The sequence below is a fragment of the Haemaphysalis longicornis genome, unplaced genomic scaffold (assembly GCF_048455015.1).
Source record: "Haemaphysalis longicornis isolate Haplotype H1 unplaced genomic scaffold, Haemaphysalis longicornis Haplotype H1 scaffold_4, whole genome shotgun sequence".
Classification (NCBI taxonomy): Eukaryota; Metazoa; Arthropoda; class Arachnida; order Ixodida; family Ixodidae; genus Haemaphysalis; species Haemaphysalis longicornis.
In genome coordinates, this window is record NW_027526361.1 from 58,781,977 (window position 1) to 58,926,155 (window position 144,179).

The 144,179-nt window shown below is 48.9% G+C and overlaps 1 protein-coding gene and 1 long non-coding RNA gene across 2 annotated transcripts; both read right to left on the reverse strand.

Moving 5' to 3' along the window:
• Positions 1-24,398: 24,398 nt before the first annotated feature.
• LOC144180364 (uncharacterized) lies at positions 24,399-80,520 on the reverse strand. The gene is made up of 7 exons (XM_077708726.1): positions 80,221-80,520; positions 51,875-52,252; positions 50,849-51,139; positions 45,529-45,730; positions 43,506-43,891; positions 32,999-33,302; positions 24,399-25,226 (listed from the first exon to the last, which is right to left on the reverse strand). The coding sequence occupies exons 1-7, from the start codon at positions 80,493-80,495 to the stop codon at positions 24,993-24,995; spliced, it is 2,070 nt and encodes a 689-aa protein (XP_077564852.1). The 5' UTR covers positions 80,496-80,520; the 3' UTR covers positions 24,399-24,992.
• Positions 80,521-116,682: 36,162 nt separating this feature from the next.
• Positions 116,683-122,102, reverse strand: LOC144180365 (uncharacterized). Its single transcript, XR_013324385.1, has 3 exons — positions 121,938-122,102; positions 118,633-118,741; positions 116,683-118,124 (listed from the first exon to the last, which is right to left on the reverse strand). It is a non-coding gene; the product is annotated as an uncharacterized LOC144180365 (long non-coding RNA).
• Between the last annotated feature and the right edge of the window lie 22,077 nt (positions 122,103-144,179).

The window sequence follows — 144,179 nt, forward strand, 5'->3', positions numbered from 1 at the left end:
CATCATCGTGACTACCTCCAGAACCAACCTCCTTGCGTGTACCTCGCTTAGGACCCAACAAATGACAGCAGCAGAAGAGCAGCCATCACCTTGGCTCTCACTCAACCAGGGGTTCGGAGGGTAGTCACCGATTCCCAGCAAGCCTACTGAAATTACCAGTCGGGTTGGGTCTCCTGACCTGCACTGTGCGTGCTAAAAAACCACTCCCCAAACGGTTACATTCAGCTCATCTGGACACCGCCTCAGAGCGGTGACCTTTTCAGAGAACAACAAACTACCCTACGGCTCATAAAATCCGGGCTCCTTCCTACAGCCTACGCGTCTTCACGTAATGCATCCGAATCGCTATGACGCTGAATGTAAATATTTCTCAGAAGTAGGAATACTCCGCCCCGTAATCGGGGTGTGCGACTTTAGCCCTGAGCACCCTCCTCTCTTTCCGTCAACTACCCAACTAGCAATGGGAGATGCTGCTGTCCAGGCCCTGCTTCAGCGGGTGGACAAAACACAGGCCGCGCGGACTGCACATGGGCCCCACAGAAGAAGGAATCACTCCCCAAGGCTGCACTCATGGGCCGTTCAGAAATGTGAACAGAAGTATTTCTTCCTCCTCCTTCTCAGCCGCAAGTCTCGTCAACTCCGTCGGCGGCGCAGAGACGGAGAAGTCAGATCGTCTAACACCGGGTTGGAGCTTCCTTTGATTTTATAAAAAAAAGTTTCCACTCTTGCTGCACCAATACAACTCAACCAAACACCGTTCATGCATCATGCATTGATTTAGCCTTACCAAGAATATCTCTTTGAAGTAATAAATGGTGTGGTTAAGTGCATTTCACTTCTCTCTGGTGTTACTATTTGTAGAGCGATGTGAGTGATTTTAAGTGACGTCGCATGAGTAATCGTTATGGGTGCCGTTTACAGCTTTGCTTTCCAACCACATTCACGGGGTGGATTGGCGCGATTTTTTTAGTTAGGTGACACAATGTTAGTGTCGGCATCATTTCCGATAGCAGAGGTGCTTTGGTGTGATGGCGTCATTTACGCACACGGCTGGTGACTGTCTCCAGAGCATTCTACCACCTGCAGAATGTAGAACGGATCCTACTGCGCAGGCGTGGTGCCTGCTCTATTGACGCATCTTTCCTTGCATATCGGCTGTACGATAATTGCCCTGCTTTCCACATTTCAGTTGCTCGTGCGCGTATTCTAGATTCAGGGGAGACTTCCCATGTACCTGCCTCAGTCGTAGCTTCCGGTTGGAAGCGATGACGCATTTCCGTGGGTGCTTGATGAACACGGCTGATAACGGACGGCTAGCAGCCACGAGCAAATCGAAAAATGAGCCTAATAACGCTATCGCGGTAAAATTCTGTGTACAGATTGCTTCAGCGCTATTTTGGTTAGTGTCCGTCGTCTCGACTACTGGCGAGGCGCTTCGTCCAACACGAAGCTGTCTGATGAATTATTTTCCACTTAAACTAATTACAGCGGCATACCCTTAAAACTGTCACACCATGCAATATAACAAATTTCCGAACGTAATAATGGTGTCATCAGCTCACTTTTAAGCTTATCATTACAGTATACGCTATCACCTTTGACTGTAGTCTCACGATTTTATGAATATGAAGAGCTGGAAAACAAAATAGCCTTGCATGCCTGTGCGAATAACGCTTCTACTAACCGCTTTCTCATGTTTCCACGTGTGATGAAAATACTGCAGCGCTATCTTTTAATTGTCGGTTGACTATAGGGCAGTCTTTTATACGTGTTCCGCGCTATCAACCATCGCCGTTTGAATGGGCGAAAATTTACGGCGATATAAACCTACATGTTGGACCTGTCATATAGCGCATGCAGTGGACGAAAAGTTTCGTACGTGTGGGACTTGGTTCCGGCCATGAAGCGCGCCAGCGCGCGAATCGCGAAGTAACACTTAGACTCATTCGAAACGCTCAAATAGAGTGTTAACACTTTGGTGAAACGTGCGCATTTTTTTCGAAGCTTACAGACAAGGCTGTTAGCGTGCGTATTTTTGAAATTTTTGTATTAGGAATGGATTTGACTGAGTATGACGTTTAACGCGCCGACGCTACACAGGCGATGAGGCGCGCCGTAGTATAGGGCTCCGGGTTAATTTTGGCCTCCTAGGGATCTTTAACGGACGTTGTATTATGCATTACAGAAGTTAGCAAATCTGACACGACAATTGTTGATTGCGCGTACAGTTTTTAATTCCATACTTTTAAGTATCTGTTCATGTAGTAGGCATATTTTCTGCAATGAATTTATGTTATTCTTTGCGTAATGGCTCAAATTCAATATCCGTGGATGTTGCCGATTGACCACCACGTAGAACGTAGTTACTGAAAGTCACGGTGATGAACGTTTGCGGCAGCCCATCGGTTACGGCGCAGCGTCGGTATACGGAGAAAATATACCGCCAAATGTGCTTTAGCGTAAAAGACTCGTGCAATGAAATTCCTCGTGCAAGATTTCGGAAATACACATTTCTGAGAGAGTTGCTTTCTCAAACTACGTGACGCCCCAAACTGAGAAGATAAGGTGTGAGTCACAGTTGCGATCATTTGTACATGACCCGTCCGCCGTAATTAGTGCGCCACACCTGGCCGGTGTGATTGCACACTGCGTTACGTGGATGAAACGGCTTTGAGCCCTTGGTTGGTTGTTGTTATTGTTTTAGGGGCCAAGCTCCTCAGGTGCTGGGGCTGTTGGCGTCTCCTCTCGTCGTCGTCGTCGTCGTCGTCGTAATCGTCGTTCGCCTCATGTAGTCACGGTACTGAAACGCCAGAAAACTCACTTACGCCTCGCGCTGGGGCGCTTCGTATCGCGTACTAAAAAAACACTGGGACGCACGTTTACGCCTAGCGCCGGAGCTCTTCGTGCTTCAAAGACAAGAGAGTTTTACAGCAAAGCTGTATACCATTACCCCGCACCGGTTTCATCTCCGTCGGCAAAAACGCCAGGGCGCCAAGAATACACTTGTACGGTGCATGCTTCGCCCCACCTCAGGTTTCACGTTGGTGAAGATGGCCCTGGATTTCTTGGTGTTGTTAACTAACGGGTGGACCGATTCTTGCAAGGTGTGCCGGCAATTGCTCCGCCGTATCGTCACCTACAAAAACTATAAGCGGCAAATAACCGATCTTCACATATAGGCTACCGTCCTTCAGAAACTGCAGGACTAGGCGCATGATGTCTTTCCGAGTGATTCAGTGCCCACTAGGAATAATGATGTCAAACAAAGAGGAATGCGGGGCGGCTCTCTTTTGACGTTTTGTAAACGAAAGACCGCTCCGTCGCATGCTCTCATGCTCTGAGCTGGTTCACTTTTAGCTCGCTGGCATTTACGAATTCGTTCCCGCAGGGTATAACAGAATGGGAAGCAACGTTGAAGCGCAGCCTCCCAAGTCAGGTTGCCGGTATGCTCTAGCTCTTTTTGTGCCAATGGTCCTAAACAGCTCGTTACTCGGCGGACGCAGGCAGTGGAAACTCAAACGGGGTTTACATAACTAAAGTCATATTTGTGCGCTCTCCACAAGCAGAATAATAAGTGAGCGACAGTGCCGATCGGTGTGACTTCGCGGTCGCTTGCGGTGCGATTAAACGCGCTCGATGCCCAAGTAATGAGAGGTTAAATGGGCAAGGCCGATGCGCTTGCGAAGACTATAAAAAAGCATCAGGGAGCCGTCGCTGGGATCGGCAAAAACAGCCGGCGCTTAAGTCGTTAACTTGAAACACGCATGCAACGCGTCAACACTGGAGGAGACCCGCCCTAGAAAACATGCACTAGACTACCTTTGCCGAAAGCATTTATTTTTGGTTTAAAACACTCACCAACTTCCGATGTTCCTGAATCAAGGCCCGAAGGGGGCGAGTTGGATTCCCGGCTGCAGCGGCCGCTTTTCTGATGGAGGCGAAAAGCGAAAACGCCCGTGTGCTCGAGATTTCGGCGCACGTTAAAAATTCCCAGGGTCAAAATTAATCCGGAGCCCTCCACTACGGCGCGCTTCATTGCCTATGTAGCGTCGGCGCGTTACACCTCCTATAATCATCTGGATCAAAAACATTTCTCTGGAGACTGGCAATGGAGCGCAACCGCTTCTTGTTCCGCTATCCTCGAGGAAAGCCGATCCACGGTTGCGCAGATCATCGCGCATCACACACAGTCAATCTTCGTTGCGGCCCGTGAGTGCCGACATGTCGATTCTTCGCACACTTTCACGTTTCATTCGTAGTTCGTTCACCTGATTACCGCGGGAGTTTTCCTAACGACGCAACTTTCAGCGCACAATGGCAGTCTACGGCGGGAACCGAAACTTTCACGTGCTCGAAGGCGTGTAATGGCGAGTGCGGCGCTAACTTATCTGTTGCTGTCTTCGTTCGCTACCTCCACAGTCTAATCCAATTTATAAGATGTCACAGCGATGCGTCCCGGTTAGCGGTCTCCCATTCAAAGTACTTTGGCTCGCCTACATATACTATCATGATAAATTGAAATACGAAGAACGGTGCAGGTGGTTTGCAGTGTATGATCCGCACTCGAAGCGCGGGGCTACGCCTGCCAAGTAAGAATAAGTTACCAGAGGGCTTTCCCAACTTTATGCCTGCTGCGCATATACGGCCCATCGCCAGGGAGCGAAGCATGTTCTGAAAACCACGCGCAACGTTGTTCGTATTTCCATTTATCACAATTGTGCGCCACATCATCTGGAGAGTCCCGGAATAAGCTCTCGCTTTTACTTAGTGAGGCTAATCATTTCCGTCAAGGGATTTAGTTGACTTTGCTTCAAAAGGACGCTAAAGGCTGAATGACTTTTTTGTTTTAACTTAAATATCCTACTATCCAAAGTGTTTCGGCGTTCGTTTGACAACGAACGAAGCTCGGTTCGTTTGGAACTTATTTTTTCCTTACATTTTTATGTGACGGAAGAGCTTCGTCACCCATTGCGAGAAGCGAGCGTGTACGAAGTCATCCGAAGCACTTTCTGAGGACGCATGAAGCTAGAATGGATGCCTGACCACTGTGGTATCATCACCAGCCTATCTACGCCCACTGCAGGGCAAAGGCCTCTCCCATTAATCTCCAATTACTCCGGTTCTCTGCTAACTGCGACCAATTTATCTCCGCAAATTTTTTCATCTCATCTGCTCATCTAACTTTCTGCCGCCTGCTGCAACGCTTGCTTTTCTAGGGATCCAATCTGTTATCCTTAATGACCAACGGTTATCTTGCATTCACATTACATGCCCTGCCCACGTCCATTTCTTGTTGTTAATTTCTACTGATATGTCCTTAACACGCGTTTTTTCCCTGACCCACTCCGCTCTCTTCTTGCCCCTTAATGTTTCACCTATCATCTTCCACACCATTGCCCGCTGAGTCGTCCTCAGTTTAAGTTGAACCCTCTTAGTTAGCCTCCAAGTTTCTGCCCCGTAGGTGAGTACCGGTAAGATGCAGCTGTCATACACTTTCTTCTTAATGGACAATGGTAGGCTGCCATTGTAGACTGGGACAATGGTAGACATTGGTATCACAGGGTACCAAACGCCGTTGAAGAGACATGGGGAGGACATAGTTCTCCACTGAAAGTGCCGCAAGATGTTCTTTAAAAAGACAGAAGTTTCTGCTATGACGCACCGTTTTGCACTAACTGAAACAAACCGGCTATAGTGTAACCCGCGAAATAACCACTGGTTTTTACACCAAGACAACGAACTCGCTAACATGGCAACTGTGTGTCATCGCTTACGGCTGAATTGCGCGTACACAAAACGTTTTCTCTTTCGCTTTGGACTAACGACAAATCCCTACTGCGAAAATTATTCTTTTGTGGATGGAGTTAACCACAATTTATAAAGAATGCGCGGCCTACATTACACAGACATCGCACTTTGTTTGGGACATTCTGCGTGAGGGCAGATCTCTCACCTGCTATCTCTCAAAGTTGCAGCGGATATAGGGTTGATAAATGCCCTTTTTATACAGATAAGAACAGAGTGTATGTCAGGAAGTAAAAAATGAATACTGCATCTTCTTCGGCTTATCTTATGATTGGGAGTGTTTGGCGCATCCTTAAATTTTATTTCCTCGATTGATTGCTGCAACGTTTATCTTCGGAACATAATATAAGAGCCAAACCATTCGCTAACTTACGCTGCCTGTTTGTTTGCAGTGCGCTCATATGGTGTTACGTTCTTAAGAAGGAACAGCGTAGCAGACGATGAGCCAGCTGAGCGCGCTTTCTGCGCATGCGGTTAGCCTCAACCTGTCTAAACTTGGCTCCCTCATGTGGCGCTGACGCACAGAAACGTCCCGGCTCGCGCACTCTAGTTGGAACAAATGAAACTAGCACACACAAATAGCGCGATTTCTTTCCATACAAGTCAAATTGACGAATGGTTTAATTAAAATAACAGATTTGGGGATTTCGGCTTTCCAAATATACCGATGGCGCGCCATTATTGGACCTCCGAGAGCAGTACTTCTGAATTGTGCGTGTTCTGGGTCATGTTTTCGTGTTCGCATTTCATTTGTCCATGACGGTATACGTATAACCAGATGTGGTTCACGTAACCTAAACCAACAAGTCAAAGAATTAGATTGATTGATTGATTGATTGATTGATTGATTGATTGATTGATTGATTGATTGATTGATTGATTGAGTGATTGATTGATTGATTGATTGATTGATTGATTGATTGATTGATTGATTGATTGATTGATTGAGTGATTGATTGATTGATTGATTGATTGATTGATTGATTGATTGATTGATTGATTGATTGATTGATTGATTGATTGATTGATTTTAAGGTTCAACGCGCCGACGCAACGCAGGCGATGAGGCGCGCCGTAGTGGAGGACTCCGGATTAATTTTGACCGCCTGGGGATCTTTACGTGCGCTGAAATCTCGTACACACAGGCGTTCTTGCTTTTCGCCTCCATCAGAAAAGTGGCCGCCGTGGCCGGGAATCGAACCCGCGACCTCGTGGTCAGCAGCGCAACACCTTAGCCACTGAGCCACCGCAGCGGGTAAGTCGAAAACTTAGGAAACTCTAAGTTAAATTAAGCCAGTTAGGGAAACTCTAAGCCAATTAATTACTATCTATTCATCTATTCACGGTGTTGCTGACATCATGTTTTTAAAGTTTTAATAATTCGTCAAGAATAAAGTCTTTAAATGAGGGAACCTAATTAGAAAGCTTCACCTAGGACGTTGTAGTTTCCAGAAATATGCACAACACCCAAGGCCCCGAGGACTGCTTGAACAGCAGGTTATTCATGGAGATGGAGTGAAAGTGCTAAAACCGCCGTGCGAGCGCGAAATTACGGACTCAGGCGAGCGCTGATCCCGAAGGCGGCAGCTCTCGTCACGCCATGCATCTATGTCGACAGCGTACTAGGCACCCGATGCTAAATAAGGCGCTCCAACACCCGAGAGCTCAAATCTGGGGAACATTCTAGAAATACTTGAAAAATTCTCTACACTAATAAAAATTCATACAAACTTCTGTATCCTGTTTCTCTTTTCACATTATACAACTCGCAGACCTAAAATTAAAACCCGGCTACGTTAACTCTGTAAGGAGTCGGTTTTTTACTCTTCGATGATAAAAAACAAAAAAAATGGCGCAGTTTGCACTTTCGCGGTGCAAGCCTGGAGAAACAGCGGAGCTGGGGGTCAACATAACTTCTTCTGGGTCTGCTAACTTTTGCTAGGCTTTGGTAGGTTTTGTTAGGTTTTGCGATGTTCTTGCTAGGCTAGGCGAAGTATTGAGGGGTGGAGCCAAGTTGCCGGATTTTACAAGGCCGCTCTGGTCGAGCCTAGTAATCTCGGGACTTGGATCTGAGGGGGAAGAAAGCTGGGTCGACGCTCAGCTGCACTGTTTCTCAAGCCTTGCACCACGATAGTGCAAGCTGCGCCAATTTTTTTTTTTTGCGTTTTAGTAGACCAAGAAAGATTATCACCTTTAAAATTACATAGTAAGAGGCCCGCATACACATATGCCCTTTGTGCTCAACCCCGTGCAGGCGCGAAAGCCGTCTTCACTGTTATAACGCCATATCTGCGGTGGGGCACCCTTTACAGGCACCGCAGGCTTTTCTTTTCTGTTTTTTTTAAGAAGATAGTTTCTCTTGGGCTACTTAAACCCAGAAATTTTGGTCTGTCTGTATGTCTGTTTGTCTGTCTGTCTGGGACTCTACTCAGCCATCCGGCCAAAGTGAAACAAAATCTGCGCGATAATCTTGTATACTCACGGCCAAATTTAAACGTTTAAGTCCGGTATCAATGTTCATACTTGTCAGCATTGTTGAAGAAGAACAAGGCATTATGCAAACCTAAGGCAGAACATCAATATATGAGTGATATTTACAGTGTTCCTTTATTAAAAAAATTCATGGATGCTTGACTTTTGCGATAGTAAATGGTATACTACATCTACTGCAGAAAACCGTCGCCTGCTGTTGCCCGCGCTCCTGGCGGCATTTAAGAAATCACAGCGCAAGATCAACGAAAGGTTCGACTAGATAGGTTCCACGTTCTGCTTCGAACGTACGTGGAGAAGGGCAATGTGGTTCTATAAACGCTAAAATAGGGTGCCTCAATTTACGCGCGTCTCCGCTGTACTGCAGCACTGGCATCTAGGAGCCCGGCCTGTAGCGGTAAATTTAAATTCACTTGAGCAAACCTTTAGTGTTGTTACCTTAGGAGGAGCGCGACGGAAGAGGAACAGCATGAGAGGTGAGCGGGAAATCATAGCGAGGCATTTACTTGGCATATGTCGACAAATACTGTCGTCTTTTGACGACATTTGCAACCAAAGGAGCAGATAAGCGGCCAATTTTTTTTTTATCTCTTGCTAACGCCACCGGACCAAGTTGAAGCCTAAATAGCTCCACTGCTTTGTGCCCACCCACTCTGTGAAGAAGGATGACCAGCGAAACTGGTCCCATTGCAATTAGTGCGCAAAACAAAACACGTTTGTTTGTAGTTTGAAATTGAACATACTTCCTAGCTAATTAGCTGAATGCAACTTGGAAGGACTATAGTTTAATTCTAGCGGACAAACACGGGACTGTCCGTTTCGTACCCACGTCGTAGGCTTGCTGCCTTTGTGACACACCAACCCAAACTCTTAGACCACGGCGGACAGAAGTCAGGTCGCATCGGGACATGAAACGTTCACATTGAAATCTTACATTGAAATGCATACTCCCCCTTCCACTGATGCATACACAAAACGACTCTTCGGAAGTCTTTCAAGCTGGCCGGGAAAAACACCAGCCAAAACGTCACTCCAGGAGAAGGAAACACAAAACACTAGCCCTTGGGCGCGAAGAACTTCCGTTCTGCGCCGATTTGTCCGCGCATGCTATATGTGGAAACCGAGGCATACAGTACACATCTTTGCTGTAAAAATGTATTGTTCACACCAAAGGGAACACACTTTTTCGTCCTCGTATACACCCGTCACCCGCATACCAATTCTGTGTCGCTACCAGTTCTTTAAACAGAGAGAAAAACAACGAGAGAGAGAGAGAGAGAGAGAGAGAGAGAGAGAGAGAGAGAGAGAGAGAGAGAGAGAGAGAGAGAGAGAGAGTAGAGGATCGGGACGTAGTGGGCAGAACCATACAAGAACCATACTTCTGAACCATACTCCTGCAACCTCCCCGCCACCTGCAGTCTAGCGGGGAGGTTACAGGAGTGGCAACGGTAGGAGAAGGTGGTGGGAAAGGTGAACGAGAGTGGGGTGGAGTTGAAAGACGAGCGTATCTGTAACCTGCGCCACGTTCGGGCTTCTGGAGTAGCGAGCGACGTATTGGTTTGTTTTGTTGATTGACGGTAGGGTTTAACGCGCCGACTCAACGCAGGCGATGAGGCGCGCCGTAGTGGAGGACTGCGGATTAATTTTGACCACCTGGGGATCTTTAACGTGCGCCTAAATCTCGTACACACGGGCGTTTGTGCTTTTCGCCTCCACCAGGAAAGCGGCCACCGCGGCCGGGAATCGAACCCTCGTCCTCGTGCTCAGCAGCACACTGCCTTAGCCACTGAGCCACCGCGGCGGGTGCGACGTGTGGGGAGGGGTGTAGTGGAAGCGAATGTGGCAGTAGTGAGCAGGACAGTCAGTATATCTGAGCGGCACAGGGTTGAGGGGTGGTGCGGATGTCGAGCCGTCTGTGCTCGGGGAGGAAGCCCGGAAGTTGAGTTCGCGGGCAGCGGCATATGCGGCCTCATTCCCTGGTAGGGAGGCGTGCCCAGGTGTCCACACTATCTGGATGGCGCGGGGGGGGGGGGGGGGGGGGCAGTGTTGAGAGATCGGAGGATTTTGAGAGCCTGCTGGGGGACGAGACCGAGAAGGTAGCAGCGGCAGGCCTCCTGAGAGGCTGTTAGGATGGTGACTTTGCTCGTGCTGGTAGGGGTGTAGCCGCGAAGGCTCTGGAAACACCTCTTTTTACTTCTTCAATCAATCTTCATTGTCGCCACCGCCTAGCAGAATAACGTACGCAATTGCGCGTGCATTTTACCCGACGCTAGAGAACAGCCCTGCTTACAGACGCGCGAATTCGAAACGTGCATGCTCGGAGTCCCCGGGAAACCCCGCCCCGGGTTCGGTTAAACACGAGTACAAGCTGTTGTAGAACTCTGGCGGCAAATTTTTAAATGATGATTTCTGTTATGTACAACTGCGACCTGGTGCGTAAGGCGGAAATCACTGCCAAGCTGAAAGAGCGCTGCAGTATTTGAAATTTGCGCCATTACCGCCCGACCACATATGGCTGAACGGCTGCGCTCTCTGAGGTCGATATGCGGAGGTTTCGCAGACTCCAAACTGCTTACGCGTTCCGTCAGAGGTCACCGCATGGCAGGTCTGTTGGATGCGCCCCAACGCGCGAAGTTTTAACCGGCGGAGGCACGATGCGGAGCATGGAGAGTGAAAGGGCATCACCGGTGGATTGCGAATAGTGTGGCCTGTACACGGATCATTACGCATACGTCGAAAAGAGACTTTTGGAACTTTCATGATACCCCGGTGTCGACCTCACAAATGTGGTTGAATTCCGCTTGTGCAAGACTACCTCAACGTCGATCGAGTAACACGGACCTCACTTGAATCTCAATTCAACCTCACGATGACCTCAAGCCATCCCATCTGACGTACTATGATTGGAAGCTATTTTCGAATACGTACCACACTTTAAGTGCGTAGTTAATATACATGGCACTGTAGTAGGATGTGTGAGTTTATGGCGCAGGGAAATCTAAGGGCATTGAGTGCCAAAATAATGTTTTGTAGTCGTTCAGTTTGTTGTATTTCTAGCTAAAGTATGAATGGCATGAGTATGTCATTACTAAATGTTATCAATATATGGGTTTAGAGGACCCTTATTCTAAAATTTGAAGATGGTGACGGTTGTTGATAAACTTGACAGTCGTGAAGGCTTGGGATGATCCGGGGACCTCAAGGCACACTCCGTGAGTGAGGCTCCTGACGCATACGAGGAAACCCTCAGGGCATCCCTCAATATTGAGGGTCTGTCGTTGCGCGCGGTAACTGATTACCCCGGAAAATTCGATATCACTGAGACAGGTTCAAAGACGTATGTTTGCTTGTGTTTTGAGGTGTTTCAACTTTCATACGCGCCTTGTGCGCCGCAGTAGTTTTACCTGCGGAAAAAGAAAAACCAGCAGTGTCATCAAGGTGCCTTCCATAGCAGGGAGCCTTGGAGGAAGTACGTACAGAAAAAAGGTGTTCAGACTACTACCACGGGTGGCCCGGTTTATAGATTTTTCAAAACAGTTTAGCGCGCAGGTTCCTTTTGGAAGGCTTAGAAAAAAACATGACTACGCAAACAAAAATTACATCTTTATTCTAATTAAAAGCTGCCCGTGTACCAGCCTGCTTCGCTGCAAATGTTGTCGAAAGGCGAGTCTCCTGCCTCCCCGTCACCGTAACACCCTCTTCCCTTTTTTTCTTTCCATTCTTCCCGCTCTTCTGTCCCCCTCACTCCTTACAGACCACGTGATGGAAGAAGCCAGAAAGAATGTACCGCTGGGAGCAGTTCTTGCTGTGTGAACTTAGCGTTCGAATGACCCTCTGTCCGGCGGTGACCCGGTCGTGATCACCACGCTATACAATGCTTTGTTGATTGACAACTGGCCTTCTGCGCAGCTCCTGCCGAAGAAGCCGACGCAAATCGCTTATCGTGGCCGTGCTCTTCACTCGAAACTGCCAGAACTCGGCTCCTTCGAAGCACAGGCCTTTATCCTGGGAGTCCTCCAGACCTCCAGCGGTGGCTCTGGGGCACCAGCGCCTCCCACCCCCCCCCCCCCCCTCCATTCTTGGCTTCCTCCGCAAGACTGGAGTCAACCTGCACTTTTGAAGGACCTTAGTTTATGCCAAATGGTATATCATTCCCCGCTTTTCTGATGGAGGCGAAAAGCAAAAACGGCCGTGTGTACGAGATTTCGGCGCACGTTAAAGATCCCCAGGTGGTCAAAATTAATCCTGAGCCCTCCACTTTGACGAGCCTCATCGCCTGCGTTGCGTCGGCGCGTTAAACCCTACAATCAATCAATATTATCACAGTATAAAGAAGGAGGTTCCAAAGTTCAGCCATCTTTGAGGAAGATAAAACGCAGTGTAGCGCATAGCTTTTGCTCGCAGTTCTCTCCCCTAGACACCAAAATTCGCTAAAGCGTAACATGGCGTCTTTGTATCCCTTGTACATAAAATAAATGCGTGTTACCACCCACCGCCCCAGGCATAAGCGGCGCTGCTGACGTGATCCAGGCTACGTGTCCCACTCCGCCGCTGATAGTGAATGCGTCGCACCGATTCGCTGTTTAGGTAGTCGCGGTCTGTATTCTACTTGTCTATGTGTCCTCTTTCGCTTGGCCTAAGGGCGATCCGACGTAAGATGAAGTTTGTGGAAATAAACTCGACTAGTCATATTAAGCAGGCTTTTTTTTTTTTCTGAAACGCGCCTGACAACCTCTCGAGTAGGTGTATTTACGCGACTGACCAATTATATGCGCCGCATCCCGCGAGCGCCCATGGAAGAATTTCCTCTCTTTTCTGTTCTAGTTGTTTTTTTGCTTTGCAATTTTTTTATCTTTGGTTAAATCTTTTGTTCGTTTAACCTGCCTTCGTCTTCCCATTCCATTCCTCCATGCACGTCCAGAGGCGCGAGATCCTTTATTTTAAAGGAATACCACATTTGTGCACGGTAGAAATAAAACGGATTTCTGCTCAAAGGGGGGCGAAATACCTTGGATGACAGCATCGACGCGTCATCTTTTATTTCTATGCAGTCGTGTGTCCAGAAAAGCTGGGGCAGACATGAAGCCTCCCGGGACATGTACACAGATTCGAAAAGCAAACGCGTCATCAAAAGACGTGGGTACGCTCTAAAAGTGTATCGATCAGCCCGCGGACATGTGGAGATTTGTACCTGCGAGCGACGACATGTTTCTGTCAAGCCCAAAAAAATGAGAGGCGTAAATGCACGGAGGTCGTGAAAGAATTCGACTCTCAGAGCGACCGTTATCTCTCGAAAAACGCCTTTATGGCGAGCGCAGCTTTTTTGTGTCACGGCCCACCCGGCGACTCAACGGGGCTTCGTTGACGTCACAGGCATAACCCAATGGAAAAGGGCGCAAAGTACCCCTGACAACAGATTGCTAGAGCCCGCAAAAAACTAAGGAAAAAAAAACACCCAGTGGTCACGTTCGCACGCCCCCCCCCCCCCTTTCCCTCCAAAAAAAAAAAAAAAAGAACAGCAGTCAGCTGCGTGGCATCAAGATCGGATTCGCTTTTAGAAGGCCGGCCCGCCGGCCTTTTAAAATCTCTCGCATCTCGCCTTTGGTTAGTTTTTCATGTTCTGCTTTCTTATTTGAGAGATAAGTTTCCGCAGCAAAACATCCTCCAAGCGAGCAAGAAGTCTAAATGTAAAGTCTGTTACGCACGGGAGGATGAAAGAGAACAAACTTCTTTATTAGCAAAAAAAAAAAAAAGTGGAGTGATGTCCTCATTTCAGGATCCCATTCGTGGGGCCATCTGCGACAGCGCTTTCCACCAACCAAAGCTGGTCTTCCGGACTGCAACTGGACAGCACGCTATCCCGCGGTTCAGACTACGGACGAGTAATTCGGCGTAACTTGGGGTTTTTCTGACCCCGCCATACCATATGGCAGAGCGTTTTAGGTTCGCTACAAAACGGACACAGAGTGGAGTGCTGGGTCGGATACATTATGCGCAATTTCGTCAAGTGGGGAAACGTATTGTTTTAAAGCAGCGTGGGCTTCCATTCGTAATCTCGTAATCTTTCCTGGGCTTTAGTTAAGGATTCGTGGGCCGGGGGTAAACCTTGCGCTCGAACCTGTAATGCTGAGTGACCTCGCGGTATGTGAGCAGTAGGCTCGCAGCCTTTATTTACCGAGGTCCCCGGTGGGTTCGTTCTCGGGCAGTATTATGCACGCTACATGCTGTTGCCCTGGAGAATCGAACGGGCTGCATTCCAGAGTATTTTGACTCGTCGATGAAGCGGACGTTGAAGAAGAATCTTTAAGGCAGATTTGGATATTTTTCCATGGAGGTAATTTCGGCATTCCTGTTGCATGTCTGTTATAAGTGTATCTGCGGTCGTCTGAGAGATGGCCAGGCCAATGGCAGTCTCTTCTGCTTGGTCAGTGGTCGTGCAGAGTAGTGTGATGCTGGTAATATGCGACGTTGCGGTTGTCACAAGAGCAGTCATCGATCCCCTTCCGGTGTAGTCTGCCACATTAGTGTCTTCTTTTTGCTAGAGGAGTTGTTCATTTAGGGTGGTTATAAGCAAACCTGCTGCCCTTGGAATACCGGTCGGGTGGCAGAAATTATCTGCTGCAATATGAGCGCAGAGTGTATAACGAGAATCCGTAATGGGCTGATAAGGCCTGTGTGTGTCTAGAAGTATAGGAGGTGTCTCTTGAGACAGGCCCGCCGCGGTGGCTCAGTGGCTAAGGCGTTGCGCTGCTGAGCACGAGGACGCGGGTTCGATTCCCGCCCGTGGCGGCCGCTTTTCTGATGGAGGCGGAAAGCAAAAAACGCCCGTGTGCACGAGATTTCAGCGCACGTTAAAGATCTTCAGGCGGTGAAAATTAATCCGGAGCCCTCCACTATGGCGCGCCTCATCGCCTGCGCTGCGTCGGCGCGTTAAACCTCACAATCAATCAATCAATCAATCAATCAATCAATCAATCAATCAATCAATCAATCAATCAATCGCTCTTTTGAGACAGTGAAGCTGTGGGAAAGGGGACGAAGATTTTGTATTGCCGCTGTAGGATCCGTATAAATTTCTAGACGTGCACCTTCAGATGCGGGAAGAAGGGCTTGACTTAGCGCCTCTAAGGCGTCTTGGATGGCGGTGGGCTGTGCCGGTATAGATGACAGGGTGAGGAGTGTTTGATAAAACCAAGTTTCAGTGGCATCTTGGCCGGTCCGGAATTGTACCACTGTATAGTTAAAGCGCTGTCGTAGGCCCCACCAACCGCGCGGCGGCGGTCTCTTCCCCCCTGCCGAGCTCTGCGACAGAGGGAGGCCAACGCGAAGACAACGACGACGAAGACGACAACGACGACGTGGAGTGGGACCCGGATCCCCTCCTCACGTACGGGGAGGTTCTGGAGTGGTACCGGCTCGGCCAGCGCACCGCTCCGGCGCCCCACCCAGAACTAACACGACAGCAGGCAATGCTACTACGCCAACTACAAACACAGTCAGTGATCACGCCGGCGCTCGCGCGTCACGTGTGCCCGGACGTGTACGCCAGTGACGAGTGTAGTGTGTGCGGGCAACATCGCGCAACTCTGGCCCACATCCTGTGGGACTGTGCAGTGCACCCCGTGGAAGCTGCCGACGTCTACGGCCGGCTGCCGGACACCATTACGAGTGCCGTATATTCGATGGACCTGGACGCACAAACTCTAGCCGTCCAGCAGCTCGAGGCTGCTCTCGCCAGGCAGAAGCGGAGCGAGTCGCAGACGGGGGAGGAAAGGGACGAACTCCCGAGTACCTTTCGCGCACCGCTCACGCCGACGCCGGCGGGGCCTAGTCCCGAAGACGTCGTGAACGTGGGTGGGATGTGGAGGCTCTGCGCATCCCGACCTCCCACTCCCTGCTGGCCATAAATAAAGTCTTTCTCTCTCTCTCTCTCGTAGGCCCCAGCCCGTACAACTGGGAGCTAGATCTCAGTCGCCACTACTGGTATGCGCTCACAAGACGCGGGCAGGGGCGTTGCCCGAAAATTTGCTTGGGGGGAGGCACTGAGTTTGCACCTCGACCATATCATTTTTCAAGGTATTGAAAATGTGTATATTAAACACACAGTCATTATATGGACATGTACTGACATATGGATATGTAGAACAAATATAAACACATATGTTTAACAAACATTAAGGCAAGAAACATGGAAGTCAAGAACTAATCAATCTAAAACTAACAAAACATTGAGTGGACATTATAAACGTGAAAAGCGCGAAACAAACAACTTGTGGATGCCGTTTTATTTTAATGTCGCTTTGTCGCCCAACATTTTTTTTTTAATTTTTGCACGCATGCCGCGATTAGGGACAAATATCAACACCTCTGTATTTTACGCCAATATTTTGCGGTGGAGAAGATTTTCAACCGTCGCGTACTGGGGATAATTGCACCAAAATAGTCACACCAAAAATACGTCAGAATGCAATTTGTGGAGAAAAAAGCGAGAAGATAATATTTTGATCATTGCAACAAAAGGGCCACTGGCAACAAAGCGTACATTAATACAGAAAGCCCGCTCTACATTGAGCGAATTTATCTTCGAATTCGCTGCTGCGGCTGCGCTCGTGCAGAAAAACGACCTAGTTTTGTAGCTGGGGCATTAGATCGTTAACGGAGCCGAAGCAACAAATTGGCAGCGAAAGTCGCACCATGTAGAGAGAGGCGGGGGGGGGGGGGGGGTGTTACGAGATACGAAGTGGCAAGGTGTTAGCGCACTGGTTTCCGGCAGCAGCCCATATTGCATGGTGGTACTGAAGCAGCCAGGCCTGCGGCATCGCCCGCTAAGTTTGTTCTGAGCTGCGAATCTCAGCTCAGAACGAGCTCTGCGAGCTCGCATAACACCGTCGTGGATGAAAGCCTTGCATAGGAGTTACGCATGCCAGGAGGGAAACGGGCAACCGAGGGAGAGTAGGTGCGCTTTTCGGAGAGTATTCCTGGGGTTCTAGACAAAATCCAGAGGTAGTTTCCGGCGCAGGTGGCTGCCTTGGTCGCCATGCATGACACCGCGACAAAATTTGGGAAGGGGGGGAGGGGGGGGGCTCCTCCCTTCGGTATGGCACTGAATGCCGGTGTGCATTTACGGGCATTCGAACATGAAGTCGAGTGAAAAGCTGGTTGTCGGTCACATGATGATACAACCAGAGAGAGAGAGAGAGAGAGAGAGAGAGAGAGAGAGAGAGAGAGAGAGAGAGAGAGAGAGAGAGAGAGAGAGAGAGAGAGAGAGAGAGTAAACCTTTACTTCGCAATCATGCCCGGGTCCGCGCTCCATGAGGTATGAGGTTGAGATCAAGCGATCTCGATCCCTGATGGTAAGCAGGTGGTCAAGAAGCGTTGTCCACGACGGGGTCGTCCTGCCCAGGTGGGCAACCCCGGCCTCCCAGGTGGAGATGTGGTGGGGCAGGGAGCGACGTTGCGGTGTGTGGGCTCTGGGGCAGGTCCACTAGGTGTGGGGGAGTGTGGGTATGGAGCCGCACACTTGGCAGTGCGGTATTTTAGGAAGAGCATCAGGTGGTCTGGGCAGTTCTCTGCGGGCTGTTCGGAGAGTTTTTATGTAGGCTCTTTGTTCCAGGTGGCGCTCTTTCAGATGAAAATTAAGGAATCCCTCACAAAAAAGGGCCCATCTCCCCGCAAGGGGGACTCGAGTAAATGCGTCGCATAGGGGGTGGGTGTATTGCGTTAACGTTTAGTGTTTGGGGAGTTGGTGGTAGTGAATGCGTTGTATCAGCCGCTTCTTGACGTAGTTTGAATGAGTCAAGGATATAAGGCGCGTTCGTAGCCTTTCATTCTGTGTCGGTTTTGTGGCGCAGTGGGAAGAGCACCATGTACCTCGCGTTCCGCCCACAGGTAGTGAATGCGTAGTATCAGCAGCTTCTTGACGTAGTTTGAATGAGTGAAGGATATAAGGCGCGTTCGTAGCCTTCCATTCTGTGTCGGCTTTGTGGCGCAGTTGGTAGAGCACCATGTACCTTGCGTTCCGCCCGCAGGGTCGTGGGATCGAAACCACGTGCCGGTAAGTATTATTTTTTATTTAGTGTAGGGGGAGGGGTGCGGACCTGTTGTTGAGAGCGAGGAGGGTAGCGTGATGCGGGAGAGGAGGAGTGGGGGAGAGGGCGCACCTGGAACGGCTGCTGCGGACGCCGAGGCACGCCAACGCCGGGTGACATCGTGAGTTAAAGAAATGCTCTGCATTTAAAAAGCTTCCCGTTCAACCATCGTCGTCGTTAGATGGAAGTGTGCATGGTTTTATTTTCGACCTCAAACACTCTGTGCTCTTGTCTGAAACCTTGAAGCGTCTGAAGCCTGGGCAGTGCCCATAAGAAAGAGCGAGCGAACGCGGGAGAATTAAAGATAATACGTCCGAGAAGAAGCTGCATGGGCGCGCGAGGCCAGCGTGTACTGTGGAAGCCCGCCACCTTCGAGCGTGGCTCCCCGCTTGGGTGGACTGGTGTGTATGTGTTGCAGGTAGTCCTGCCTACCGAGGGGGTTCAGGCAACATCCTCGTCAAAACATTCCGGCACAGAACATTGCGAGAGGAATAAGGGGCTTTACTGAAGCAGTGGAAACGAACTACAAAGGGCACAGAAGATACCATCACCAAAGCACGTCACCAAAGCACTTCAATGTCCGGAGGCTTACGGCACGACGGGACGGACGGCTGACCGCTTGCTGCCGCGCGGGCTCCTTGAAGGTGGCTGGCGGTGGCTTGTCTCTCCTGGCTGGCGGCACTCCCGGCCAGCGACTCCCCCCACTAACAAGCACCGCTGCGCTTATTTAGCTTGCACAAAACGTGCCACGCCCCCCTCCATTGCACAGTCTTTCCGCCGTGCGTTCAGAGATGGCAGGAAAGGAGGAACGCGGTAATTTGAATGCCGCAACGCGACAGATCAGAAGGGAAAATCCCTACGGTGTATAAGAGTGTATACCACAGACCTAAAGTCCTCGTATAGTCTCCATTTAATCGTATCCTTGACATCTAACAAGAACCACATTTTAGCCCAGCTGTCTTCCTGTTCGAAGTCCTTTCTGATAACAAAATTCCCATCCTTCTATGGATGATTATCATTCCCGAACACCCAGTGTATGGTCCTACAACAGCTCCATGTAAGTCTTTTCTACTCCCTTGTCTCCCAACGCTTTCATTAATCCTGGGATGTCTACTCAATTACTCACTTTCTCGCAATACACCAGCGGAATTTCAACGAGTTTAATTATACTCCCTTTGTTTAGGAGTAGCCTTCCCTTAATTCAAACTACTCTCTCGATTGTTGGAAATTTATGGAATCGCGTATGCTGTTAACTATGACCTTAGAAAACGATTTAGAAAACTATGACGGTGGTAAACAGCACAGTGTAAGCTGCTTAGTAATTCTTACGCTCGTTGGTTTCGGTTTTCTTCAGAATTCGAGTTTGCGGCTTTTTTCAAATGGCGACAAGCACAGCAAGGCGGCAAGCAATACTCTTGCAGCGTTGACCACTAATTCGCCACGCCTCACAGCTATCTTTCACCTCTGTACAGCCCCCATAAAAGTTCCACCAGATAACAGATATTCGGCCTGTTGCCCGCGTTCCTCTCCGAATGGCTGGTGCTCCGATTCCGCTTTCTATGGACACTGCCAGCACTCTCTCTACGCTCATGTTTGCCGCCGCCAGCGTAGAGATACTCTCCTTCATACTGCTCTACTTTATCCGAACATGGCGCCCCAACTAATCCCGCGCACCAACATTACTACGGAACAGCGGCCATACACCCACGCAGAGCTACTCGCAGTGCTGGATGCTCTGCTACAGACAAGTTATATGCTTCTCACTTTGGATTCAGCACAGGGTACCATCTAAACTGATTTATTGGCTGCTGTCCGAGAGCGTCGTAATAGTGGGCAGTTACACCTGCCGTGTTCGCGCGTCATGGCGCCAACACAACATGCACCACGGCATGCAGGACGCAGATTCCGATATGCACCCCATGCGTTTGCAATATCCCGCCCCTCTGACAGCTTATTCAGTGGCTGTTTGTCTCGCCGGAGCAAAAGAATGTCTACGGAGCACCGCCCGCGCACTCATATCCCCGCACAGTACTGATCTCTTTGTCGGTTATCCCGCCAACATGAGCTCTTGCTCCGACGACTTAGCCTGAAGGTGGCCCTCGCACTGATTGGGATGAGGACCTGGGCACCTCGGTTGTGCCACGCCCCCAGTTGACTTGACTTGCCCCTTCTTCCCCGCTCTTGTTGAGCAGGCTACAGCGGCGCAATTGGTGTGGTGCTGACCTTCCCTGCGAGGACTACGCCTCGTGCACCTCGCCTCCTCCGGCCCGCGCCCCGGTCGTCCGCCACATTTTGTCCCGTGGATACAGGGTCCCAATCATTGCCCTCTGCTCCGATTTTTCCGGGAATACGGAGTGTCTCTGCGCACATGGTTGTCTTTATGCTGGATAGGAAACTTTCGCAAAAAAAAAAAAGAGAGAGAGAGAGACACATCTATGTACACAGCAGCAGAACATGCTTGAAGACTGTGTAACGCTACATAAATCAGCAGCGCAATTCAATTTCTGCGACTCTGTTCGAAACAGAGGCAAAATCATGATGTGATATAATCTGAGCTGACTGTGAGCGTTCGCGGTAGTGGTGCCCAAATATCTGGCCTTTAAAGTCCCGGCAGGAAGCGAAGGGAATCGATCCGGATACCGGCTATACGGCTGGAGACTAATGCAACGTTTCTCCGAAGTCTCCGTTCTTAATGGAGCATTCCAAGCATGCCACAAAGCCCATTTTGAATTCGCAGCTTCGGCGGTCGCGATGCGGCGGACATATTGCTGTGCTCTTTGAAACACAAGAAATACACCACACTGGCTGAGATCAAAGGTCGCAGTCACTCATGTAAAACAGGGAATCTCGCAGTGTCGTGCGTTTTTAGGGTGCAGATCAAATGTCATAGTAGATGGATTCAGAGTATTGGTGTTTCGCCAGACGCAGTTGAAGCCTCGCTGGGTGAAAGAACACCGCGTTGGTCTCACTTGGTGACGGGCTTGAACATGCAGCGATGAAATGTGAGGAAAAGCTATGAAAGGTGAGCTGCAAATGAAATATGCCGTCTAAATTTCTCTTGTTAGGGCTGATTTGCAACAGCAAAAATTTGCACCCTTGCACTGAGCAACATTATCAGGATTCCTCTAAAGCTACGGACTGAATACCGGTTGCTCGATTGCTTACGTATAAAGACGCCGACGGCGTGCATTCATCCTCCTCCTGAACAAGGGGCGTGTTTCAAGTTCCGGAGGGGGCGTCAATATGAACCGAAGCATTTCTTTCCCCGGTTTCACAGACGGCAGACGTCTTCACATGAGATCAGACATATTGAATCTCGTAGACTTTCACGACGGAGACAAAGAAGACAGCGCGAGAAGCATCATCTGTAATATGAAACAACACAGGCTGCTTGCTGCCAACCTTTAAGAAGTGATGGGGGTGCCAGCTGAACATATTTTTCGATGAATTACTAGCGCAAGCGACATTGTAGAGTCGAGTGGGCACACCTTACAGAAGCAGGCCAACCGGGCAAGGGGACATGCCGCCTTCAAGAAAGTTACGTTTCCTTACCTTGTCCCAGGCATGGCAGCGATGATCAACATCAGATTTTGCTTTTCACTTTCCTGTTGTCCTCACGACATTGCTGCCGCTAGCGACAGGAGAGCTATTTTACTTCAAGAGGCAACTTGCTCGAACTGTCAGTGAACTGTCGTCGTGCCTGATTTTTTCCCTGCCTTTCTTATTCCTGGCCTGTTCGGGTTCACAATATCTGCAAGACAGAAACGACATTCGAACTCCACTCACAGTTGATAGCAAAATGGTGGCGTGCACACGTTGACGTGTGTTCCCCGCTTTTGGCTCTCTCAAACGGAAGTAGGCGCCTCAGCCTTCTCACAGAGGATGTTGCGGGTACTACTTTGAAGTTTTCGCCTCTCCTGTCCAGTGCTTTGACGTTTGCGGCACTTCAGAGATTGCTACGATCAGGACGCGTTGAACTAAGTTTTTTCATTCGTCTTGTAAGCTTGAACGTGAGACAGAAAACAGATGGGGCAATGCGAAGTGCTGTCTGCGCCTTCTTCCCTCCGTCAGCCCACGCATTCGCAGTCACCCTTTGTCTTATTTGTGACTTTTGCGTTCAAATTCAGCCCATCCCCACTCCCTCCCTCCAAGCCACTGTGTCCTCCAATTTTGACGAGGCTTCGCGCACAGATGGCTCAGAGTAAGAGGTGGGGCGGAGGTAAAGCAAGTGGGCAATTAGACTGCAGAGATGTTAACCGCATTTAAAGTAGGAGCGTCCGTAGTATCTGGATTGTTCCTTCTACCAGTGGGGCGCAGTGGAAGTGGGCTGGGCCCCTAAACCAAAGGCCCGTGAATCTTGTCCAAGCACTGCGGCCTTTTTTCTGCCTCAAATAATTGGACTAACAGGCGAGGCCCGAGACAGAGCCACGTTTCGAAGCAGGTGAAGTAGGGTGAAAACAGTAACGGCATTCTAAGTGCGGAACACCGTAGGGGGCGGACGTGTCGTCGTAGTTCGTCGGGGGTCACGGTTTCAAGCCATCACATTCACGGGGCGTCACGCACCCAAACAGAGCCTTCGAAAAGATCACCGCCTGCCCTCGTCGACATAGAAACTGGGTCCCTTGTGTTAGTAGGCCGATGTCAATCCCTGGCACCACACAGTCACACCGTGTTCATAGGAAAAGTGTTGGACGTGATATCTGCGATGCGCCGTTGCCCCAGAGGCTGCCATTACTAGGCCGCAAATAAGTACCCAATTTTATGAAATAAGAAAAAACCATGAATTAACGCATTAATTGCCCAAATTAGTGAGAACTGAACCCAGTGTCTGTTTATAGGCCGTTTCAGGGGCTGCGGTGGCCTCTCTTGTCTAGTTTCGGTATCAATGCCAGGCTGATACTGAAAATAGCCACAGCCACTCTGGCGAATCGCTGCTGCAGCCTTCAATTTGAGTGGAACTACTTTAATTTTTTTCAGTGTTGTCTTGTTTACATCAGTCTTTGACGGCCCTTTCGTTGTCCTTATTCGTGTGGGTTTGCATTTGTAAAGTGTGCTTGCCTGTATGATAGAAATGTATGATTGTGGAGCTGACAGAACGAATTACCGATACGTCGGAAAATGGCAAATTCTATTACTACAGCTCATGTAGAGGCACAGGTGGGGAGATGTTGAGAAAAACGAAATTTATACACGCCCGGTAGATGTCCTCCCGTTGTGCGACTAACCATTTGCTTAACCCGATTAGCTTAACCCGATTAGCTTAAGCCCTAATTAGATGGGCACAACACGACGGACAAGGGCTTTCGCAGAATGAACGAGATAGCGCGCAACCGTTTCATTCGTTAATCGCAGTATAAGATGATACGAGCTGTCAGAGTCGGAGACCAAGGGGATGCGAGAATATGCCAACTGTATGATGTTTCTCGTTCGGAAAATACTGGAGGCACTCCGTCCTTTCTTTAGCGACGGCTCTTACCTCTGCAATCGATAACGAAGAAAAAAACAGATGACACGGAAAAGAAATATTTTGTGTTCATTAGTGGCAGCATTTTTTCACGCCTCGCAACTTTTGAGATGCTGCATGAAGTTACTGAAACAGGGTATGCAGTAAGCCCTTCTTATACCGAAATTGCTTCATTCAAAATGTCGCTTTATTCGAAGTGTTTCACTTCCTCCCTGCAGTGCTTAGACAGCAAATCACCTCAGGGTTGAACAAAGCATCGCTTATAACGTAATTTGTCTGCACGTTGTATTTTAAGATTTGAAGAAGAGCCTGTTTGGCGGAGTGATTGATACACACTCGTGAAAAAGCGTTTGCGGTGACTCTTGTCCGGACTGAGGTGTTTTGGTCGGCGCCGTTTCGCCGGGTTGTGGGAACGTTGGCTGAAATAAACCAAGAATATTTTCCAAGTTCGGTACATGCTAACAGCGGTTATCCGCGGCATCACGGTTTGCGCTGCCACGTACGTTATCGTGGTTATTTTGAATCACGTGTTAGCTAGCTGCGGTTAACGTTTCCTCGTGCCAAGGGCACAAGTCGCTAAGTCAAGATGATCGAAAGTAAATAATAAATAAGTAAAGATGATCTACGCTTCAATGGGACACTACGACGCATCCTTCGGAAAGTTTGCTTACGCCAATGAAGCCCATCTTCCAATTATTATTTATTATCTACAATGTTCGATAATTTCACGCGGTTATTCAAGTAACAACAAAATTGATTTAAAAATACCTTCCTGAACCACAGTATGTCCTTTGTAGAGCTAGCGGTTTCCATGGGACTTGCCTGCCGCGCACAAACACCCACACACTGTTCCTTTTGGTTTTCGCGCGCAAAGAGACGCTGGAACACATTTGTTCGTAATTATTCGCCGATATTTTCTGTTGTATATACTATTTATTCATCTGGACAAGGATCTAATAAATGCCTTCAGAAAGTACCAAGAACTGAATCAACCAACAAATAAATTAACTGGGTGCATTGAAAGAAAAAAATCAAACGTAACAATAGGGGCCAGTTCGATTAAAACAGCCCTATGCTTTCGTCTATGCCCAGCAGTCGTGCTGGCACAGTTGGGCGTGTCCTGGGAATAATCGGCATGGTCGCTGTCACACCAGCTGGCAAGCCTCGACCTTCGACAGACGCCTGCGCGGGTCGCAGATGAAGGCCGCGTGGAAGAGACGGGTGTGCCGGACGGCCAGGTTGCAGCGAAGTCGCGGAGGCAGCTCTCTGGGATGCGGAGCCTGGTCGGGCGTCCGGGAGCATGTCATGAGGCAAGCGCGCCGGAAGAACATCTGGCGCTCGAAGCGGTCCCGGAAGGGCTCGGGCGAAGCTTCCACTGCCTGGAAACGCGGAGGGAGAGAAAGTCTTTGTTAAACGGAAAATATGCACATGGCGAAGTTTTGCCTCTCGACAGAGGGCACAGGTCTCGCCGCGGGAGAAAAGAGCATTAAAAAAAAGGAGGGCAGTGAAAGGGCAATGGAATATTAGGAACATGAAAACGAGTGATTCAAAAGTTATGTACAGACTACATATACACACACGCAAACTATATGCAGACTATTTACACACGCACGCACGCACACGCGCGCGCACGCGCAAGTACACGCACGCACGCACACACCCACACACACGCACGCACGCACACACACACACACACACACACACACACACACACACACACACACACACACACACACACACACACACACAAAGGTAATAAAGGAAACCGGGGGGTGGATGGTGAGTGGGGTTTGTCTTTGACAGTTGATTGATTGATTGATTGATTGATTGATTGATTGATTGATTGATTGATTGATTGATTGATTGATTGATTGATTGATTGATTGATTGATTGATTGATTGATTGATTGATTGTAGGGTTTAACGCGCCGACACAACGCAGGCGATGAGGGGCGCTGTAGTGGAAGGCTACGGATTAATTTTGACCACCTTGGGATCTTTAACGTGCGCCGAAATCTCGAACACACGGCGTTTTTGCTTTTCGCCTCCATCAGAAAAGCGGCCGCCGCTGTCGGGTATCGAGCCCGCGACCTCGAGCTCAGCAGCAGACTTTGACAGTTGAAGTGCGGGTGTTGAGCCCCGACTCCTCGAGGTACGAGATGATGGAAGCGCGGCAAGACGTACAAGAGCGTGCTAGTCCTTCACACCCTCGCTGATTGCGTAACGCGTGGTCGTTTCTTGATGAACTTTGGGAGGTAACAGGAAATGTTAAAAATGGGTGAAATGTTAAAAATGTGGTGCTGCGTACAATTGATGCTTGCAAACAAACTGACCGAAAACTGACGCTTCTTCCGAAATCTTATATTTTTGCCGCAGCCGCAACTTAGGTCGCCAACGCGTCCGTTCTCAACTTTGCCACATCACGCTGTGAACTAGATCTACAGTAAATCCTCGTTATAATCAAGTTATGGGGGCAAAAAGTGACTTCGTTACAAGCTATAATGTGTTAAAAACTGGAATATTTTTTCTTCTTGCACTGCAGTTTGGACAAAAAATATTCTCATAAAAAGAGTATTCCACTAAATTGATTCCGTTATAAAGATGATCTAATGCAAAAAGGCAACCATCTTTTCCCGATTTCTTTATCGTGAATACGCCACCCAACAGCGATTGTCACGTTAGCTCCGGAGTGAGGTTAAATGCAAACTGCACTCACACTTTTCGCTGCCCAAATTTGATCCAAGTTAGTAAATAATGCCTTATAAATACCCTCGGTGATGTCCTAAGCACCGTGGCTACTGAACACATAAACTACGAGCGTTTAAAAAATTTCCCCGCATTTCCCCGAGGGGAAGAATGTGAAAGTGCGAATGCACGAGTTGAATTTGCGCGGTTCGGTAATGTTCGCGAAAGAGAGATCACACACACACACACAACTACAGAGAAAGAAAGATGCATTTATTCCCAGACACCTATTTGTGTTGTCGTTGTACTTGATTGCTAGAGCGGATCTCAGCTTTGAAATTTCGTGTCAGTACTCCTTTAAGCGGGTGCATTAGCCCTTCTCACGCCCGATTCCTGGCCAATCCCCCACGTGGGTATGTGCCATGTCAGCGGCCAGCAGCGCGCGCCCATCTCCCCCCGTTGCCAAGGAAGACGAGGAGATTCCTGGCCAATCCCCCACGTGGGTATGTGCCATGTCAGCGGCCAGGCAGCGCGCGCCCATCTCCCCCCGTTGCAAAGGAAGACGAGGAGCGCGCGCACCCGCAGCTGTTGCTATGTGGACGGACGGCGGTCAACGGAATTCAGGGTCGCTTATGAAGTGCATTCGCACTTAAAATACCTTTGTAGCAGACGACATTGCGCCTGGCGGGCAGTCTCCGAAACAAGTTCCGGACGGATCAAGCGGAGCTCCCACTTTCCCTCCCATCGTTCACCTTATTACCAGGCGCTGAGAAGCGTTCGTCGTAAATTTTCCTCTGCTAGACCACCTAGACCACCCCTGTGCGCCGCCGTCACTGTATATGTGCGCTAAACTTGACATTTTCTTCCATGGGATCAAAAGAAATGAAGGGCTTTGTGTTTTTGCGATGGCGTGCGGTGAGTAATCATGACTGCATGATGGAGAAGCGTGCGTACATTGAGTGGCCGTGAAATGGGAATGCTCTTCCATCTCCTTTCGAGGCCCACAGGTCAGTGTCTGACCGCCAGAAGTTTGCGTGGCGGTGCACTAAGGAACGTTTGGCATTAAGGTTTCAGGGAAGCGCGCGCCCGGAGTAAAGTATATTTTAATGCGATAACATTAAGTGCCACATTATATATAAAAAATGCGGCGTCCGGAGTCGGCATGACCTTGAGATGGTCCTAAAAACGACGAAGGTGCAAACGCAATGAAAGCAGACAAAATAAAATTCGGTACCTGTGCTATTCAAACCGGGTTCCTACTAGTCCAAAACACATCCCCCGCACCATCTTCGAGCCTTATCGGCTACACCGAACAAAAGGTAGGCCCAGTGAATGCGTAGTGGCCTTGAACTTGGAAACGTGGATTAGAGACAGATTCCAGCGAATTAAATTGGAGCTTGCTAATTACAGAAGCAACAAAGTGCGTTTACGCTAATAGCAGACATGTATTGCTTACAAAGGGAAAGATGAGAAAACGAAAGAAAAACGAAAATAACCCCCCTCGGAGAGTACTCTCCAATAGGCTAAAGGGGAATACAAAAAAAAAAAAAGCCAAAGAGAACACGAAAACTGCGGGAAGGAAAAATGACCGTAACGACGGATATGGGGGGCACAACCACACCATTGGAGGCCTGCACGAGTACTTTGAGCATGGTAGCAAAGTGCGTTTACACTAACAACGTATATGTATACCTACCCAGGGTGATTGGCCAAGCCTTTAGGTCCTAGTAGCAGAGAGGAGGAGGAGGAAGCGACGCAAAGAGTAAAGGATCATAAGGGTGATGATAAGAGGACTCAATGCCACCAGTGGAGGCTTGCGTGAAAAGCTCTTGATATTCTGCAGAGCTCCTTCAGTGAGATTCAGTAGTCTCCGCAACAATTCAGCTTGTCCTTGTAGCTTGTGGAAACAGTGGCTGTGTTTTTTTCTTCTGAGCACGAAAGGAAGATTCGGCACTTAGTGCACTAGCCTTCATGCTTGAGACTATAGTCGGATTGCACCCTTAACTGATGTTTCACTGAGTATATTACTCTTTTAAAGAGAAGCATTCTTAGTGGACACGATGGCGTCCTGTCAAAAAGCTAATTTATTTCCTCATAGACCAGCTGGTAGACCAAAGAGCTCTGATAAGATCTCGGTATACACGGTGCGTGCGTATAACCGGGCATCCATTTGTCAAAACGGTTACTTGAAAATCGCGAAAAGGAAGGCTTATAGAATACACGCATCGACCATGAAGAGGAAGTACAACAGTTTATAACCCTTATCTCATAAACCATGTATCGGTATTTAGATCGTTCGTATATGCTTTTACTTAGTGCGCGCAAAATCGTCATATTGGTTCTTTCTTCGCTTGCGATTTTGGTCTCTGAAAGTTTGGCGATCGACTGCTTCAGCGAAGGTTAAACGCATAGTTAGCGATGGTTTCGACGCACTTCTTACGCAGGTCTGATCTGAGAAAGCTTTCGCGCTTCTGTCAACTTTCTTCAGGAAGGGACGGTAAAGTATTTTGTACGACATATGCAGTTCTGAACAAATCATAATTCTTCCGTGCAATGCACCGCTGAAACCTTCAAAGTGAAGCTTTCTTTGTCTCACCCGGATGGCGTCGTTTGTCGAGCAAGAACCAGTGCAGGAAAGCAAACGTTGCAGAATGGGTTTTACAATACGAGTTTCAGAAACAATGGGATTCACAAAACGTTGATGATAATGATAAGCGAATGCACATCAAGCGTCTCAAGCAAAAAAACCTTCCCGTTGTCAGAATTGAACCTGGGTCACTAGCGTTATAAAGCCGACGTCTATCCGAATGCGCCATTCCGACATGTTCGAACCAGCTTGGGTCTTGGACTTCGCCTTAACCAAGGCAGGAATGGGAAGAGGACACCGCCTACTTCACAGGGTCTCCTGATTCCCCATCCCCACGCAGGATCGTGCAATAAAGTCTTTCTCTCTCTCTCTCTCTCGACTTTCACTCAGGTTCTATAAGAGCAAGCTTCGCTTATTAACAATCTTCCTTATAAGAAAGGGGCTTTGTTCGTCGCTTTATTTAAACGTATCTGAGTGAAGCCGATACGACGAATGAAAGGCGGCAAACGAACTGAAGGAAGGAAGGAAGGAAGGAAGGAAGGAAGGAAGGAAGGAAGGAAGGAAGGAAGGAAGGAAGGAAGCAAGGAAGCAAGGAAGGAAGCAGGAAGCAAGGAAGCAACGAAGGAAGGAAGGAAGGAATACGTTTTTTTGTCCACCGGGATCAGGTATTCGGGGTGGAGGAGGCACATGCACAGGGGCCGCCGCTACCGCCATGGCCCGGGAGGTGGTCAGGACTTGGCCTGACTCCCCCGGGTTACGCAACATCTGCTCACAGAAATGAGGGGAAGGAACGGGGGGTTACGGGTCTGCGGGGTATTCGCAGAGGGAATGGTAGTGAGTGTCGAGTGCCCCCCAGGCTGGACAGGTAGCGTCAGTAAAGAGGTGTGGATGACTGTGTATCAGTTGTGTTCTGTGGGGGAAGGCGTGTGTTAGTAGGATGCGCAGCATGTGGCCTGCCTCCAGAGAGAGGTGTGGGTGCGGGGGTGGGTATCGGCGGCGGAGAAGGCGGGAGTTCAGGGCAATATCCCTCTATTGAAGGAGGGAGGTTGGCTTGCCTGCGGGGGCATCGCGTGTAGGCGTAGTGAAAATGGCGACCCGGTGAATTAGTTCGCGAGCACGTACGTACGTGCACCACTTCATTAGCGCCTACGCCTGTGTGGGCTGGTGTCCAAAGCAGGGTCACGATGTCGGATGGTCCCATGGCATTGAAAATTCTCTTTAAAAACGAACTGAAACTTCCCGCTACGTTACATGACATGGTAATAGAAAATAGAGAGCCATATACTCCTCACAGTACAATCTAGGTACCACCATGTTCGCCATTCAATAAAAGAGCCCTTAGTTACGATAAAGGAAAGTCACTTAACCCTTGATGCCCAAAACTTTATTATTTTCCTTAAGCGCCTGAGAAGTTTTTTTTATGATCTAAAAGGACTTCTGACATCACAAATATGAAATCAGGAAAAAAATTTGGTTCAATAAAACGGACACTAGGACACACTGGGCACTGGGAAACACTGCGCAGTGGCTGCCCGTATATCACATGAACGAGAGAGCTACCTTGACCACCATGATTTATGGTTCAAATGAAGACAACAATGTAAAGTTTGTATTGCTATCATATCTAATAACAATGAAACGGAACAATTTCGGTTACCTGTCACTAGCCCATTGAGCCACCCGGGCTCGATGCGAGTTGACACCCTTAAACAAAGTTTTTTTTTAGCCCCCCGAAGTACGTGCTGCCCTCTCTGCCTTATTTCTTGAAGGTCCGGGATCCAATTGTCCGTCGATAGATGGTGTTAAATGCTGGAAAAATCACAAAGTGCGAGATTGTTTGAGTTGTTGCTGCGCCTGAGCAACACTGGGCATCAAAGGGTTAAAGCGCCCACCACGTTTTAGGAACAGGAGCAATTACGTCAACTTGAACGCTTCTTTCGCCCGACTTCGTGCAAAGGTCATGAAATGTCTTGCGTCAGGGCATTTCGCGAATAGCGCGATGCGTAGGCGTCTCGAAAAAAATATACATATTCAGTTAATTTATTATGCGTAGGGAACTGAAGGTTAATTGGCCTCAACGCTGCCATTTTGCAGGTGACTCATAACCCTATTCGCCATTTGAAGAGCGTTGTAAGGGTGCCCTGAAATTGTTACGTAACAGCCCGTTTCACTAATATTTCAGTGAGACGGATACATAACACGCTGAATTCACGTGTTCTCTTTTTCCAGGGTGCGGATATTAAAGGAATACAGCAGCCAGCTCCGCAGCTAGAAGAAATTACCAGATTTCTAAAATACAATATTGATTTTTCCGCCTTTTCTTTTTTTTTTTCGGCTCTGCACAGCGTTGCGGCGCGAACGCAAACTTTAATGCCGTAAGCGTTCGTCAACGCTACACGTTCGCGCGTTCTATAATCCATGACGGCTTAGCAGCAGCGCTTTTCGCTAATTCGTTCTACAAGAGTACCTGTACTTCAGTTCGGCGCGTTGCGTCAATGGGAGGGAGGCGCATTTCGCGTTATTTCTGTTTCAAGAGGGGGCTGTACGACCCCAAAGGTGAACCTTTTTAACAATTCAGGCCACGAATTAGTAGGTAAAAAGAAAGATACGGGCAGGGTTTTAAATGGGACGATGGAGAGGGGAGAATGCACAGAATTACGGGGTATGCTCAGAACTTTGTTAGAATGTGAAGGCGGAAGCCTAGTTGGACTTTCTGTTAAACTGCTGCTGAACTTTTCGGAGAACTTTGCCGCCGCGCCCGTCACCACTACCCTGCACAGTCCCCTACAAACCCTCTCACCACTGTGGACAGCACCTAGCTCGTTCCGCTAACTCACCATCACCAGCAGTGTCCTGCCTCCCCGCCCCTTGACGAACGGACGAACTGACGGACGAACGGCGCGCGCGCGAGAGAGAGAGAGAGAGAGAGAGAGAGAGAGAGAGAGAGAGAGAGAGAGAGAGAGAGAGAGAGAGAGAGAGAGAGAGAGAGAGAGAGAGAGAGAGAGAGAGAGTGACCGCGCACCCAGGTTCAGCACTAAGCACAACGCGTCAGCCCCTTCGGAACCAGGGCGGTCCATGGCCTCAAGTGTACGGACGAGTAGAATATAGCAACGAGACAACGAGAACACAAGGCGCGAGAAAAATAATTACAACTAAATACACCAAACAAATTCGACACATCTGAACTCCATGTTTAAACGATACTAACAAAGCGACCGGAGGTGCGAACCGGTGACGACCACCACAGGACAGGAAAAGAAAGGCACTCTCGATCACATTTTACTCGTATTTTAAAAACCTTTTAGACCTTTATAAGGTATAAACGGCTCTGAATAAGCGGTAAAATTGAGACTAAGCGCGAAAACAAAAACTCGGCTATGAAGCCGGCTACTGCACAATTCCTACCCCCCGTGGGAGTAGGAAAGTAGGCGTAGTAAAGTAGGCGTTATGGTTGTGAGGCAAACCCAGAAAAATGTCCGCTGTGGCCGAAAACCAAACCCGCTGCCTCGGGTTCAGAAACCGAAAGATATAGGCGCGACGGGGGGTGTTCTAATAGACGCACGATTTTTTATCTAGTATAACGCGTAATTTGAAGGCTCAAAATAGAAAAGCGTTGGAGTAGGTCCTCTATCGTGCTACTGCAGCTCGCGCTCGTGATGCCAGCGCGGACCCCAGAATTCAGGGAGAATTACACACGCGTTTGAGCATAAATGCTAACCTAAGAGCCGAACACTTAACAGTCACTGCTCAACATTACTCATGGCCTCGGGCTGCAAGGAAAGCACTTTGCGCGGCCCATTCTGTTGGTGCCAGGGGAACGGAACTTCTACCACGAACTGCTGAGCTAGTCGCCTAAGAATGCTTTACGTTAGCACCGACCTCTATGGCCGCCCTGACGGCGACCACGGCGCGCATCACTCCGATGCGGTCGTAGTAAGCGAGCGGTTCCAGTAGCCGGTTCTCCCGCTCCAGGCAGGCGAGGCTGCGGTTGAACTCCTCCGAATGCCGCCACATGGACGACGCCGTGGTGAGCGCCAGCGCCTGGCTGCCGAACACGTGCAGCGTTCCCAGCGTCGGGTAGTTGACGAACGGCTCGGCACCCTCGTAGAAGACGGGCTCCATCCCCGCGACCGGGGACAGGCAACTGGCGCTCGAGTTGGCCTCGGGCGACAGCAGGCCGCCTCTGCACGGGGAGTCCCGAGGCAAGCAGGTGCTGGCTCAGGAATGTGCTCACGATGTAGGAGGAGGCGACACGTGAATTGCGTAAAAGTCGCTCGCTTTTAAGGGGGCCGTTAAACAAAATACAAGTTCGGTTCCCTTTAAAAAGACGTCAAATGTATATATATATATATATATATATATATATATATATATATATATATATATATATATATATATATATATATATATATATATATATATATATATATATATATATATATATATATATATATATATATATATATATATATATATATATATATATATATATTGTAGCAAGGATAACGAGCAGCTCGGTATGCGCCACATCAAGAAAGAGTGCCATGCGATCGTGGCCAATCTATGCACGACGGTATGCGCGCACGCACGCTGGTAGCGGTGGAAGAAGAAGTACGGCTGAAGGTGCTTGGCGCGTGTGTTCGGCCATCGTCGGTACGCTTGTACCTGCGCTCGCCTTGCTTCTGCTCCTGCCAATAAACAACGTTCGGTCTACTACCGGAGGGTCAACTATATCCCTTACAAGTGGTGGAGGTCAGGTGTTTCGGTCCCATCCTGGAGCTACGCAACCGAACGCTGTCCACGATGAACCACGAATCCGTCCAGCAGCCTTCGTCGGCGGCACCAACCGTCATCTGCTCGGGCGCACTGCGCGAGCGGGATCCACCCAAGTTCAACGGCACCGACGGAAATGATGCTGAGGACTGGCTTTCCATGTTCGAACGTGTGAGTAACCACAACCGATGGGATGACAAGAACAAATTGATCAATGTCCCTTTCTCTCTCACCGGCCTCGCGGAGACGTGGTGGAATAATAACGAATCCCGCAACAAGACGTGGTCCTCCTTCCGCTGTAACTTCATGGAAGTCTTCGGGCGCCCTTCGTTGAGGAAGCTTCAAGCCGAGCAGCGCTTACGTGTGCGAGGACAGCAGGCTGGGGAGACGTTCACTAGCTATATAGAGGATGTCATCGACCTGTGCAAACGCGTCGACCCCTCCATGGCAGAAACAGAGAAGGTCCGACATCTTAAAGGGAGTCGATGACGACGCCTTCCAGATGTTACTATCCAAGGACCCCCGAACTGTCGTTGACGTCGTCCGCCTTTGCCAGAGTTTCGACGAGCTGTGCAAGCAGCGAGCCCTCGCACGGCAGGCTTGTGCTCGGGAGCAGCCCGTATCAAGTGTGGAGGCAGTATATGAAGGGGACCCTGCGCTGTTTGCGCGAATCAAAGATTTCATTCGGGAAGAGGTGGCCCGCCAAGTCTCCCTCCTGCCCTACATCTCAGACCCGCCTTCCACCCTGGCGCCTTCGCTTCAGAATGTCATCAAGGAAGAGGTCGCTGAGGCGCTACCATCGGCTCAGCATAACCTGCCCGTAGCTGCGCCCCTGACTTACGCCTCGGTGGCAGGACGGCTATCGCACCAGCCCGCTTCGTTCTCTCGCCGACCTGTTGTATGCCCACCTGCCGCTTCCTTTCCATCAGCGCCCCGTGCTCCAGCTTCATTACCACACGACCGCCGATAAGCCCGGTGAGCAGTCCCCAGCTAACGGGTGCGTGGCGCACGCAGGACAATCGTCCGATTTGTTTTGCATGTGGCACGCCAGGGCATGTCGCTCGCTACTGTCGCCGCCGCATATTGCCGCCCGTCGCCAGCTATCCCCAGGCGCCTTTTTACGCCACCCCTTACTTTTCGCCGTATGCCGCTCAACCAGCGCCGTACAATTTGCCCCCTGAGCCGACTGACCGTCCAACTTTCGCTGGCCGCCGTTCAGCTTCTCCACGTCGCCGTTCGGTGTCTCCCATGCGTCGCCGCCCTACTAATGCCGAAGAGGAAAACTAAAAGCCGCAGTTCCGGAGGCAAGAACTGCGTCGCCATCGAATCCTAGAAGTCCTCATTTCTCGCCTAAAAATGTTATCGACGTAATTGTAGAAGGTGTCCCTACCATTGCTCTCATCGACACTGGAGCCGCTGTTTCGGTCATCCACGCCGACCTCTGCCGCTCTATTCGAAAAGTCATGACGCCCCTTTCAGGACTCTCGTTACGCACCGCCAGTTCACAGCCCATTAAGCCGCTAGCCGCTTGCACAGTTCGTGTCGTCATCCAGAACAATTCCTACACCATTGAATTCATCGTGCTGCCAGCTTGCTCTCACGACATCATCCTCGGGTGGGACTTTCTTGCCCACAATAACGCTATCATTAATTGTTCCCGTGCTGAAGTCGAGCTTTCTTCTGTTCTTTTCGACGGTTCCTGTAATGCCGCTACAAAATTACTCGTCGCTGAAGACACCGACGTCCCACCCAGCTCCTCCGTCATCGTGCCCCTGTGCTGTACCTCTGTCCCCGACGCCACTGTTTTGTTTACGCCTTCTGTCATTTTCTTTCGCCGCAAATGCCTTCCACTACCTTCCGCCGTTTTGGCTGTGCGTGATGGCGCCACCACTATGTTGGTGACCAATCCGTCAGCGACCCCGTGCGCTCTTCTACAGGGAGAAACACTTGGCTTCGCAGAGCTTGTAGATGCTCGTCTAGTTGTTGACGTACCAGGTGATCTTTCTCATGTTGAGATCAGTGAACTGAGTGCTTCTCCATGTTCGCCCGGGCTATTGCCATCCGATGCCTTTGCCCACTGCATCGACGCCAATCTGGATGCAACCCAGCGAGAACGTATTACTTCATTGCTTTCGAAGTTTCGTTCTTCCTTTGATTGCACGCAAACCTCGCTGGGACGCACGTCTACTGTTACGCACTCAGTCGACACAGGATCACATGCTCCACTTCGACAGCGCCCATATCGTGTGTCTCCGACAGAGCGGCGAACCATTGAAGACCACGTCACAGATATGCTTCAACGAGGTGTTATTCGCCCCTGGAAGAGTCCGTGGGCTTCACCAGTGGTTCTGGTTAAGAAGAAAGACGGCTCTATTCGGTTTTGCGTTGATTATCGCCGCTTGAATACCATCACAAGAAAAGACGTGTACCCTCTCCCGCGTATCGACGATGCGCTGGACTGTCTGCAGGGAGCGGAATTTTTCTCGTCACTCGACTTACGCTCCGGGTACTGGCAAGTTCCCATGGCCGAGGCTGATCGCGCAAAGACGGCATTTGTAACCCCAGACGGCCTTTACGAATTTAACGTTATGCCGTTTGGGCTTTGCAACGCCCCCGCCACGTTCGAAAGAATGATGGACAGTCTCCTCCGTGGCCTCAAGTGGAAGACGTGCCTCTGTTACCTGGACGACGTAGTCGTTTTCTCCCCCGATTTCGAGACACACCTGATTCGCCTAGAACAAGTCCTGACTTGCCTTGCGAACGCTGAGCTGCAGCTAAACCTCAAAAAATGCCGCTTCGCCGCACGCAAGCTTACCATCCTGGGTCATGTCGTTTCCAAAGACGGCATCAGCCCCGACGCAACAAAGCTTCGAGCCGTTGCAGAGTTCCCGAAGCCGACCACACTGAAGGCGCTTCGGAGCTTCATTGGCCTCTGTTCGTATTTTCGACGGTTTGTTCGCAACTTCGCGACCATCATTTCGCCTCTTACCAAGCTCCTCGGTAACGACAGCGGCATTTCTGCTTGGTCACCATCCTGCGACGAGGCGTTTGCGACACTGCGTCGTTTGTTGACATCCCCGCCTATATTACGGCATTTCGACCCGTCGGCCCCCACGGAAGTGCACACTGATGCGAGTGGGATTGGCCTCGGTGCCGTGCTCGCTCAGCGGAAATCCGGCTGTGAGGAGTATGTTGTTGCGTACGCAAGTCGGGCACTGACGAAAGCAGAAACAAATTACTCCGTCACAGAGAAGGAATGTTTGGCCATAATATGGGCGCTTGGAAAGTTCCGCCCGTACTTGTATGGCCGCCCATTTGACGTGGTGACCGATCACCACGCGCTTTGTTGGCTCGCCTCCCTGAAGGATCCTTCAGGTCGTCTTGGGCGGTGGGCTCTTCGCCTGCAAGAATATGATATCCGCGTGGTTTACCGTTCCGGCCGTAAGCATTCGGATGCTGACGCACTCTCCCGCTCTCCAATCCCGGCTGACGTGTCTCACCTTGCCACAGCGGACTGTAGCTTGTCGTCGCTCAGTGTCACCAACATGACTGCCGAGCAGCGTAAGGACCCATGGATAGCTTCCATCATCGGCGTCCTGTCTGGTCCTTCAGCTACCGGCGCACCCAGAGCACTGCGGCGACAAGCCTCTCACTACCAACTGCGTGAAGAGCTCCTTTATCGTCGGAATTACAACTCGGACGGTCGGAAGTGGCTTTTGGTTATCCCACGCCATCTGCATGCCGACATCTGCTCCGCCTTTCATGCCGACCCGAGTTGCGCGCACGCTGGCGTCCTCAAAACGTACGAGCGACTACGCCTACGTTACTATTGGAGGGACATGTATACCTACGTGCGGAAGTACGTGCGCTCATGTCCGGAGTGTCAGCGTCGCAAATCACCGCCTATTCGCTCTACAGCCCCGTTGCAACCACTACCGTGCCCCTCGAAACCCTTTGATCGCGTTGGAATCGATCTGTACGGGCCCCTGCCTTTAACGGCTGCCGGTAACCGGTGGATAATTGTAGCGGTCGACCACCTCACAAGGTACGCCGAAACAGCTGCCTTGCCGGCATCCACGGCTCGTGACGTCGCCAGTTTTCTTTTGCGTCGCTTTGTACTTCGTCACGGAGCGCCTCGGGAACTTCTGAGTGATCGTGGCCGCGTTTTCCTATCGGACGTTGTGAAAGCTCTACTCGCCGAATGTCACGTTGTTCACCGCACGAGCTCCTCGTACCACCCGCAAACCAATGGGCTCACAGAGCGCTTCAACCGCACCCTGGGAGATATGCTATCAATGTACGTGTCGTCGGATCACTCCAATTGGGACCTCGTACTTCCGTTCATAACGTATGCATACAACACGGCTACGCAGACAACGACAGGATTCTCTCCGTTTTTCCTACTTTATGGACGCGAGCCGACCTGTACACTGGACACCATTCTGCCTTACAACCCTGACGCCACAGCATTTAAACCGGTTTCGCAACTAGCGCAGCAAGCCGAAGAGTGTCGCCAACTCGCCCGTTCCTTTACAACTGCAGACCAACAGCGCCAGAAGCATCGCCGTGACGATTTCACCACCCCTCCGACATTTGAACCCGGCTCACATGTCTGGCTTTGGGTGCCCTGCCCGACACCGGGTCTCTCCTCTAAACTTGTCGCCAAATATCATGGCCCTTATAAAGTCATCGCCCGCACTTCGCCCGTGAATTACATTGTGGAACCAGTCACCCCCTCCTCTGATCTTCGCCGCCGGGGGCGTGAAACAGTCCACGTTCAACGACTGAAGCCCTACTACGACCCCCTGGTGTCGTCCTCACCCTAAGTCGCCAGGATGGCTCCTTTTCACCCGGGGCGATTGTAGCAAGGATAACGAGCAGCTCTTAACGCCATCAGCTTATCCGGGTATGCGCCACATCAAGAAAGAGTGCCATGCGATCGTGGCCAATCTATGCACGACGGTATGCGCGCACGCTGGTAGCGGTGGAAGAAGAAGTACGGGTGAAGGTGCTTGGCGCGTGTGTTCGGCCATCGTCGGTACGCTTGTACCTGCGCTCGCCTTGCTTCTGCTCCTGCCAATAAACAACGTTCGGTCTACTACCGGAGGGTCAACTATATCCCTTACAATATATATATATATATATATATATATATATTAATATATATATTATATATATATATATATATTAATATATATATATTATATATATATATATATATTAATATATATATTATATATATATTGAAGAAAACATATTCAACAGTGGCGACTCCTCGGCCACATTCCGGAAATTTTTCTATGACGTCACAGAACCCTGTTTGTCCGACTGCGGCTGCTGACCTAAGCCAGCGCGAAAAAAAGCTGACTGGGAGATTGTAATGGGCCCGCCCTCAGTTCCGTTTGATCGCCTGCTTGAATTCTAGCGCGCAGTTGTTAACACGCCGATACATATGTTTTTAGTGCCGCCCCATAAAGCGTCACTACTGCCGTATTACGTCACAATGGCGCTAAAATTCAAAGTCGCCCAGTATGTCTTGCAACTTTCCGGTAAAAAAAAAAAAAAACTTCTTTTGTAGTTGGAGTGGAGCTGTGTGATCTACGAAAGTCCCGTTCTTTCAAAAAAAAAAAAACAAAGTTGTATTTGGCCTTCACGGCCAACTCTCGAGACGTGCACACGCGAGTGCTGGACATTTTTTTTTGTTTTGCTTTGTTAACTCCCGGGCGATCGCAGCGAGGCGCGCGTTCACGTGCGCGTGCTTTTAAGTTTTCTTGGTATTTTTAACTGCGGACATAAAAAAATTCTGATTTGCTAGACAGCTTCGCCGTTAAAACAAAAGAAATATGAGGTTTGTGGCCAAGCAGGCAAAACAACAGGCACTTTCTATACTACTATACTTGCAGATACTTTCTGGCGTTTTTTGGCGCTAAAGGGTGTCGGAGAGGAGGACATGCCTAAGCGTCACAAGTTGCTCACACGCTACCTGACACAGAAGTGTGCCGACCTCCGCCGCTGAGCTCAAGAAAGGCACTGTGCGAATTGCACTTCAAGGAAGGCCCTGTGCATTCCAGCTTTCTGCACAAGCACTGTAAGTTGGGCTAGTTGGTACTGGTTTATGATGGGAAAACAGTGCAAAGACGACAGAGTTAAAAAACAAGGGCCTGTCTCCCTTATTTTCTAAGTCCGTCGTCTTCGCACTGTTTTTCCATGATGTTCCAGGTTTCTCTTTTTTCTTGCTTCATCTATTGCAAGAAGCTGCTATGAAATTAGTCTCCTTCGTTTAAGCTGTGCAGTGGTTACGTGAGGAGGAAGTTGGTGTTTAAAGGCTTTGTGAGAAAATGGTTGTCTGCCTAGACACGTAAATGGAGCATGAAAACCTCCTAATTTCCGGGTAGGGGCCGAAATTACCCCAGACTTTTGTTGTATTTTGATTTTCTAGTCCCATTGGTTTGAATTCGTGGAATTGGTTTGAATTTGTGGTTGTGCAAAGATGATAGGGGCATATATATTTGCTCATGTAATCGGTTAACGATCATACTAGTGGAAATAATGGAGAATGCAGTACTGCTTCATGTGTAGATGTTTAAGTGCGGCATCGGTAATACAATAATTAGACCTGTTACGAATGGAACAATGCCCATAAAGTTGCTTTTAGTTGCAAATGCCAGCCCGATGTATCTGATGGCCTGCATACTACTGCTGGTGTAGTTTTTACTGCATGACTGTCTTCCTTCTTTTTTGCTACATACTAGCAATCACGCATGTCATAAAAAGAAATACAGTGAAGTGCACGTTACGATTACATAGATTATATGCTGTGTAGGAAGCTCAATATTCCTATCACATGACCACAGGGGTCATGTGATAGGAGGCATGGTCACTTGTAAAAGTGATGGGTTTAAGTGCAGTATATATGTCACAGTGCAACCATCTGAACTACCTATTCCATAATTGATGCATGCCCAAATTATATCTCACACCGTGGAAATAGTCGCACCTTCACCTAGTCACTGTTTTTGTCTACTTCAATATTGGTTTTAATGTCTTTTGTTTCAGATCTGCCCAAGATGCCATGGTGTACGTAGCTTAGCTGTAAACGTAATCAGCTATGTCACAGAATATATATTCTTTGAAAGTGTCACCCTGTGCAAGTGTGTTTTTTTTTACATTTTGCGTGCTGGTGTATAGTTCAAACTTGAGTGTACAGTTTAGGATAGCAAAGCGGAATAAAACGAATTCATGATATAAAAATTACAAGAAAAAACGACAAGCCCAACTCTGCGACGAGATAGGGTGACAGAAACAGCAGCACAACTGTGTGACAAGTCAGGACAACAGACACAGCAGAACAGCTGTGTGAGAGGACAAGACCACAGATATGACAAAACAACTTTACAACAGGACAGGACGACAGATACAACAAAAAAACTATGCGACAAAACAGGACGACAGGTACGACAAAAAACTGCGACAAGACAGGACGACAGATACGACAAAACAACTGTGCGACAAGACATGACGAAAAATACAACAAGACAGGACGACAGACACAACAAAACAACTGCGCGACAAGGCAGGACGGCAAGGACAACGACAGTACGACTCGCAAAAATACGACAAGACGACTGACGACAAGTTTCTGTCTTGCCGTTTTTATCGACTGGGATGGTTCCGAATTATTGGACAATTTTCGATATTTGTGTATCTTTGATGGCCACCAGCCACCCGTGCGTGCTCCTTATAGAGACCAAGTAGACAATGAGCAACCATGAATTGACTAATCAAAATTGTGACAAAATAAAGCACCCAACTGATCCTAAATGACTGAGCGCGTCGGGAAGTTCGGCTACCCCATCCACAAAGCGTTGCAGTGCTTGTCAATTGGTCTTTCTTTGTGTATACTAGGATGCGTGTAAAGATGTACTGCTGTTTTTGTAATACTGTGTTCTCGCGCCTGTTCTATTTTTATGTACGTGTTCAATAACGGCTTCCAAACCGCTTCCAAACTGTAAAGGGAGCCGAGAACCCGACAGGCCTCGTGGCGTTTTACCTCGGTCTGCTCTTTCGTTTGAGAAAGGAACAAATAAACTTCAAACTTTAAACTTCAAACAAATGCGCACCTCCTGGGTAGCAGCGCAACCACCGGTACCGCTCCTGCTTCACACGATGAAGATTTTGCTCAGGAGACTGTTGATCTATATTCCGACAACTTAGGCGCATCTATTGCGCTTTCGGCTTAACCGAAAAGCAACAGATTTGAAAATAAGGGTTGTCGGAGTTTGGCGTGGCGGTTTTCCAGACGACAAACCCAACCAGCGAAGCCATCCCACTTGGATGTTCAGACATGTTAGATGTAGTGACTTGGAATTTGTTAAAACGGCTACCAGCAGCTGGCGCACAGTCCGTAGTATTTTAGGTTCCTGTCGACTCGCTGAACAAAAAAAAAAAAAGGAATGTCAGTGGCTCCAGGCACTTCCGCGTTATGCTGCCTTTAACGGCGAATCTTTATTGAATTCGTGTCAATCCAACAACGTTAGCCTTTTGCTAATACCGTTATGTTAGAAAAAAAAAACTCATCAGCTGTTTCACTCTGTGAAGGAGGACTATAGCGGCATAGCTCGGGAGCGGGTATTCTTTCACCTGGGCGCAGTGCGAAGAGTGCGTGGTTACGCATACTTTTCTAGTTAATTAGCGGAATGAAACCCAAAAGGAATAAAGTTTTTTTTCTATTACACAGAAATATGGGGATAGAAGAACTATGCAATAATTACAACTTCACCGCGAGCTTCGTAATCATGAAACGTAGACAAAACTTCGCGCACTGTTAGAGTCGTCGTAGCGGCTAATTGTCATACAATTTGTTTCCGGATCGTTTCGATTAAGCAAGAGCCACAGCCGCGTTCTGTAGCCATGTTCCCACCATAGACGCCAATATATATTGACACCAGACTGGAATTCTGTAGCGTCTACAGGTTTAGACTGGTAGCCCATGTATGGACACCAAGCTTAAATTGAGGTTCGGACTAGCTCAGCAGTACGATGAATTTCGAAGGCAACAAAAAATTTATGTTCAACTCGATCGCGAAGACAGAAGAGTTCGCATGAGCCTTCATCCCCCCACCTATAGTTCAGGCGTCCTATATACAGGGTATAAGGACGCCTGGGAGAGGCATCTGCCCTGCAGTGGGGGTAGATAGGCTGCTGCTGATGTTGATTACTATGATGTTAATGAAAATGATGATGTTTTTTTTCTCTTTCCAGTGACCAATGACCTTTCTCCTCCTTCATAACTGTCATTTGTTGCGTTGTTATGCATTTATTGTATGTCTTTCTAACAATAGTCTGTATGAGGAGAATGAAGGTTTTGTTTAAAAAATGCTCATAAACTATAAATTAATACCTCATATATCCTAGGGCCCCTTTTACAACCCATTCTTGAGTTCTGGGGTCCCACCTGTATATTTACACGCACATGTAGTTCATTGTAGTACAATAAACTTGAAACTTGAAACTTGAAAACTTGATGATGTTCAGGGTAAGCTCGCGCCTTCGGCACACCCTATATGAACTGCCCATGGAGACAACGCTGTCTCTCTCGGCCAAATCTCCGTACCTGATGTCGAAACACTGAGTACCGATCGGGGCCTTGATCGTGCTCTCGAGCATGGCGTACAGGTTAGGGAAAAAGTCGCGGCCCATGTCGGGTAGAAAATCGGCGGAGGGAGCCCGGCAGTCCTCTAGGCGCTTGTCGGCAGCGCTGCGATGTCCGAGGGCCTCGAGCTCCCGCTCCAAGCGCGCTTGTGACCAGGCCACGAGATCCCGGTGCAGCCAGCTCGCTTGGACGCGCTTTATCAGCGCCCGGTCGACGGCTGCCAGCGCCTTTATGATTTGGAGCGAGCCCTGGTGCGGTTCGTGCCGCCCTCGCCGCATCAGCAACATTTGGAGCGGGGCGCTCGCTCCGGTTGTGTACGTCATGTTGAGGCAGAACTCGGCGAATGCCTGCGAGATGTAGAAGGCACGCAGGTTCGCTTGAATAAGATCTCGATGATCCCTTTTGTATCCCTTTCGATTATCCCTTTTGCAAGGTCCCTTTTGTATGACTGTTTTGAAACGTTCGACGTTGCGCCCGCTTAGCCATCTGTGCTTCAATTGAACATCGCGCAGACGAGGAGTCATTGTTTTTTTTTTCTCTTTGGACGGTCGAAGCCCCTTCAGAGAAGCTCTTGCAAGAAGCACTCGCCCTTGAGTCTATAAATACACAAGTTAACATTACAATGAGATGCATGCATACAGGACATAGTGAGCTCACTTATTTTCCTTGCGTGAAAGGGGACTAAAAAAAGCGGAAGTGGCCTGGTCGTGGTTATCAGGGTATGCACTTTGTTGATTGATTGATTGTAGGGTTTAACGCGCCGACGCAACGCAGGTGATGAGGCGCGCCGTAGTGGAGGGCTCCGGATTAATTTTGACCACCTGGGGATCTTTAACGCGCGACGAAATCTCGTACACACGGGCGTTTTTCCTTTTCGCCTCCATCAGAAAAGCGGCCGCCGCGGCCGGGAATCGAACCCGCGACCTCGTGCTCAGCAACGCAACACCATAGCCACTGAGCCACCACGGCGGGTGTATTCACTTTGTACTGATACAGAGTACGGACACAACCACGGATATAGCTTTGCATTTTCATGGCTAAATTTATCTGGGTTGCCGTTAGGTTAAAAACAGGCCACAAGCCACACCTATCACGATGCACTGTCGTATGTTATTTGGGTTGCTGGTAGCTTAAAAACAGGCCACAAGCCACATTTGCCGCGATGCACTGCCGTTGTTATGGCGTGTTCACGTTGAACAAATATATAATGCGCTTTGAAGAACGTACAGGTGCCGTCAGAAGTAATCGGAGCTCGGGAGCTATGGCCGAACCGCATAGGAGCGCCGTGTACCTGCACCGGCGGTAAACGAAACAAGCAGAACACTCATGCGCGTCTGCCGACGGTGATAGCCCATCTATACTTCTCAACGCACATCTTTTAACGCGGCTTCGAGCAAGTTATTCGCAGCATACTGTACTCAGTGATGACGCTGGTAGCAGACCTACCTAAAAATAATAGAGAAGAAAAATTGTCACTTCAGATCCCTGCGATTGGGACGCTTCTCCCGCAGCTCGCGTGCGCTGAAAGTGTGCGAGCAACGCTGCCAGATACCGCCTAAGCTATCAGCGCCATCACTGAGACCAGTATCACGACCACTGGATGAAAGGCGCACTGCGTGCGCTCTCATCCAGCGGCCGTGCCAATGTGCTGCGAATAATTTGCTCGAAGCCGCGTTAAAAGAAGTGGGATGACAAGTATAGATGGGCTATCACTATCGAAAGGCGCGCATGCGTGTTCTGCTCCTTTCGTTTACCGCCGGTGCAGCTACCCGGCGCTCCTATGCGGTTCGGCCACAGATCCCGTGCTCCACTTACTTTTGACGGCACCTGTACGTATCCATCCATTAACCGGATACCACGGCCTGTGTGCCAACGTCCGAGTTGTAGCGGCATTCCGTAGACCTCACCCCGGTGCGCATACCACGGGAGGCGTGACGCAAGCAGGACCAATGTAGGCCATGACGTGTACACGCTGGTGGCTGACCTGCTGTCGGGTCTTCTCGTTCCGCTCGCTCAGCAGGGCCTGCACTTGTCCCACGTGGCCGAGCAGGTGCAGGTACAGGTAGAGGGCGCGCACCGTCCGGCTGGCCTCCGTCAGCTGCCTGCTCAGCGTTGCCAGAACACCGGGAGCCTCTACTCGCACTGCAGACCCGCAGTTCGGGTCCAGAGCCCCTTGGCCACTGTGCCTTGAGATACAGCGAGCGGAGTGCGGGTGTTCATAGCATACAGGATTTTTAGCGTAACTACAATACGTGCGCACACTAAAATGCACTCATGCACGCACGCGCGCACAAGCGCAGTGCCATGCACACATCAGAGGCTTTGGAAGTATTTTGAAGATGGGGGGCTCAGGACAATCGATGATGATGATCATTATTGTGATGTTGATTGATAATGATTGTGGTTTGTTGTGCTAGAAACCAGGGTGCCCTTTTTTAGGAGTCTAAATGGGAGTTCTTTTACACAGGTCGGCCCTGGCTTTTCCGTCTGAATATAATCAAACAGCTCTTTATCCCCGCAGAAATCCTACATAATGTAATAATTGAGGTTATTAATTGTTTGGTTAGGCAGGAGTAATCGAACCCTCTGCGTGGAACTGTAAGTGCACACGGCCAGCGCCCGCAGAAATGGTATGACATCGGGAATAAAATTACGGGAAAGAAATCATTTGTTCCCGTACTTGCAGGAACAGCCGAACTATAGAGATAGTAATGTGTCAGTAACAAGTTACAAGAGAAAAAGAAACAAGACGGATTTGGAATTAGTTCATGTTGAGCCATGGCTGACGGCACGTGGATTCTGGGAAAAATGACTCAGTTGCATTGACCTTCGCGCTTTGAACCACTCCGGCGAGTTTCAGTTTTTCGTTTTCGAGTGTTATCATGCCGAGACTGGGCTGAAAGAAGAGTAAGGGGGGCGGGGGGGCTTGAGCCTTCCTGATCCCTCTTTCCGGAGCCTCGGAAACAAACAGAACTAAAGCCCACACACGCGTGCGCACGCACACCCGTACACATACATACACACGCACGCAGACACCCGATTCTTCCAGTGCGGAGCAGAAATTATACACATAAGGAACCAACAAAAATGAAACAAAGATGTATCCAACTACTAAAATATGCGAACGTAGCATGCTGCTGAGAATTTGTGGAGTTGAGTTCTATATATACGTAGAAATTGGCTTTTAAAAATGTAGTCTACCCGCAAGTGGGCTTGCTAGAAATCATTTTCGGTGGTATAATACGCCACCGGTAAAAAAGCAATGGGAGTAAAGAGAGCCTGCACCCAAGCAATATCTCGGAAATTTTTCTGCTTTAATACAGAGCAAGGGCCATTTGTAGTATTCACTCTAACATCTGCTACAAATACGAGTGCACACAGAGGCTCCGAGGAACCATTTTTGTGAAGAAACCGACGCTCTTCTTATTTTAGTTTTTACATAGTAAGTTATCAATGGTGTGTGCACATAGAATGCGGTACCAAAAAAAAAACCCTCAAAAGATGGAGGGAATGAAAATTTCTGGGGGGGGGGGAAGGGGGGGGGGACTCTGACACACCGAAAAACCTTCTGGCTACGCCACTGCCACTGGCCAACCGCATTTCAGCATGATGTACCTGCCTGTCTTCATAGCTCCTACACGTTCCTGTTTTGTGAATCGTCTTCAGTGGTGTGATGATCTCAATTTTCGGAGCTGAGAAAAAAAGAACTGGAGCCATTCCACTGCGAAGCTGGATGACCAACGAACGTGTATACATTACACATCACACATAGTTACGGTATGTCCACGTATTTGTTTCACTCATTTGGGGCTGGCATACTCACTAGGGCTTTCTGATTGCTTAATGGAACACGGAAGGAATAATGTTTTATCGTAGTATCCAAGCATGGCGCTGTACGTTCCCCTCCCGTAAAAGCCCGTGCACTAGAAAGTTTACCTTATCGCGTTACTGCGTCACCGTACCGTTTCCGTTGTACCGGGACCCGACTGCGGAGCCAGGTCAACCATCACCAAAACGAATTCGTGGGCACGGCGAAACGGACCGCCCATCACCGGAACTAAGCCCCCCTACCGGAACGAATGCGCACTGATAACGGTACAACGAGACGGTACGGTAACACGCTAAGTATTCGGTAACATTTTTAACCGCACTGTTAACTAATCATGAAAAGTAAACGAAACCCAGCATAATGAAAGAATTCTCTTAGGGGTCAACTGTCGTAAAACGGTTGTTGGAAAATGTTCGGTAAAATTGGAGCCACAGCCGTCTTCAGTAACCGCCCCCCTTACGTAGATGCACATGCATTGACAGCGGACGGGAATTCTGTAACGTTTACAACTTTGCTATGAACTAATTGTGACAATTCAGTAAATGAAACTCGCAGCAATCACAGAACCTCCTTGGCGGCCAGTTGTGAGTGCGATGTGGTTGTCGGGGGCGGGGGGGGGGGGGAGGGAGTTTTGAATTAAACGAGAGTTACAGACACATTCTATGCTGAGCATTTGTGATGAAATTGTCTTTTCCACAAGGCACTTTCGCTGCCTCAAGTTTATGACGGACACGAAAACTCCGTGGAATCTTAGCCATAAATAGTTTCGCTGTTTAAAGGAAAATACTGTTCTTCGTGCAGTTCTGAGCAATGCGATCGCAGAATGAGCGGGAGAGAGTTTATCAGAGCCGAGAACCGGTCCCTGTACGGTACCCGGTAGGCGGCGGGCGCTACTGCGCATGCGCAGAAGCGGTAAATCTCGTATGCCCATGCGCAGGTGTACCGGGTAACGTACCGGGACCGATTCTCCGCTCTACTACAGCGCCCTATCATTGAAAAAGGCTTTGTTTTCCCTAAGAGTCTTGCCGATGACGACAGTAATTTTATTTTATTCCATGTTATCTCGCCCCCGATTTTGGACGCCTAGATTCGCTCAAGCGGGCTTTCTGCGTAGTAATTTTCCTCAAAACGTTTCCACTGATTGAACCACGCTACATATTCACGTTTCAAATACCCGACGCGCGTGAGCAGTCACCTTTAATTAAAATTAAAGAAGGCCGACAGGGCCTGCGTTCCATCTATAAAATAGAATGCTGGATTGAGGAATGCCTGTGATAAGCCCCTTCTAGCTGTAGTCGCAGCTAAAATTTAATAAGACAGGCGGGTGCACTGGAGTGTTGCACAACGGTAAGTCGAATACGCGGGCGTTAACAGCGGGGTTATTGTCCGTCCATAGCGGCGGCATGAAAGGACTAAGTACATAGCAAGACGAATTTCGGCCCATCGATGGCAAAGATACAGGGGGAGGAAAAAAAGGGGGGGGCATTACCCCTCCAGGCTCCATTATGCTAATCAATGCCTTCGGAAAATCGGAGCCGCCAAGTGTTCCTGAATATATTGACTGAATTGCGCAAGTTTTCCCGGCTTTGCTTCGTAAAGGTAAGCACGCTGGCGCAGCCAGTTTATGGAGATTGAGTGAAGTGGAGTGAAGTGGAATAGCGCCGAAATTTGATCGCAGTGGGTTAAATTTTTTACATTTGTTTCAAAACGGAAGCGGGAATGACCTGGCAGTGTGCAGGTTAGAGAAGGGGGTGAAACAGGCAGGTCTACGTGAAAAAAATTGCCCCCAAGAAGTTAACAGAGGCATGCGTCGAGTAAAGGGACCACGAACACAATGCGCAACTTCTTCATTAAAAAAAAACTGTGGTTATTCCACTGTCATAGGAATCAGTCAAACACTAAAGTGAAATGTGCAGCGAAATCTGCAGCTGAGCATGATTTACGGGTCGGCAGCTTTCTTGTGGGTGTGCTCGGCGAGCGACGTCATGCTGGCGGGAGCTTCGGAAAAAGTGTACTGGCATCATTTTCGTGACGAATATGACGTCAGTGAAATCTTGGTGTATTCCGGCATAAAAAACTTTCGTGTTAAAATATAAAACCAGAAAACGCACTACCCAAGTCTAACGTACTCCTTAGTACTAAAGGTTGCTTCGCCGCAAGAAGACCCTGTGTGCAGGGGTGCACCCTGTACAGGCTGCTTGCTACGTTGTACTGGCGTTCTTCCGTGACGGATATGACGTGATTGAAATCTTCGTGTATACCAGAATAAAACACTTTCGTGTTAAAAATAAATTGAACCAAGTTTTAGCCTGTGGTTTATCTGCTGGAACGGCAGAGTTATGGTTCTCTCGTGTCGGTTCGAACACCAACGGGCGCTCGTCCGAGAAAGGCAGTGCAGTCGTCCTGCAAATTCTACGGTTAGCACGAAGTAATCTGCAGCTAAGCGTCAGCGGCGGGAGGCTCCCTCACCTCTCCCTCCCCTAGCGGGACGTAGAGGTACCCGCTTCTGCGAGACCGCTGAGCCCTCTATAGGTTGGTCTGGGGATCGGTTTCTGCGCGGTCGCTAACCTACGTGCCGCAAGACCTTCAGCACACTTTCGAAAGGGCTCGACCTATAACGAGCTCCGCTGTTAAATTGGCAGATCATACGTCATTGTAGTTTTGCTGGACGAGCGACGTTGCTGCCATTACTGGTGAATTAGTGTTCGGAGAGGTGCGCTAATTCGAGTACGCCTCACCAGTATGCGATACTACTCCCGATATATCAACGACCTTAGATAAATTTGCCCCAGATAATGCCTCATATCCTCCAACTGCAACCGAGGTGCTACTGCAACAGCCATTAAAATACACTCATCCTTCTTGCTTTGTCCTCTCGCCAAATTTTTTTGGTACATTATATCATCATCGAAAACTGTGTGAATGCGACCACAAGATGCTAACCATCGTGTTACTCTCTCTCGCTGCTGGCAAGGTTGGTTTTGAACCAGGCCTAAGGAAATCCTTCTTGCATTCATTTTTTGCCTCGCACGTCTTTCGGATGGAACCACCCTTGCCTTCCTTTGGCCCCTATTAATTGCACACATTTTCATGGGAGCAAAGATAACATCATATATTCAGAATTCCTTCAGATGCCTTTATTATCCTGCTTACTGAACTTTTGTTTATATATTTACATTTGTTTGTATATTTATATATTTACAATTTACAAAGTTGAATGCGATGAAAAATTGCCGCAACACCTTTTTGCTCATTCGCTTAGTGAGTAAGCAACAGTTGAAATGACGCCTGACATGCATTGTTGAACTGTTTCTTGGATGCCATGTAGCTTACTTGTGGTGCACGCCCTATTATACTTACCGCTGCTGACCGCCTCACGCTCCCGCTTTAACTTAGCAAACGGCTATGAGTAGACGTGTCTGGAATTCCGGCTGTGCACATTGGCGTTCGAGAAAAAAACCCTTGCAGAGCTTACTCTTTGATGAAGCGCGTCCAGTCTTGGAGCGACACGCCGAAGGAGGCGTCCCTGACCGCGCTTCGTAAGCTGGTGGCGATGATTGGAGCGGAGGCCTGTCCATCCACGCCCAGACTGAGAGCCGTGTCGACGTCGGCCGTGGAGAGACCCGCGGTGGAGATCGAAGCGGCCAGAATCTCAGTGGCGACGCGCTCGAGGCTTCTGTACCACTGGACATCCAAGTCCAGGCCAGGGCCCAGGGTGAGACGGCCGTTCTTCATATCCAGCTCAAGGCCCGCACTTATTTTGTAGCTGCGTGCAGGAAGAAAAAAATTCACGCATCTCTACGAAGTGAATCATGATGAGTGGGCGAAGCACTGGGCGTCGTTCTTACCGTAAATCATCCGTGACAGTGCTTACTGCTGCTAAAACGGTTTCCAATTCAATCCAATGCAACACAATTCAATTTAACCAAATTAAATCCAATCCAATTCAATCCAAATCCAATTAAACCCAATCCAATCCAATTCATTTCAATCCAATTCAATCCAAATCCAATTCAACCCAATCCAATCCAATCTAATGCTCCTCGCACATGCGCAGCACGGGTCACCAGGAGCACTCTCTCTCTCTCTCTCTCTCTCTCTCTCTCTCTCTCTCTCTCTCTCTCTCTCTCTCTCTCTCTCTCTCTATCTCTCTATCTCTCTCTCTCTCTCTCTCTCTCTAACATTTTGTGAACCTTTTTTGTTCTTGTTAACCTTTTGTGAACCTTTTGTTAACAGATATTTTGATTTCCACGGTGCTGTGCCATGAGCACGGACGCCGGACGGACGCCGGACACAGCATCGGCCTTAAGGTGCTTCTCCCATAAAAAGAAAAATTGTACTCGGACCTCAGTCAAGACCTAGTTTTGCAGAGGTGTCTTCCTTGCCGGAAGAGGTGATCGGCTCATTTCGCGGCATGCGCTTATTTGCGCTGTCTTATTCGAGATAGCTTTTGCGTGAGGTCGGCCACCTTTTCCCGGAGAGCAGAAAGCGATCCACTTACCGGAGGGCCATTTTGACCATGAACTCGAGCGTTGACACGTTACTGCTGGCGATTGCTAGCATAGCGTCCCACGAAGCGTTGAAGCGCTGTGTCGTTAAACGCACATTTTCCGGGAGGCTGCTGCGCTTGCTCTCCTCCAGGCATGATTTGTAGAAGGCACGCAGCTTGAAGACACAGCCTGTGGCGGGCGCTGACGGTTGTGGCGAACCGCCTGCCCTGCCTGCCGAGCCCCTTCCACCGTCTCCTGTTGCAGCGTCTTGTTGCATAAGATCCTCAAGCACCGCTCGAGACGCCTTGTTAACAGCGTCGCTGACAGCGTCCCGGGACCCGTTCCACGAGCCGCACACGTGCTCGTAAAAGTCGTCGCAGGGATGAGCCCTGCGTCGCGCGCGTACAAACATTACACTACGTATTTGCCTAAAGAAAGCGCGGTAGCAAGCCCCTGTGGGCGAGTCGAGCCCCACAGGACGCATCCAATTTCTAGCCCTGGTATTCTGAGTCCTTCCTCCACTCCAGCCTCCAGTAGGGATTATTGTAATCGATTTCTTTATGGACATAAGCATTGCGGAATCCGCCCCTCAGGCGAGTGGGCAGAGCAAATGGAGTTATGGAGGGGCTCACAAGACGGCCCTTGGTGTCCCAGTATACCTTAAAGGAGTAGTGACACGAAATTTCAAAGCTGAGATAGCTATGTAAAATGCTTCATTTTTCTCAGGAGATATCTTCCAGCAAGTTTCAACAGTAAGCACTTAGTATAACATATTTTAAATGCATTTGAATCTTTTCCCGCACGGAAAAGCTTAGAGCGGGACAGCATGGCATCATCTGCTCCTTGCCCCAAACTGCCGACGTCGGGGCTCCCGTGACGTAGGCGACGCGTTGGCTGCGGTTGGCGAGAATTGCTACGCCGTGTGTATCACGTCATGGTTTTGGGACTGACGTCATGCTTCCCGGGCAAGTGGGGATGGTGAAGATACCGTGAACTAGAATATTCGAATTCATGTAGTGAAGACCTCGGCCAGTCTGGGCGCACGCGTGCGTTCGCTCGCTCGCGCGTCAAGACGGGCACCGGTGCGACAAGATTGGTGACGTTTCGGGTGCCCCCCTGTCATGGTGGCTGCTCGGCATTCGTTTTGTCGAACCCGGAACTGATACGAATAAACGACCACGTAAACGATTGTTTACACTGTAAAAACAATCTGTAATTTTACGGACACATTAGGGACCAGATGGCCGTCATAAAACACAGCCGTGTTCCGTTTGATGCAGAACAAAGCAAACACCCGTAATTTAACGGAAGTGCGCTCCGTCCCTCAGTATACGGATGCTCTCTCCGTTACACGTCAAACGGAATCTTTTTCTGCTTTGCAAAATACGGGCGTTTCCTCTGTATGATGCAGAACAGAAGCGGACCAGTTTATTAATAATTGCAAGAAATATATTGTTGTGTCGATCGTCGGGAATCGATCGAGAAGCGAAAACTGCTCCCCGACAACATTCGTGGAGGAATGAATGCGGCTCTGTTTCGTTAGTGTCTAAAGTGTAGTAAACTTAGTGAGGACCATGAGACCCATACCGCTCAACACGAGCGCTGTACCTTGTCCTTACGACGCTCCGGCGACGTCGCTGCCCCGGACCTGCAAACTGCACATGCGTGTGTGACCGGCACACTTGTAGAAACTATAAGGTCACTTGCGTGCAGAAGCAGAGTTGTGGAAGGTAATTTAGTTCTTAAGGAATCAATATCGGCCGAAGTATTTAGCCTAAAGCTTATAAATCCAAAGCACAGCAAGCACTATTCATGCAGTGCGAAATCGCAGTCGCAGCCAGTCACACACATTTTTGCGAGCGCTTTGTCGAAACAGCGGAGTTGATGGCGATCAACTATTGTGGGGGCTTTGCGGAATCTTACTGCGCAAGCGCTATATAAGAAATCGCACTTGATCAGCCAGGAAATCTGTAAGCCAGCTAGTAAACACCGATGTATGGCCATAGTCGTGTGTATGGCACACGCAGGGTGGGCATCCATGGAGTATACAGGTGGTTCGGCACCAGTGCAGCGTTCGTGCGGTGGTGCAGTGGTCTCGAGCGTCGTGCACATTCGATCAACGTCGCGGGTTCGATTCCTTGTCAAAGTATTTTTTTTTCTTTTCTGAAGGTTCTATCAATAAAGGAAAGACGTGCTTTTTGAAACGGAGAGTTTGTTTTGTTACGGCCTTTCCGTACTACGGAATGTCCGTTCTTAAAATTCTTTCCGTTGTCTAAATTACGGAAATGTGTCCGGCAACATTTTACCAGCAGCTTTCTCCGTAAAACTGGCCATTTTTTTACAGTGTACGCTGCCATCGACCGCCTAATGTGCCATTCTATGATTAGTGGACTGGTAGGCACCCATAGCAGCGAAAAAAACGTAACACGAAAACTTCGTGTAACACGAAAACTTCGAACACGATATCCCGACTTGTATTACGGAAACAGTTACCTGGTCAGGTAAACCGCGAGAGGCTGAATTTCTAGATGTTAGAAGACGCTCTGATGTTTGACGAAATTTCTCCTGTTTAGAGTTACAAAATCTGGTATTTCTACTTACAGCGCCCCCCCCCCCCCCCCTCTCTCTTACTGGATTTTAGCAAGCCCGGGTGCTCGGCTGTAGATCCCGGGCGTACATAATGACACAACCACCAGTTTGTCAGTGTACAGAAGCTTTAGATCCAGCAATGTACTAGTCTGAGCGTCGCCTGATTACGGTGTCAACCATACAGTTGCCCCACAGGAACTGTAAATGACGAGCAACAAGGTGTCTTCATGGAAAGTTCTAATTCCCTTTGACGGGAAGGTATGTCGCCAGAATTATCCAAAGGAACGGTCTTGTTTATGCTAGTGCAGTTTTGAAAGGCGTATTCGCCCCGAGCGCGAACACAGTCGGCCCCTGGCGGCGGCGGGACGAACCGCTCCTAGTGTGGATGGCGCTCTCGCGTCGTCTGCTTTTTCACGTTGCGTGCGGCGCTAGACGCGTGCTGCACACGACAAAACAACCAATATGTGCGCTCGTTTGGCAGTAAGCAATGAAATAGTTACCTCTGCTTGCGCATTTCCTCTAGAAACGCAATAATCAGCGGCCGTTGCGGGTTAATGCGCTGGTTTAATTCCACGAAACATCTTCGTCCTGGTCACCGCTTGAGTGTGAAACGTGTTATAAACATTGCTTCCACACATTGCACTTTTCTTATTGTTGAGTGCAGTCGTCTGCCGTTTCGGGAACGTCGAAGGGTGCTTTTTGAAGGTGGCGTGGTGATTATTTAAAGGATAATAGTTTAGTACGCGAAACGGGTAAGAAGCGACAAGGCCTGTGCATACGCGGGCAAATTCCACACCCTTGTAAAATTGCGCTGTGTCCTTATAGAAAGAAGAAACAAACAAAAACATTTACACTGCACGCGACCCGTGCGCTATCGCCCATACATTACCGGACACGTATTTTACACCCGCAAGCGCCTGTGTGATCGTGTCCTTCCTGTACCTTTTTTAAAATAAATACCATTTTGGGACAGTCGTTGTTTATACTGCGGAGGAGGAATAAACCTTTATTCAACTGTATCGATTTGCTAATTTTACGTATTATTTAAAATACGTTTCTATGGATGCGCAAGAGTATTTAGGGGGATTCTTCGGTAAAATTAAGCAGTTGTGAGTTTGCGTCTGTCATGTGGCATTTCGTGTGTCATGTTCATATATATCATTTTAAAATCCGACATGAATCACCTTGTCCAGAAACGTGTCTCACTCAGCATAACCAAATGCCTAATATGGTCACGTCTTAACCTCTTAAGGTGGACCTAAGTTTATAGAAAGAGGAGAAAACACTTAATATAATGCACGTTGCTGCCCACATGTGTGAGGGGTGTGTGCCATGACTCGCTGTTTATTTTTAATTTTTTTCCCACAATGCTTGCTTTCAATACAATTTTGAAAAGGCGAGCCACAATTCCTGGACAATCCCGGACGAAAGGGGGGTTAATCAGTTTTAAAAATACGTACTGCTTTTTCACCGCTACAGAACACGACGCCTAGTGTAGTTTCGATTGTAAGTAATACTGATAACCATAGTTTGGCTTTTCGCGTTACATGCGTTCTCTTCTCGCTGCTCTTGCAACGTTGGCAAATGCCAAGACAAAGGCGATATTCAGTTTACAAAACAAAGTAGTTACCGGGAACCAATTGTGCTGATTCGCAACGAGAAATAAAAAGGAAATGTTTTACTACATCTGCAACAGCGCAACTTCATTTATTGCCATCTTTCGGGTTCGTAAGCGACCTTATACGCAAGAATGCAAACACATCTCGCTGTTGCAGGACCTGTTAGATTCTAAAAGGAACGCAAATGGTCAACAGAGCAGCCGTAACAGAAAATTTGTGCTCACTGTGAGGTCCCAGAAGCTTGGTTTGCACACTGTAAACCTGCTTGTCACTTTGCGAAAACCTAGCTAAACATGAGATGTTGATTGTACAGCGTGCGTTGACAATTCAATTCGCAAGTTCATTTGCGATGAAAGCCGTAAATAAGTGATCCGAAACCGTTATTCATCAAACCTTCCTTCAGAGTCGTTAAAATTTCATTTAAAAGACCCGTTAGAGCGGTTACATTTATATTTCTGCGCTGATCAAAATTCAGTAATTTTATGTTGCCTTTTGAACACAAAAAAAATATCGTAAGCTCTTAGAAAGAATTTCGGTGCAGTTAAGTAAGTTAAGTAGTGTTACCATTTCAGGGCATCCCACAAATGCAAGAATGCGTCATGCTACCAGTGAAAGCGACTGAGATTGCCGTAGTAAACTGAATTTCAGAAATCGATGCTTCCTGATTTGTTTCTATTTATGCTCTTATTGAAGGCTCAAAGCCGTAGTCTGGAAAGATCGAGCTTGCTACGAGCCACAGCGTACAAATTCATTGTCACAATTACGGCCATTCTGAGATTCCCGATGAGTCGTCGCTTTTTTGGCGTAGTAATGAAAACTGACTGCCGCTTCCATGCTATACATTGAACGTTGAGGAACCGAACTACAGCATACCACTCTTGTTTGCACCTTTCGTGTGCACATACGGCGGGAAAAAGGCACGAAGCGCGCCCACAGTGTGCATTCTTACGGGCCGCTCAGCGGAGCATCCACACTAGCAGCGCGACGCTGTCGCCACCTACATGTGTAGCTCGCGGCGAATACTAGAGCGCAACGGCCTGATATTGTTTGTCGGAAAATCTGAATAAGAAAAGATGCTCCTAATGATGTTTCTTTGACTGCTTGAAAAACAGCAAGGACAACCACAAGCAATGTGTAACCAACTAGGCCAAAGTCTAGCTTTAATGCGTTGTGCGTACCTTTGTTCTGCATATATGGCAGTAGGAAGTCAATGAACATGAACTTAACCTTGGGACAGAAAAACGGTACTGCAAGCATTTAAAGATACCTTGACTCAACTACTAAATGAGTCCGGTGTCCTCCTTTAAGCTGATGCTCGCGGCGTTTTTTTTTAACATGAACTCCGACCAACCCACCCAACTGTCCATTCAACAACTAGGCGAGTGAGGAAGAATGAACATCCTCTAAAAGCAAGGTGCAGAGTGGCATGCCGCCACACAAAAACCGGCCACACCCCGTAAACACCTCACCGGAAGTGAACTCCGCAGTCGTTGGGGGAATTACCTTTGGTGCTTAACGTCGCCAATCCTAAGCTGCACGTTTGCTGCCAGACTGCCCGCTAAAAGCTCTTCCTGAAGCGACTAATTGGAACAGCTACATCATTAGGAACCTTTCTGTAGGCACGCAGGCTGCGGACCAATGCGCACGGATTCGTCGAGCGGTGTAGAGCTGCGCGGAACCACTCACTCCTCCGTTCTGCCCTCCGAAGTAACGAGAAAAATTACACGCTGCAATGCACCCTCCAAGGCAAACAGTCTCGGCACTAATTGTTGTGTTTCTTGCAAACATTTTCTGGATCAGAGGAAGATATTTCTATGCTGTGATTGGTGTCTTGAGAAGCGGAGGCCCGCAAGAGCGCACTTCACTCCTGTTTACTTGGGATAATGAGGTTCATAACCTGGAGGCGGTGAAGGCTCTGTTCATCCTTCTGTTGTTCGAGTTCATTAGGTGCGTTAGCGTGGTAACTACGAGAGGTACAGGGGGGTTAGGCGTGTTAGCTCGTTTCTTTTCCGCAAGGTAAGCCGCGGGGACCTCCATGAACGATTATTTATTGAACCTTTAAACGGACGCAGCTCCTAAAGGACACTCTCTGCGCTTCCTCGAAATCTGGAAATCTGAACGTTGAGAGGACTACCCGGCGAAAGGTTTTTCGAAAAGTTCTGCAGAAATTCAGAGAACCGGCTACTAGAGCTTAGCATTCTTAAGCCGCTGGTCTTGAGTGTGAGTTACTTACAGCCAATCTTTTTGGTTTTTTGTAGATCTTGTCCGACCAATTATCTGCATTTGCGCTTTTGCAGCCATTACAGGTGGAACTCTAGCGAAATCCGCAGTATTGTGGAGATGCAGGGTGTTACACGGTTCGCCATTTTCCGTAATTTTTTTTGCATTTTTGGTATTTTTATAGTTTTTAAAACTTTCGTGCGACCAATTATCCCCACTTACGCTAATGCAACGATTACAGGCGGAACTTCCGCAAAATTCATTATTATGGAAATGCCGCACGGTGTACGGTTTGTGGCTATGTGTTTTCTATACGTTTAATTTTCAGTTTCTTAAAATTTTGTTCCACCGCGGTTATAACGATTAGATTGGGAACTTCCGCGATATCTGCATTATTGCGGAAATGTACGGTTGCGCGGTTGGCCATTTTTCGTAATTTTTTAATATTTTTCTGATTGTTTTAGTTCTTCGAAAAATTCTTCGACCAATTATCTCCACTTACGCTACTATAACTTACACGGGGAACTCTCGCGATATCTGCATTATTGTGGAAATGCAGGGCGTTATATGGTTTGCCATTTCCCTCAATTATTTTTTTTTCATCTATCTTACTTTCTAGTTTTCAAAATATCGGTCGACGAATTATCTCCATTTACGCTATCATAACAATTGCATTTCGAACTCTCGCGACATCTGCCTTATTGTGGAAATAAAGGCGTTACACGGTTCGCCATTTTCTGTAATTTTTTATATTTTTGTTATCGAAATTTCGCGCGACCAGTTTTCTCCATTTGCCCTATATACATATTACAGGTGGGACTTCGCGATATCTGTATTTTTGTGGAAATGCAGGGCGTAACACGGTCCTGGCTCTCAAGGTACTCTGCAAAGAATGCTACGCATTAAAAATTTTAAGGGCGTCACGGCTGTGAAGCAGCCCTCCGGTGCTAATGGCATAACCGCCACGAAATAGAAATCTATATTTACCTATAAGGAGAAGTTCCTGACCGACCGACCGACAGACTTACAGACTTACTGACACACTCACTCACTCACTCATCATAGCATAGCCAACACTACTGGACCTAGACACTTTAAATTAGCGGAGCACATTTCTATCATGGCGTAGGGTGGACCCCAGGCTGGATTTCCGGAAATTGCGCTTTAATGGAGCAAAAGATGGGGATTGTGTTTTTACGTATTCGCATTATGTCACCAGCCCATTCAGATATCGAAGTGGTCTTTGCTGATGTATACAGCAGGTACTTACAAAGAAATTTCAAGGTTTCGCCATAACGAACCCCTGTTGCATTTCGAAATGCAAGTCTGCATTGCGGAATATATTGTGGGTTTATATAAATATATATAGATATAGATGTAGATACAGATATAGATATGGATACACCGTAATGTTCCGAAAGATCGCCCACACAAAGTGCAGAGATATAAAGTTAGTACTACGGGATGGGTGACCTTTCGGGGCAGGTACGAAAAACTACAAAAAATGGCCCCACCGCCAACCGAAACTGCGGAGATATCAATAAAAAATACGAGATGGGCGAACTTTCGGGTCAAGTGGGGAAAGGACAAATAAGTGACTGTATGAACGCATGAATTGATGATTCGCGTTTATTTTGTTCACTCATCGACGCTAAAGCCATAGATTTTAGGGGGTGGGCGATATTCGGTCTGCTTTAGTAAATTGAATATTTCATCTCTAAAGGGGGTTGGCGATGTTTCGGGGGAGGGTGTTCTCTCGGAACTTCACGGTAGATATCGAACAGGTTTTAACAGCAGACCTGTTTAGGCCGACACAAATTCGTACTTTCTAGACAGAAAATTCGAAAGCCCCTAGGAAAAATATGAGGTTAGGGAGGTCCCGAGAATCGAATCTGGGGCTTTTACGCCGTGAAACAGGCAACCTAACCACTGGGCCACCCCAAAGGCCCGTGGGATACGGGTTAGCAACGGCGTGGAACAATAACACGTGTGGCTAGCCATTTGAAAAGAAAAAAAAAACACGCTTCCTGTGGTCGAAATCCAATCTAAGTTCCTCCCGTTACGAAAACGGCGTCAACACTATGGAGCTATCATCGCATTCCGGGCGCACAGCAATCCATTTCGGTTCATAACGCGGGCGTTGGCTTTGGGCTTTGCCGCGGGTTCTAGCGCGTGCTAACGCGGTCCACTTTGGTGGAAATGTGAAGGCCTGCTTGCGGATGGAACGATCCGGGCCTGCCAGTCATGGAGAACTTTCAGCGTAAGTTCGGAAATAAATGTGGGGTGATGATATATAGAGCTGGAAAATGGCGCCTTACTAAACAACTTGACCCGCCGCGGTGGCTCAGTGGCTAAGGCGTTGCGCTGCTGAGCACGAGGTCGCGGGTTCGATTCCCGGCCGTGGCGGCCGCTTTTCTGATGGAGGCGAAAAGCAAAAACGCGTGTGTACGAGATTTCGGCACACGCTAAAGATCCCCAGGTGGTCAAAATTAATCCAGAGCCCTCCACTATGGCGCGCCTCATCGCCTACGTTGCGTCGGCGCGTTCAACCCTACAATCATCATCATCAGTATGATGATGATGAAAACAAACTTTGGTTGGCTCAAATATTCGTGGAATGAATAATGATCGGAGTAACACTTACGGACAGGAAACGAGTTTCCTGGATCAGAGAACAAACTAGACGAAAAAAATATCAGAGTTGAAATAAATAAAAAGAAATGGCCCTTTGCTGGCCCCGTAGTTCGGCGAAATGACAACCGCTTAACTACAGAGTGGGCACCGAGAGACGGTCCAGAAAAAGAGCAGGCCAATTACTAGATGGAGAGACGGAATAAGGAAATTCCGAAGCAAAGAGTGGGCTCGAGTGGCGTGGGACGGGAGCGGTTGGAGGTCGACGGGAGAGGCCGTCGTCCTGCAGTGAATAGTAAATTAGTAAATAGTAAATAGTAAATACTAAATAGTAAAGTGGGATGATGATGATGACGACGACGACGACGATGATGATGATGATGTAACAGCTGCATCTCCGACGAAGATAGAGGTGCCGCCAGCTCTGCTGGTTTTCCAGCCTTACACCACTACTGCAAGCTGCGCCAATTTTTTGCTCCCCAATGGTTCAAGGAAATAAGGAAATTCCGGAAATAGGAAATTCCAACCTGCGCAAAAACAAATATAGAGATTTTGCCCTAAGACGTCGTTAAAAGCGAGAGAGATTTTTAAAATTGCAGCCCGTACGAAGTGGAATTGAATTCAAATTTCTCGCGTTCGCCTAGCTCGCGTACCATCTGTCGGCCCAGCACCCAACGTTTTATGGAAACCGCACGTCTCCCGTAGGAGCCAATGTTATTTGCCATAAAACTCGGGCTAATATTTTTTTCAGGAAATCTGCTGACATAACACTTCCCACGCGGATGTAGTCTTTTGAGCACAACAACGTCGTATAATTTTTTTCCGTATTCTTCCAAGGAGACACGATTTCCAACCGTTTCCTAAACCACATGTCTTCGGATGGAGTTTATGTATTAGGGACCCTGTAACACTTTTGGTAAACGCATTCACTCTTTTCTTCGCGTCTGGAAGCACTCGAAAGCTACAGTTATCGCGAGCATGGAACGGCACTGCGTGCTTTGCTCGTCGCACCAGATACGCCTTCCGTTTCTGCTTTATTTTTAAAGTTGCTATCGAAAAGCACTCAGTGCTGCAACTGAAGGAAAACCGGTCAACAGCCGCTACATGGCCTCCGTGACGTAATTCGGGCGGTCGAAGAACGTCAAGACAGGGAAAGAGAGAACAACCTTTTGAGCGAGTTTCCAAGTTATCGAATGGGCGGGCATAGAGCAGTAATTTCTGGCTGAGTTATTTTGCGACCCCCCAATCTAAGTACTCGGTGCGTTGGGTGACTACTTTCTGCAAGCATTTCAGATTTCAGAAAAAGTTGAAAAAAGTGTTGCTGGGTTCCTTTAATGACAGCATGCATGAATTCATAATTGTCTGCAACTCCACGGGGAACTAGTAACAAGGAACTACTAACTCGAACAACAACCGGAATAACGAGAAACAAATAACGAAAGACGAGAATGTATCTGTTATATCCATGGGTATATCGGCCCACCCGGGCATCGCCGCGTCTTACCCGGCGAGCCAGAAATACAGCAGTGGTGCATGCTGCTATTTTAGATTCGGTCCAGCATTAAAGCGCCAGACTTCGTTATTGAAAGTGGGAAACGACGTCGCCGGCATAAAAACCCTGCATAGCGTCCCTAGGGGCAAAATTAAGGCTGTGGAGGAATTTTTCATCAGGCGCACTGATTGGTCGTCTAAGAATTTAAAATAATTATGAACGGAACGGTGCATTAGGGCAACGTATCGACTCATCCGGCTGACTTAAATAATACTGGATGCGACAGAGGATTAGGGCGGCTTATAGGTTTATCAAGCGGACTTTTCGGCGAAGGGTCAGAACGAAGCATGCGCTCCACAGAGCGGCGTGTTAAAAGAAAAACAGCAAACAAATAGAACTTGTGCTACAAAAAAAGCTCTGTACGAGAACAATTCGCAGAATTAATAAAAAGTGCTTGATTCCTTGCTATAATACATGCTTGAATCTTTCAAAAATATTTAAGAAAAAACGCAAACTCTTCACTTTCTTGTCTGCGCGGAACTTTTGAAGGGCTTTGCGTGCGTGCGTCGGCGCGTGCGCGGGAGTGCAGGGGCAAGTGTGAATGCGAGTACGTGCGTTCTTACCTCTCTTCCTATCCTTTGAAACCCCCACTCCCCTTCCCTGGACTGGGTTGTATGAGGGTGAACTCCCCGTTGAGTTCAAAAATATCTCCAGTTCTTTTCTCTCCCCTTTCTAAATAAACCACCACCACCACCACTACCGTACGTGACAGAACGTGTTCCCGCGTGTGTGGTATGTGTTAAGCATCAGACCTTCGAAAGCTGCTGCCTGCGTGGCAGAGACCGCCCACGATTCTAAGCGCCGAACCGAGACTGTGCTAATGATCTCTAGCGCTCAATGTTTGCATGTGCTGGCGATGCAAACGAGCCCTTTCTCCAAGTCGCGCGTGAGGAGCTGGAAGGCAAGATACGGAGGGCAATGTAGGAACTTGGCATGTAGATTTTTTGGGAAAAGGATGCAGCGTGAATGCAGAGGGGAGAACAGAGTTCAGCCATACACGGCTAGGCCGGAAAGCCTGAGAACGTTACTTGCACAGACAACTCCCGCGCAGAAAACATCCGTTTCGTATCTGCGAGTTAGCGCGCCGGGTTTACGTCCCCGCTTGCGGCAGCGCCGTCTTCTGCTAACCTGATTCCCTGGCGGCGCATTCCCGCTTGTTTTCGTCTTGTACATGCATACGCAACTCTGAAATGCTTTTCCCCCGTGCCATATCGTTGCGCTGTCCGCAGGCGCTTTCCTCCAGAGGGAAAGCTATTACATTTCCCAACGCTCTGGCGTCCTCTTTCGCCCCGGTCTCTACAAAAAAGTAGTTTCTAATCCGCAAAACCATTCTGTTCTCGGAATGTAGCTGCACATTTACGGCACGTACAGTTAAGGAAGCGTCGTTGGGCGCTTTCCAGCGTTAACCTTATTTTAACTATCTAGGCTCTGCCCCCGACGGTGTCTCTCAGCTGTAGCTTCAATGAGCTTCGCGGCGCGGAGTGTGGCGCCATTACTCCACCCTTCTGCCGCTGCGTTCTTTCACCCTTTCCCAGTTACCGTATTTTCGCCCGTATAACCCGCGCCTGCATATAATCCGCACCGCCCCTTCCCCCCCCCCCCCCATTTCTTTCAGCCCACCGGAAAAGAAAAAAAAAAATCCACGGGTGCTCCCGGCACATTTGATACAGGAAAGGCTGCACCAAAGCTACTGCTCAAGCAACACATCACATACTATGTAGACAGAAAATTCGTGTATTTAGCAAGCAGAATACACTGACTGCATTACCTCAGTGGCACTGCTCAGTGGCACTGCTCGCGCTAGAGCAATCACTTGAGCCCACTGTTATACACAAGGTCATCTTCACGGCACAGCGCGTATTGCCGTGAAGCTGCACTAAAGGAAAACTCGCGCGTATTATACGCACCCCTACTTATTGCCACTGAAAAGTTTGCATTTTTGGTGCGGGTTATACGCGCGAAAATGCGGTATTCGTTTTTCTTCGGACAAAGAATCGTGTGAGCGCAGAGTGTTGACAGGCGCCCCGTACCAGCCGCGCGAAACTTGATTGCAGGCAGAGAGCGTGCGTTTGCAGGAAATGCTAATGACGGCATCCAGGGGTGTGTTAGGATGGATGCCTTCCGCGTACCGCATCGTGGTTATTTTTTATTTTGCTTGGCTTTCACTGAATCCCCACTGTTCTCGGGCGCACGTACCACACACTTTTAAAACTCTGCCATCCGTTTTAGTTCGGGGGTCAAAAGAATATGCTGATTCGGTTTTGAGATAACTTACGGTTCCACGTGATATGTGCCGTCCTCGAACGTACTCTTCATCCGTTGTGGAACCCAATTTTGCTTCTTTTAGCATCACGTCAATATTATGTTGCCTGCCACGGCTCAACACATTAGCTGAACACTTTAAGAGATTTTTCATGGATGGCGTTAATAAAAAGATATAGGATAGGCCTTTATCCTGCAGTGCACTTACAGTGGTCATCGACTAGGACGTGGTGATGATAACGATAGTGATTATGATGCTGTTGATGCTAATGTTTACATTGCTGTTGTTGAATATGATGATGTTGATGGTAATTATGTTAAAAATCTCGTCGTCATAATCATCCTGTTTCAGCTGTCTACTCGAACAATCGCAACACATTTATGGAGCCGACGGATAAAAACAAATTATACGAAGTTTATTTTTTATTTAATAAGAGTTGAGCGCGTGTCGATGCAACATTCAAGTTACACCAACCACATATTCTAAACGTCATAGCGGCCACGCTTTCTTGCGTGAATAAACTCTCTCTTCTTGCAGGAAAATTTCGTAAATGCATGCGAAAATCTAAAGCTATTTTTTAAAAGCAAGAAATGAACCGGGCATGCCTAGCTGTAGACCTATCTACATTCTGCCAGATTTACTCCAGAATTAGCAGAAAAAGACTATACATTTTTTACCAATCGGAAATTTCGGTGTTCATCCAAGTGCACCATTTTTTAAGGGAAGTCGACATAAACTGCTCTGCCTGCCCGTAAAGAAATAACTCTTGAGGCATTTGACAACAAATACATATGCACAGGGGTACTCATCGACTTCTGAAATTCCTTAGGTTGCACAAATAATCCAACACACTTCCGAAGAACCTTGATCTATTATTCTGCAATGGCGGCTTAGCTCTCGAACCATTAAAGTCATACAGCACCGGCAAGGGTTATTCACAATCGAGGAGTGTGTTTCGTCATTCCATAACAGGCGTGCCACAAGGTAGCGCCTTAGGCTCATTATTAGTTGCCTTTATATAGAAGTTATTACTATAATTGGTGAAAATCCCAAACCCGCAATCTGCGCTCATGATACCGGTGTACTTTGTAAGGCAAGGACGCACGTTCGCTACAGCGTGAAAATAACGAAAAACTTTAGGCATTGCAAATATCGAGCAAGTTAAGTTCTTTTCTCATCAAAACAAAAGCTGCCACCCTCCCCCCCCCCCCCCCCCCCCAAACCCGAAGGGGTATGTATGCTGGTCATCAATATGTATACTTAATTGGTGGTTCGGGCATTAGAGCTGCAGGCATAGTAAAAAGTTTCTTTCAAAGAATACGTATTTGCATGCGCGTGTCAATTACTTTATTCTCTCTGCGTCAAGGTTCGCAGCCATTCTTGCAAAATTCCCGACCTTTCTTCGCGTGCTTCTTTAAAACCCATTTTACAAAGTATTTTCCATGCCCCATTTATTTACTGCTTTTGTATGCAAGGTTCCACAACGTGCACTAAATCACAGAAATTATACCTCTTACTAAAGGAGGGTGTTCGCCATACAACAAGCGCCGCAATTTTCGCATATACGCGGTAGTATTAAAATGTTGTAACTCGTTTCTGATTCATAAGCTGTATGAATATAACGTGGCTATCTGGTACAAAGCATTGATTGATAATATTGAACATATGTTTAAGAGCCGTTGCACCTAAAAATCGACCTTCCCACGTATATGGTTAGGAAATGAAAGCACTGGCAGATTCCTTTTTGTAGAACTGAATATGTTCGCCAACTTGAGAGTTACAATGTTGCACACCTATTGAAAGGGTAATGCTTTAGAATATACCGTATATGAATGCATACGTATGTACAATGAACTGATTCGCGTGGCCCTTCCCAAAATCTTCAGTGCTTCCATTACTTTCATCGGTGAGAATGTTTGCTAAGAAAAACATCATTAGATATCTACATTTAGCTAATGCAATATAATGCAACATTATTTCTAGTGCCCGCGTATTGTGAAACTTGGCAGTGTATTAGGTATGTTCTTGTTTGTTTTGTCTCTTGAACAAATTCGGGAGTATAAAAAGAAATGTGTTTTCTGATGTCCTTATTTTTAGAACTTCTAACACACGTTTTTCAGAAGATATCTCCCCGTGATGCATTTACGCCTTGCATAAGAGGGGCTGTTTTTTATGTTTTACCCCAGATCAATATAAAACTAAGTAAATAAAGAAAGTTTAACTCGAAGGGACCTACCCTTAAATATCTTGTTTGGTCCAGTCGGAAAGTCACTGCTAAGGCGGAGCGCTGAACAGCCGTTTGACAGACAAATTGTGCCAACTCACACCTCACTGTGCTTAACTGTACCATTATATTGTCGCCGTCATTGTGTTACCGAGCAGTGCCCATAGTTTATAAACGAGAAATGGCGTTTGTCCTTCTCAGTCTACTTTTCGCGAGTAATCTAATATCGCGCACATTTTTTCGTGACACAGCTGACACCAACGACTGCGGGCAGTCGACCATATGCGAAATGTGAGCAGTGCTGCTGCTCTCTTTGCTGCGAACGACATCGAATCTTGGCTGTGCAAGCTCAATCTACGGAGGCGTAGTAAAAAAATGAGCAATGGCTTAACTCGGCTATGCCAGGTTATACGTAGCGTGAGCTAAGGTTCAGCTGGTTATTCTTAGGTTTCCTGGTTGTCTAGGATTAGCTCATTATCATGCTTACTGCTGCTAAAACGATTTCCAATCCAATCCGATCCAATCCAAACCAACTCAATAGCGGCGGCGGTGGCTCCGGCGCGCCAGCTGTGCGCCGTGAGACGTCACTGCTCCTCGTTCATGCGCAGCACGACTCTCCAGGAGCCACGCGAAACTTCTCAACCTCGGCCAGTGTAGCTCACGCTGCAAAAGCGAAAAATAAAAACGCCACAGTGTCTGCATCATAGGACTTCAGTAGGCTCTAGCAAACCCCCACTTCGCCGAAGAAACTTGGGTTCTCACACTTGAACGATCTCCGCGTAAAACCTCGATGCGGATCTTGTACGAAACATCGCGCCTTTGATATTTTCCTCCACCTTTCTTTCCACTTACCCCCAGAGTTCAAACACAACGAGTCCACCGACAGGAGTATCTTCCACGTAGGACTTATGTGGGGCCCTACACACGCTGACTTGATCAAAGAATTGACGTAGAGGGGAAAAAGCAGTTTCAGTTGGCTAGCCTTTCCATCCATCCGAGTCGAAATTGGTCAAAGCGTTCACTGGAGCGTCTGTCTGAGTTAGGCTCTTATCAAGCCTTGCCCGCATTGGTGCACGCACTTCTGGCATGAGGGCTAGCAAAGAAACGGCCTTCTCTCTAAAGCTTATCGCACACCAAACATAGTGGATGTCATAGAATGGCCGCGCCAGAGACCCTGTAGCAGAGAATTAAAAAAAAATAAAGATAGCTAAAAACAGCAACAGCTTCCGGGTTTGATCGATAAACACGAACTCCACCGAGCGATATAGCAGGAATCTTCTGCGTGTATATTCATTACCTTTTTCGTACTCTGCGAAGCCTGCCTATCTTGACAGCGCCTTTAGCCGAGGATATAAATAAGTAGTAGTGGAGGTGACAGCGCAAAAGGGGAGGGGGTGCATGGGGAGGCTGAAATTCTGTACCGCAGAAACAGCGAGAGTAGTCTGAAGTGGATCGTATACTCAAACCGTTATCCTGAAGCACCACACCAAAGGGTAACGACATGGCTGTGATAATCAATGTTACATTATTATGATTAGCATTTTATAACTCTTCTGATTATATGGATAGAACGATTCTTGGATTACTAATTGCATATTCAACCCATGCATGATTTGCAGGTAATACGTTGAAGTGGGTTTGGGAGGAAAGGTAAAAAAGCTGTCTTATAACACTTTTACGTACTTCACTAAGGAATCAAAGATTGTGTTCTTCCTGCCAGCAGTTACTTTTGATACCATTCATTGATGTACATTTTCACAGCAGGTTGTATGCTAGAATAGAATGTTTATCAGGGATCGATACCATTCTCTAAATGAACAGTGAAAAATCTGCCTTAATAAGCAGTGTCTGTACTGGAAAGCGGGATCATACGCCGATGATACCGTCATAATTTTAACAAGAAATGCAAGTTATCTGGATTTTAAACTGTTATTAAGAATGAACAACACCGCGGCAATATTGCTTCAGAGCCAATCAACTGGCCCTTAGTATCATTAAAAGTAAATTACTTCTTCTGCCTTTACGAAGCAAAACTTTAAGCTTGATAACTTATAATCAGAAACATAGCTAGAATCGAATGCTTAGGTATTACCCGAGTCCTTCAATGATTTAGAAGGACTCCGGTAATAATTTAAACTTAGAAATTCACATAAAGACATGTGCTTATAATTAGCGTCTGTGTTATACTTATTAAGAACTAGAATGTGCGTTGATTTGTCCACGTTGAAAGTTCTATTTTTCTCTATTGCTGAAATCTTAGGCATTCACGAATAAAACGTACCTTAACGTTACATTTTAACTACAAAAAAGAGCAGTACGTCCCATAACATTCCACAAATCCACAGTTCTGGTGAATTACTGTTTCGATATATGCAGGTCATGTGCAGACTCTAAAGAGAAAAACCTCGAACCACGCTTCAAGCCACTTCTAAACTTAGGCTACACTTTTAAAAACGATAGTCTTTCTTGGGCCACTTGAACGCAGAAATTTTGGTGCGTCCGTCCATCCGTCCATCCGTTCATCTGTCTGTCTGTCTGTCTGTCTGTCTGTCTGTCTGTCTGTCTGTCTGTCTGTCTGTCTGGCCGGCCGTCCTTCCGTCCGCCCGTCTGTCTGTCTGTCTGTCTGTCTGTCTGTCTGTCTGTCTGTCTGTCTGTCTGTCTGTCCATCCGTCTGTCTGTCTGTGTGTCTGTCCGCCCGCTCACCCGTCCGCCCGCCTGCCTGCCTGCCTGCCTGCCTGTCCGTCCGTCCGTCCGTCCGTCCGTCCGTCCGTCTGTCTGTCTGTCTGTCTGTCTGTCTGTCTGTCTGTCTGTCTGTCTGTCTGTCTGTCTGTCTGTCTGTCTGTCTGTCTGTCCGTCCGTCCGTCCTTTGATTCAGCCGCTCGGCCAAATTAAGGCAGACGCTGAACGAGCCGTTTATATAGGCACATCCATTTGACATCTAAATCTGGTGGCAATATTCATACTCGCCAACATTTCTGAGCAAAAACAAAATATTGCGCATATCTGCGGCAAAACATCAATACATAGGTGATATTTCCTGTGTTTCTTTATTAAAACACACATGGATGCTTGATTAAAAGAAAAATACGCCCAGAAAAATACAAAAGCGGTCGCCCGCGACACTAGTCGTCCCGGCGGCATTGCAAGAAGTCAAAAGGCAACAGTAACGAAACGTTCCAGTCGATGGCGCGTGCAACGCCCGTGTAGTAGTCACCAGTGACTTTAGATGGCATAGAGTCGGGTGCCTCGATTCAGGCGCGTCTCCGCGGAACGGTGGCGCTGGCATCGAGGCACCCAGCGTGGAGCAACGGGACGCAGGAAATTTGGATTGAATTGAGCGAATCTTTAGCGTGTTTCTCGTAGGAAGAGCGAAGTGGGAGAGGAACAGCATGAGTGGTGAGCTGGAAAGAGAGTGGAGGCTTTTACTTGGCAGGAGCGGCAGACGACTTGCGGCATTTGCAATGAAGTGAGCCGATACGCGGCCAATTTTTCATTGCATGTTTAGTTGTCTCCAGCGAGAAGTATATACGCGTACGTAGGTCGACAATTCCCCGCATTGCAACTTCGCTTACCTATGTTCGCGCTTCGCGGTGGCATCTGCTGAGAGCAAAAAGCCCTGAGTATATGAGTACTCGTCCGGCACCTCGGTTACAATCCCGCTCCCAACATTTGGCAAGAAGAAAGCTTTTAGATCCCGATTGGGCTGTTGCTGTCAGGCTGGATAAACATAACACCAAAATTGCTTTTATATTCTTCTAACCAAGTTATGCATTGAATGAAGAGTAGGAAATGATGCCGCTTCTCGAGAAAGGCCGCCATGGTTGATCCTGCTCCTACCGTACTCCCTTTACCAATGACACAATGGTGCAGAAATGTGCTGCGTTGTGGAATAATTGCCGTCATCACTGAAATTATGTCTAACGTTGTGCGCACATAAGGCCCGACGCGTCACCATCGGCATTATCATCATTACTTGTCCTTCACGTCTACTACATCTACTTGTATTTTCTTTAGGTTGGCCAAAACACCTCCCACGGACGGTGAGTGATGTTTTTCGCTTTTGACAAAACGAAGGCTCTAGAGCCCTTGACGAGTGTTGACTGGTGGATTATTTTGTATTTAGATGTCCTTCATGCGCAACAAACAGCAACAGGACACTGTGTCATGCATCCCTTCTTTACGACCTGTGCATGAAGGATCTCTAGAGCCCGCTAAATAGTCAAACAATGATTTACATGGGCTAAACTGCTCGGTGCAGCTACAGTTAATACTCCGGTCAAATTCTCTTCACTGACATTTTCGCCATCACGCTGTTCATTCGCACCCGATTGATTGATTGATTGATTGATTGTGGGGTTTAACGCGCCGACGCAACGCAGGCGATGAGGCGCGCCGTAGTGGAGGGCTCCGGATTAATTTTGACCACCTGGGGATCTTTATCGTGCGCCGAAATCTCGTACACACGGGCGTTTTTGCTTTTCGCCTTCATTCGCACCCGAAAGGTCGTCATGCTCTCAATGCGCATGCGCACTTTGTCATTGGGTCTTTGCTTTGTTTAGCTCCCGTTTCGCGGCAGTGCCCCAGAGTATGAAACAGACGCAAGGAGGACATCATCAAAATAATGCATGGCGGGCTTGGGCTTGCCTCGGATAGGCAAAGCGCCCCGAATACGCGTTTTAGGAAGCAATATAACCCTAAGCTTCGCTGCTTGTTGGTTGCGAATATTCAGATTTCTTGAATATTCACTGCAGTCAAAGCAAATATTAATTATTACTTAATGAAATATAACTGAACACATATATTCACGCATTCCCACAGACAATAACAGCATGGCGGGGTTGGGCTTGCCTTGGATAGATAACGCGCCCCGAATATGCGTTTTAGGAAGCAATATTAGTCTAAGCTTCGCTGTTCGTTACTTGCGAGTATTCAGATGTCTTGAATATTCACTCCAGTCGAAGCGAATATCAAATATTATTCAATGTAATATATAAACAAACACATATAATCACGCATTCCTAGACAATTACAGCATGTACGGTTAACTAATCTAGCCGAGCCGATTTCAATGCTCTGTTTTTCTACGGTGATCGATTCTTGATGAACAAACTCATTATGCTTGTATTTACCAAGGATTTCACCCTGAATTCGTAGATAAGGCCTAATTAAGGTAACGAGCGCTGTGAATCGGTCTGCAAAACCGTTAGTTTCGGAGAGCTTAGCCTCCGAAACGATAAAAGAGCACCCATTCTAACAGCACCAAGGTATTCGGCCACTGATGAGATGTAATTGCTGGCCGTAAGGAAGGATCTATAGGCAGTGAAAAGTTTACGCCAGTGCAGCAAGGTCTTCACGATGAGAGGTCCAAAGTCTGCCGGAAAGATATCTTGCTTCGCCGTCCTCTAATTAACTACCTCGGTGCACAAAATCCTAATACGTAACATCTTGCTATAGACGCGAGGACCGAATTTTCAGCCTTTTCTTTTTTTTTAAGCTAGTTTGAAGCGTCTTAGATGCCACGCTTCCATAAATAAAGTATCTTGAAAAAGACAGCCGCATTTCATGTCCTACCTAGCAAGAGCTTGGAAATGTTGAAAGCGCCTTTAGGGGTAATTCTGAGTAAGTCTGAGACGTTCTATGTTTCGCAATGTTTTCGCTGCTTCCGTTCCGTATACCTCGTTACAATGCCTTGTATCGCTACACTGGAGCCACTAGCGTTAGTTACAGGTCCAGTTAGTTTTTCTGACCTTTCACGTATGCTTTATGTGAAAATAAAGTCAAATGCAACGAAATTAAACTTTAAAGTTTAAACAGTGGCTAGGTTTGCCCCTATCGGTAGATTGCACTTCAGGTATTTCGAATACATCCCTCTCGGCAGCGGAAGTTGTTTTGTAAAACGGGAAACGCCAAAAAGGTGAGAAAAATTACTCCCACCTGCCCTCGCGGGAACCCCTGTGTAGATGCGACGCATAGGGGGTTCCGTTGTTGTTTCCGTTAGGTTGATTCTCCCATCGCGTGAAACGTGCCGTGAACCCCCTGCCGCGGCTATGACGCAACACAATCCAACACAATCCACTTTAATCCAATCCAATCCAATCCAATCCAATCCAATGCCGCTCGCGAGAGAGTGTTCGCTATCGGAGAGGAGAGGGGGTGAGCGGCGGAGAGCGCAGCTCACGCGGCGAGGAGAATGGGGGAGGGGTGTGGACGGACAACGACAACGCCGTATGGAGGGACAAGGCGAGTGAATGAGATGCCGTCGCATCTAAAAAACGACCATGCACGGTGGATCAGCGGCTAGGGCATTCCGCGGCTGACCATAAGGAGGCCGGTTCGACTATGGCCGAATCGGCTGTTTTTGTGACGGAGCCGCAAAACGGAAACGCGTGAGCGTCGGTATTTTTGCACGTACTGAAGATCCCTAGGCTCTAAGAGTTATCCGTCGCCCTCCACTGCAGTGCGCCTCATTTGGCACGTTGCACTGACGTTGGCCGTCCGAGCCGCAGCCCTGTTTTAAACATTATGGTGATGTACTTGGCATTTTTTAACTGGGGGGCTATTTAGGCTTTCTTCTGTTCGTGCGGATTGTTAAAAGGAAATTCCGCTCGGCGAAGTGGAGAGGGAAACTGCCTGGCCAAAAAATGTGAGGGAAGGTCGCGAGGAGGCAACGAGCCAACGAGCAGGTATTGGGAGGGCGCGCCTCAAGAAAAAAAAAAAAACGCTTCCCGTACTTGGAATCGAACCTGGGTTCCCCGAATTAAGAAACCGGCGTCTATCAGATAGCGCTATCATCGTTTTTAACACGGAAGTGATTTATTCCGGGATTTACGAAGACTTTAGTTACGTCATATACGTCACGGAAGTGACGCCAGTACAACTAATTCAGCGGCCTGTAAAGGGTGCACCCCTGCACACAGGGTCTTCTTGCGGGAAAGCAACCTTTAGTACTAAAGAGTGCGTTATACTTCGGGTTCGTTTTCGGGTTTTATATTTTATCACGAAAGGGCTTTACGCCGCGATAGACCAAGATTTCACTGACGTCATATCCGTCACAAAAATGACGCCAGTACACCTTTGGCAAAACGACCCGCCAGCAGAACGTCGCTCCCCTAGCCCACCCACAAATCAGCCGCCCACCCACAAATCATGCACAGCTGCAGATCTCGCTGCACATTTCACGTTCATGTTTTACCGATTCCTATAACAGAGGAATCAACCGCAGTTTTATTGTATCGCGCTATCATCGTTTTCGGGGCGTACCGCATTTCCTTTGGGTCCGTAGCGCGCGCGTTGGCGCTACAGACCCAAAGTCTTCAGACTTTGGCTTCAGACTTTGGCAGTTCGGATTTTGGACTTTAGAAGGATAAATTGTGAACTTTGATTTAACTCAGTGTGCATAGAGAAAGCGTCGTTTTTAAACCATCTTCTCTTAAGAAAGGGGAGGCCAAAGAGAAGCCAAGTTAAAGCTTGTGAAGTCCTCCAGCTTCGCTGTTTCCTCAGTCCTCGCATCCCAATTGCTAAGGTGGCCGATTTTTTTTATAGGAAAGAACACTTGTTCGTCCCTGTCTCTATACACCTAACTCAGCCTACGTAACTGTTACCCCCCTGGTTAATTTACCGGCATCCACTTTGAAGCATCACGCCACCGACACCCACAAAAAGAATTCATATAGTGTAACGGCCTTATAATAAAAGTGACGAAGATTATGGTTTGTTTAAGCAGTGAATATCGGAAGACGTCAGTGGCAGATTTTGTAGCCGGCCAGTAAGGCTGAAAATTAAAAAAAAAAATTAAAGCCATTACACTCAACGTGAAAGCTACCGGAAGTGCAGAGCAGTGATTCGCCATAATGGGCTGTAGCGCTTTTATCCGTTCACTGCTACCACCCAATGCAATTCGAATTTCCCGCCTCCGGAGTGCTCGCGCGCTCCCTGCCTGAAACTGCGCCAGCGCGAGTTCTGTTCTTTTTGTGCTTGCTGTTCCTCCCGCTCGTACGAGCGTTGCACTGCCACTTTTTTTTTTTTGCTGACTATCGTAAAAACCAACTCTGAGAGCGTTCCGAGCTAAATGAACGCGGGACCTGATGGTTAATTACGTATATTTTGCCTCAAATGTACCTACATTTTTCTCTGCGCTGAACAACGCGGACATGTATGACAAGCGCCAGCGTTTTACGAGTTTCGAACGCTTCATCACCATCATCACCACCAGCCTATCTACGCCCACTGCAGGGCAAATGCCTCTCCCATGTATCTCCAATTACCCCGGTCCTGCGCTAACGGCGACCAATTTATCCCCGAAAACGTCTTGACGTCATCTGCCCATCTAACTTTCTGCCGCCCCCTGCAACGCTTGCCTTGTCTAGGGATCCACTCCGTCACCCTTAATGACCAACGGTTATCTTGCCTTCGCATTACATGCCCTGCCCACGTCCATTTCTTCTTCCTAATTTCTAGTAATGTGTCCTTAACACGCCTTTGTTCCTTGACCCACTCCGCTCTCTTCTTGTCCCTCAATGCACCTATCATCTTCCGTTCAATTGCGCGCTGAGTCGTCCTCAATTTAAGTTGAACCCTCTTAGCGAGCCTCCAAGTTTCTGCGCCGTTTCGAACGCTTATGACTATATAAACCGCTTGGCTTTCGAAGCCCCCGGGTTACGCCACGCCAACAGCCGCTACGACGGAACGCAGTGTGGCTCTGCTTGGGCCCAGCGACTGAGCTACGACGACAAGGCGAACCCTTAAAGTGCTCTGAACTCAACATCAGTTCCTTTTCACTCTGTGAACAAGGATGAGCAGCGAAGCTGGACGCAGGCCAAGAAGTGCCCGAAACAGCAAGTGTTTGTTTCTGAGTTGCGATTGAGCATACATTCTAGCTAATTAGCCGCAGAATGAAACTTGGAAGTACTACAGTTATATTCTAGGGGATGAACATGGAGCTTTCCGTTTTCCATCTGCGCTGTAGGCATGCTACTGTCTGTGTAACACACAAATTGAAACCGCTCGACCACCGAGGACAGCAGTCAGATCCTCACAATGTCCTCGCAGCAGAGCGGGTATGGCAAGGGTGAGCGCGTAAAGCCAGGGTTACGCGTGCACCCCAACCTCTCCCCTTCCCCCCCCCCCCAATGAACTCAAAAGCAGCAACCGATGTATGCGTGCTTATACGTGAAAGACGCCGGCCATAACGTTGTTCCCGAAGCCCTTCATTGAGCTGTTCGGGAAAAACACCGGTCAAAACGTTACTCCAGGAGCCCTTGAAGAAGTAAACATAAAAGAGGCCGCAGCTATAGTTGGTTTTGGTACAGTGAATTTATATATTATCGTTATTGGCTCACGTCGGTGTTCCAAGAAGGCAAGTTGCTCTTCATCCGGAAAGGATTTGAAGTTAGTCGACGAGGTGGAACGTGAGGCGGCAAAGGCGGTGGCTGCAGGTTTTGCAGCAGTGGCTTTCTGTTGTTATAGGGGCGAAGCACCTTAGGGCCTCGCGCCTTCGGTGTCTCCTGTCGTCGTCTCTTGTAGTCACGCTACTAGAACACCGAGACACTCGCTTTCCAACGCCTCGCGCTAGAACGCAGCGGGTACTAAAACAACACACCTGGGACGCTCGTTTTCCGGCGCCACGCACTAGAACGCTTCGTGCTTCTAAGACATGAGACCTTTACAGCCAGCCTGTATACCTCTACGGCCCAACTTTTTCATCGCCTTGGGCAAAATTACAGCCAGTTTGTATCTCATTCAATTGCTTAAATCCGGTTCAAATCAAGAGAGGGCGCCACCGCCTCAGCAAGCGCGCGATTGCTCCTTTAACCGGCGCTTCTCCTGCGCCGAATCATCTCGCGCCGTGTGGCAAGAGACTCACAAACTTTGAATACACTTATACACTGCATGCCTCGCCCCTTCCTAGGTTTCACGTCAGTGGAGATGGCCCAAGTTTTTTTTTTTTTTTTGCGACTATTCGCGCTTCTGTGCACGTCGACGCTCCTTCAATTCCCGCTTTTCCTCAACCGAGCGAACGAGAGTGAATAGTGCAACAGCTGATAGGGAGTTAATAGTGCCACAGCTGATGACCGCTCTAGCACCGTTATAAGCCGATTTCACAACTTGTGAACGAGGCCTCGGTGGTGCGAGGGGTAGAAAACTTGTGAAAGAGGCGTCGGAGGTGGCGAGGATGAATTAAAGGGTGGTGGCAGGTAAATCGTCAAGAATCCGCCGAAGCCCCAGCGTACACTGCAGTCAGATTTAAAATTCAAAATGGAGCGGCCACAGCGGCATCTATAGAGAGCAACGTGCCTACAGCAAAAGTTTAGCTTAGGAGCCAAAACCGCCATTTGAATAAAAAGCGTAAAAATTACTCCCACCTTTCCTCGCGGGAACCCCTGTGTAGATGCGACGCATAGTGGGTTCCGTTGTTGTTTCCGTTAGGTTGATTGTCCCATCGCTTGAAACGTGCCATGAACCCCCTGCCGCGGCTATGACGCAACGTGGCGCGGCTATGACGCAACACAATCCACTTTAATCCAATCCAATCCAAATCCAATCCAATCCAATCCAATCCAATCCAATCCAATTCAAATCTAATCCAATCCAATCCAAGCCAAGCCAAGCCAAGCCAATGCAATCCAATGCCCCTTTTTCGCTATCGGAGAGGAGAGGGGGTGAGCGGCGGAGAGCGCAGCTCGCGCGGCGAGGAGAATGGGGGAGGGGTGTGGACGGACAACGACAACGCCGTATGGAGGGACAAGGCGAGTGAATGAGATTCCGTCGCATCTAAAACACTATCGCCACCCTATACATATCCACAACTGCATTATGTGAAGTCACAAGCAGTAACAGAAGGGAATTAATGGAACTTAGTTACTGCAGCGTTTCTCTGCAAACGCTGCAGAGTAGCCTGGACACAAAAAAATAAGCGTATATGGCAGCTTTTTTTGAGCACGTGCTTCAATCGGCACATGATCACTGCCAAACAGGATGCTTAGCCTAAAAAACCCCTAAACACATTTTTGAACCTTACTTTAAAATATAAAATGCTTTCAGAACGTATTCTAGAAGCACCAGTCAGTATTTGCAATGCGCCGTTCCACATTGCCTCAGCCGATAATATCCTAAGCACAGCCGAAATATATCCTAAGCACAGCCTGCCTGAAACACGAACAAATTACGGTATGCAGACGTTACAATTTGAGACCCTTAGCATGTTGAACAGGGGATATATATGCGTTGATTTTAATCAGTCTTTTCAAAGTTGCAAAGGTGCATGCAGAAGGTTTGTGGTTGAAAATGGTGTTGTGTATTCACCGGGATAGAACTGTGATTATTAATTTGCTTGCAATGTGCCTTGTGTATCTACCAAAATCTGCGCATTGTGGGGCATTTGCGTATATTTTAAATGTATGAATCTGGTTGTTTTATTTCATTTTAAATGCCATGTAACCCGTGCCTTTGTTACGTACTTGTAATGTACTTCTTGTATTTGTGCATGATATGGCATCGATTCGGTTTCTAAAAGTATCTTTTAAGTTCTATTCAACGTTAGGTTAAATGTTTGAATGTTCTATTCCAAGCACTATGTGTCGCGTGTCTTTTGTTACGTGCTTGAGAATACGTTGTTCTGTATTACCTTCTACGCTAAACTGTAGGGGCGCAGAGAGTTTTTTTAGCATTCCGACTATGCCTCTGCCCTCTCACGGATACCATCTGTGGAAACAATCCTGAATAAAAAAATTACTCCTCTATGCCGATCAGATAATTGAAAAACTTTCTCAAGAGCTTGTCGTTTCTGGTTTTGGCATCGTTTGAGTGCTCAAAGAACATCATTTGACCTTTGTCGGCTTCCTTTCAGTTGCGACATTAAACGCATCCAATGGCCAGTAAAAGCTTTTCCGCGAAGCAAAGCGGAAGCTGGAGCGAGCAAATCACTGCAGCGAGAAAATCAGGCAGGGCCGCTTTGAACTGGAAATAACTAAATAGAGCTTTCGCAGCGCTTTCAGGAAGGAAGCAAAGGGTGAAAGCGTTTATGGGAAGTGCTTCAGGGCCCCTTAAACACCAAAGAAGGTAGGTGTTTCCGGAGTTATAATTTCGATCACGTGTTTGCCCCTGGCATTCAAGTGTGGATTACAAGATTTATAGAGGCACGGCTTCTTACAGAACAATATCTGCTACTTATCCACAGCCAGCGGCAGAAGTGAGATTGGTTCCGGCGGTGTCACATTGCTAAGCAGTAGCCGAATCAGGACACAGTGTTGCGAAAGCATGTGCATCCTCCATGTGTGTGGTGACTGACCAGCAACAAAGACAGCTTGTCGGTTTAGGTCGCCTGCCTCATCGATTTCATGCGGGCGTGCTCTGTTTCTTTTCTTGATGGTGACTGCTTCGCAGTCGCTGCGCGCGCGGGAAACAAAGCGATGATGTGAAATAATGCGGGAAGGCATGAGGGATGGTTGGACATGGCGCCAGGGGCAAGCTTTTTTCCCGCTTTTAGAAACTGCTGCTATCCTTCAAGCCCAATCAACTTCCTTTCAGCAGCAGTTGTCAGTGATCTACTAGGATAAAGTGCGATATACAGAGCTCCACGGGGATTCTCGGGGTCCATTCGATCCCGAATGAAAGTGATACAAAGCCCGAGACGCGAAGCTACAGAAGCGAAGATTTCCCCGAAGGGCGCGCTAGTCGCGCGCTACTCGGGAAGTTGGGCGAATTGTGTACACAGTTCTAACCTAATCTAACTTTAGCTGGTTCTAATCTACTCCTAACTCAATCAAGGGGCTCGGGAGCGGTGCATGGGTGGGAATTTCCGCACGAAACCACGAAACGGGGAGGCATTAGGGAAAAATCAAAAGGGAGTCTAGTGAAATTGGCCAGGTTACTTTAAACATTCAGCTTAATTGCTAAGTAAACCTGAAAGAACTCGCAACATTACGAATTTTCTGGGTTAATCACACATGTCGGTTATAAGGTGTACTATTGAGGTTTTTGGATCTCAGCGCTTCCGAGGCTTACCACCAGGGCGCTACGCCGAAGTTACAAAAGAGGACGCCATTTTGAATAAACCGTCCATTTGCATTTACTTTTTCAACGAGAGCGCAGGTCTCTCTTTGGGCCTTTCGGTCCCGTAACCGTCTCGGCACTACATAAGGGCTAGTGGATGCTTTTAGTGGGTTTTGTTCTCGGACGGTAGTCAGGCAATATTTTGGAATTGGCTTCAGCCTCCTTGTATGCACTGGAGAGAAAGCACGAGCGGCCGTCGACTTGCTCACCGTCCTTCAGGAGCCGCCGCCGCATTGAGGTCGGCGAGCGCCCTTCGGCATCCGTCGGTGAGACACGGGTCCGATGTGTCCCTGGCATAGCCGAGCTTCTGGAAGAGGATGCCGCCTCCGAAGACGACAAGCGTGGCCAGGGTCACGAACACGCCCTCGGCGGCCAGGAAAGCCGGGCAGGGCACGCTCATCTGCGGGGCCACGGGCGCAGGGCGTAGCGGCGCCAGACGGCTTTTGCGCTGGGGCCGCTCGATGCTCAGCGAGGAGCTCGTCATTGTCGCAGAGGAAGGAATGAACGCACAAGGCGGCAGTAAACGCAGAGGGGAACGTACGAACACGGTCACTACGCGAAAGATGATGATGACGCCGCGGCCGCCGCCGCCGCCGACGATGACGATGATAATGATGATTGTTAATGGGGTGACAAAACTTCTGTAAAGCACATTGTCGGGCAAGTTAAATTGTAATGTAGCAAACCATGTTCGGCAAATAAGTGTTGTTCCTCTCTCTCGTATAGCGCAAAGAACAAAGACGGAAAATTCACGCATCTCCACGAAGTGAATCATGACGAGTGGGCGAAGCACTGGGGATCGTTCTTACCGTATATAACCCGTGGCTTTGCCCACTCGCGCATGCAAATGAGTGACAACGCGTGTGTACAGAATATACAATTCCAATCCAATCCAATCCCATACAATTCAATTTAATCCAATCCAGTTCAATCCAATCCCATCGAATCGACAAAACTTCTTAAAAGCACATTGTCGGCAAGTTAAATTGTTCACGTTGCAGCGTTGGACAGCGGAGGAACGGCGCTGGAACGATGGAGCGGAGCGGCGCAGGCACCGCGTTTTATAGCGCGCATAAGGGTGAGGGGACGCGCCGGCGCCAGTGCGTCTGCCGCGGCTATGACGCAACACAATCCAACACAATCCACTTTAATCCAATCCAATCCAAATCGAATCCAATCCAATCCTATCCAATCCAATCCAAGCCAAGCGAAGCCAAGCCAATCCATTCGAATCCAATCCAATGCCCCTCGCGAGAGAGAGGCATCGGAGATGAGAGGGGGTGAGCGGCGGAGAGCGCAGCTCGCACGGCGAGGAGAATGGGGGAGGGGCGGACGACAACGACGCCGACGACGGTGCATGGACAAGGCGAGTGAATGAGATGCAGTCGCATCTAAAAGAGGTCCTAAGGCGCTTCGGCCCTAAAAGACGACTGGACAAGCTCTCCGCCGCGCTACAGGCGCCACTGATCGCTTGTCCTGTCGTCCTCCCTTGTCGTTGTGTTAACCACGCTATAGACCGTTTACAGCGCGGCGTTCTGGGCGCGGCCATGTTGGCCGGCGTGACGCCATTCGGCATGGCTGGCCTTTTCGAAAGCCTTTCTCGCCGTGGCCTTCGCTAGCGCCCGTGCGCATGGGCGAACAACGGCGGTTCTCGACGGGCGAATTTAAACATTATTTTTTTTTTCAAGGGTTGCTATGAATGGGGGCTTGTCCATCTAGGTAGGATGTGCTAGCACTCAGAGATTACTTCGTCACAAAATAATCCCACATAAAGGTTGTTTCATCGCTGTTTTGAATGGCGTTCGCCACCTAGTTTCTTGTTCACGCATTTCGTCCAAATAACGCTGTCCGATGGCTTCCGTTTCTTTTTTTCTACTTCTACTTACTCTCTTACAGTAAACAAATAAAAGACTAAGAGCTGTAACACGGTGTAATAAAACACAATTAGGGATGTAATAATAACGCTTTTTAGCTTCTTTTGGAAGCTTTCTTTTCCGGCCTGCGCTAAAATAGTTGGCCGTCGACCCACTACATTATGAGTATGAAGGGCTGTGAAACAAAGTAATCCTGCATGGGTGTGGAAGTTGTATATTACTCCTCTACCGCTTCTTCATGTTTCGACGTGCGATAAAGACGCCGCAGCGCTCAGCTTTGCCAAGCGCAGAAATTGACCGCAAAACTTTTCAGTGAATACCATGTATAATAATTTCCAAATGGTGGTAATTATTATTATTATTATTATTAGTAGTAGTAGTAGTAATAGTAGCAGTATGACGACGACGATCGTTATTAGTATTCTGTTTGTTAGTATAACTTTTGTTGTGGTTGTTGCTGTCGTTATGATGACGAGAGAGAAAAAGAGAAAGGGAGAGAGAGAGGAAGCAACTTAAGAATAAAAGAAAGCGCAACGCAGCTATAATGAAGCGCATATACAGTATTTACCCGATTCTAACGCGAAATGTTTTTCCTTAAAAATATGCCGAAAAATCGCATGCGCGTTAGAATCGGATACGAAACCGAAACTGCCGAAACAGCGGAAATTTCGTCCCACCCATCGCCATCGACATCTCAAGATGGCGCCAAAGCTTCTAGAAACGATTTTACTTCCTCCATGTTTTTCGGCGCCGAAAGCATAGGCGCCGAGGCTTTTCTGTCGGCGTTCACACAAATCGTCAAATCGTTCTACTTGCGCGCTTGATAACAGCAGTGGCAGAAGCGGCTCTCACGCGTTCAAAACGAGCGGTCGGCTGAAGCGTGCGCCTCTGGAGAAACCCGCGGGATGGGCGTGCGAGGCGTGGGCCACGATCCCATCGACCATGGTTGAACGTTCGTTCAGAAGTGGCATCGCGAACGCGCTTGACGACACCGAGGACGAGATGGCCAGCGGAGAGCGACGAGGAGTGAGATGAGTGAGATTACTTCGGGAAATAAATCGCCCGTTTCTCTCGAATTCGTTTTTCTTGCTCAAGTTTCGTGCGCGTTACAATCGGAGGTGCAAGTTTTTTCGGTTTTTTAGACAGGAAAATCGGGTGCGCGTTAGAATCGGGGGCGCGTTAGAATCGGGTAAGTACGGTAGCTGGGGGGGGGGGTATAACAAATATTAAGTAGTGAGAGGAATGTGGAAAAGAGTAATGGTTCCTGGCCCCACATTTGTGAATGCAGTACTCTGTTTAAATCAGGCGCTTTTTCGTGCCTTGAAGTGAACCAGAGAACGGTAGGACGTTTGACCTGAGGAGCGCATGGTAGAACAGCTAACGAAACAGTGCAGGGAGATATGGGCTGGGCGTCGTTTGAAGTTCGAGCAGCTCAGAGTAAAATACGTTTTGAGGTGACGTTGAGAGCAATGGATCAACGCAGGTGGACAGCTAAAGTTTTAGGTACCTATATATGAAAAGCGTGGACACGCAGTGGCTAAGGAAGACTTTAAGGCTAACAATGAAATACGGAAAGAACAGAGCCGAAAAGACAGACAAGGTAACCAAAAAAGAAGCAAGACAAATAGAAACAAATAAATAGAAATAATGGAAGCTAAAACGTCGTTAGAGATGCACAGGGCAGAGAAATTGGACATCAGAAAGGAAAATTTCTACGCCATGCCAGCGGAAGAAATCAAGGTTGTAGTGAGACCGAGAGGTGGTCTTGATATTCTCAAGGCCGGTACTACCAACGTGGCAGCAGCCATCGTGGCGGCGGCAGGAATCGAGAACGTGGCGGGAACTCAAGATACGATATGCCCGAACACCCAGCAGAATATCATGGTTGTAAGCACTCCTAGCGAAGAGAGAGCGGCGAAATATGCCAGAATCCAGTCGATTAAAGTACAAGGCAGGGTTCACAAGGTTGGCGCTTACCGTACGGCACCCCACGACACTGTGAAGGGCGTGATACGTGGCATACCGAGAGGAGAGCGCCAACGAAATAGACCGAAACATTGTGAACGATCGCAACCCGCTTGCAGTAGGAGCCAAACGCATCGGCAGCATATCGACGGTAGTCGTAGTGTTTCAAGGCGCCAAGGTTCCGCGGTTCGGGCGCTACGGCGTAGCCCTGATCCCATGCAGCTTATACAGAAAGCAGATCGAAGTGTGCAGAGGGTGCGGCAAGGTCGGCCACCGGCGCGACGTGTGCCCCACGCCGAACATCCGCACATGCCTCACATGCGGCGCTACCAACCCCAAGGAGGATCATCGCTGTACCCCCGAGTGCAAGCTGTGCGGAGGCGGGCACCCAACGGGCGACCGCTTTTGCAAGGGCAAGTACAAGACCGTACGTTGTTCGCCGCCGACGATGGGAGCGTCGCAACGCCGAGGAGCAACAGCTACCCTCGGCAGGCTCGTTCCCGCGGCTGGGAAGGCCACGTTCACCAAGCGCATCGCGGACTCCGTCCCGCAGCCGTGACTCATCAAGAAGAAAAAGCAGCTGTGACAAGAGCAAGCGGAGCAGCAGCCGCTAAAGGTCGCCATCAAGCGATCGCGTGAGCTGGGCTGACGTGGCGATGAACGGCAGCAGCAGCGCTAACAGCAGCAGGAGCATGCCGAATGCACCGCCACCTAGGAGACATAACAACAACGAAGAAATGGATCGCCTCAAGGCAACAAACGAGTCGTTGAAAGCAACGAACGAATCACTGCGAAAGCGAAACACCGAGCTTGAAACCTCGATCAACAACCTGACCAAAGAAATTACAGAAATAGGAAAAATGCTCCTAGCACCAAGACCAGCCACCAATACAAACTCCGTGATCATGGCCGCGCCGGCCCCGGCTGCTACATCTACAGCACCGCAGACTGAGACGCCAGCACCGCAAACTATACCTGAAACAGAAATGTCGACAGACGAATTCCAAGAAGAAACGGCGGCCGAGCCAGCGCCCAAGAAGCGCACGCTCGAGTCGATCGGCACGGGAAGTGAAATCGCCCAGTTAGAGGCAAGACTCGAAGCCCGAATAGACGCCCGATTCACAAAATTGGAGGCGCTTATTGCAGCGACCGATGCACGGCTCGGTAAACTCGAGCAACTAATCGGCACATCCTTCCAGAAAGTTCAAGCCAAATTCGAATTCATCGAACAGACGTTACTCCCAATAGTGAGACACCCGACGTTCGCACCAATGTTCACGAATCATCCTTATACCCAGGAGCAGCAACAGCCCTTTACACTAGCCCAATCATGGCCGCCAACCACACAGCAACAACAGTAAAGCCACGGTCAGACCTTACGGTCTGGCAGTGGAATTGCCACAGCTACGACAACAATAGGGCGGTGTTACAACAGCACCTAGCAGCGGTCAACAAGAAACCGGATGTAATTATGCTCCAAGAAACGGTCACGAAGGCCCCATCGCTTCCCGGGTACAAAGCACACATCAGTCCCGCAGAGGGACGGGGTGTGTGCACCCTTGTCCGCAAAGGGCTCACCTTCGTGGAACATAAAGTCGAGAAAGGAAGAGTCAAAGCCCAATACACCTTCATTGAAATTATCCCGAGCAAGCAACGCAAGGACAGCCTATTCCTGTTCAACATCTACAGTAACCCCAGGCACTCACTTCAGAAGCTTCGTTCACTGTTTCATCAAGCAAGCCCGCGTGCCAAAGGCAGCATGCTCGTGATCGGCGGGGACTTAACACGCCGCACACGGCATGGGGATACGTCCGCGACTCGATCAAAGGAAGATATTTGTTGCAAAGCGCTCTAGACAGTAACTGCGCTCTCATCACGGACCCAGCCAACTCCACCAGGATTGGCAACTCCGTAGCACGAGATACAACACTAGATCTTACTTATGTGAAGAACGATCCTTTGGAAAATATCACGTGGGAGAACACGGGAGTCGACCTGGGGAGCGACCACTACATTGTGGAAATCACGATACCCGGCCAGCTCCGGGGTAACACCACCTAACAGAACTGGACGTACTGGGACAGTTTCCGCCAGAACCAGCCCAAGGAACGTCCCGCTATTAAAGACATAGGCGAGTGGACCGCCGAGCTCCGCGAAGCTGCGCAATCGGCCACCAAGACGATCGAAACGAACGAGGAGGTCGTCGCCATGGACAGCCGCCTGGCCCACCTGATCAAGGCCAAGCGTTCCATCCAAGCGCTGGTTTGGATGGAACGCTTGGCCTTGATCAGGTACAGGGAAATCCTCGAATGGTATCGCGAACGCCGCCGGGTATTCCCCCCACCACACCGAGATCTCACTCGGCGGGAGGGGGTACTACTCAGGCAGCTACAAACTGAAAACGTTCTCACCCCCGCGTTGGCAAAACACATGTGTCCGGAACTCTATGAAAACGACACGTGTAGCCTGTGCAACCTGGACAGGGCCACGCTGGCCCATGTGCTGTGGGGGTGTGGCAAAAGGGGGGCGACGGACAGCGTGCTGCCGCCGCCTGTGAAACACTGTGTGGGGTCGGGGCATCCCGAAGAACAATTACGGGCCGTCCGGCAGCTCGAGGCTGCGCTGGCCCTCCAAAAGCGAAAGGGGGACACTCCGAGTAGCAATAGGAGGCGGGCAACCTAGCCCCGAGGTCTAGGCCCGGGTGCCACCGAGGTAAAGGTGGTTGCTAGATAGGGTGAACCCCGCGCCCTGCGCGGCCGGTGGGAATCCCGCATGCTGGAACGAAATAAAGGTTATTCTCTCTCTCTCTCTCTCCATCCAAGCGCGCTGGAAGAAGCAACGACTGAGTCGCACGTTACGCAAAAAAGTGGCCGAATTAAATCGGGCCATCGTTATACACTGTAAGGTCTTGTGCCGGCAACGGTGGAACGAGGTATGCAACAAGGCGGACGGGCAGTTACACCGAGGCTGCACGTGGAACCTCATACGCCACTTGCTCGATGAAACCAAAACCAAGACCCATCAGCGCGACCGCATCGCCAGGCTCATGCATACAACGGTACAGCAGCAAGGCAAGGACACAGTGATCAAGACATTGGAGGACAAATATCTAGCCCCTACCCCCACGGAGAGCCACCCACCGTACGGAGGGTCACCCAATGCGTCGCTCGACCGGGACATCACAGTGGCCGAGGTGCGGACCGCGCTGCACGAGCTCCACACTCGCTCGGCAGCGGGTCCGGACCTCGTTACTAACAAGATGCTGCGGAGCCTCGACGACGCGTTGATCAAGGCCTTAACCCGGTATTACAACAAGTACTGGTGGTCGGGCAAGCTACCCTGCCATTGGAAATGCGCAAAAACCATCCTGATCCCGAAACCGGGCAAGCCACCGGACACGAACAACCTCCGCCCCATCTCGCTCACGTCATGCGTGGGCAAGGTGCTGGAGCACGTGATCACGAACCGATGGCAGGACTACCTCGAGAAAGAAGGCCTTTACCCGGACTCAATGATCGGCTTCCGGCACAAGCTCAGCACGCAAGACACCATGCTGCAGATCAAGAAAGCAATTATCGCCAAGGGAAGCACGCAAGACAACAGAGTAATCCTCGGCCTGGACCTCCAAAGCGCCTTCGATAAAGTGAAAAACTCTTGTATACTGGTGCAAGTCTCCAAACTAGATATGGGCGAAGCCAGCTACAATTACGTCAGGGACTTCCTCGCGGATCGAATGGTGGAACTCCACGCGGGGATCTCAAACTCAAGGAGAAGAAGCTCGGTAGCACAGGAACACCGCAGGGGTCAGTTGTCTCGCCACTGCTATTCAACCTCGTCATGATCGGAGTGGCGGAGGCGCTGGCAGAGACGAACGTCCGTCACACAATCTACGCCGACGATATCACTTTGTGGGTTGCCGGTGGTAGCGACGCCTATATCGAGAACCAGCTGCAGGCGGCGGTCACGTTCATCGAGCAGCACCTCACGGGCACGGGCTTGGTCTGCTCGCCAAGTAAGTCCAAGCTTTTAGTCATATCGCCGAGAGGCAAGGGCAACATCCCCCAAAGAGACTGCGACCGCATCAAGATCGTCACCGCGTCGGGACAGCGAATTCCCGAGGTAGCAAGAATCCGGGTCTTGGGTATGCTAATAAGCAGGAACAACTGCAACAGCGAAACCCTGGCCAAGCTCAGCGGCAAGGCAGCGGAGGCAACCCGCCTGAAACACCAAGTCTCCACGCGCAGAGCGGGAATGAAAGATGATAGCCTCGTGCGCCTCGTTCACTCCTTCGTCATAAGTCATATTGCCGCGAACCATACATTGGGTTTGTTTATTTTGTGTTTTGCTTTTACGGCCGGCTGCGCCGGTCTGTGTTATCTCTGCGCCAAGGGAAGCGCGTGTTCCATTCTTTCTTTCTGTGCCTCATGTGTTATCTGTTGTGATAGGGAGAGCATTCCGATCTAACGTGAACAGCCCAGAATAATCTTCTTGGATCTACTATGTTCTCGATGCGAATCGACGTTTCGAGAACCACGCGCGCCAAAAGATAAAAAGCCTGCAGTGCGGACGCCGGGGCATTCGATTCGACGCCACTCGCCTGTGCAAGTCACTTTGTTGACCGCTGCTTCGCCGCCTCTGTATTCTTTTGAGTTGTTAGGGGAGCACAAGTTCGCTCCAATAAACGTGTTTCTCATTCAAGACAACTGCATCGTCCTTGTCTTCGTGACATCTGGTGGAGGTGCTGGGTACGCACCCTTCATGCCCACTACAACCTCGGGAAGCCGCCAAGTCAACAAGAGCCAGCCCCCGCCTGCAAGATTTACCACCCGAGTTCGGTTTGATGCCAGAAGGGCCCAAGAAAAGGAACGCTGCAACCAACACCATGGTGCAAGAAACAACGTCGCCAATCGTCCTGCAGCAGCCCCGGGAACCGCCATCGTTCCGGGGAGCCCCCGCTGAAGACCCCGAAGAATGGTTGGAGAAGCTGGAGCGCGTCCGCATCTTGAACAGGTGGGACGACGAAGAAACTTTCCGGCATGTCTTCTTTTACTTAGAAGATGCTGCTCGAACTTGGTTCGAGAACCATGAGAGTTCTTTGACCGACTGGACTCACTTCAAAAGGGAGTTCCTGAAGACATTCACTACTGTTGTGAGAAAAGAGCGAGCTGCGCTTTTGCTTGAAACTCGGACACAACACCCCAACGAAGGGGTCGTGATCTTCGTTGAGGAGATGAAGCAACTATTTCGCCGCGCGGACCCCGAAATGACGGAAGAAAAGAAGTTACGCTTCTTGATGCGCGGTGTGAAGGAGGAGCTGTTTGCTGGACTTGTCCGCAACCCGCCCAAAACCATCGCTGAATTCGTGGCCGAAGCCAGCACGATTGAGAAGGCTCTCGAAATGCGGGCTAAGCAGTATGACTGGAACTTTGTTGGCGCGGCCAGTGCGAACTACATCGACAACATGCGGATTCCGGCTGATAGCCTACGCGAGACCATCCGCGCAGTAGTGAGGGAGGAGCTGCGGAAACTTTTCCGGACGACGCCGCAACCCCAAGTCGCTTGCCTAAAACGCTTTGGGAACTTCTGTGGCATCCGAAGTACACTGCGAGCCCCAAGCTATGACGTACTCCGCGGCTGTTCACCGACCCCGCCCTGCTCCAACACGTCGTCAAGAGGTACGTCGTCAAGAGGCCCCGCCCTACCGCCGCCCACTGTCGCCCGCCCGACCCCCGGTAGCACAAACCCAGACGCCAAGGAAGACAGACGTATGGCGAACACCGGATAATCGTCCTCTGTGCTACCACTGCGGAGAGGCCGACCACATCTACCGTCGCTGCCCATACAAGAGACTCGGACTACGTGGTTTCTCCGTCGACGCACCACGCCCCCGACCCGGCCAGCACCCATCTGAGATTGAAGAATACCTGTCGAACACCAGCCGTGGACCAGCCCGTTTCAACCGTTCGCCGTCGCCCTACCCGTACAAGTCGCCGGACCGCCGTAGCAGTGCTGACTTCGCACGTGGAAGGTCTCCCAGCCCACGCGGGGGAAACTAAAGGCGGCAACTTCTGGAGGTGAAGTTGCTCTACGGCGAAAAACTGGAAACCCTCCAACGACGCAAGGACGCGCTGAAGACAGTGATTCACGACATGCCCTCATCCCGACGACCCGACCTAACCCTGACGAGACTCCCGAACACGACGACAGCTACACGGCGCGACGCGTACCCGATCTGACCGAGACGTCCGTTGAGAAGACGACGACAACGACGATGCACAGTGCCCGACCATCAACACGTACAAGCAGAGATACGACGCCCGACGAACCCGGAACTCGAGGAAGACTGCATCTGACGTAAAGGTGTCCATCGACGGCTTTGAAGTAGTCGCCCTCGTAGACACGGGAGCTGACTATTCGGTAATGAGCGGACCATTTGCGTCTAAACTGAAGAAAGTTATGACCAGATGGGACGGTCCGCACATACGCACAGCAGGAGGCCACCTCGTGACGCCAAGTGGAACGTGCACATCGCGCGTCACCATAGACGGCACAACGTACCCTGCGGCGTTCGTCGTTCTGCCTAACTGCTCCCGCGACGTGATTCTCGGAATGGACTTTTTGACGGACAACGGCGCAATAATTGACCTGCAGACCAAGTCGATAACATTTTCCTCCGATCACTCCACGACGCCGCAGCCGAACCCCGATCACCGTGCTGCTGTCAGGATCGCCGACGATCACATCACCCTGCCACCCCGCGCAAGCTTGATGATCGCCGTCTACTGTGAGGATGCTGCTTCTGACATCGACGCTATCGTAGAGAGTGATCAAAGGTTGCTTCTCGACCGCGGTGTCTCCGTCGTAAGAGGCATTGTGCACTTTAAGCAACGCCAATCTCACGTTTTGGTCACTAATTTCACCGAAGAGTACCAGCATTTAAACAAGGGCGCTTCAATTGCGTTCCTCGAAGAAACGCAAGAAGCAAGTGATGTGATCGCGGTCGCCGACTTTGAACGCACACCCGTAGAAACCTTCAAGCTCCCGCAGCCATTCGACGTGAATCCGGCGCTACCGCAAGAACAACGGAAAAAATTATTGGCTTTGCTGCGTCGCTATAGCGAATGTTTTTCGTCGAGCGCAAAACTACGTCAGACCCCTCTAGCGAAGCACCGAATAATAATCGAAGACGGAGCCCGACCTACCCGACAGACACCGTACCGCGTCTCTTCACACGAACGGGAAGCCATCCGGACTCAAGTCGACGACATGCTCAGCGACGACATTATACAGCCATCGAAAAGCCCCTGGGCTGCGCCTGTCGTACTCGTAAAGAAAAAAGACGGCACATTAAGGTTTTGTGTTGACTACCGGCGACTGAACAAAATCACGAAAAAGGACGTGTACCCCCTCCCCCGAATCGACGACGCCCTCGACCACCTCTGCCACGCGAAGTACTTCTCATCGATGGACCTGAAGACCGGCTACTGGCAAATTGAAGTGGACGAAAGAGACCGAGAGAAGACTGCATTTATAACTCCAGACGGCCTATACGAGTTCAAGGTGATGCCGTTTGGGCTGTGCACAGCACCAGCGACGTTTCAAAGAGTCATGGACACTGTGCTAGCTGGCCTTAAGTGGCACACCTGCCTCGTATACCTCGACGACGTAGTGGTATTCGCCCGGACTTTCGACGAACACCTTGCAAGGTTGGAGTCTGTACTCGAGGCCATTCGTACGTCGGGGTTGACACTGAAGCCTGAAAAGTGCCGTTTCGCATACGGGGAACTCAAGTTCTTGGGCAACGTCGTCAACGCCGCGGGAGTCCTACCTGACCCGGCAAAAACTTCAGCCATTGCGAATTTCCCAAGGCCGAAAGACAAGCAGGGCGTGCGAAGATTTCTCGGGCTGTGCGCATACTACCGGCGCTTCGTCGCAAACTTCGCACGAATTGCAGAGCCACTCACGCGCTTGACGAAAGATAGCACCCCTTTCAGCTGGGAAAACGACCAAGAAAAAGCATTCGGCGCTCTGCAAAAATGCCTGCAAAGCCCACCCGTGCTCGCTGATTTCGACGAAAATGCCGAAACGGAAATGCACACGAACGCCAGTGATATAGGCTTGGGTGCCGTCCTTGTCCAAAAGCAAAGCGGCTGCGAAAGGGTAATCGCCTATGCCAGCCGTGGTCTGTCGAAGGAGGAGAAAAACTATTCTGCCTCTGAGAAAGAGTGCCTGGCTATTATATGGGCGATTTCAAAATTTCGCCCATACGTGTATGGAAGGCCATTCAAGGTTGTGACAGACCACCATGCGCTGTGTTGGCTCGCCAATTTGAAGGACCCCTCTGGCCGTCTTGGGCGGTGGAGCTTGCGCCTGCAGGAGTTCGACGTTACAGTCGTTTATAAATCCGGCAGGAAACACTCCGACGCCGACTGCCTGTCCCGCGCCCCCGTCGACCCACCACCACAAGACTCTGATGAAGACAGCGCGTTCTTCGGGATCGTGACGAAGAGCGACCTAGCCGCCCAGCAGCGTGCCGACCCCGACTTACGCGTCATAATCGATTACCTAGAGGGATGCAACGTTGCCGTTCCTATGACCTTCAAACGCAGCTTACCAGCATTCAGCCTGAGAAACTCCGTCCTTGTGAAGAAGAATTTCAGCCCCGGAACAAGAGCGAATTACCTTCTCGTCATCCCCGCGGACCTTCGTGACGAAATTTTGGAAGCGTGCCACGACGACCCGTCTTCCGGACATCTGGGCACAGCCCGCACTATTGAAAAAATCAAGGCGAGGTACTACTGGCCCGGCCTTACCTCTGACGTCACCCTCTACGTCCGGAGCTGCCGTGACTGCCAGCGACGAAAAACGCCGCCGACAAGACCCGCCGGACTTCTGCAACCGATCGCCGTCCCATCGAGACCATTTCAACAGATTGGAATGGACCTTTTAGGCCCGTTCCCTACGTCACGATCACAGAACAAGTGGATTGTCGTAGCGACAGACTACATGACGCGCTACGCAGAGACCGCCGCTCTTCCGAGGGGGACTGCACAAGAAGTGGCGAAGTTCTTTATAAGCCAAGTTGTGCTGCGACATGGAGCCCCGGAAGTCCTAATCACAGACCGTGGAACGGCATTTACTGCGGAGCTGATGCAAGGAGTATTACGCTACAGCAACACGGATCACCGAAGAACGACGGCGTACCACCCCCAAACGAACGGACTAACAGAACGTCTGAACAAGACAATCGCAGATATGCTGTCAATGTACGTTGACGTTGAACATAAGACTTGGGACGAAGTGCTCCCGTACGTCACGTTCGCGTACTACACGGCTATCCAGGAGACGACTCAGCGGACGCCGTTCGAGCTTGTCTACGGTAGAAGGCCGACTACGATGCTCGACGCAATGCTTCCGCACGTAGAAGACGACGACCTCAACGCCGACGTCCACGGATATCTTCAACGTGCGGAGGAGGCCCGCCAGCTCGCTCGAGTTCGTATAATGGACCAGCAGCTGGTGGATGCGGGCCGCTACAACCTCCGACGCCGAGACGCCGAGTACCAACCAGGGGATCGTGTGTGGGTTTGGACTCCCATCCGACGACGCGGACTCAGTGAGAAGCTCCTGCGACGGTATTTCGGACCCTACCAGATTCTACGACGTGTTGGCCAACTTACCTACGAAGTGATCCCCGATGGTGACTCCGGCACATCACGACAACGCACGCGGCCGGAAGTCGTCCACGTGGTTCGCTTAAAACCTTTCTACGGACGATGACGAACTTTTATTTTCATTTGTTCGGACTGTCGCTTATGTTAGCATCGGGGCGATGCACTCTTAGAGGGGGGGTAATGCCGCGAACCATACATTGGGTTTGTTTATTTTGTGTTTTGCTTTTACCACCGGCTGCGCCGGTCTGTGTTATCTCTGCGCCAAGGGAAGCGCGTGTTCCATTCTTTCTTTCTGTGCCGCATGTGTTATCTGTTGTGATAGGGAGAGCATTCCGATCTAACATGAACAGCCCAGAATAATCTTCTTGGATCTACTATGTTCTCGATGCGAATCGACGTTTCGAGAACCACGCGCGCCAAAAGATAAAAAGCCTGCAGTGCGGACGCCGGGGCATTCGATTCGACGCCACTCGCCTGTGCAAGTCACTTTGTTGACCGCTGCTTCGCCGCCTTTGTATTCTTTTGAGTTGTTAGGGGAGCACAAGTTCGCTCCAATAAACGTGTTTCTCATTCAAGACAACTGCATCGTCCTTGTCTTCGTGACAATATAATGTACGTGGCTGCCTACCACAACTGGCAGGTCACAGAACGCAACAAGATCAACGCGCTAATACGCAAGTCTTACAAGACGGCGCTGGACCTCACGGAGACCACGAGCCCGGCACGCTTACTTCAACTCAGCGTGCACAACACCCTCGAAGAGATCGAGGAAGCGCAGCTGACTGCACAGCTACAGCCCCTCTCAGCAACCAAGACGGGACGCACATACTCAAGACCCTCTGTTACAATCCCCGAGCACCGGACCGGCAGTCGAGCGACATCGGCGAGGATGCACGGGCCCACATACGAGTAGACCCGATCCCCAAGAACGTCCACCCAGAATACAACAAGTAGCGGCGAGCGGTGCGGGCCAAGACCCTAATCGAACAACACGCCAAGGACGAACACGCGCGTTACGTCGACGCGGCGGAGTGCCAACAAGAAGGTTTCGTCGCGGTGGCCGTCAAGGCTACCACGGGTACCACGATAGCGGCAGCCAGCGTGCGGTGCACGGGCGCCACGGACGCCGAGGAGGTCGCCATTGCTCTGGCGATCTCCGAGGCTGAGTGTCGCACCGTGCTCAGCGACTCAAGAACCGCCGTGCGCAACTTCGCCACGGGTCGAGTGTGCGCCCAAGCGGCCGCCATCATCAGAAAGACCAAGCTTCAAGACAGGGAAGCCCGCATCAAGTGGTTTCCGGCGCACATGAGCGAGTCCGCAACTACGTCCAACCACAACGAGACGGCTCACTCGGAGGTGTGTGCACTTACCTTCCGCTCACCCGAGACCGACCGTCCGTGGTGGTTCGAGTGCAAAGACCGGCTAGCAAGCTACACCGAAATCACCAAGGCTTACCGCCTAGCTGGACGGGTAATGCCACCACCCCACCAAGGACTGAGCCGGGAGGAGGCCGTGTTGCTACGGCAGCTCCAAACCGGATCCATCCTCGCGCCGGCAACGCTGCATGTGATACACCCAGGACTTTATTTGAGCGGTCTGTGCAAAGTGTGTAAAGTGGGTCTGCCAGACCAGTGGCACATCTTCTGGAACTGGGTCCGGTTTCCAGACGAAGCCAAGTCCAGGACTTATCCGCCGAAACTCCAAGAAGCAGTGCACAGTAACGACAAGGACGTTCAACTTTGGGCCGTCCAGCAGGTCCGGGGTGCGCTCGAAAAACACAGACCAGGCGACCCGGCAACGGGGAGCGTTGGCGCTGTGCAGAGTAGCAGCAAACCCTAGGTCGACGCCAGGCCCGCGTCGCGGCGAGTAAAAACCGTCGTTTTGCAGGCAACAATAAAGTTATACCTAACCTAACCTAACCTACCATAATTCCAAGGACAGTTGTTTGCTTTTTGAGGCTAGAGCAGGTGGCTTGCGAACTAAGAACTTTGTGGGGAAGTATACTGAAAAGGATGGGGTATGTGTGGTCTGTCGAAAAGAAACAGAACCTAGGCGGCACATAGTTCTAGAATGTGACTGTATCCATGCAATACTTCAAGAGGGAATTTCAGGCTTCCAGAAGCCCTAGGATTTAAGGGTAGCACAGAGGAAGGTAACTTTAGGGCTGTCGAGGTGACGAAAAGAAGATTAGATTGCTGGTGGACGAAAAGCAGAGAGGGGAATATTGCCCAGGACAGTTACCACCTGTAACAGGATAAAAAAATTATTGTGTGCCTGCCATCAGAGTAGCGCTAGTATTAAAAAAAAAGTATAATATATATATATATATATATATATATATATATATATATATATAGGGTTTAACGCGCCGACGCAACGCAGGCGATGATGCGGGCCGTAGTGGAGGGCTCCGGATTAATTTTTACCACCTGGGGATCTTTAACGTGCGCCGAAATCTCGTACACACAAGCGTTTTTGCTTTTCGCCTCCATCAGAAAAGCGGCCGCCGCGGCCGGGAATCGAACCCGCGACCTCGTGCTCAGCAGCGCAACACCTTAGCCACTGAGCCACCGCGGCGGGTATATATATATATATATATATATATATATATATATATATATATATATATATATATATATATATATATATATATATATATATATATATATATATATATATATATATATATATATATATATATATATATATATTGGTAAGTTGACACGCCATCACCCCGTTTCAAAGGGGGATACCACAAGCAATAAACCAACAATACACCAAACAATCAATCAAGAGAGAGAGATAGAGAGAGCTCTTTATTAGCGAAGAAAGCCGAGTGGTTTGCCAGAACCTCAACACCGACATGCTAATCGGGGGGGAGGTATGGGAGTATGGAAAAGGAGCTATAAATCATAGGGCAGACGAAAGGCGAGAAGTAATTAAAGGGAAAAAAGACAGCGTTCAGTTTGTGGGAAGTTTGATTCTGTATAGTACTGTATTTTGTATAGTACTGTTTTCCATTGTTATATATGTATACAGTCTTGTTTTTGCTTAGTACTGCGATTGTTCCGTTGTGTATTGCACTGCTATATTACGGTTTGTAGATCCAAAACGTTTGACTTACACATGTTAAATGCGGCAATCGAATGGTGTACATCAGATTATTTGTTGCTGTATTTGCCTTGTACGCACTCTTGTCAAAGTAACCAGAGCGTTAGAGCTTTGTCAAGCTGCAGTACTGCAGCCTTTCTCCAATCCCCTCATGTACTTGTACATGAAATAAACTGAATCTGAATATGATGAATATCACAGTGGTATATGATATATCAGTGACGCCGACCTCGAGCAGGTATTCAAATAGCGCTACTGGTGCTTTGCGTTAAGCTGAAAAGAGGGCCATAGACCCAGCAGTACTTTTAAGCAAATTGGTTCTGGGCTTAGGTGCTCCATTTCCTGCACTAAACGGCACCTTGCGAGCAAGTAAGCGGGGTAATACTCGAGCAGTAGGTGTTCCACGGTTTCCGGCGACCCGCAGTTGCGCCAAGCCGACGCAGGTAAGATTTCGTAAGCGCTGCGTTGAGGCGTAATCGGTGATATCAAGTTTCCAGTCGGCGCGGAAGTGGCTCTGGTAGCTTTATATCTATGTAATGCACGAAGGCATAATGTGGCTCTGGAAGGGACCAAAGACGGTTCTGTTCCATTAGAACAAGGGATTTCTTCATTGCTGAGGCATCATACACATCTGCCTTCTCGTTTCCTGGAAAGCACAGTGACGTGGAAGCCACTGAAATGTCACTCGGTGCCCAGTTTCTTTGGCTAGATGGTGCAAGTAGGTTATTTCACGAGAGGAGTGTTTGTGAATGCTGAAGTAGTCGTTCCGCTGTTGACTTTGGAGGGCTGCCTTAGAATCTGTGAAGATGGTGTATTGTCCCAGCGGTTGGCGGAGAATGTACCGGATGGCTTCCTTGATGGCGTGAAGCTCGGATGAGATAAATGATGTTTCCCGTTTGAGGTGATAAGGGAGTGTATGGCCAGTGGATGACGTAAATATCCTAGACGAACTGCACTAAGTGAACATGAGCCATCTGTAAAAATGACACCATCTTCCCGTAGGGGAACCCTGAGTAGTATGCAAAGCAGCCATAAGGCCGATTCAAGTGCCCATTAGTTTTCAGTTCGTCGTTTCCGTTAGGTTGAGGTACGTAGCTACCGTTATATTTACAGTTGGTATCCATGGTAACTACCACACTATTCACTTACCGGAACTACGAAATGGGAAATTGCGTTGAGCCCATGGCTGTTTCGCATACTACTCAGGGTTCTCCTACGGGAAGATGGTGTAATTTTATTAGATGCGACGGGGCTATGTACCTCCTTTGTTGTTGCGCCATCGACACCCCCACTGCGCATGCTCGGCTTGCTGAACGCCCGGTGTCTTACCCTTTAATGGCTCCTGGAGCGACAGTGTTACCGGTGTCTTCCTGGGCCGGCCAGAGATGAGCCGAGCATGTGCAGTGGGGGTGTGGACGGCGCCACAACAAGGGAGGGACATAGCCCCGACCATGAGATGCTGGAGCGACAGTGTTGCCGGTGTCTTCCTGGGCCAGCACGAGACAAGCACGCTTCCCCTTAAAGGGCTCCTGGAGCGGCAGTGTTGTCGCTGTCTCCCTCGGCCGGTGGATGGATGGACGACGGACGACGGACGACGGAGCCGAGAGCAAGAGATGCTTTGCATCTAAAATGTGGCTTATGCCAGAGTACAGCCGGCTAATGTGACCGATTGTTAACTTTAACAGGCCACTCGGGCGCATATTCTTCTGACAGTCAATTCCTGGGATGTTGCATCTGAAGTGTAATGGCGAAGGTGTCCAGGGCGGGAAATAATACGGCATTGAGTTTGGTTCCTGGGAGGGGATGGGAGGAGGAGGAGGAATGCCTTTAATGATGAAAAGAAGTCAGCCTGGTAGCGAGGTTGGCTTGCTACTTCACATGAACATGAGATGTGCGAAAGTGAAAGGAAACGAAGACACAAAAACTCATACAGACACTACAAAAGCAAATAAGCACGCAAACTGACAAACGCAGGATCACGCACACAGCGCACAAACAGAAGTGAAGTTAAGGCAAACATTCACAGAATTTCGTTCAGGCCGGAGTCACGGAGAAATGACACCAAGGCCCGTGTACTCCGTGTTGCCGCCGAAGTTGAGTGCCATGGACCAATGGCGTCGCAAAGCTTCAATGGTGCATCAGCACGCAGTCCCAAAGTTTTCTTCAAGGACGCGGGGTGTCACAGCCGCGGGGTGTCATAACGGGGACACACAGACAGTACATGTTCTATGTCCTCACGAACACTGCATACTTGACAGTGAGGGGAGGCAACTCACTGCCTACCGACTCCAATGCAGATCTTATTGCATCATCTGCCACACAGTCAAAGGCTGCTTTAATGTCAATGAACACTGCTAGAGTGATGCGACGCTGGGCTTTCGCACTCTTTATGTCATTGAAAAGGGCAAGCACGTTGTCGATGCTGCTGCGGGACTGTCTCAATCCAGTCATCTGTGGGGCATACACGTTCCGCTTTGTCAAGTCCCAGTGTAGGCGAGCAAGGACCATCTTCTCCATTAGCTTCTCACGCGGCTCAGGAGTGCGATGGGGCGGTAAGACTCAATTTCCGTAGGGATTTTGCCGGGTTTGAGCATGGGAACAAGGCGACCGCGCTTCCAGCACGGTTCAAGGCGGCCCGTTTCCCAGCTGTGGTTGTATGTGCCGAGAAGGAAACGCTTAACTCTGTCTCCAAAGTGCGACAAAGCTGCATAGCTTATGCCATCTGGGCCCGGGGCAGAATCCTTGTTTACGGAAGACAAGGCAGCAGATAGTTCTGCCATTGTGAATGCTTGTTTATGAAGTTCACATTTACAGAGGGCAAAGAGACATCTGTCAGGCTGGCAGGTTAGACTGGAGCCGACAAGGCTGTGACCTTGGCGCATAAATCTTCAGCGACGTCTAGATCAGGGCGGTTCTGTCGAAAAGCGATACAGTAGAAAGGGTGCAGACCAGTACGCGGTGCCCGTAGGCTGCGTACTAAGCTCCAAATCCTCGTAAGAGGTTTTCGGGGGTCTAATTTTGAGCAGAACGACTGCCATTCCCGCTTAGCCAATTTCTTCATATGTCGCTGTACGTGCCTCTGTGCGCGTCTAGCGGCTTGTATATCTTCGGATGCTCGCGTGTTGCGAGCACGCCTTTCAGCCCTGCAACGCACCGCGAGGAGCCTTGGGTACTCCGCATCGGCCACAGAGAACCTCAAGGGTAGACGGAAAAACTTCGTACAGGAACCTCTCGCCCGTGTCATGGCGTCTATTAGGTCGCTGTACAATTAAAAATTCCCATCGAGCTCCTCAATAAGAGTACAATACAGAGACCAATCCGGGCAACGAATTTCTCGATTGAAGGGCCCTCCACAGAGACCATCCAGCAAGATATATGTAGGCAGGTGATCGCTCCCATGTGACTCGATGTCGACGTACCACAGGGCCCTACGTGACAGTCCGAAGGAGACCATGGTGACATCTAGTGTGCTCGATACTGCGCCTCGGCTAAACGTGGGTTCACCGGTATTAATGACAGTCAAGCCGTTACGGCAAGCCGCATCGAAGAGGCGCCTGCCTCTAACTGTGATCTTAATGCTGCCCCAGTAGGGACGGTGCGCGTTAAAATCTCCAGTTAACACGTGCCGTGCCGATGTACTGCGTACAATGTGCTGGAGACGATTCACGTTAAATACAGCATCAGGTGGAATGTATGCCGCGATAAGGGTTAACTTCTGCGCATAACTTTTAATAGTCGCTGTGACATACTCGTTTGTGTCGTCTGGAGGCAAGGTATGCTCCATGTACGTCAGGTCGTTCCTGATCGCGAGCAGAACTCTTGGAAGAACCTCACCTGTTCTAGACTGCAGAACAGTGTAGCCAGAGAGCCGAATGTTTGCGCGTAACCGCATCTCTGATATTGCGATGATTGGAAAGCGGTGCTGCTCTGAACCGTCGGAAGTCCGGAAGGCGGCTCCGAAGACCACAGGCGTTCCATTGAAACACAGTGGCCTTGTTCCGTATTTCCAGAGTTTTTGGTGTCACAGCTTCTATCGCCATTTCGTGAGGAGAGGCAATACAAGGTCAATGATTGTGCCTATGCCCTTGGTCACCGGAGATGAGAGCGGAGCCAGGCCTCCATCCACAACTGAAACGATGAGCGTAAAAATGTTGCCAGAGTTTTGGTGGACCCGGCACCTGGGCCTCTTCTGGTTTGCCTGCTGACCGGAAGACCTCGCTGTCGCTGTCACAATCGACGACGCAGCTGCAAGCGCTGTCACGCTTGAGGACGCAGCTGCAGGTGGAGGAAAAGACTCCGACGTCTCCATGGATGCCGACTCGGATGACGGCGTGGGTGTCGCTGTAGTGGGCGCCGCAAGTTTCACGGTTCTTCAAGCAGGCAGCGGCGAGACGTCATCGCCGAAGCTTGCATTTAAAGTGTTGGAGCCTGTCGGTTGCCTTTTGGCGGCCTTCTAGGTTCCTGAAGAGGACTTTTTCCAGGCAGCACCTCCCCCCGCTGCTCATGCAGGGTCGCTTTCGCTGATTTATAGTCAATGTTTTTGTCCCCCTTCAGCTTGTGTATGACCTTCTCTTTCCGAAGGACCGGACAGCGGGCAAACGTCGACTCGTGACTGTTCCCACAGTTGGGGCACCGAAGATTATCAGCGTCACACGCAGAACTTTCGTGACTGCCACCGCCGCGAGCACAGCGGCTCGGAAGTCTACACATGGTTGCCACGTGGCCAAAACGCTGGCACTTGGCGCATTGCCTGGACTGGACTGGAAATGACTTTATTTCAATAAAACCTGCAGTGGGCTTGGGTCTGTTACGACCCCCGCCCCGACGTGGCCCACCGGTCCTACTAAGCGCTAGCCCCTTTGCGGAAGCCGTGCCTTTCGAGCGCAATGAAGACCTGCTGGATGGCCCATGGTTGATGCGTCTTGTTGCTTGACTCAACGGCTCTTTGGAGTTCCGCCGGGTATTCTTCGAAACCTGCGCCGTCTGGGTCGGAGGCACAATCCCACATGACGTGCCACCAGTTGACCGGCCCTTTCTTACACACGCCGCACTGGGCATGGGGGTATTCGTCGGGATACATGTGGTGTAGCGCTGCCGGTGACGTGACCGACGCCGTCTGTAGCCTTCTGAGATACGTTGCCTCTTCGCGACCCAGCGCCCGGTGGGGCGGCGGGTACGCTCTTCTCATCAACCGCATGTTCTTGAGTGCTTCGCTGTAACCCCTGGGTTTGTCTTTAGTCTCCACCCACCATGCCCACTCGGGACGCCTCCCCACACTGGGGGCGCGATGTGTTATTGCGCGCGCCTCCCTGTGGGCCGTCTCGTTGTGGTTCGCTGTGTACGGTGAGCATTCGCCCATGTGCGCCGGAATCCGTATGATTTCTATTCGTCTTTCTTCTTGGACACCCGTTTTCTCGATGATCTTGGCTGCCTTGCCGCTCACTCGGCCATTCGACAGGTTGCGGACGGCCTCTTGCGAGTCGCTCAGGATCGTGTCGCAAGTGGCTTCGGACAGCGCCAGGGCTATGGCGATCTCGTCTGCCTCGGTGGCGTTCTCGCACTTTGCGCTTGCTGACTTGGCCACCCTTCCCGTTCTTGCGTTTATGATTACCATCGCATACCTGCCTTGGCCATAGTCTGCCGCATGGACTTACCGTATTCGCGGGTCGTTACTGTACTGCTCGATTATGTATTTTGCCCTTGCGCGTCGTCGTTCTTGATTGCGTTCTGAGTACATGTTCTTTGGAATGGGACTCACCCGCACGTTCTCCCGCACCTTTTCGTCTAAGTCTTGGAGTTGTCTCCCCGTAATCTGGTAGCCGTAGCCCAGGGTACCGAGGATGGCTCTACCCGTCTTGGTCGCTACCAGTCGTTCTCGTTGTGCTTCTAGCTGGGCTTTTCATCACCACAAGTTCCCTTCGTGTAGATGGTGTAATTTTTCTGCTCTTAAGGTACCAGGCAATTCTCCTGAATATCATTTTTAACACGAAAGTGTTTTATGCCGGGGTACACAATCCTCACCGACGTCGTATCCGTCAAGGAAATGACATCACCAGAAAAAGTTCCATTGCCGCGGCGGCTCTAGTTTTCGAGGCCACGATCATCTGGCCGCAACGGGAGGTGTGAAACGCTCTGCCGACTGAACCATGAAGTTATGGCCGGTAGTGGTACGAGCGCGCCTTATATCCTTCCCTCTAACTTGACCATTCAGGTTGCGCTGCCGTCTAGAAGAGGTGAAGCAAAATAGTACGCCATGACGCTAATGAGCGCCGATAGTTGGCGCCTCGGTAGGGTAGCGTGCAGCAGCGGAAGCTGCTGCGTTTATTCGTCCGCCGCCTATGTGGAACGCCGCTAAGCTTGTAAGCTTGTAAGCTTGTGGAACGCCGCCGCCGCGTTCCACAAGCTGAGCTTGTCGCAACGCAAGCGTCTGGCGTACACGCCACGGAGCAGGACCAATGTGGTCGCACCTTAGCCTAAGCGATCCGCCAGCAGGACGTCGGTCGCCAAGCACACCCACAAGACTGCTGCCGACCCGCAATTCATGCTTCTTTCACTGTAGCGTACTGTGATTTCCCCAAACGATTCGCTGACAACCCGTTCGGTTTCGTTCGCACGGTTTGCGAGCGCCTGGGGTTTCAATCGGATTTAGGCAATGCTCGGGCGCGTGTAATCCAGTGTCTCATGTTGATGCGTCTAACGGTGCCATACTGACGAAATATAAACAGCGATGTTCAGCTTCATATCGATGCACAATAAACATTCAAATGCTGCTGTGAAGGCACATTTTATTTTGGTGTTTTACCGATGTCTATGAAAGAAGGCTCAACCCTATTTTTTCCCGTAATTTTGCCGACACAGCTCAGAAAAGCTACCGGTCGGAAAGAAACACACCTAGTCGGTGGTTTTCCAGGCTTCAGGATGATCACTAGCTTTGCTAGTCTCCATTCAGAAGGTACGGTGCGAGTGAGAAAAAGTGTAGTATTCTAAGAGAAGTAATCGAGAGTGGTGGGACAGATGAGGAATGGCCTCATTGGAGATTTTGTCTTGACCAGGCGAGGGACGTTTGCTGGTACGGAAATGGCTACGTTGAGTTCTTGCACGGATAACGGGAGGTTGATGGTGTGTCAAGCAACTGGCGGTACTTTGGAGGGGCCACTTCTAGGGCATCTCGGAGGAACTGATCTTGCGGACTCCACAGTCCTCTGCCTACAGTACTCTTCAGCTGCCTCTTTCCGGGAAATGCCGCCGCGCAAAGATAACGCTCTGAATGCACGCATGGTAACGCTGGTGAAAGTTATTCCGTATATACGCCAAATGCGCGACAGAGGTTTGCAAGCGTCTAGTTTTGAGCAGAAATCCCGCCACCTCTGCCTCCTCAAGTTTTGTAAGTGGCGTCTCACCCCCTCTGTGCTCTTCGAGCGTCTCCTACGTCTTCTAACGCCTATAGTGCGTTGCGTATTTCATTCTGCCCGCCTGCGAAAGGCTCGTAATCTTTCGATCTTTGTCTGTCTACACGTTGGGACGTTTGGTCATGGATCGGGAGGATTCCTGAAGGCAGTTGGTCCAAGTTGGTACGAGGTCTTCGTCTGGGGTTGCTTCTGTGGTTCTGAGGTCTACAGATGCCTTGTAGCCTTCGCAGTCCGTGCATTTGACCCTCATATCATGTCAAAATATATCTTAACTGGGAGAGGATATAAGAATTGTGTAGGGATCACTACCTCTTGTTTCGAAGTCTGTTAACCAAGGACATTTTCAAAGGAAATGGTTTGACACGAACGAAATATCAATACAGCTGCTGATTTTCGGGCTTTTTAAGAACGTTACGCTTCCGTCATTGAGTGGTCCAACAGAAGGTCTTATCATCAGCTCTGCGAGTCTTGCTCCGTGAGAATTTGTAGCAGCACTCCCCCAAATTTCGTTGTGTGCATTAAAATCGCCACAGCTTATATGAGACGCGGGCGTGCTTACGATGATACTCTCGAGCCTGAAGCATCAAAGGCAGTCCCTGGCTCCAGGTAAGCACCAACAAGTGTAAATGGTTGTGTCCCACTTAGTTGTGGCCCACTTAGTTGTGGCCCAGACATATTCTTCGCTGTGATGAGGTGGGACGGCCACTGCTTCAGAAAACACATCGTTGTTCAAATCTGTAAGCATCCGGCTGACGTCGTTTAAACCTTCCGAATGAAGGATGCGATAATTTTCAAACTAAAGGGGTCACCAAGACGGAATTCAGATATCGCTATGAATGGGAACTGATATAAATGTACAAGTTCGAGAGAGTCGGCAAGTTTCGAATGCAGGCCGCGGGCATTCTGTTGAAAGATGGTACAGCCCCTGAGATGCACATTTATATTCACTTCCGGAGACGTGGATGGCCGCTGAGTCATCATTGTCGTGGTCGGCCGTCATGCTGTTGGGATGGGCAGGAAGAGGCCAAGAGTGGCTTTAAGGCCAGGGCAGCCTTGATTTTAGGGAACCACCTAGAGGAAGGGTTAGCACGTAACTGTTTCTTGATGGCCGCAAAGAGAATCGGAATAAGCATTCTCACAATGTTTGTCTGGCCGCTCTGCGTTGCTGATTCGTAATGGCCTTTATGAGAGCGTCGTTTCGAGGTGGAGGTTGCGTCCTTAAAACGAGCATCAGATTTTAAGTTTTTGGTCGACGACTTTTCATGGGCTACTTTCGCAGAAGACGTGTTCGGAGGCACGCTACTATACGATATTCTGAGACTGGCTAAGAATCAGGTCACCTTAGGTAATGCCAAGAACGCCGTAAGTATATTTGATAAACTAAGTGTAAAACATAGGTGTATTAGTTGTTTTGGTAAGATGACACGTCATCACCCCCCTAGAAAGGAGATATCACTATCAATCATCATCATCATCATCGTGTTTTAAAGTAAAACATTTTTTTTTCAAAGCGCAATTTTTATTTGCTATCAAGCAGCCATGCACTTCAAATTAAAATAACTATGCAAATACGACTGATGTATTGATGTCTTGCCTCAAATATGCCTAACGTTTCCTTTTTGCTCAATAGTGTTGACAAGTATGAACATTGCTCCTTATTTATTCAAGAATTCCTGTAACTTTTGTCGGGGCGGCCGAATAGAGGGATAGACAGACAGGTATAGACCGAAATTTACGCGTTTAACTAGCCAATAACACCGTGCAACACTTGTAATTGTAACACTTGTGTGTTTTCCTGGAAGGAAAGTAGTATCTTCAAAGGCCACAGCGCAGCCTAGGCAGGCAGTTTGGCGGAACAGTATATATCCCTAGATATGAACTGATGTGTAGGAACTGTTGTGACTTTAAGTTGATTCCCATGCGTGAACTCACGTGACGGAACCTTGTGACACGGACATCGGTGTGAACAGCCGTTGGTGCGGTGGAGCTTGTTTTTTTTTTTTTTTTGAACTTGTGTATGGTTCATTTTCTTTCTTCAAGAGCACGTTGCCTATATCAAGTATCCTGCCAACCCGTGTAGTACCTAACAGCAGCAGGTCCAAGCTGTTACTAGATATAATAAATTCTCTCAGCCCAAGAAAGAGTACCGTCTTTAAAACGTGGAAACGACTGCAAACCCTCCGACTACTCGACTACTGGGCAGTATCCAATAACATGGTGGCGCGACAGCATGAATTCTTTTATTTATCGGCGAATCTTATTCGGGTACAGCTTTATCTTAATCTTGGCGAAAAGAAGGCCAGAAATCCAGCATTTGAGAGTAAGCAGACAACGCCAGGAACTCGTTGAAATTACCTTTTATCAAAACAGAGACGTGCCTGCGTGCCTGATGCTAGGCCTCTTCGTGTTATTATAACCCGCAGCTCTACAGCCTATGTCGGTCCAGGGCTACTTGCTTCCTCGAGGAAGACTAGTGTTTGTTGAACGGGTATGAGCCAGGAAGATAGATAAAGAGTGGCTTTTCAAACACTGGCCAGAAGGTATTGTTTGTGAGAAAACAGTGGGCCCGTCCTTTGACTTTGTTCCCTCCCACTCGTGTGGAAATATTGCCTCTTGGGGAGCCTCTTATGAAAAGAGCGGAGATTCGAATTCCTTAGTCCTCTAACATGCTGAAGTGAGACAGTGAATAAAGTAGAAAGCACGAAGCCCTTCGCGTGTTCATAAAAGAGCCATGCTCTTATCCTCCCGCTTTGTGCGGGGGAGCAAACAGACGGCTACTTTCGCGCATCGACCAATAGAAGTCTCTTATTGCACTCTTCTCATATATATTTGGCGTGTGAGCCACCACTGCGTTGTTAAACTCTTCTGCTCTGGATTACGTTTATTTTTAAAAAATAGCGCATCCAAAAACTAAAAGAACATTGTTAGCTCCTCATTCTTCTGCCTCACGAGTTTGACGATCTGTTGGATGCGTTCGCTTCGTGCCGGAAGACCAGAAGACCACAATTCGGCGTTTCTCGCTCGCCCTTACGAGCCGCGTCCGCGCACTGTACCGACTGAGCTTTGCGTTCTGCTTCTGACCCAGTGTTAAAAGCAATGTTCACTTAGGCACAAGATCAGTCTCAGGATCCATCGCGGTGGCTCAGTGGCTGAGGCGCTGTGCTGTTGAGCAAGAGGAGGCGGGTTCGATTCCCGTCCGTGGCGGCCGCTTTTCCGATGGAGGCGCAAAGCAAAAACGCTCGTGTGTACGAGATTCAGGCGCACGTTAAAGAACCCAGGTGGTCAAAATTAATCCGGAGCCCTCCACTACGGCGCGCCTCATCGCCTGCGTTGCGTCGGCGCGTTCAACCCTACAATCAATCAATCAGTTTCTCAGGCCGACCTCTTCTCCTTTTCAATGAACATTTACCCTCTCTCTCACTTAGCGGTGGCTTTGACTGCCTGTCTCTTTTTCGTTTGTACAGCAGCCACGCCAGTCCGTCGTCGTCGTTCACATTCCAACATCTTTTTCCACCTACTCGGTCCTGCACTCGCTTCGCACTGCAAGAGGCGACGCTTCACGGTGCAAGCGGCGACGCGAAGCGTCCAAACGTTCTGGGCAACTGGGCAGCAAATGTCCGACTAATCGGACCGGCAGCGGCATGGATGCAGCGCTGTGGGACAGAAGGTCAAGCTTGGCTGTTGATTGGCTATTTCCGTACTACGTCACTCGCCTCTGTATCAATCGCACTCCCTCCCTCTGTCTCTCTCCTCGCAACCTCTCCCTCTTGGTCTACTTTCCGACGGCGGTCACCTTTTGCCGACATGACACTTCTATGTCTCATAAAACAACATAAAAGGCATGATAAGTGCCATGACAATTTTCGTGAGGAACTGGGTGTTTGTGTTGCCATTAGGACCCCTCCCCGTCGCTTGGATTCCTATCAACGGAAGATGTTGCTCCGGGTTCGTCAATATGCTCATTGCATTTCCGTGACGGTAAAATGAGAAAATTAGCCTACTCTTTCAAGCTCCTTGAAAAACGTCCGGCAAGTACAGTTTGTGCAGCAGCTTGTTTTATGTAAAGGTACCCGTGCTGCGCAGTTCCTGTCTCCTGTTTTTTGGTGATTTCGTATTAACCCCCGCAATTATTTGACGAAGGCTCCAAGCTGTGCACTCGCTAATGGCATTCATGCTATTGCGAGCTGTTTCTCTTCCTCCTGGCTTCATTCCCCACATGACTAACACCGCCATCTGCTCCATTTCCGCTACAAAAATATGTTCGTGTGCGTTATTTCAGGAAATCCCGCCGCGGTGGCTCAGTGGTTAAGGCGTTGCGCTGCTGAGCACGAGGTCGCGGGTTCGATTCCCGGCCGTGGCGGCCGCTTTTCTGATGGAGGCGAAAAGCATAAACGCCCGTCTGTACGAGATTTCAGCGCACATTAAAGATCCCCAGGTGGTCAAAATTAATCCGGCGCCCTCCACTACGGCACGCCTCATCGCCGGCGTTGCGTCGGTGCGTTATACCCTACAATCAATCAATCAATCAATCAATTCCAGAAAATACTCGTAATATATACGAAAGTACGCATAAATATACCTAAACGTTCTAACCCGATTTCTCAACGTATTAAGACTCGATGACATGTAAAAAAATCCTACAGGCTATTTAATGGATGCAATTCACAAAAATTATATCAGCACCCCACAAAACGACAAAAATGGATGTGCGGAATTGATGCCGTGCTCTAGAGGTCATCATAGTCAACAAAGGGCCCCTTGCTGCTCCACTTCCGTGGTTTCCGCTGTGGAGCTAGGATCATTACAACGCAGAATGAGCAACTTTCAATGTTTTCTGGGACTGCCCGAAGGAGACGCGCTGCTGAAGTTGCCCAGACTCTAGCTATACGTGGCCCACGCTGATTATGCTAGTTACTGCCACACACTGTTCGGCTGTTTGGGTAGCTGTGGTTGCGGCTCCGTTTGATTGCACTTTTCCCGCCCATGCATCGTTATTTTTGTTGGGTTCAAAGACGCCTCGGCGTAGTATGACGGTCGTGAAAATAAACTCATTGAGATCATATCAACCGGAAAATAACAATGGGTTACGTCAATTTTTTCTCTCTTTTTTTTTTTTTTGCGCGCGCGCGATTGGCAATTGCATTTTCAGGACCTCTTATGAGGTTTCTATAGTCATTCTCTAAATAGCCTTAGGCCGTTTTTCCACTGTGCAGCGTTATGTTTACAAACGGTTTTTTTTAAGAATTATCTACAAATAGGGCTTCAAACATCGCGAAACCAAACGGCAGACATAACACTCATTGCTGCCAGTTTTTTTCGCCTTCTGAAATTACCGTTGCTCTAAACTAAACCTCAACCTTGTAAGCAAATGTTGAAACTTGATACTTTCTACATACAAAGATGCGAATGAGCACGGCGGAGTCTGATGCTCCAGGAAATTTTCTAGCCCCTGCGGTTATTTTGCTCATGTCATCCACATCCACGAACAAAACACACACAAAAAAAATAGTTCGCCTGCTTCAAATTGGAAACGTAGACGTTCATTACACCAGTATAGCCAAGTTCCTACGACAGCGGGAGAGCGTATTATCAAAGGTCCTTCTTTTGGACCGGATACGGCCACTGAGAAAAAATCACAGCTCACCCACCCCAGTGTTCAAGGAGGTTGTTCAGCAGGACACGATTACGAAGAAGCCGAGCGTTCTCCCTCGTAGACATACTCCGCCGGGGGTTAATTAAAGGGCCCCACCATGGAAACGGGATTCACTCCTTCCGGTCACGTCGCCCGCATGCCCAGAAATCGAGAACAACGTGGCAGTGCCACCGTCTGGCTCGCCTGTTTCGATGTCACGTTTCCCCACACTATATCCGCTCCGACTTGACGCAAGCCGAGTCGAGGCCATTTGGGGCACGTGGTCTCTGCCCGGCGGCTCCGAGAATCCCCTGCTCGCGCCTCCTAGTTCATTATCCCCGCCGCTTCACTAGATGCCCGTCGAGCGGTTCTGACCGCGGCCCACGTCATTGCTGATTTCTCGCTACGCTCTTAGCGCTCAAGAGGTATTGGGACGCACGGAGTGGACGTCCTCTCTCATCGCGTTGTCCGAGCTGTTTGCATGTATACGCTATACGCGCCGACGAATACACTCAATACAGCTAACAATTAGTATAAGTACAGTACACTCTCGTTAAGACGAGCTCGGTTATGACGAATTTCATGCTCAAGACGAAAAACACTTTTGCTCTCTTGTAAAGTGCACAATGCAAAAAACGTCCGCTTAAGACGAATTTTTGATAATACGAACAATTTTCTACGTTGCCTTCGAGTTTAGCTTAATGAAAGTTTACTGCGTTCAAAAGACAATAAATCGGTGGTATAAATAACTGTTTACTTGGAGGAATACCACCAAGGTAGAGTCACATTCTTATAAGTTCAACGTTTGACGACGCTTTCTGTGTAACATCATGTACCACCAATGAATACTTTTGTTATGATGTTAGCGGTGGAAAATATTGCACCCGACAATGAGTGGTGCTACTCAAAGTATCAGTCAGGTTATACGGTGGCTAATCGAAAAATGAGCTCGCAGATGCTTACCTCAAATTCTGCCAACCAAGTGGTTTCAGATCACATGATGTCACAGGACTCCGCTAGGTCGCGTGATTTGTGCTAGCAGCGAAGCGCCAGGAGTTGCGCTGCACGACGGAAAGCCAGGATGTCGAAGTATCACCGAAGATGATCCAAAGCCGTGAGTGAAGAAAGCAAGCAGAAAAATCCAGAGACGAACAGGCACAGCAGGACCTTTGCTGCCCAAGATCAAAAAGCAGTTCATGTCGGAGAAATGAATTGCAACAAAACCCCCAAGAGTTCGCCTCTGTTCTCTCAGGAGAAGACCACGTGGACACCCAAAACACAAAAGCTGCAAAGCCACGCCTCGAACGCATGCGCAGCAACCCCCGATTACGGAAACAAAATTTCGGGTTGTCTTGTTCCCTTGAGGTCAATTCCAGCATATGTGTACATTTCATGGTTTGGTCCCTTTTAAGCCGGTTTCTATAGTTTTCTTCAATGCCTTTCAACAGCAACGTGATTTATTCGCGGTAAGGTAGCTCCCCAGTCGGTTTCAATTGTCTCGTAGGTCACTGAGCGAAGCTCAGCTCCGGTAATCATAAATGCATATTTGTTTTTGTTTTGTTTTTGTCAGCTACCGTTCTGTGCCCGTTGTAGGTTGGTTTTGCTTGATTCTATTTCGCCTAACAATTAGGGTGATTTTTATCTGTTTTAAATATGTTTCTGCTACCAAACGGGCCCCAAGCAGGCACCGGCCTCTGCGAGTAGCTAGCGTCGCGCGCTCTTCACGGCGAGAGAGATAAACCCAGCCAATCTCTCTCCCCTCACTTCTAGCACGCGCATCGAGCTGCACCGGAAAAGTTTTCTGTGCACACGAAACCACCTGGTTTTCCTTTGGCCTAGCCGTAAATCCTCGCTTTATACGACTTTAATTTGCCGTTAGGACTAACGCTCTGGGAAACACCAGCCGCACGTTACAGCTTCGCTGGTTGACCATCCGCAACCAGCGCAAGAGATCACGCCACGAACGCAGGCAGTCGTTCTCGGAGATCGAACGAGACGCAAGGACCTTTGCTCGTTTCCTCTCGTCTTGTTCGGGCACAAGTTCGCCCTAAATAAAAGTTCTTTCTTCACAGTTGTGTCCCATCCTACGTGACAAATTGTGGTGGAGGTGCGGGGTAGTCCTCGATGGCGCGGGGTCTTTCACCAGGTCTGGGCCTGGGAGCATTGACTCCGAAAATAAAAGTTGATTTGTACAATGTACGCACACAGTCTTACGTCTTTCTTAAGGATGTAATGGGCGAACTTTCACGGGAGAGTTACGGTTACCGGTGACCTCCCCCTCTCGAGCTTCGCCCCACTTATCATCATTCATTCCGTGGATATGGCGTGATTTTTTTTATATAGTGTAGGGGGAGGGGTGCGGACCTGTTGTTGAGAGCGAGGAGGGTAGCGTGATTCGGGAGAGGAAGAGTGGGGGAGAGGGCGCGCCTGCGCGCTGAGCTGTTGCGGACGGATGGCGGACGCTACATGTGAGTTAAAGAAATGCTCTGCATTTAAAACCGAGACGACACAGCGCTAAGTTGGTAGCTGTTCATCTTGAAGGTGGAAGTGCTCACACAAAAGGAACGAAAGTAGAAAAAACAGAAACGACACGGCGCTTTTTTTCTTCTTCCGTCCCTGTTGTGTAAGCGCTTCTACCTTCAAGATGAACAGCTACAAACTGGCCCAATTGTCCGTTCTTCTGTAGAAACTTCATTTCTTTTTCTGATTGCGCTATGGATGGAGCCCTTATGCAGTGATCTTGCAGCCTGGCGATTTCAGCTACTTCCATTATCTCCCGGACTACCTTTTTAGGTTGTCTAGCGAGGATCCTAGTGCGTGCGAACTCAGGGGTGCAACCTCAGTCGCGGCAATCAGCGCTTGTGGTGTAACGTTCTTCTTCTTGGTCCTTCTTGTGTCTGCGCTGTAAATTCTTGACATGAACCAACAAGCCCGACTGGTTCGTAACAGTAATTCCCCTCTGAAAGTGTCTCGGGTACTTTCCATAATTAGTAGACGTGCCCCAGTGTGGCTGTTTTTCACGTTCCCCAGTTCAAATGCGTTATCCATCAAAAACAGAGAGCCCGTGCCTGTCGACAGTTTAGCAAAATTAATATGCCGTGCTCCGGTCACCATAAAAAGGAAAGCAGAAAAGGGTCTGGGAGCAAAACGTATGCGAAAGCTTCGGCCAGGTAAATGGGCTAAGTTTCCCTGCTTATACGTTACTTTGGAGCTTCCATGACAGAGTGAAAACAGCGCAGGACTTGTTGGCAGTGTCATCACTTTCAGCCAGGCGCTATTCGGTGCTGGTTGAAGTGCAATTGGATATGAAAGCGGGGATTGCATTCCCGCCGTATGAAAAGAAGATGCGCTAGTCTCTATGCCTTAGGGCAAGAACCCAGACAGAAGCCATATTTGTCGGCCAGGGTGAAAAGAAAAGCTCTGAAATCGATGACCACGAAAGGAAGGAAGGTGCCTTCTTACTCTTTACACCGTGTTTTTGCTGGGAATAGGCTATAAACGGAATCCCCTCTCCGCATTGACAAAAACAAACACGCCATTTGTTTGTGAGGCTGATGTTTATGCACTCTTCAAGCCTTTGTACTTAGCAAGAACAAAGGAAGAAAAATGATCTCTCAGGTATTAAACGAATCACACGTCGCTCCTCTATGAAGTCCCATTATTGGCAACGCCGTAATTTGCGACAGATGTAACCGACCTCCCCCTCTTCCTTACCTCTGTGATGTGGTTTCGTGTTTCTGTTTGACTATTAAATTGTACTTCAGTTTGAAACGCGCTATGAACAACAAAATTGCCCAGGCGGAATCCTGGTAATCGAGATGTACGACTTGGCATTTTAATCCTATCAGGGCACTTACATCACAGCCCCTAAAATGACGCGGCTCGCCTGTTTGCGAAAGGGCGCACGGTCGATTTAAGGGTGACAAACTAATTTGCTCCGTCGCCAACTTCGTCCCCCCCCCCTCGTACGCCCCTTTTCGTGGACGCCCTGAAACCAAGCGGGCTTGTGAAAAAAAAAAAAAACTCTACCGCACGCCTTTCCGCCTTCTGGCTTTTGAGGCTTTGCGCCACCATCTGAGCTAAGAGCCCCGTGTTTGAGAAAGGGCTTTCTTTCCGAAGATGGATGACACTGTGGAAGAAGCGGCTGAATGCCTGTCGCCCGATATATCCAGTGGCTGGGATCAACGCAGATTTGCTTTTCGACAACACTGGACGCCAATAAATTAAATTTCCACCCTGGGAACTTTCAACACAGCGAAAAGGACAGCAATGATACAGGAGCCTGGAAGATTAAGTTCCAGTGCCATATTTTTTTCCCCTTTTTGACGCCCTCAAAAGTAAGGGTGCGGCGTATGCCGAAACAATCGAAAATTTCCACTTTTAGCTCCAACGTTCTGGCTTCCACATGCCGCGTCTTGCAGCTCGGGCCGTCGACCGACGGCCTTGACACTCTCAACCCGGATAGGCTGACGGCCTCAACGCTGATTGGTCACTGATCTCAACGCCCAGCAATCCGAAACGCCAAAAGGCGGGAACATCAACCGCGACTTTAGGCGTAATTGCAGTGTTGATGGACAGGGTGTCGAACCGGAATTTTTTCGGGTTCGGTTCGGGTTCGGGTTCAAGCCTTTCGGGTTCGGTTCAGGTTCAGTTCCAGAGCACCATTCCGTTCCGGTTCGAACCGGTTCGAATTGGTTCAAACGGGTTCAAGCGGGTTTGAAGAAAAAAAGCAGGCGTGTTTTTTTCTGGTAATTTTTTTGCGCTCGTTTTCATTTCCTTATCAAGTCGGCATAAAAACAAAGTCATAATGAAGGTTTCTTTGTCCAAATATTTTGTCTTCGCCAAATTAAAGTGACGCTGCAACACTTTTTTTAACTTTTTGCTAAATCTTGAGTGCTTGCAGAAAGTAGTCAACCAACACATTAGATTATGGGGTCGCAATGTGCCTCAGCCAAAAATTACTGCTCTCTCCTCGTCAGATAACATAGAAACTTGCTCAAAATATTTTTCTCTCCTTCCCGATCTTGGCGTTCTTCGACCGCTGAATGACGTCATTACAGCGGTGTAGCGGCTGTTCGCCGGCTTTCCTTAAGTTGCAGAATAGAACGCATTTGATAGCCACTTAAAAAAAGCCACAAAAGCGAACCAGAAACGGAAAGTGCATTTGCAGCGACTAGCAAATCACGCACTGTTGCTCTGTGCTGGCAATAGCTATAGTTTTCGCAATGCTTCCAGATGCGAAAAAAGAGTAAAACGTTTATCGAAAGTTGATTTATTTAGTTGCTGTCATTTTTATTTATTTATTTATTTATTTATTTATTTATTTATTTATTTATTTATTTATTTATTTATTTATTTATTTATTTATTTATTTATTTATTTATTTATTTATTTATTTATTTATTTATTTATTTATTCTTATGTTTAAAGCGCCGGCGCAACGCCGACGACGAGGCGCGCCATAGTTGAGGGCTCCGGATTAATTTTGATCACCTGGGGATCTTTACGTGCGCCGAAATTTCGGACATACGGACGTTTTCGCTTTTCGCTTCCATCAGAAAGCGGCCGCCGCGGCCGGGAATCTAAACCGCGTATGTGTGCTCAGCAGCTCAACGCCTTAGCCACTGAGCCACCGCGGCGAGTTTATCTAAATTGTTGAAGAGCTCCTTTAACTGTACCTGCAAAATGTTTTCCATGGTAGTGTGACGAGTATGTGGCGCCGACTGCCAAGCGTAGCAGGTGGCATTTAGAGAAATTTCCTTCTGCTCATCTTTTATCTGCTAACAGAGCTGTTCGAAAGAAAGAATGGCTCTAAAGACTCATTGGACGGCGTGTATAGGACAGCATTGGATAGGTAACCACCGGAGATAGGAACTTGCTAATGGCCCTTCAGCGACCGGTGACAGCGATTGGGCTCTAGGAAAGATGATAGCCAAGTGAAGTCACAAGCAGCAGTAATGATCACTTGGAGAGAGACAGAGAGAGAGAGAGAGAGAGAGAGAGAGAGAGAGAGAATGAAGTTTATTTAATTCAATCGAGTCAAGGTTGCAGAAAGGCGTCCTCATTCGAGGGGGCCGAATCGACAGCCGTTTCCGTCAAGAGCCACTGATCTTCCAGGCCGGAGCTGGCCATGGCTGTCTCCCAATTCTCTATGGAAACGTGCACGTTGGATGGATCTACGGTACACTTGTCGCAGCCGCCTACTATGTGTATGAGGTTCCCAGGCTCTCCACAGAAGCAACGAAATGGAGAGAGTTGTGTTCCGTCAAAGAGGTGAAGTCTGGTGTAGTGTGGGAAGGTGTATGCCCACAGGGTGAGGAGTAATCTTTTCTGGTTAATCGGTAGTGATTTGTGCGGAGAGGAATACGTTCTACAGAAGAGGCCATAGTGCTGAGTAACTTCCTGGTCTGTGACTGCAGGATGCATGCACTCGGGCCGGGCTTCATCAGCGCTGGCTAAGCGAGTCAAATCTCGACCCACGAGGTTCGTGATCTTGTTTTCCGAGGATGCCAGTATGAGCTGGTGCCCACACTCTAAACTTTTTTTCCTCCCATATACTCCCTAGAGGTTCTTTTTCACCTGTCCTCTAGTGGTCCTCCTTGTAGGAGTTTTTTTACTACATGGAACAGGGAGGTTTTGTTTACCTCCTCAAAACAGGGCGTTTTTAGGTTATAGAAAGGAGGTATTTAGGGAGTGTTAAGAAATGTTCGGGAGAATTTAAGGAGGTCAAAATGTAGTATTCTTTACTTCCTGAAGGGCGTTTTTAAGTGATGTTTATGGAATTTTTAGGCGGTTGAATAGGAGCCTATTACGCCTCCCTTTGGAAGTACTTATGTGAATTTAGGGGCGTTTTTAGGAGGTTCAAGGGAAGCATTTACTTCTTTTGAATGGAGTTTGGCGAAAGCTTGGGGAGTTTTGTAGGCCTACCGAAAGCAGGTTTTCAAGGCCACAAGGGAAAATTTCTAGTTCCCTGCGGGAGTACTGATGTCACACGGTTTTTCTCGATTTCAGGTTTATTTCAAACGAACTTTTGCAGACAAGTTTACATGGTACATGGTGTACACAAGGAGGTTCCGAAATAAATACTTATGGCGACCTCATATTGGAAATCACAAATGGTACATTGCTAAATAACACGCCAGTTAGGAATTGAAGACAGCAATACGATGCTAGTTGAACAAACCGTAGAAACAATATTACTACAAGAACTGGAAATACGCGAAAAACAAAGATAGGCACAAACACAACCGCATGGTAAGTGAAATCATTATAGAATACTAGCGGATCGAGAACACGTCAGTACTTATCAGTACGCATCAGCGCTCAGTACACAGTGAAAAAAATGGTTGCAGTGGTTTACAACAACAACAAAAAAATTCAGTAGGCGGTGAAATAAGCGAGAGCTGTGTGCTAGTTGAACAAATTGTAGAAAGAATAATAATACAAGAACTGGAAATACTTGAAAAACAGATAGGCACAAACACAACCGCATGGTAAGTGAAATCATTATAGAATACTAGAGGATCGAGAACGCGTCAGTATTTTTTAGAACTTATCAGTACGCATTAGTACTAAGTACACAAAGTGAAGAAAAAATGGTTGCAGTGGTTTACAACAACAAAACAATTTTTCAATTTGTGGTGAAATGAGCGAGAGCTGTGCAACGATTTGATATTGAAAGGTAACAAGCATTTTGTAGGTGGTAAAGGCACAAGAGATAAATGATGTAGGAGACAGACTGCAGTGAGATGGCTATGGATAAATGAGTAATATAAAGAACGAAAAATATCCTGCGGAAAATACCAGTGCGTTTTGATAAAGACACAAATGCGCCAAGAAAAGTGACCGAGTCTGACGGGTTAATTGCAATGATCTAGAACAGAATGGGTGGTATCGCGACAGCTTCTTTAGAGTGAGAACAAAAAGCCATGAAATTCGTGGTTTTCGGATAATTTTTAGTTGATTCATTTCACACCAGTTGCCAATATTATTTAGATAATTGTTTCAAGTTAAATTAGTTTGTTAATATTATTGCTTCACTGAAAGATAGCTGTATTATCAGCATACAGAACGGCCCATCAAATATCCCCTTTTCAGTAAAAAAAGAAAAAAGAAAAAGTCACAAATATAATACGGAATTCTTTTTGACTACTATCTAATGATTACAGATTGAAAACAAATATAATTGAGCAATATTGATGCGATAAAAGTTAATTAGTTCTAAATCCTTCACACGTGGTTTGGTGCTGGCAAGGTCCAAAAAGGCATGTTCCACAAACGTTAGAGCTCTGTGTGCCTTCTTGGGATATTGAATGTTGAAAACCCAGAACGATGCAGACTACACAGTCTTCCCAGTAAAGATGATGCAGTCAAGACACGCTGGCCATCGATGCGGAGGCTAACTTCCCCGTTCACGGAATGCAGGCAGGGAGTCAGAGGAACATCTGCCTGAAAAAGCAAAAAAGAAAAAAAATGCCCCACACGTAAAATTCAAAACAGACACTATGGTTAAATGAACTTAATTATTCGGTACAGTAATAAAATTGTAAGGCCAAGTTCCCTGCGAATCCCAGTACCTAAATTATGAATGCAAAGGCTTCATAAAACCAAGTGCCAGTACATTAACCGTCGTGGCTTTGGCAGCAATAAAAAAGATATTACTTCCGCACAATATACTCGAGCACAACTTTAAATGACAGTGAAGATAAAATGCAAGTGTCTGTAGGTTGATAGATTAGTTTTTGTTTTTGACTGAAAAACACTTTGGTATTGCATGATTTTGTTAACACCTGTCTCTTGCTTTAAGATGCCAGCTTGCATCTATTCAAGTGAATGGGCACACAGTTAAAGATGCAAACCCTTACACTGCCTCTCCTCTACCATGGTGGCTCACTTCCATAGAAAAAGTGCAGCTTTTCGGAGCTGGACGGCTGTTGCAAGCCGTGGCAATACTCACTTCTGCTGGAGGGGCCAACTTGGTTTCCGAATGCAGCCTTGCCTTGTACAGCACAGCCTATCCTGCCTCAAGATCTATGAAGTCATTCAACTCGATCATGTATCAGGATCTGCAGAAGAAAATCGTGTCAGCAAATAATGAATTCATGCCGGACAGGCACCCACTGTTTCAGTTATACTTGCAGATACCTCCGCCTATTTCCCTGCTGGTGTTAGATCCAAAGCTAATTTGTTACGGCTTGTCTCATCAAGTATGGTCATCTGTCATAACACAGCTAGTCATACAGGAAAGTCCTTCACTGGGTCAGAAAACACTTTCTTTTTTTACAGTAGTGATAAACTAGGCGACTCAGTCATCCGTATTCAGACAACTTAAAGGGACACTGAAGTGAATTTGTCAAGCTCCCGTTTTTGCTTGCACTGCGTAGACTGGCTCAAATTAGCACACTTTTCATCGTTTATCCGGTTGACAAATCGGTAATTATTTTACAAAGCGCGAAAGAAGAAAAACTACCATGCGCGGTTCGCGGCGGCCGCACCAACTAAGGCTGTGACGTTGGGAGGAGGGGCGCCGTGATTGGACGATGCCCAAGGTTAGCAATCACACAAGTTTCGGTTTCGGTTTCGGTTCTGTAAAACATAACCAATGGCGTTGTTGGATGGGCATTCTCAATATCTCAGTAATCATCGTACCGCGCTTCTGCCATGTTGTCGGCTGTAAAATGCACAAGATAAGTCTCCCAGGACGGCTTGTAGTCATAGCATTCACTAGCCGAGACCTACGCAGTGCATGAACGCCCTCCGCGTACCCGCAGACGCCCAAATGCCATGCACTTTTCCCCCATATTTGGAGCTTGCCTCCCTCATGCCTGTATCGTAAAAAGCGTGTTCGCACCAGGCCAAGGGTCTGTTCATTCTGGCCTGTGCCCACTGCCTGCAAGCAGTCGGTGCTTATGGCAACAGCACGCCAACGAGAACTCGCTAGCGCGCCAGTGCCAGCCTGCGCGCGTTTTGTGAACTAGTTCGTGTAGCCATGAACGTTGCGGCCCAAAAAAAGGTGAACTCAATATAGAAAACATCGGCGGAAAACAAAAAAGTTAACTTACAAAAAAAAAAGCACGTACCCGCGGGGATTCGAACTCATGACTTGCAAAACATTCACGGTGACATACCTAGCGCCCCAGTCCACTGAGCCACGGAGCGGGACGCGAAGGCCTTGCTAATATAGGGTATATATTGTACAACCGGTTTACACTGTTATTTAGTTTTGGCATTTCAAGCAGCTTAGGTGACTATTTGTTGTACTGCGATCGTGTAGTAAGCGTCGCCCGAGTTTCCACAGTAGCTCACGCCTAGCAATTGCATTTCGTAGACGGAAAAGCGTTCGCAGATGCGTAGTCGTGCTGCTGACCGCTGTGCTTGTTCGCCCAGCGCAAAAAAGTGCTTCCCGCGCCCTAGTTTTACGCTGCACGGTAAAAATATCAGTTGATTTTATTTCCTTAGTACCTATATTGACTTCGCTGACTCTTCTCCCGCCTTCAAGAGGCCTTATATTTTCCTACTGGCGTACCAGTCAGCGAAGCGTCGCATGTGCGCTTGTGCAGCGCTTGTGTGAAGCGACCTTGACTTGGAGCTAGATACAGTGTACAAACAAACCAAGTAAAGAAAGGCACATTCTTCCATTCACAAACGTGTCTTGGCTTCGTTTCAACTAAGCGAACGAATTGCGACCAAGCAATTTTTTTTAACCTCCTTGATTGCGACGACCCGCCGGCGGCCGGCGGACGAAACGCTGGGCCGACTGACTCTGTCGGCCGGGGAGCCGTGCAGTAGCGCAGCCGTGGCGCAGCCAATTGCCAGCTCATCCCCTCCTGACGTCACACGAAAACGCCACAGAAAATGGGCGAGTGTAAAGAGAGGAGGACAGCATTTTCGAATTAGTTTTTCTACTAAATAAAATCGCGTAAACGCGCCTAGAGTGGTCGAAACATGGCCTGGGGACTCCGGACTACAATTTGCGCTAGTAATCCCGCAATGTTTACATATCACTTCAGTGTCCCTTTAATATTCTGTGCCACCGAGCTGACAAGCATGATTGGTGCATAAGGTCATTTGTAGCCGCAACCGTTACTACAGCCTTGTTAGCTAACGTAAACCTCGTTCATGGCACCAAATTACTTGTGATTGCATGACAACCAAAAAAAAAAAAACAGCTGAAATGGAAACGCTATTCTCGCAAACTTACCAACGCTGCATGCCACACACACCTGCCTTAGTTAATTTACCGTGATTGTAGAAGTTTCCGTCACGCAAAACCACAGTGCACTTTTTGGAGCTGCAACCTCCGTGTCAAAATCGAGTGTCAGATGAATCCAGTAATTTTTGTGTATGGTCTTACTATTGATTATGACAAAGTTATTACCAACAGAAGAAGAGTGTGTGCATTGTTCTTCTAAAAAATGATATCCTTTTTTATGCCCGGCAGACTTGTGTCATGCTACGGCAAACTCACTCGGTTCTCTTCCATAAGAGCATGAATTTGTGTTTTTAATTACGTGGCCTTAGCTAGCGACTGACGGGCCCCGATTGTATACAGACCCCTCATTATCATCCGAAAAGGAATAAAAACATTTCGGTTTCCAACCACGTCGCCGTCGTGGTCCACACTAATGCATTTAATCGTTCGATAGGCACATATCATCTTTTACGCATGTCACCGTTTCCTTAATAGGGTACGCTGTTAGATGTGAAGAGTCGACTCAAGCGAGCAAACAACCCCACCGAATCTACAGGGCACAGTTTTCGAAGGGGGTGCGTCTGATCTGCGGCTTTCGCCGACCAGAGCGCTAAGAATGAGTCACGGCCTTGAACGAAAACAACACAAAGACTTATATTTGGACAGGCAAGCCATCAGGAGCGTTAACAAATAGATATTACAAAGTAGAGCAGTTAACTAAAAAGAACACGAGCAGTTCGATGCATATGAGAGACAGAGTCACACAATATTCACCGACGTGGCCCGACGATGCACCGCTGTCGGAGGCGATTCGGCTACCTGAGTAACCGTCACGTTGCTTTGAAACGACTCCGCGCGCGACAAACGATTTCACCTCGAATGCCCTGTTACAAACCGGCCTACAAAAGAATGCGAATGCATACCCCAAAAGCCACAAACAAGTACAATAAAACAAGTGAGCGCTTTTTTTCTTTGCCCGTGCGTCTACGTGCTGTGTGCGGCACGGGTACTTCGCAGTTAACCCTATCCAAACGTTTGACAAACGCATAGACTCATAACAGACCACTTACCAGCGAGCGGTCCACAGCTGTCGCCGTATCCAAATGCTGTTAGCGGCCGTTCCTCGTGTGACAGGGGCACATAAAAATCTTTCCACCAAATGGCACTACTAGTCCTTCTCAAATAAGAAAAAACGATGGCCCAAGGCGAGGCTTGAAGCTCCGGCCGCACCGAGCCACCGGACGCGCTGCGTTGATAGCACGGAGGCGACGGAGGTTGTTTACATCCGGGCAGCAAGTCGTGCCGCCAGGGCAAGTTGAGTCGCTGCAGTCGGGTGCGTTGGCGCGCTGGCACGAGAATTTAAATCGTCTATATATGCGCAAGCAAGCGAAGCAGATGAGCATTGCAATTGTTTGCAACGGCGAGAACTGTCTCTTTGTTATCAGCAGAGTTGGACAACACCTATCGCCAAAATAAACAGATTGAAACAACACGGTGCGCTGTCTGCCTGTGATCGCGCTGGCTGAAGCATCTATACGGGTATACGTACGGTATGGGGTTTGTAGCTGCATGCAACCGTCGCGTCCTGCTTACTCGTTCTAATTAGCATTAGGCCACGGTTGAAGTGCTGATACACAGAAACAACAGAAGACTAACATGGCGTCCGCCCACTTGAGATGATTATCCCAGATGGGGAGTTTATTCTGGACGTGGTACTATACAAGGAACCGAACGCCATCTCACAAATGGTGTTAAGTGGTTCTAAATCCTCCCTTTTGCCACACGGATGGGCAACGGTACTACCATGGAGGTTCGTCCACATTTTTAGACCATGCCTAGGGAGTACATTTTTTGCTATAAGTACTTTTCAGGGCACATTACTTGATTAAAACTCCATTTCCGGCTAGTTTGCGTTTACAGTGCATACAATCGTGACTGGCCGCGTTGGTGGTCTCTGATTGATCATCAGAAGTGTTGTAACATACAATCGACCGTTGGCAAAGTTGGACCACGCCTGCTAAGAGTCTGTTATGAGAGTTTTGGGGCCGCTTTGGTTAAGCGCACGTGCTATCGCCGCTTCCTCAGCTTAGAGGGGGCTGTGTTCGGGGGTTGATATACTACACCTGTGGGAGGCTGCAGAACGGTAACACAAAGAAAGAGAAGGTATTGAAGAATGCTATCGGGCGTCTCTTGCATCAAACCAGTTGATCGTTCCTCCCTTTTTTTCTTGGAGTTTAGTTTCTTTCCAACTGTCTCCCCTCATATATATACACACGTTTTGAAAACCCTTTGATGAATATAAAATATGCATTAGGCAATTAGTTATTAACTTTAGTGCGAGATGTCAATTTTAATATAGCAACAACATAATAGCGCAATACGGGCATAAAGAAAGACCTTTTAGAGCATTCAGGCGGTCGTCACATAATTCTGCGGCTACTTTGTGCGTGACAAAATTTTCTGATTGGTCGAGAAGGAGAACGCTGCAAAATTTCCAAATGCCAAGGACCCCAAAGATATTATGTTTGGTCCAACCGTCGAATCCGCCTTAACTGACCCGATAATTCCTTTAATCCAAATTAATCAACACACCAGTCCCACTAATTCACATTAGCTCATTCACTCACCTAACTAATTCACCACAGTCTACTCGCTAACCCGCACTAATCGACTTCAATCCACCCGCCTCTTAAGTTTACGGTTAAGCAAATTCAAAATAACATAAAAATGCTATCAAATATACTTTAAAAGTGTAAATTAGGATTCCCCATTTTTTTATATCTCATGTTCTCTTAGAGCAGTAACCAAAGGATACAACGGCAGTGTATACAAGAAAAACTGACGTTAATTTTTAGAACTGCGAGTGTTTGTGTCTAAGTGCTGTTTGTATATAACTGCCCATTCAAACTAGAATAAGTGGAAGATATGGATTTATTGTTCATGGTGTCCCTGAAGGCCTTCACAAGTGGGCAGGGATGCATGCGAATTAACAACACATTGAAAACTTTACACGATTTTAAACACCATGTAGATAGAAACCATGAAGAATATTTCATGATATGTTATTCCTCGTAATATGCGTTATAACTTAAGTTACGCTAAATATAAAAGATAATTGGGAGAGATGGGCAGTACCTAACGCAAACTGATAGTATATACGGACAACTTTACATTAAATTGAGGGCAATAATTAGAAGAGAACATAATGGGCCTTGGGAACTGCAGACTACGCAAAATATTTCATGATTCTGTCTGGCCAGTGGCATAATATCTTCAGACGCAAGGTAGGGTACCGGAATGGAAAACTAAAAATCACATTTCTGAGGCCCGGAACAGTTTCGGAACGGTTCCTTCGATTCGTTCCGGTTCGGGTTCAGTTCCAAAATGGCGGAAAAAATACGGTTCCGGTTCCGTTCCGGTTCCGGGCAAAAATTCGGGTTCGGTTCCGGTTTTCGGTTCGGTTCCGGTTCCGGTTCGACACCCTGTTGATGGATGATGTTACCGAGTAATTCGATAAATCGACTACTTCGACATATCGAATTACTGGTGTGAGTTGTAACAATTTCGGAGCAAGAGAATGTCGGGCTAAGTGTTAGGTGAAGAACATTGCGAATTGAATGTCACGTATGCGACACACTTCTATTGCTAATTGCGTTGTTTTTTTCGTGTTTGTTGATGGCGGCGAGAACTTGAACAGTTCGAACATGTTTGGACGAAGTATTTCTGCACACAGACCAAGGTCGCCCTTTTAATTCTTGCGGTACACCCTTTTATTGTTCTATTATATTCTCTTCATTAATTTTCTATCTTTCCTAGTGGTCTACTTATATATTTTCTACATAAATACTAAAAAAAAAATAATTAAATCTAAATAAATACTTGGAGCAACGACAGGGCCCTACACCTCTTCTTACTGCCCCGCGATTTTATAATCTTTAGTTCTTATTTATCTGGAAGCTTAAACGCGCAATAGCGCAGACTTACTAATGAGCCTCCAACTAAAATTCTTTCAACCGCACAAAACGCCACTAACAGGGAACATTTTTTTTTTTCAAATTAAATAACTGAACAAAAATAGTGTTTCCACCGAATAAAATAAGATGACATTGTACAGACGCTTAGTCAACTCGTTCCAGTGTGAACCTGTCCCATTTGAACCCATTCCCGAAGGGCCCCTCCTGTTTAGCCCGTCCTGTGTGCGCCCGTCGCCGACACGACCTTCCCGTTTGAGCGCGTTCTGTTTCCTCCCGTTCCCGAAGCCCCCTTCCCGTTAAAACCCGTTCCCAATACTCCCTTCCCATTTGTGGGGATCCTAATTGGGGCTACTCCCAATTACGCGAGCACGTAGCCCGCGATCCCCTCTCCCCGATGGGCGAGGATAGCCCCTCGCGCCCTCTCCCTGCAAGGGGGTACGGGCTGACCAATGCGCGCCGGTCCGTGGGCCACGTGGGGCGTGACGTAGAAATGTGGGCCTCACCTCTGTAATGCAGTGCAGCCTGCCAAGGTGCCCACCATGGGTTCGAGCGAGACAAGCCGTAAACGGCCGCGGCGGCCCTCGCCACGCGTGCGCAGTCACTCCGTGGAGACGAAGTAGCTCCTGAGAACGTGGTTTTATTCCGGGTAATCCACGGTACAGCAACCAGCCCTGGTATTACACTCCTAGGCCTGGGGCAGAGAGGGGGTACCCGACGACCGTACGCTTCAAGCCACAGAGCCCGACGCGCAGGGAGGGTAATCGGCAGCTGTTGTTCCAGTGGCGTAAGCCACCGAAACGCTGCGGGTGATGGGCCCGGCTATGACCGGAACCGACCACCAGACTGACTGAGAAATCCAACTCCCGGTACGTTCGCCGACCTCACGGAAGTGAGAAAACGGCGGTCGCTCAGGCCGAAGCGAGCGAGGAGCGTGCAAGCACGAAGTACCTATCGGAGTCGGCACCCAGCCAATCTCTCCCGGGTCCGACCGAAGCGCGCGCCCGCCACCGCGAGCCCCTCGGCGGGGCCACTACGTCACGCCCCACGTGGCCCACGGACCGGCGCGCATTGGTCAGCCCGTACCCCCTTGCAGGGAGAGGGCGCGAGGGGCTATCCCTGCCCCTCGGGGAGAGGGGATCGCGGGCTACGTGCTCGCGTAATTGGGAGTAGCCTAAATTAGGATCCCCACACATTTGAGCCCGTAACCGTCTTTGAAAGTGTTCCCGAAAAGGTGCACCCACGGAACGAGCCATGCACAACTGCAAACTCTTGACTTTTAGGACGTTGAGCATACGGCCAGTTTTGCGGTCGATAAATGTTTGAGAATGTATGAGGCCGATATTGTGCTCTTGACGCGGAATTGGCAGCTGTGGAAACATAATGAAGGTGGAGTAGGAAAGCGAACGGAAAGGCCGAGAGGTTATCCAGGCTGAGAGCCCGGATTGCTATTCGGCACTTGGGAAAGGGTGTTCAGGGGGTGAAAGAGAGGGCAGGCAAAAAAAAGGGGGATAGGAGCGGGGCCGCGCACACACTTCAATCCCTTTGTGGGCACTATAGTCTTCCATCCAAGCGTGTGTCCTTCATGAAACGCAGAAGGGCTTTTGTTGCCTTCTACGAAGTTCATTGTAGGGGTCGATGTCCGATAATAGTCTCTAGTTTGAACGGTTGATTGTCCAATCGGCTGAGCTCGGTGGCCAAAACGCGTCATTCCGATTAATACTGCGGGCAACGACAAAGCACATGATCGATTGTCTCTTCAACCTCGCAGGCGTCGCAGTGGGCACTACTGGCCATCCCGATGAGGAAGGATTAGGCTCTCGTAAAGACCACTCCCAAGCACAGTCTACAAAGTGAAGTAGACTGCAGTGATCGAGGCATTCCACACGGAAGACGGCCCTGGAGTAGGGGGTCCTGGTTGTGGAGGCGCGGATGAACAAAGTCCGGTGCATTCCATTGAGTAATGGATGTCCTTCCCGTGAACTGACGAAGCACCCTACCGGCATCAGTCCTTGAAAGCGGAAGCAAGATGGTCCTTTCACTGACATCGCCTGTCCAGACAGCTGCATCAGCCAAAACATTGCCGGTTGTTCGACAGTGACTTGGCAGCCACTGACATAAAATAGATACCTAAGCCCTTGAAAAGGGACGTATCTTCGGTTTTTCTGCAGTTGAAGGCCCCGGGCAACCAAATCTCATTTTAGATATCATACAAGCAAACAACCTGCTTTTTTTTTTTTTACTCGCGACGCCAAGGACTGCTACTGTGGCAAGTATTCTAAGGCAACAATAACTGGCGATTGGCTATTTCATCTCCGTTGACAAGACCACGAAGTCCGAATTTCGCCACACTTCATTAGCCTCGGCAAAATGTTAGTCGAAGTTCTGTGGAAATAACAGTGCGAAACACGACCCTACCACACGAATTTGGAGGCTGCTGCAAGCGGCTGCCGGCACGGGCACGCCCGCTTCCGTTTCATCACCTAGATATTTCTAGGTTGAAGTGCCTTGTTCGCTCAGTTGCTAGTGCCAGCTTGTCCCGTCGTTTTCTTCTGTGTCCTGTGTTTTCCGCTGGTTTTTATTCCATTCAAACATGTACCAACTAGCCCAGTCCAACGCCTTGGTATCACGTAGGTTACGTCATGCCGCCAGTAATGGCCGTCTCTTCTTCCAGTTTCGGTTCCGAAAACGCCCATCTACTCGAGCCGTTCGCGTCGCACGCGCTCTTATTTGAAGCGCAGGGTTTTGCAATTAGCACTCTTTTATGTGCATCCTTTGATGACACAATTTTTACGTTGGCGAAAATTCGAGCGCAGTTGGCCTTTAAGTCGACAATCGCAGCCGGCTTGCTTCTTCGTTGCCGCAACGACCTTTACTCCATTATTGTTGATTTAAAGTGTAAGCTTCCTTCATTTTTTTTTTTTTTTTTGAAGTGATAATCATTGGACATTACTTTAGAGTGGCGTACGCTAGGACGTGTCTTTCCCGTTCCGAGCAAGTGCTGCCTCGATTACGGCCAACGCCGGAGTTTTTTTTTTTTTTTTTCCTCTTTTTGCCAAATTTGGCCAATCTCTCTAAATGGGTATGCTTGGCTTGACGAACGTGCGCAGGGGACGCTGGGTGGTCGTCGCGAGGCAACCCACACGAGCGCTAGGAATTTTCTTGATTTTGTTAGCTGTCGGGCGGTCCCCGCGAGGCCCGCGCTCCCGTGTGCGCGCTCGGCAATATCTTCGTATTAAGGACGGAAAGTTGGGGTAGTTGGTTAGACGATACTAGGTACGTTCAACTAGCGCAAAAGACGGACCACAAGAGTAAGAAAATCGCAGGACGAACGCTAGCTCGTCCTGTGATTTTCTTACTCTTGCGGTCCGTCTTTAGCGCTATGTACCCAGTAATATATAGGTATTTTTAACTGCGGACACGAAAAATTACGATTTGCTAAACATCTTCGGTGTTAAAACACGGCCGTAGTCCAGTTTGCTGCCCGTAGAGACAGGGGAGCGTCGGGAGGAGTCCCGAGGTGTCCAGGTAGGAACCCAGAGTCTCATGGACTCCGTCCCGCTCTCTGGCACTGCCAGGCGGCCACAAAATGAGAACACCGGGTTGCCTAAGTTGAGGTCTGGAGCGTCTTTGTTCACGCTAATCCAGCTTGAGCTTTTTTTAAAGGCAATTTAATCGAATTTATCGCTTGTCTGATTTCTGTAAGGAATTATTAAAGTTTGATTGTTCATTCGCGGCTCTTATGACCATCGATGGCACAGAGATTAAGCCAATGCAGCAGATCCGTATACTTGGCCTGCTGTTGCGGAGCGACGGCAAGGCGCACGCGGCCGTCAACAAAATCAAGACAACATCAGAACAGATCCTGAGCATGATCCGGAGAGTCACCAACCGGAACAGAGGCATCAAAGAAGAAGACGCACTGCGCCTGGTGCAGGCGTTCCTCGTGTCACGCGTAACGTACTCCGCCCCGTACCTCTAGCTTACGAAGGCGAACTGCGAGACGCTGAACACGACGATAAGGAAAGCAGTCAAGCTCGCCATGGGCATGCCAATCTACTCGTCCACACAAAAACTGCTGGACATGGGTGCCCACCACACAGCGGAAGAGCTGGTGGAAGCACACCTATCCAACCAGAGAATGAGGCTGAGCCGAACAGAGCACGGCCGGGCCGTCCTTACCAAGATAGGATGGGAAATTGAACAACAACCGACAATGGAGACGCTCCCCAAAACATCATTAAGACCAAGCCCCTCCCCCGGAACATGCAGCCGCGGAGGAACGATGAGAGACGCTCTGCGTGGGCAAAGGCACTGGCTCGACAGCTGGAAGAGGACCCCGAGGTTCTCTACGCGGACGCCTCGCTTCCCAAGCACGGCACCAGAGCAACGGCAGTCGTCACCACCATCGATAAGCTGGTCACCGGCGCGTCGATACGGACGAAGAATCCAGCAGAAGCAGAATAAGTTGCCGTGACTCTCGCACTTGCACAACCGGGAGTGAGGACCGTGTTCACAGGCTCCAAGACCGCCTACGCAAACTACCGCAAGGGAAGATCTCTCCCACGGCACTAACGATTCTTGCCAAACGCAAATTACCGGGACGGGCCGTCGAGCTCGTGTGGGTCCCGGCTCACTCGCAGGTGGAAGACAACGCACTCGACGACCACTATGCCCGAGAACTGTCAATCCGGGCCGAGAACGAGCCAGAAATACCGCACCCCGTGACGAGTTACAAAGACATCACCCAAATGTACAGAAGCGGCAGATGTAGGCTTCCCGGTCCGCATCCGCAACTTAGCCGAAGGCAGCAAACGATTGTGCGGTGCACGCAAGCGGGGTCGCTAGCGCATCCTGTGTTCTTGCACGAGGTGTTCCCAGCAGAGCATGACACTTCATGCCCGTTTTGCAGAGGATCCGAAGGCACTCTAGCACACATTCTTAGCGAGTGCACTAAGCTCAGGAACCCCCCACCATCCCTACCCCCCACCCTCCCCAACCCCGACCACCTAGAGCGATGGGAGGCCTTGTTGTCCAGCCCCGACCTAGCGACCCAGCTCGCAGTGGCGGCTAGGGGCCAGGAGCTGCTGGACACATATGGGACCTGAGAAGAAGGTTCCACCCCGTCTGGTGCCTGCGTGCACTAACCTTTACTAAGGGCTCAGTAAGAGTTGATTCTCTCTCTTTCACAGAACAAAACAATCGCGGTGAAACAAAAGTATGCTCTTAAAAGACTTAATAAAACAATATCAAAACATCATCAGCGTCAAAATAAACAAGCAAACAAGTCAATGAGCCATAAAACAACGTAGCCAAGAATCAGCCTCAGAGCCGTTTTACAGCTTTTTTGGAATTAGCCCAAAGAAGATTTTAATGTGTAACATTCTTTTCCGAGTATCCCTACAGCCTCAAGTGTGTAGCGGCCTGAATTCGCACAAATAACGCATAAGAGGCAAAATCGGCATATTTAATCGTTATAATAGGGAAAATTGGGATAATTGGTCGAACGGAATTCGGAAAAAAACGAAAACAGAAAAGGATAGCAGAAATAGAACATTATAAAAATAATCTCACAAAATAAAAAATGGTTATCATATATACCGCCCCCCAACAAAGGAGGCAAAATTAAGAAATTCCTGAAAGGAACAACGTAAACACGAATAAAAATTGTCGGAATGCCTGAACCATGCATTACGCCTTGCACCTGCACAAAATTACATACTTGACGAAGTTAAAGGGCCAGACAACCGATTTTTGTCGAGTATATATTCTCTATCCCAAATGAAAGGGCATCACTTAAAGCACCGTGACGAGAAACGGTTTCGCTGGTAACGCTCTAGAACTTTTTAAATCGAATTTTTTTATCTACGAGCCGTATGTGTCCCTCCCAAAACTAATGCTGGCAACCATGACATAGAGTAGCTCGGCAACATACTTTTGTCTGTATGTGCACTGAAAAACGATATTTAAAAACTTGTTCCCAGCTAAAAAAGTTTGAATAGCAGGCTTTTCTGTTCCTTTATGTGTTTTTTTAATGCAACGGTCCATTTTGCTCGAATGCGCCATCTGTTGGGATAGACGATAGGTAGAATCTGGCTTCACTTTGTGGAGGCGGGAAGTTCAATTCTCCCCCGGCGCGATGTTTTTTTTAAGCTACCGTTGGCGTATTTAGAGACTGAAACCAAATATTTTGGCAGAACAAACGCCCCTGACTCAGACAGAATCGTCAAAGCTCCTTCGCTGCGTCTGTTTACTGAACGCTGCCGTTGATTCTGGGCATGGTGGCTCAGTTAGCCACACTGAGAGCAACCCAGCGGCGGCGGGCGGCGTGTCTTTAGAATTTTCAAAGTAATGTTTGGAAATACATATACTATTTAAGTTTGTACAAATACTTGTGTTAAAAGGTTTTCAATGCGTAAATAAACGTTTCAGCAGTTACAGTAGCTGCTAGGTTTGCAGGTCACGTGACAGGGACACATATTGTACTGTCAAGTTTCGACACTACGAACCGCCACCCTTCCGATTTCAGGAAGTTTGCTGCCAAATTAAAATTATTTCCGCCAGTTTGTTTAAAAATTGCTTGTGGTTACCCAGCTATATAAAACGCTGGCTTTCATATGAGCTAGAGAACATATACGCGACAAAAATCGGTTGTCTGTCCCTTTAAGGCACCTAATCGCCATAATAAGTGCAAATGTATATTTTTGGCGAAAAGGAACAAAGGGAAACTCTAGAAGAATAATAACATAACCTCTTAGGCTCAGGGTGTCGAACCGGAACCGAAACGGCATTTTTGCCGGAACTGAACCGGAACCAGAACCGTTATTTTTTGAGCCCGCTGAACCCGAACGGGAACTGAAACGAAAAAATTAAATAACGGTTACCGGTTCACGGTGAAGCGTTTTGGCAATCCGCAGTTGACAACGCGCGGTAAACGCCATTCGGGATTTTGTCTTTCGCGCTCCATCAATTCTCAACTTCACATGCATTTTCACCTTCACATCATTCACAACACTATCAACGCTCTCGTCGTCGTCACAACATGAGGAAAGGTATACTATATGCGCACCAATGTTGCAAAGGTATGCTACTGCTGGTAGCGCGAGCAGAGTGCAAGGCTGAGCGAACTAAATGTCACACTCTCGGCAGCCTGTAGACGATATAAAACATTGACTTTGCCCTTCCTTCTCAGCGACTGCGCAACGATAATCGGGACGCAAGACTGCTGCACTGCGCAACAGCGAAGGCCAACACTCGAAATGTGCATGCTGGTTGCACTTCATACTTTTCTTTAAAAAGGTTGAACACCTGCAGAGTATAAATACTTGCTAAGTGTGACTCTCAAAAGCTGCTCGGTGGGTGAGCAGTTGGCTGCTGACGACGAGGATGCGGGTTCGTCTGATGTAAATGATAAACGAAAGCTTCCATGTGTGCAGATTTCGAAGCACGTAAAGATCCCCAGATCTGTAAATTGCTCTGGCGGCCTTCAACATATGGTGCGCTTTATATCACAGGAGTAGCTTCGTGGAATCAAATGCGCAATATTATTTAACAAGTGCGTTTCCACTGGCCCAGAACTTGCTTTGAAATTATTCCGCGCCGAGTGGCCACACACAAAAAATTATGCTCTTTTTTCTGCGTTCAGCCATCGAATAAGCGAAACGCCAAAATGTAGATTTTGCTCTAGGCATGCATTCCTTTTTCCAACCTTTAGCATATCCGAACATATGTCATCCCGGCGAATTCAGCGAGCGCCGTGGTGCCCGGCACAACTTATGCCAGGCATCACGGCCTCGAAAACTGACTCAGTTTTTTTAGGACGCGTAGAGTGGACAACTACGCGTTTTTACGGATCCAAATAATGATTGCACATATAGAACAGAAAGCTGTTAGCATATGGCACGTTCTTTTTCCTTTTTCAAGAAACTTTATTCCCCGACCCTGCATCCGCTACGTATTTCGTCTTGGATAAAAAACGACACCACAGACGTAGACGACACATGCAGAAAGGTAGGCCTATCCCTTTTTTTATTTAATAATTTGCGCTTTTTTCTGCTGTTTTGTCTTTTCAGGGATGCTTTGTTTTGGAATATGCGCTTGTCTGGCTAGTCGAACTCACTGCTCTGCTGTTACTGCTACTCGTTCTGGGTGAGAAACTGCTGTCGACACATTAGGGAGCGCTTCATCAAAAGGGTTTCTTCTGGTGTTTTACGAGTCGCTCCCCCAATACTCCCCCTCCCCCGCCCTGGGTTGTATGCTGGTGAGCACCCTGGTGGGATCTATACATCCCCAGTGCAGTTCCTTTCCTTTTCCTTTCCCTGAAACTTCAACAACGACAGCGTAATCAAAGCACCCTTCAGTTTGCAATCGCATAATCTGTTATGGGCCTCGTGCGCTGGTATGGTGGTTCCACTGATTTGCTGTGTTCAGCGCCACCTTGCGGACAACGAAGACATAACTTCTGAATTCCGCAAGCAGGCGACGTCCCGTAGCGTCTCGTTCGGCAGTGTGCGAATATCAGCACTAGAAAGAAAGAATGGCCGCTATTTTTTTGCAATGCGATACAGACAGCCAAACGGTACTTTAATAAAGAGAAAAGGCTTCACAAGGGCGACAGGAAAGCGATTCATCAAAACTAAATCGATTGTATGCAAGCGCGGGTCGGTTTCCGCGCCGCATGAACACGTTGCCTTTTCGCAACGGCTTCAACTGAACACCAGCGGCGTCGCCCAAATGAAAGATAACAATAAAAAGGCGTATACCCCCAAGCCCACTTCCAAAAAGAAAGAGAAGTGCAAGAGCGTGCGTGTGTGTGTATCGCCTCCTGGAAGTGTTGATGTACGTGTGAGAGAGACGCCGCGACCGCAACACCAATGGAGACACTCCTGCGCTCCTGTTCGGTGGGGCCCCTCCTCCCCGCAAGAGCATTAAATTACGGCGCAATGTTCCAGTGGCACCGGCAACGATTTGGTATGTTCGGCTTTAGCGTTTACGTCCTTTTCAGGGTATAACTGGCGTAACTGTCATCGTTTGGCGGACCGCTTAGTGAAGAGAAGACTGGCGACGCGACTTTCACGGGGATTGCAGAATCGTATTTCTCCCGTGTAATCTTCACTGTGTCTTGTACGTGTAAGGAAGTTATTTGATGTTCGTCGTGTGTGTGAAATCGGGGCGAAACGTTCGTGTGTGTATTACGACACCAAGGGTACGCGGCTTCACGACCCCGAAAATTCAGGTAGAGTGTACTAGAAGTTTTAGTACACTCTAATTCAGGGTTGTAGATGAAGGTATTTGAAAATGCAACTGCTCGGCTAAACTCTACCTCAAACAGCTGAAACTACGATGAGTTCGTTGGATGGGCTCAGAAAAATATCGCCATGCTTTTTTTAGGTGCTTTCATAGGTTTATAAACGCGTATTTAATATGCGAATACTTTTGGACATAGATGCGCGGAGGAGGCTCTTATGAAAGCCTCTAGACGTTTATTTACTTTGTTGTTTATCGCTCGAGATAGACACGGGCACTGATATGAGGGCACAACAGGAGCTCTAATTGTGCTCAAATTGTTCCTCTCGCATTGGGAGTGCCGATGAAAAAAGACCATTTAAAATAATAAGGATTCTTTCAAAGCCGATAGAATTGTACGTGATGCTCGTGTAACTACAGTGGAACCCCGCTGGTACGTCCCCCGGACTTACGACGACCGGCTTCTTACGACGGATCACCATGGTCCCGGCAAACTTCCCATAGAAACAATGCATTAAAAACCCTGATGATATGACGCTCGGGTGCACGTGGTCCGCTTCATACGATGAACCCTGGCGCGGATAAACCGGCGTTTTTTAGGGGCGAAGCTCCTTAAGGCGTGGGTCTGTCCATCCTCGACGTATGTATGTAGCCACCTCTAGTTTAGTTCTTGGATTGTTTACTAGATGACGTGGCTACCTCTAGTTTAGTTCTTGGATTGTTTACTAGATGGCGGTACTTGTATATGATGAAAAGATGCGCTTGGATTGTTTACTAGATGGCGTGGCTACCTCTAGTTTAGTTCTTGGATTGTTTACTAGATGGCGGGGAGCGTTGTAATAAAATCCGTTCGCTGTTGGCGCGCGCTCGGAGTCGCCCGATGGATAAAGGCCGACCTCCATGCAGCGAAATGTAGGCGAAAAGGCGGCGAACGTCGCCCGGCGGCGGCCGCTCCGCCGCCGGCGTCGAAAATACGGCTGTTCGTCGGCGATCTACGCGAGCTAGATGTCGAACGGTCGAACGCGCGGCGGCGAACGCGACCGGAAGCGGCAAACTGCATTTTGAGGCCGCAGCCAATCACAGCCTCGTACTTCGTTGTACTTCCTGTCCTGTCTTCCATCGGCGGCGTTCGCCGGGTCACGTTGCATGGAGGTTGGGGTGGACGAAAACTGAGCGGCGCGTCAAACCACGGCGTCCGCCGCGCCAAGAGTCACGGTTTTACCGATGATTTCCCCTCAGGAGCTTCGCCCACTCATCATCATTCACCCCGTGGATATGCTGTGAATTTTTTTTTATATTTTACACCGCTTCGACGCCTCGTCCTGACCTTTATTCTTCATCCCCGTTTGGCGCTGCTTAATGTGCAAAGGTCCGCATGCAGGCGGCACCATTTGCTGAACAGACACAAGCAAGCAGGGGGTAGTCGTGAGCGGGAGTTGACCTTCGACGTCCCCACGCAGCAGCAGTACGCCAACGCACCAACCACGAGAAGTCGAAGTTCAGGGTTCAGGTGGCTGGCGGACCGTGAATTTGAAGCTTCCATCGAGCCGCCGACGAATGCGAAAACTCTACGACGCAACCCCACGGCGATGACTGAACACCAGCTTTCCTCGCACGCTGGATCCAAGTTTCTTCCTTTCACGACGCTCTCTCCCCCCCTCTCTGCTCTCTACTTATCAGTGTCTTTCAAAGCGGCGTTGTCACTCAGCTTCTTTTGCTGCTAGGGTGCTTGCATTCACGCGCGTCCGCCGCAAGGGTGGAGACACGTACGTATGCGTTGGCCCCGCCATTTTGGGTCACTCGCTGGCCGCCGCAGCAAGTCGCTGTAGCAAGACCGCGCAATACTTTTCGTCGCAACGTGATTTACTCGCGAAGTTTGAATCATCTTATCTATTTCGCGTTGCTGGATCTTGTCGAACACCAAAACACCTATGTGTTGAGCACGTTGACCCAATAGCGACGGCACACGTCCGTTCAAAGGTGCCTCCACCCTGTACGGGAAATTTCGTTTTTTTCTTCATCTCCGCCTTGTACTATAGCTCGCTTCGCTTCGCCTTGGCAGTTTCACACTCGCTTTTTCCCCTCTCAATTCGCTCGACCACGTCGACCTTATTTCGAGCGCGCAAGGCGCGGGCTGTAAATAGCACCGGGTGCCGCTTAGCGCGCGGCGCTTGGCTGGCGGGCTAGCCAGGACGCCGGGGAGGAGAGGGGGCACAACATAGGCGTTTCTTTTTTTTTAACTTGGGATTTCAATTAAAGGTTCGCAATCAAACGAGAACGTGCTAAATATAGTAGGTTAAATAAGTTCTTAGCCCGCCTGCGGCGTGAGGCCGTCTACAAGGCCGGCATTTACCCGCACCCCGGTCGTACGACACTCCGGTCATACGACGCTTTCTCGTGGCCCCTTGAAAGTTGTATTATAGTGGTTCCACTGCACATACTAGCGTGAATAGTTGTGTTCGTGCATGTTATTTTTGTCAGCAAAAATATTTTGCGTGACAAGCTCTTGTTTAACTCGTTTCCTTTCACCTACTGAGGCAGAAACGCACACTACAAGCTGTACAGGAACATATGTGGGAGATATTTGAGTGTCATTTCAATAAAACTGTAGATGCGAGCCCTATTGCGACTGGCCATCCGAGCGCAGTCACCGGTGAAGCGACGTTGCCTTGCTCCATCCTCTATCGACGCGGCGTAGAGCAGAGCGATGAAGTTCTCGAGCCGACGAAAAGTTGAAGCAACATTTATATACAGTATGTACGTACAAGGGTAAGCAAACGTTACATGGCTCGCACAAAGGCGACAACACCTCTCCACTCGGTGCCTCCGAAAAGTGCCGCCGGAGAATGCCGCCGGAGAATGCCGACGATAAGTGTCTCCGGGCGGGTTTATATTGTAACGTAGTATTTTGGTTCATACTGCCGCTACTGTAGCATGAAGATCGGAAGGAATAAGTCGAGACGTCGAAGAAGTTTTAAGGTTAACTTGTTTACTTTACAGATGACATTTGGCACATACAAACTTGAAACAATTACACTTATTACATAGATGAAAAATACAGTCAAAGATTCAGAGTACTTAGCGGGACATAGTTGGCGGGCGAATGGCTCCCGGCGGGAGGGCACGACGACGAGCGGCAGAGTGCGGCTCTCCTGGTGTTGCTCTCTTCCTCCCTCCCCAGAGGGGCCGCGTTATATTTGCTTTGGGGGGACGCATTGGGGGAAAAAGCGCATCCTAGCGTGTGCGGACCGGGTGGGAAAAGGCTAAGGCACACCCGCAGCCAATCAGGAGGACGCTTCTAAGCACCAATCAGACATGTCCCCGCCAAAGTGAAAAGGACCAAAAACACAGACACAAGGTTCCGACTCGAAAACGCGCGCTTGGAGAATTACGGGCGTAGAGCAAGTAGTTAGACAAAACGCACTAAAGTAAACAGGGGAAAAGGGAAGGTCGTCTGAAGAACACGGAGCCCGAAGGCGAGCAGCGCACACGCCACAGGGGGAATGGAACGCCGCGGCCGCGGTAATACAAGCCGAGGTGAGGGTTCGCTTCCCCCAGCAGCCGTCGTCTCCCGGTCGGCCGACGGGCAGACACACTCGGCAACACGTTTCTTAGAAAAAAGGGCCAGGGCCCAGCCGCGTCCGAAGCGCTTTTACACACACACTTGGGAGGAAGAGCCCCGGCGGGCGCACAGAACTAAAAAACAACCAGAAAACATCAAGGGATCTCCTCTTCGCGACACCTTCCCCGACGGAAAAAAGAGTGCCCTCACTCTTGCACAAAGTTTAAAACATAAGAACACATTTTCGCCAACTGACAGCGATACTGAAATGACATGGCATACGAACTCAAGAAGAAGAAACACAAACTCAAACACAGGAGTTGGCAAACTATCTCCGTTGAATCAGTCAATGCACACGCGGTCACTTCGTGGAGTTCCGTTCTTCACTTCACGCACAGTCTCTTGTCAAACACAGGCGAATACATTTCATTTGCGTGCAACACTAAGAAAATAACAACACATCCACCGTGAATAACATAGAAATAGCACGCACACTCTAAAACTCATACACTAAAAGATCGAAAAACGAGCTCCGTTAGCCGGTCCGCATACTCAGTTCTGGGGAGCTCGACGCGAAACAAAATGTGTCCTTGGACAACAGGTCGCATTAACATGACGCAAAGTAACTGGCTGGACAACTAAAGGTAATCACCAAATAAAGAAGACAGAAGCGCAGTCTCAGCGGTCGCCACTCAACGAAATACTCAGTGCCTTACGGAATAGAATAACAAACGTTTCATAAGAAGGCACTATAAAACAGAAAAAAATTATATACAAGGGCTCGCTGTATTGAACTCACGCACAAGTGGAAATCTGCGCACTTCAGCCACTGTTGGGCACTTTACTCGACACAACATTTCTGGATTCAACCCAACTCGTTCAAAACAGCCCTACTCGTCTCATGTATTTAAAGAAGAACCGCACATTCGTTAAAACACTCGAAACTTACACAAAGAAACAGCTAAAAAACATGTTACAACTAAACTGCAACCTACGAGGCACAAAAACTTGACGGTCGCGCGTATGAAGTATGATACATAATAAACATTGGCGCCTGACGAAACCTTCCAGACGCTCCTAACCGCTCAATGCTCCGATACAAACAATAAAATAAACAAAAAAAGAACATTGATACACACTTTTTCATGAACAGGAGCGGTAGAAATGATAAAGATAACACATGATGAAATATTTGCACACAAGACTTTAAAAGTATACACTAGTTACCGTTCATGCTTACGGAAGAAGAAAGAATTGTAAAATCTCAGCAGTGGTGAGAAACTTCCGCCAACCCGACGCATTCGCAAAACTGCCCGCCCGCGAGCTCTCCCCGTCCGCGGCATCCCGGGCACCCCTGCTGGTGTCTTTGTTTGTACTTCGAGTAGCGTCGTGCAGCGGAAACATCTCTCAACTCCTCGTTTCCCTCAGACCCCCAACCCCGAAGTGGCTGCCGTATTTGCTTCAAGACAAAACCTAACTTCGGTGGAAAGGAGCCGAGGAAACGGATATCAGCAGTCTCTAATATAGCGAGATCTGCGCAAAAATCAGCCTATTCATAGGCGCGTGGGGGCTTATTCTTCGGGGCTCCTTCGCCGGGAGAGCCGGACGCTTGTGCCGTTAAGATTCTGACTACAAAGCTGTCCAACTCCCGCGCGAAGAGCCCACATACCCCACGAAAAAACGGCTGCACGCTAATAAATTGTTTGCCTCAGCATCTACAGCGGCTAGTTAAATAAGCAGGCTGGTGCTGGCAAAGAAAATGAACCAAAGACAACCAATCAGTGGGCGCCCCGGACACGCGGAGAAGAAAAGCCTACAGGCCCACAGTCATGCGGTGCGCCGAGAGGCAAAAATCTCTCACCTTACTGCGTGCGCGGGAAGCTCGCCGCCGCGATGGAGAGTGGCCGGCGCGGGGACGGTCGGTCCGCGTCGGGGCCACCGTGGTCGGGGCCGGGGGCTCTCCCTCGCAGGAGCCGATGGCGGGCCCAGCTTGCGCCGGGCTGGTAGCGCGGTGATGGCCGTGGAGTAGGAAAGTCTTTGCCACTGTCGCACATGTCGTCGCTCGCCTTTTCCATCCACGGTGTGCGGACGGAGGCCGTGAGATCAGCTGAAGCTTGCTCGGTAGAGTGGATGGAGAGGTTAATGATGAACAGCAGGAAGATGAACGATGAGTAGGGGGAGCCCATGATGGCAGAGGGGGTCTTCGCTACCCCGCACCTATCACCACTTTTGTAACGTAGTATTTTGGTTCATACTGCCGCTACTGTAGCATGAAGATCGGAAGGAATAAGTCGAGACGTCGAAGAAGTTTTAAGGTTAACTTGTTTACTTTACAGATGACATTTGGCACATACAAACTTGAAACAATTACACTTATTACATAGATGAAAAATACAGTCAAAGATTCAGAGTACTTAGCGGGACATAGTTGGCGGGCGAATGGCTCCCGGCGGGAGGGCACGACGACGAGCGGCAGAGTGCGGCTCTCCTGGTGTTGCTCTCTTCCTCCCTCCCCAGAGGGGCCGCGTTATATTTGCTTTGGGGGGACGCATTGGGGGAAAAAGCGCATCCTAGCGTGTGCGGACCGGGTGGGAAAAGGCTAAGGCACACCCGCAGCCAATCAGGAGGACGCTTCTAAGCACCAATCAGACATGTCCCCGCCAAAGTGAAAAGGACCAAAAACACAGACACAAGGTTCCGACTCGAAAACGCGCGCTTGGAGAATTACGGGCGTAGAGCAAGTAGTTAGACAAAACGCACTAAAGTAAACAGGGGAAAAGGGAAGGTCGTCTGAAGAACACGGAGCCCGAAGGCGAGCAGCGCACACGCCACAGGGGGAATGGAACGCCGCGGCCGCGGTAATACAAGCCGAGGTGAGGGTTCGCTTCCCCCAGCAGCCGTCGTCTCCCGGTCGGCCGACGGGCAGACACACTCGGCAACACGTTTCTTAGAAAAAAGGGCCAGGGCCCAGCCGCGTCCGAAGCGCTTTTACACACACACTTGGGAGGAAGAGCCCCGGCGGGCGCACAGAACTAAAAAACAACCAGAAAACATCAAGGGATCTCCTCTTCGCGACAATATACCCGCGGAAGTTCGTTGGAGCCACGAGAAGTTTGAATCGCTTCAATCAGGACTCTCGCTGGCTGAAGTTTAAAATCCGACGAATGGTAGCGAAGTGGTTGTGTCAGCCAAGCCACCACGATGGGGAAAGGGAGGGCGACGCCCACACCGTCTACGCGAGCTCGCCTCCAGGCGAGTAGCGACCTGTCCGTTTCCGTTCGTTCACCGGTTGCAGTATTCGGACGAACCGCCGCAACGCAAAAGGAGAGGCGACTCTGCGGCGGGGCAAGTATTGGCAAGTCGGCCGCGGGCGGCTTGGTCTGGCTTAGACGAGGCGTGAATCGACCCCGCTGTTGGCGCGTCCCCCCTGCAGCGAATTTGGGCTGTGCGCTCTGGCACAACAGCCTCCAAATTGTGGCTGGTGTGTGTCCATCTGTTTCTTGTTGTGTCGCTGTGCAGCGTAGACATTTAAAGCTTTCTTTATATTTTGCTGGTATGACTACGTGCAATATATGGCAGCATGCATATCCGTAAGATGTTCCATGTATTTTGTGGTGCGTGCACAGTTATACTGACACCAGAGGCTATTTGAGGAGCTACAAAAATAAGCACTCGTTCCGTTTTCTTGGATACGCGACATTTTTCCGCAGCGGTCTTACCCCAAGTAGCGTGCGGATACGCAAATGCACCTATGGTTCTGTCCTTTTTATTCTTCTCGGCTATTGTGTTTTGGGCACGTCGGTGTCGCAGGCAGCTGATTCGTCTACTGTCGTCTGCTTTTATTGTAGAAGGGGTGCTTTCTAAAATATTTCAGCTTCTATTCCCGAACAACTTGTCACCGGAATGTTTCTATGAATATAACAACTGCGAACGTAATAAAACGCGGTAATTGTTGTATAATAATTTTCCGATTATTGTTTAAATTGAGTCCGTAGCGAACTTCTGTATATGTTTATTTTGTTATTTGGAAAAAATTCCGCCGCCATTAGCAGGTGGCGCCACATGTTTACTCGAAAGTGCAGTGCACGAGGCCCATAAGATTCCGCAGCTGAGTGGACAGAACGGAAGCGGTGCTCCGGCGTAACGGAGACGCATTCACAGTAACGCCCAAATCCGTAATAGCTATCTCAAAACACATGCGAGTGATCATAGTAATAATGAGTGACTGACCTTTAATTAAAGCGCACTTTTAACAAAATTTTGTTTCACACCCTCGAGAAGGTGACTGCTAAAAAATTTTCCTAGATAGCCAAACAATTTAATTCATAGGCAGCACTTACCTCATCACCGCTGTAGGATTATTTTTTTATGCTACAACTGTTTAAAAAAGTACACCGCTGGGGTTTAAACACGTCCCTGCTATTCTGCGGAAGTAACTCGACGGTACCGAGACCTAATTCGACGGATTTTACGTTTAGAATGATGGGTGATTCCAGACATCAGATTGCGACTTCAACAAAACAAAAAAGGAGGCGGGAGAAAGTGTATCCAACAGAGAGTTATGACACTCGTAGGTTTCAAGTCGTCCCTAGGACGACATAAGGGCTAGGCGGGAAAGTTGCTGGCAAATCGTCAGTAGTCCGTGTTTGTTATTTAAATATCCGGCCTAACTGCTCACTGTTGCTTTTAAATTGCGAAACTTTTACTGGGAAAAGCAGTATTTCGAACGCACCGAAATTGTATTTAGTTTCCATGTGATGATGATTGTAGGGTTTAACGCGCCGACGCAACGCAGGCGATGAGGCGCGCCGTAGTGGAGGGCTCCGGATTAATTTCGACCACCTGGGGATCTTTAACGTGCGCCGAAATCTCGCACACACGGGCGTTTTTGCTTTTCGCCTCCATCAGAAAAGCGGCCGCCGCGGCCGGGAATCGAACTCGTGACCTCGTGCTCAGCAGCGCAACGCCTTAGCCACTGAGCCACCGCGGCGGGTTAGTTTCCATGTATGCTTTAAGCTGCAAAAGATTTTTTCGCACTTCGCTAATAATTTAACCCACGAAACCGGTTCGCGAGCCGGTTCAAGCTTGCGAACAGGTTCGTGAACCGGTTCGGGTTGTGGTTTAGTCGAACCGGAACTGAACTGGAACGAAATAATTTCATCCGAACCCGAACCGTAACCAAACCGGTAGTTTTTTTCCTTTCGACACATTAATTTGGCTATAAGAAACTCACAATGAAGACAAGCAGGGTAAGAACGCTTACGTATTGGTAGAAAATTATCCTATTTTCTGCAATTTTTTGTGTCTGAGGTGAGGGAGGAAGGGAGCGAGGCGTCTGGACTAGAGATGTGAGCGGTTAGAAAAAAAAAAGGCTGTGAAAAAAAAGTTTAATTTTTTTTTTGAACCAGGGTAACGTTAAAAAAACGAACAGAGCTTCTCCAGAAAAATTCGTTTTGATGCGATCAATATGCAGTGAGGGAAACGCTTTGTGAAATAAATGATTTGACGTGAAATCGCGCGCAGATTTTGAGCGCAGCAGATCTGTGGTACTTTGGTGATGCAGCACAAAACAATTATATTCGTGTCAGTGTAAACTGAAAGATTGATCGAGCACCTAAGTCTTTTAACTGATTTGGAGGTGAAAGCCAGCGTACATCGACTACTTTTCCACTGCTGCATCGTGTTTGTGGTGCACCACGTTCACCTGACGTGCAGCGCGTATCCGGATAATTATTGTTCCACCCCGGCACTGTACAGGGTTATGGCTGTAGTTACCACACCTGGCGGCTGCTCTGGCGACCCGGGTTCAAATTCTATTCGAACTCATATATGTCTCTATGTATATTCCATTTACTGAATTTCTTTTTACAGCGGCCGTAATTTGGTTTCATTTATGTAGTGGCCAAGAATTGCGGTAACTTTTCACGTTTGATGAGACATCTGAGGCTTTCGCCGGAAGTATGTCGAATTTTTTATAGATATGTGCGGAATCGTCTTTTCTCAATTTTTTATGTACCCTAAAGAAACACGAAAAACTATATCTTTTCATCCCCTCCCCCCCCCCACCCCCCCCCCCCCACCCCCCCAAAAAAAAAGTATTCATGACAACTTACATCTATAGCCCGGAATGATCCGTAAGAGAGTGGTGAGCTGGGAAAGTTCGTACGGTGACATCATAGCAACAGCGCTTCTAAAATGGCGCCGATTCCCTCGAAGTTGTACACACGTGAGCTGCACGTATTTCTAGACTCACCGAATTTGGGGAAGTTCATTCGCACGGGTCGGTCCGAGCCACCTGAGTCGAACTGAGTAGGTTAATCGCGGGAAGAAAAAAAAAGCGAAACGGGGAGGTTGTCTTGGACCGGTCTTACACGGGAGGGAACAAAAGAAAAGGTTGAAATGGTAATGGCTTAAAATGGGAACGGGCTAATGGGAAAATATGAAACACGAAGGCCGTCGGGTAGAAATGGGGGAGAACAAGCGGGAAGGTTCAGATGGGAATGGGTTGAAATGGGAACCACCCACGCAGACAT

Coding starts and splice junctions, on each gene's coding strand:
- LOC144180364 (XM_077708726.1), bottom strand. CDS start 80,495: ATGACGAGCTCCTCGCTGAGCATCGAGCGGCCCCAGCGCAAAAGCCGT. Junction 52,253..80,220: donor GCGGCGGCTCCTGAAGGACG/GTGAGCAAGTCG, acceptor CGCGCGACGCAG/GGCTCATCCCTGCGACGACT. Junction 25,227..32,998: donor CCGTCAGGGCGGCCATAGAG/GTCGGTGCTAAC, acceptor CCGCGTTTCCAG/GCAGTGGAAGCTTCGCCCGA.